The sequence below is a fragment of the Xenopus laevis genome, chromosome 4S (genome assembly GCF_017654675.1).
Source record: "Xenopus laevis strain J_2021 chromosome 4S, Xenopus_laevis_v10.1, whole genome shotgun sequence".
Taxonomy (NCBI): domain Eukaryota; kingdom Metazoa; phylum Chordata; class Amphibia; order Anura; family Pipidae; genus Xenopus; species Xenopus laevis.
Genome location: NC_054378.1, coordinates 56,752,937 through 56,885,365, shown reverse-complemented (window position 1 = coordinate 56,885,365; position 132,429 = coordinate 56,752,937). Strand labels below are relative to the sequence as shown.

General features: G+C 38.4%; 1 protein-coding gene across 3 annotated transcripts; it reads right to left on the bottom strand.

Moving 5' to 3' along the window:
• Window positions 1-40,395: 40,395 nt before the first annotated feature.
• Window positions 40,396-120,166, bottom strand: plekhg4.S (pleckstrin homology and RhoGEF domain containing G4 S homeolog). 3 transcript variants are annotated; one of them, XM_041561269.1, is made up of 24 exons: window positions 120,020-120,166; window positions 89,370-89,567; window positions 86,586-88,368; window positions 82,766-82,948; window positions 80,263-80,386; window positions 79,924-80,017; window positions 78,885-78,971; window positions 76,095-76,211; window positions 74,940-75,038; window positions 73,912-74,060; window positions 69,954-70,092; window positions 69,469-69,591; window positions 69,096-69,287; window positions 54,825-55,732; window positions 53,651-53,900; window positions 53,142-53,231; window positions 51,587-51,811; window positions 49,813-49,983; window positions 48,948-49,125; window positions 47,901-48,017; window positions 44,480-44,746; window positions 44,180-44,403; window positions 42,156-42,213; window positions 40,396-40,887 (listed from the first exon to the last, which is right to left on the bottom strand). In XM_041561269.1, the coding sequence occupies exons 1-23, from the start codon at window positions 120,020-120,022 to the stop codon at window positions 42,172-42,174; spliced, it is 5,763 nt and encodes a 1,920-aa protein (XP_041417203.1). In that variant the 5' UTR covers window positions 120,023-120,166; the 3' UTR covers window positions 40,396-40,887; window positions 42,156-42,171. The 3 variants fall into 3 exon arrangements, with proteins under 3 accessions (XP_041417203.1, XP_018116143.1, XP_041417204.1); XM_018260654.2 differs by having other exon boundaries at window positions 82,766-82,942; XM_041561270.1 differs by lacking the exon at window positions 42,156-42,213.
• Between the last annotated feature and the right edge of the window lie 12,263 nt (window positions 120,167-132,429).

Here is a 132,429-nt window from a genome sequence, read left to right as displayed (position 1 = left end):
TGCCAGACAGAAGAGGTTATTAATAGGAGAGATCTGATGTGCTGCTACTGCCGATAGCTGGTGAAATTCTATTGGCTGCCTTTAGATTTCTGTGGGTGTGTGTGGGTGGAAAGAGATAGTTGTGATAAAACAGTAGAAAGTGTTTTCTGAAAACAATAAGTGATGGTAAGATGGAGGAAAGGAGAATTAGTGAAGTAGAAAGGGTGGCAGAATATAAGATCAAGAGCATGGCCCTTATTGTGAGTAAGTGAAGAGGCCATATTAAATTGTTAGTGAGAGAGTTGTAAATAGTAACAAGTCACCAGTACAGACAAGAGGTTCTCTGCACTCAACCCATTGAGACATTTTGTGAATTAAGCTAATAAAAATTCTCTCCTTTTTAAACAAAACAGGCATGGTTTGTCCATATGTTACAAGATATTCAAACCGGCCAACGACGTCAAAGTCATCCCTGGTTTGGCAAGTCCTATACTCACTTTCATCTCATTCATTAAGAATTCTCTTATTTCCTTATTTTTCACAGAGCTTAGGGATTTTACCTGCAACCTGCTTGCCAAGGTAAAAACTTCCAAATGGTTGCCATTTTTTGAATATTGTGTATGAATATTGAGGTCACACCCTCATTGCACCCTCACCTAATGGTTTAAAATTTAGCAGTGAGTACAACTTTCCTTGTTTGACAAAGTCACAAATAACACTTGTAACATTTGTGCATCCCATGATCTTCACTCACATGGAGATAGCAGTTATGGCTGCAAATCATGGCTTGGGTATTGGTTCTACGATATATATGCTGTGCTTTACTTTCCAGATTTGGACAAAGAATAATGAGTCATTTGCAGAAACCATACTGATACAGGAATGTGTATGGCAGATAGCAAAGCTCAGCAAATCTAAACTTGGGTAAAGCTGGCCATAGACGCAAAGATCCGATCGTACGAATCAACGTACGATCGGACTTTCCCATCTCCCGACCCTCCACTAACCATTCAGATCAAAGTCCTTACCATTCCGATCAAATAAGAACAGATCACCCAATGTTCTGCCCCTGAAAGCAATCGTACGATACTTATGTCTGCCAACACTAGTGACAGTCTCCCTCTGAAAATCGTACGATTGGCAATACACGCAGAGATATTATCGGCAGCCGACAGAAATTTTCTAACCTGTTCGATCGACCAAACGACCGATCTCCGACGGACGAAAAATGTCGGGACTCTCCACACACGGTCCGAAAATCTTACGAATCCACGATTCGTACGATCGGATCTTTGCGTCTATGGCCAGCTTAAGACTTTAACCCAACTACAATTAAGACAACTGTGGATATATTTCCTCAGTCCTACATCAAATTTCATCATGTTGTTGAAGAAGCAGATACAATGAAGGGAAACTGTAAAGAAAAGCATGGTTTCCATGTTAGTGGTAAGCTAAAAAAAGATTGAAGGGGTTTGAGATGTGCAGGCTGGCAGCCCTGTTCAGACAAGCAGACATGTGATAGGATGTGTGTGCCTGACTATATAATGCAGGTTTTACAAACTCCATGAAGCATTTAATGAGGCGGCAAATGGATTTTAGAACAGCATGAAGATTTTTTAACTTGAGATGGTCTGAAAGAAGCACATTGTATTTAACAGTGACATCTCCACTGAGAGTTTGCACAACCATGAAATACCTTCTACTTAACACATCTAGGCCTGATATCATATGAACTAACGGAAGTATGCAGTCTGTGTTTGTTTGAAATTCCACTGTACCTTCCTCTTGTTAGTTTTCATACATATTTAGCTACTTAGATATAATACAACCACAATTCAGTTGGACCAAATTATTTTACAACTGTCAGAATATTCACATGTACCTTTGTACTGTTTTGAGGGATTTTCTGATCATATATGAATTGTAACACGCTTTAAAATGCAAGTCACACGCAGGTGTCAGAACTAACCAATAGGCAGCTAGGAGTAAACAAAATAAATGTATCAAACACTATGGGGCCAATTTACTAACATTTCAATTTTTTTCACGAATCAAACGTTTTCTCTAAAAATGTGTGATTTTTTTGCTGGTCTAATCCTGTTGGATTTCTTTTTTAACCTTTCAAAATTTTACAGGTTTTCAGATTTTTTCAGATTGTCTGAAAAACTTAAATTTTTAGTGATTTTAGAGATATTCTTATATTTTAGTGCATTGTTTTGTGTTTTTTCATTTGTACTTCTTATATCTGTATCGTTTTATAACTTTCTTGGCATTAGGGATTTTAGAGAAATAGTGGTTTGAAAACCTCTAAAACCACTAAAATTTGACCTTTAATAAATCGACTTCCACATGTTTATTGCCAGATGCACAGGGCAATTTTCATTGTCATCAGATAAGTAGTGATGGGCGAATTTATTCGCCAGGAGCGAATTCGCAGCGAATTTGCGCGATTCGCCAAACACCCGCGAAAATTCGCTGCAAAAATTCGCCGGCGGCAAAATGTTTTTTCCGAAAAATGGACGCGGCGTCAATAGTGAGATGCCGGCGCCGTTTTGTGAATTTTTTGCCATTTTGCGAATTTCGCGCTAAATTCGCTAATTTTTCGGCGAACGGCGCAAATTCGCCCATCAGTACAGATAAGCTGTCGATTCAGTTCATTCAGACCAATTCTGCAATTTATCCTCCCTTGTGGGGCCTTCCACTGGGCCTCTCCGTCCAATATCTGGTCAAAAATCAAGCCGATATCGATTGGGAAGATTTGATTTTCCCCTGCAATCGAAGACTGCACCGACTAGTTTGATGTGGTCCTTGTCCTGCCCCATTGGTGAATAAGCAGATCTTATAGTGTATAGTCACACTTTGGGGCAGATTTATCAAAATGTGAGTTTAGAGATTAACACAGAAAAATTCACCCATTTTCTATTCATTCCTAAGGGATTTTTAGAAGCATTTTTACCAAATGGTGAACTCTAAAGCTGGCCATACGTGGGAAGATTTTGTTGCCACTCTGTGATGGATCCTATCGGCTAAACAATTAAAGTTTGAAAGAATGATTGACCCATCCATGGCAAACAAGATTTTCGTTGTATATTTTTCAAATAGGCTACCGATGGCTGTCTGTGCCTTTGTTTACTTACTAGGCATGCACAGTGAATGAAATCTTAATTTGTCCAATTGACTGTAGGCATAGCACCTCATCAATGTAACGATAAGTAGACAAATTTATCAGATTGTGCTAAAATTGTTTGTTTCCCATAACAAAATCTGCCCGTGTATGGCTACCTTTGCTTTTCCCCCTTTGATAAAAAGACTTCTAAAAATCCCATAGTAATCAATAGAAAGTGAGTAATGTTTTCTGTGGTAAACTCTAAATTTTTGATAACTCTATCCCTTTGAGTGTTTACTGTCAGCAGATATGAACTAATTCATATGATAAATGTGGATGATCTGATAAAAAGAACCCAGACGAAATTTAGGATTTTTGTGGCACCGTTTGTCAAGTACATCATGATGTCAATGTCCTCCAAAGGACAGCAGTAACCCCTGTGCCCAACCCCAAAAACCACATTATAATTCTATAAGAAACCTAGAACTGACTGGTATTAATTGTTTTTCCCTCTGATTTGGAGTCACTATCCAATATTAAAAAATCATTAAAAAAACATCTTTGGTTAAAGGGATACTGTCATGGGAAAAGTTTTTTTCCAAAATGCATCAGTTAATAGTGCTGCTCCAACAGAATTTTGCACTGAAATCCGTTTCTCAAAAGAGCAAACAGATTTTTTTTATATATTTAATTTGAAATCTGACATGGAGCTAGACATATTGTCAGTTTCCCAGCTGTCCCAGTCATGTGACTTGTGCTCTGATAAACTTCAGTCACTCTTTACTGCTGTACTGCAAGTTGTTTATATGATCCTTTTGTCTCAATTGTACCCTAACCTTTTAGTTTGTAAACCCTATTGTACTCTGTAATCCTTGTCTGTTAGCCACCATTTATTCCCTGTTTGCTATAACTGCAGTAAAGCACTGCGTATCTTGACAGCGCTATATAAATAAATGATGATGATGATGATGATGAGTAATGTCACCCCCTCCCTTTACCCCTCCCCCCAGCAGTCTGACAACAGAACAATGGGAAGGTAACCAGATAACAGCTCCCTAACACAAGATAACAGCTGCCTGGTAGATCTAAGAACAGCACTCAATAGTAAAAAGCCAAGTCCAACTGAGACACATTCAGTTACATTGAGTAGGAGAAACCACAGCCTGCCAGAAAGCAGTTCCATCCTAAAGTGCTGGCTCTTTCTGAAAGCACAAGACCAGGCAAAATGACATGAGATGGCTGCCTATACACTAATATAATAAATTGAGAAAAATACACTTGCTGGTTCAGGAATTAAATTTTATATTGTAGAGTTATTTATTTACAGTGTAATTTAAAAATAAAAACTACATCATAAAAATCATGACAGAATCCCTTTAAATACTTAAGAAGAAAATCCAAAAGAAGATGGTGGCACAGTACTAGGCCATTAAGCACTAGCATCAGGTAAGCAATTATAACCACTGGGGGGGGGCTAACATTTTTCTGTCACGCTAACATACAGTATTTAAGAGAAAACTTGAGCAGAATAGACCTGGTCATATTTTGTCATTTTGTACACAAATAAAAATCACATTGTTCCATCAATGAGGCTGAAAATCTCAACAGTTTTAATAAACTTTGAGAAAAATAAAGTTGTTTGAAATCTTCTGAGATAATTCCCATTGGCAGCTTACAAAAAATATACTTGAGTATCTTCACATTTTTCTTTGTGTTTTATCTCGAATTGTAGAAAAAAATATTCACATTTTGATAAAACTGCCCCAAATTTCTATATAATAATAGTATTCTGCATGCCATAGTATAGAATATGAATGTCTTTAGAGATTTCAGTTTAGAAGAATTATGGTAAAGTGTCTTTCTGGCATAAAATGAATATACTGCAGTCACCAGGCTTTAGCTAAGTGCTTTTTGAAGCACAACAAGCTTACTGTAAGAACATTTTATGACTAGCAAATCTAGGAAAACCTTGTGAAATTAAAATGGCCAAGCTTTCCACTGGTAATGTTTTGCAGCATATAAACACTCTCTGTTGAGCAATTGCATCCATCTCTGAACGTTATTTACAAAAGGTCATCTAAAATTAGAACAAATGCACCCCTGTTTTCTATCTGTCATTGGAAATAGGAAGGTATTTTGTTTTCAGCAGTGACTTCGAGGACAGGAAATGTAGGGCATTCCAAAGACGCAGCACTGCCATGTAGTGAGATTTAAATACTGTCAAATACACGATATTTAAGTAGATGGAAAATCCCCATCATAAATTTGGAAAAGTAATTAGCAAGCATTCCAACATGTTTTTAATACTGTATAAAGGTTTCAGAGCAGACGTTATAGTGAACCAAATCATGCTTGTTTTGATATTTAAAGTTGAAAAATGTAAATGGTAATTACAGCACAAATTGAATATTTACAGTTATTACCATTTCAACCCTAGAATATCATTTTCTTATAATTTTCTTATAAAATACATAGGTAATTATTTCAAATTAAATATTTGCTCTGGGTCCTGCTTGCAAATTTAAGGATAGTGTGGGGGGGGGGAGATGTGGCAAAACTGCTAATGAAACGTTAGGTCGGCTGAACTGGGCCCCAGCCATTTTTAGGGGACAATATTTTGTGAGCAAAAAATATCTATACCATTTTCTGTGATAAGGCCTTATCCCACCAATAGTAGGAAAAATCATATTGAATTCTTTAGTGTCAACATTCTAAAACTGTGATGATACCCCCCCCATCTGCCCCCAAGATGGCCTGGAGGAGTGGCCATGTGGCCTGGGACCCTGCCATTTATCCAGAAAATTGTAGATTCTTCCTATTATACTTATTGGGAATCATGCTGCTTATGGCACAAAGGCAAAATCATAGGCTTAAAATACGGAAAAAATGTGATGCTAAAATACCACTAGTGACATTCAGCCAGTTTAAAACGTACTCATTTAGTAGGCTATATTGTAGCACAGCTTAGATGCAAACGCTGGGGGCAGAGCAGGTGGCTTAGAGGGAGACAAATGGCACTGTCCTCCTCAGTGCGAATCTACCACCAATTTTCCTTGGCTGCCCAACTTCTCTACAGCCTGCATACCTCATATGCAGCAAAAGAATAACTTTACAGAAGCCAGTAGGAAGGCTTGCAGTATTCGCACAGTGTTTTCTTTTAAAACTGCCTGCAGAGTGTGGAAGCAGTTAATTTTTTTCCTTTTTGTTGGCTGCTCCTTTTTTCCTACTCACCTGGCCTTTTTTTTCCAGCTGGTAGAACTTTGAAACAGCCTCATTTATAAAACGCATACTAAGAACAAATAAGATTACAGAAATTGTCATGCCTCTCACCCACAATAAACTATTCCTTCCCAGAATTCCAGCACAATTGGACCCAGCAGTAGTGATGGGCGAATACATTTTTCCGTGAAAACGTTCGAATTTCTCGGTTTTGTAGTGAAAACATTCGAATTACTCGATTTTTTTGTGAAAACGTTCGAATTGCTCGATTTTTTTCGTGAAAATGTTTGAATTGCTCGATTTTTTCCTGAAAACTTTAGAATTGCCCGATTTTTTCATGAAGTTTCCGATATCACGATTTTTCTTTAATTTTCCGCCATTTGGCGGGAGAAATTCGCACATCACTACCCAGCAGTTCTGCACTCATAATTGGGCATCGTTTTAGAATGTTAGTAAACAACTGTTAGGTAAGTGCCACATTACTGGCTACACAGCATTAATGGTGCTATTCTTCATCACAAGGGTGGTGGCACACCTGAAGATTCTGGGGAGATTAATCAGCCAGCTACAAATCTCCTCTTCTTCGGGCGACTAATTTCCCCAAAATGCCTTCCCGCCAGCAAGAATGTGAATCACCGGCAGGATGGCATTCGGATTGATCTGTTTTATGAAGTTGCCTCACAAAGAAACTTCGGGCGACTTAGGAAAACCGAATCAATCCGTATGCCATCCCACCGGTGATTCACATTCTTGCCAGCGGGAAGGCATTTCAGGGAGATTAGTCGCCCGAAGAAGAGGAGATTTGTCGCTGGTTGACTAATCTCCCCAAATCTTCAGGTGTGCCACCACCCTAAATCTACTATTCTTCTCTTGAATGGATATTGGGACTCAAATATAGTCACATTCAGGTATATTTGTCAAGGGTGATTGTCTCACATGTCACTCACCTGTGTTGCTGCAAGCTGGCTGCAGTCATAGGAAAATTGACAACATGTGTAAACAACCAGGAAAGTTAACTGAAAATGTCTGGCCCCAGCCAGCAAAAAAACTGTAAAGAGGATGTGAAAGCAATGTTACATCCAGGCAGAACAAGAAATAGTCATTTTAAATTATACCTATGCAGTAAAGCTGAAACAGTAATATTAAATAATTAGAGTTACATAAAAGAAAGCTTCGTCGGATCACCGTTGCAACACCATCTGACTTTATATTACTTTCCTTTGTTCCTGTCACATCCGACTTGACGCGTGCGTTTTGTCGCCAGGCGTTGGATCCGACTTAAACGCATCAAAGTCGGCCATGTAGTCCTACCCTTAGAGTCTAAATAATAATATCGTCCACCTCTTAGCGGCCCTTTAGGGAAGTCAGTCTGACAGTGTGTGAAGCTGAGAACCTGTAATTTAGAGGGCTACCAAATTGATATAGTTTACCCTTCTTCTCAATCTGATTTAAAGGGGGGATCTAAAATGTAACATTTGCTTTTTTTGGTATGTTAACATCTTGACCTCCCATACTAAGAAGCTATTAGAGTTTTATAATCTAGTCAAAAAGCTCGCATTATTCAATTATTTACTTAGAAAGTTAATACAAGCTCAGTAATGAGCTGGCCGAAAACGTTATTAGTTTTAGTTAGGAAAAAGTTTTCACTAATCCAGATGCCAATTATTGAGATGATTTAGCATTTCGTAACAGTAAAGGAAATAGTTTGTAGCAAATAAACTTCTATTGTGTTGAATATTTCTCTATTACTGGACATAGACAAATATTCAGCTATAGCCATAATGCAAAAGTTTTTGTCAGTATCAAACCTTAGCTTATCCTTATAGTATGCATCTCCCATCTTCAATATAAACTAATCTGCTTTATGTTGCACAACAAAACAATAGTTCTGTAAAACTACAGCTATGTTGATCGCATAATGTACACCATTTGCTGGCAGCTGTGCAAACAGCTGGAGATTAGGTTGAGTACAACAACTTAATAAAATATTTGTATAGGAAAACCTAACAAAATTTGTTTTAAAATTATAGGAAAAAAATATTTCAAAGGATTAACCTGCTGTACATAGACACTTGTTCCCTATGGAAGGCACTTATACTCCTTTCTTGCCAGACTTTCAGTTACTAGACCAGGGTGGTGCAACTGGAAGACCCTGGGCCATATACAAATCTTCAAATTATTTTTCTGGCCCAAAGCCGGCTCATGGGTTCCACACACTTATTTGTATTAAAGAAAATATTTTTATAATTTGGCCTGTAATCATAAAATACGTTGAATTATCACTTTATTGTTGGGAAATGTTTGGTCAGATCAAGGCTGGACAAAAGATCTCCATGGTAAAAGAGGTCCCTTACAGTGCTATAATCTGTATATATAATAAACGTTTTATGTAAAGCATGTGTGTCTGTGGGAGATTGTATCCAGAATGAATCCAGTGGTCTGTTTTACTCCATTGAGGCACAAGATTAATATTAATATTCACAGCTATTTAGCATCCTCTTTCACCAGGATTTAACTCATGTTAACAATTTAGTGTGAACAAATCATAAGGTGAAAACTGTGGGTACTAAAATAATGCCTTTTATACATTTAAAATTTCAAAATGTGACCCATATAGCTCCACATTATCCATTAGCTTTGATAAATGTGCCTGTTAAAAAAACATTTTCAATCATTACATGTGCATATTCATTACATTAGGGGGGTTATTTATCAAAATCCAAATTTATCTCATTATTTTCTGAAATATACTGGACCAAATCCACACAGGTTATTTCCCCTTATTTATCAATACATTTTGCTGAAAAAAATTGAAGTGTGGGGAATAAGCTCTAAAAAATCATGAAAATCATGCAAAAATTCAAATCATAAGAATTTTTTCTTCGGATTTTTGCTTGAAAACCCAGTACAGAAGGGGATATCTTCGGGACTTCTCCCATTGACTTATATAGAACCTTGGCAGGTCTGAGATGCCAGATTTTCGGATTCTGACTTTTTCCATCCTTGCGGTATAATAAATCACGAAAAAAAAAAATTTCCACTACAAATTCAGGTTTTATAGTAAAATAAAAACCTCAAATTTTTCGAGTTTTTGGCATTCAGACTTTAATATATAACCCCCTATGTGTCTTTACTTTGACATGCGTCCCTTTTCACAACGTGCTTCCATGATTCCGTTAAGGTCTTTCCTGGCAGTATGTCCTGAATAATTGAATAAAGGAGCTCTATTTTATTTAATAGTGGGAAACACTAAGTTTTTAGTACAGTATATTTCAGTTCCTCTCTCCTTAAATTTCTGTGAGTGCAGTGACCTTAAGCATAGAAGCAATTATAGAACAGCTATTCTCTCTTGTTGCCTCGGCCTGGAACCACATTTTGTGGTTAAAGTCCCTGGGGCAAAGAATTTCACAAATCTCTTTGCCACATCAAGTATATATTTTAACTAACCAAAACCTTAGGGGAACGATGAATACAGTTTCATTTTCACAAAGCAGTTAAGCTGATCTTAATTAGGAAAACTTACCAATAACATTGATATTCTTGTCTTATGCAATTCTTGTAATTCAAATCAAAATGGCTAAACCTGTTTTCCCCAAACACCACTACAAATACAATTTAACTACACATAGGGGCACATTTACTAAGGGTCGAATATCGATTTTCGACCCTCGAAGTAAAATCGTTCGACTTCGATATTCGACGTCGAAGGATTTACCGCAAATAGTTCGATCGAACGATCAAAGGAAAAATTAAATCCTTCGAATCGAACGATTCAAAGGATTTTAAACCATCGATCGAAGAAAAAGCTTAGCAAACTTATGGGGAAGGTCCCCATAGGCTCACATTGTAGCTCGGTAGGTTTAAAGTGGCGAAGTAGGTAGTCAAAGTTTTTTTTAAAGAGACAGTACTTCAACTATCAAATGGTTGAATAGTCGATTTTTAGTTCAAATCGTTTAAATCGAAGTCATAGTCGAATGGTTGAAGCAGCCTATTCGATGGTCAAAGTACCCAAAAAAAACCTACGAAATTCGACGTTTTTGTACTTTGAATCCTTCACTCGAGCTTAGTAAATGTGCCCATAATGTATGTAGGTTAAGGGAATAAGGTTTTATTGTCTCTTGTATACTTTTTGATAATGCCTTCTACATTTGCACATCAGACCCTGAAATCATCTTATATGCTTTAAAAGACAGTAGGGAGACAAGGCAACAGCTAGCAAAGCTGCTAGTCATAATTCCAATCAGTGACCTACATGAGGATTCCCTTCATTAAACCTTCCATTAAACATAGCCCATGCACTCAACTTGAAACTATACCCCTGAACGATGTAGATGTCTATAAAAATAAATTGCACAGCTCATATCCAAAAACCCAGTTTTTTGTAAATAAACCATTTTCATAGCAATATTCTTTTTTTAGTAGTATGTGCAATTCGGTAATCCTAAATAGAAAATTGCCATTTTAAGAAATAAGGCCCGCCCCCTGGGATTCGACATCTCACGGTGCACACAAACAAACCATACATGTTAGGTCACATGAGCCAATTAACGAGTTGTGTCTTTTGCTTCCACACTTCTTCCTGTTACAGTTAGAGCTGCCTAGGGCGGCAGGATTTTAGGAAGGCGGCGTGCTGCCCAACCACACCCACATTTTACTGCTCCTGGGCAAACGTAATGCCTTTAATTACATATGGGGGAATATTTCGGTTTATAAAATTATCTGCAGTAATATTACCACTTGATAATGCTACCCTATATGGCCTAAAGCTGTTTTTAAATATGGGGAGCAGGATTTTGGTTTGTTTTTGTTCTTTAAATAGGTATAGATTTTTGGAAAAGCTCAGAGAATGAAGGAGAACCTGTCCCCATATAAGCCTCATACAGATGCAGCTCATGGGCCAATATTTGGCACTACCTTTATAAATATGGCCATTGTGAAACAGATTTGATCTAAAACCTCCAGCATTAGGTAAATTAAACAAAGCTACTACTGTGCTACAAAACCAGCAAAATGTATGCACTTAACAAATATTTCACATTTATGTAATATTAATCATGGTCTGGCACAGGTTCTAAAAAGGTGAGTATCTTGGACTTATTATAGCAACCTCAGAAAACACTTTCTTGCTATAAAATGCATATTTTCATTGGTATTTCTTATTTCAAAATCCTCCAATCCTTCTATAAAGGCAATGTTGCATTTTCTTTATTCCAGCACCTCATTATTTTATTTTGGTTTACAGCAGCTCTTAAATTTACCCATTAATTGTGGAATTTGGAACTAGACATTTCACAAGAAGGAATTGTAATGAAAACAACATGTAATTTTCTGGGTTTTTTTGTACATATTCTTTTCTTACTGGGATAATGATACACATAGCTATGACTATCATTGAATTAAAATATCCATATTCTGAAAAGTATTAATAATAATATAAATATGCTATCATAGCTTTTTGAGCTTCAGGAACTTTGATGAAGGAACAGTCACTACAGACTGCAGTTTTTACAGCAATTATTATGGTTTATTTATATAGCCCAAAGCATATCTGCAAGATATCAACGTTACTAATGGAAAAGAGGGCCCTGCTTGCAATGGAAACTTCTGCACTGTATATTAATCTGGTATTATAATTTAGCTGCCTTTTGCTCTATGAGGTCATTTTAGAGATAAGATAATGACCCAGTAATACAGTTCCCTGTCCAGATTGTAATGTAATTTAGCAAGATTATCCATTATTATCTAGAAAATCACAGAAGGAAAGGCTTTTTATGGACATGTAATATTCAAACATATACTTTTTTACTTTATTGGAACTTGGAGTTTTTTTAATGCCTGCTTGATGTTTGCTGTTTAATCCACTCCATCTGGCTATACTGTAGGTTTGGGGCTCAGCACCAAAACCTAACATTTCTACTGGTGAATTTAGACACTTCTTACATCTATGGGATCACAATTCTTTTCTTCAAGGACAGACCCAGAGTATGCAAAAGGCTTCTGAAGGGAGATGCTGTCGACATATTGGGTTAAAGGCCATACATATCTCCTTCAGCTGATTAGTTATGCTCTTGGGTAGTGCACAAGTCTTTGGTTCATTTGTGAGGCATATTTCCCACAGTCAATTTTAACATGTGCAAATTCCAGCATAAGGATGTTATTGATAATTTTCTGTTTGGAACTGACAAAACTATGCACATCTGTTTTAAATCAGTTCCCTGTTTCAGATTTTAGGCCCATGTAACCTGATTGAAGTGATTGATTTAGGGTGCAAGATAATATCTGTGTGTGTACACTGGCAACCTGTCTCCTGCTTAAAACAATCTGCAGCCTCTCTGTGTGTTTAGAAAAGGATATATTTTCTTAAATTAATATCTTGTCATTTATCTAACACCTTGTAAAATGACCCTCCCCTTTTGGCATGTATGTTGTTTTTAATGTATTTCCGTTTGTGGGAGCGTTAATTCTTCATACCTCCAGCAAAGCTGCTGCTGGGTCTCCCTGCAAACTCTTCCCCAGTTTATCAACGTCATCCAAAAGAAAAACTGAATTATTGACCCCAACGATCTTTCAGCCATTGATATATATGACCAGGCATGTTGCCCACATAAGTGTGTCTGTAAAGCAAGAAAGAAGTATATGTTCAGGGACACTGGTTCCTAGAGCTTTACATACTTTTTGAAGAAAGATAAATACAGAAGTGTTTTGGCACCATATAGGGTTATATGTCATGGTACTGATTAGCAGTCATGGAACACTATATATACTAGAGGATATGTTCTTATAACAGCAGCCAAAAGTATTAGTAGCTGACTAAATGTTATTTTCTTAGCTACAACTGTTGCCAGTGCTAATAGAAGTGATGCTAAGGGAAACACAAATATATTGAGAAGCATATTGTTCCTCTGCAAACAGAGCTTGTATCTATATCCGGAATATAGTGCTAACACATTTTTAAAGGTGTGGTGTTTTCACAACATCACATGCCCCAATGCAGAAGAAAAAAAACGTTTACCTTAATGCCAACAATGCACTCAGTATGTGGGTTTATGCTTTACAAGTGTATACACATTGGCAAGAGCATCTGATAATTACATAATTAAAACTCTTATGATGGGAGGATGAGATGAGGAACTCCTGATTTGTAACAGTGCCTAAAAACACATTAAATAATAATCCAAAACAAATTACTTTTCCGTAAGCAAAATCACCAGTTTACTATTTGTTCACATAATCAAATTAATTGAAAGAGAATGTGCTAGCTACTTTGGCACTTGATTCAGAAGCTGGGCAAAACAGCGGTGGAGATCCCAAATAAGTTTAAAGGAAAAGGTGAATCTGTACGTACAGTAGTTGGGCATAAAGTAGAAATTGACATCAGAAGTGACCTGCAGGCATTATAGTGAAGGAGGAAACTCATTATACCAACTTGGTCCTTGTAAAAAATAGTTTGGGTAGGGAAAGGGTAAATGCATACCTGTGTCCACGGATGTCAGATTGATCACACACTCCCCCTAGTGCAGGGATCCCCAACCTTTTGAACCCGTGAGCAACATTCAGAAGTAAAAGGAGTTGGGGAGCAACACTAGCATGAAGACTGTTCCTGGGGTGCCAAATAAGGGCTGTGATTGGCCATTTGGTTGCCCCTATGTGGATTGTCAACCTACATTGAGGCTCTGTTTGGCAGTGCACCTAGTTTTTATACAACTAAAACTTTCCTCCAAGCCCGAAATTCAAAAATAAGCTCCTGCTTTGAGGCCACTGGGAGCAACATCTAAGGGGTTGGAGAGCAACATGTTGCTCACGAGCTACTGGTTGGGGACCACTGCCCTAGTGCAATCCAATGAAACTCTCTTCCTAATGTTTTGCCAATTGATCTTCCCAAACTGGTTTTCCTACTTCTGGAGGCCCCACAAAACAAAGTATATGGTCTTTTAAGTTGTTCTTAAGTTGTCTGACAGCAAGATACTCCAGAACCCATCTTTTTTAGCTTTGCCATGGCATAGTGATCATTGTCCAATAGAATTCTGGCAGCACTGATAGCCAAGTGATCTGAAAGAAATTCAGAACACAAAATAGCAATCAACTAAACATTTTATATTAAACAATACATTCCAGGAATATAAAGGAAGATCAGTTATCTTAATAAAACTGACCATAGTTCCCTAGATTTTAAACTCCACTAAGGCAGGGACTTGTCTTTAGAAGCTCTGTGGCATATGGTGGGGCTGTATAAATAAGCAATTATATTATCAGGGCTGTCCCACTCTCCAGCTCTGCAAGACATTTTTATGGACCCAAACTGCTTATAATTACTACTGAATTTTTGGATTAAAATCATAATTTTAGCATAATATGGTCTCCTGGATAATTTGTATAGTAAATAACCGGTCCCCTTTACTAAAATAGTTGGACAGCAATAAGATATGATTCATATCCAAACAACAATTCATATAGTTGTGTGGAAATGCATTTACTAGGATGTGAGCTTTGAGAAAATATATTCTTTGAGAAGGTTTCATTCTAATAAGATATAAAATACATAGTTTGTGTGTTCATTTTGATACAATTACGGAAAACGACTAACGCCTCATCTGTAGGCTTATGATACACTCTTTCTGTTGGCAATATGTGTCTAATGTTACACATGGTATTGCGTGTTTTGGCATATGTAGTCGATTATCACCTCAGTACACGGCACAGACACTTGCATTTTGTGGTTGGACCATTTACCACAAGTGCCTGTATGACTAATGTAATTTTTCAAAGATAGAACTCCATGGCCATAAGCCTGAGGGATTCAAGGCAAGTTGAATAATACATTTCAAGTACCAATTTTGCATTTTTTACAAGTACATTCCTTTTTTTTCTTGAATGAGATATTGTACTTGCTTGAAACCATTGTATCCAAATGATTGCAACTGAAACCAAGAGGAAGCAGTTACTGTGCTATGAACCATTGGTTTACCAATGCCACTAAAATATCATCTAAATAGAATATCAGCACAGTACTTAAACCATGGTTTAAACTAAATAAACTAAATGGTTAGAAGCAAGAGAGCCCACTGACAGCTGGGCCCCCCGGGAGTTTTCCTGGTATCCCGGTGGGCCAGTCCGACACTGCTGGATATCCATGGAAATACAGCAGGACAGTATGTTCCATATATCTGTAACTTTGTCATGGGAGCAGGGGGATGCCTGACCAAATGTTCAACCAAAAAGGGGGCTTAAAAAACACTGCCTTTAAGTGTGAAGGACTACTTTTGAGAAGAAATAATTTATTTGCAGATGTATTTACAAATAAAAAGGTGGGAATTAGGAAAGAAAGGGAATGGACCTTGCCCAAAAAAATAAACAATATATATATAAATCTAGCATACTGGAAGCCGGCGCGGCTCGTAAAATGGTGTACATTACCTGGGTGCAACAAGTCCAATAGGTAAGTGTAGCGCAAAAAAGACGCTCGCACTCACAGGTCTTATGAAGAAGGTACAGGTGTTTATTAGTCAAAAAAATAGCTTACGTTAGCAATTTTTTGACTGATAAACACCCGTACCTTCTTTATAAGACCTGTGAGTACGAGCTCTATATATATATATATATATTATTATATATATATATATAGATATATATATATATTTATATATATATATAGTGAATAATGTACCGCCTATTGTAAAATATATGGATATAATACACAAAAGCCATGAATATCTTGTAAATTATATCCTTATAAACGGTGAGTAGTGATGTCATCAGTTATAAACGGTGAGTAGTGATGTAATTTCTGTCACATGACTAACTAAAATTTGTGTATTATAATTAATAAAGTACCCCCAGTTGTAAAATATGAGGATATTATAAGTTACCTCGGAGTTCCATGACCTGTATAAAAACACTCGGCCTTCGGCCTCGTGTTTTTATATGGTCATGAAACTCCTTGGTAACTTATAATATCCTTATATTTTACAAGAGGGGGTACTTTATTCACTATATTATAAGTCAATGAGGAGTACCATGACCATATAAAAGCACAATGTCAAAAGCCAAGTGCTTTTATACAGGTCATGGAACTCCAAGGTTACTTCTAATACTCTCATATTTTCCAACAAGGGATACTTTATTTATTATAATATACAATGTTTTAGTGAGTCATGTGACAGAAATGACATCACTTCTCACTGTTTATAACTGCTGACATCATTAGTCACCATTAATAAGGATATAATTAACAAGATATTCATCGCTCGACGCTTTTGTGTTATATATATATATATATATATATATATATATATATATATAATATATATAAAATAGTCCGCACTCATAGGGCTTCCATTGCAAAAAAAGTAAATGGTATTTAATCAACGTTTCGGCTCCTGAACGTGAAAACTTGAATAAACACCATTTATTTTGTTTTGCAATGGAAGCTCCATGAGAGCGGACTGTTTTTTTTTGATATTAAGATTTAACTATGTACTAGCACCTAGGCATTGTTTGTTTGTGTTCTGTGTGCACCTGCCCAGACTTATGATATATATATATATATATATATCTTAGTGGCTTTAAACAAGAATGTTCTTGTTTTAAAAAAAAAAATGAAATATTGTTAGCTTGCAAATTTATTTTCACTGCCTTGGCCATTCCAGTGAATTGGGATAATTCAAGCTATAAATAAATCTTGCTAAGCTGCTTCTATAGCAAGGGCTATTCATTCAGCTGTAGTTGCAGATTGTCCTGCTCTCTGTAACATGACTCTACAGTCACATTTAATCTGAAAAGTGCACCACTGCAGATATAAAAGATACATCATGCATACATAGTGCAATGCAAGGTTAGTGGTTATATTTGCGTTGCCTTTATTCTCTAGGGTTCCTTAACAAATCAGCTGCAGGAGAAACCATTTGTTATATTATTTAGATCTATACAGACTTTTCTTTAATGTGGTTAGGATTTACCAGTGAGATTTGAGTTGACTTGCATGGTACACATATGTAGACTAATATAGTACCAAATACTAATAGAGTAGGGATCCATAGGGTAAAAACCCCTATTTGTATTATTTCCCTCCAGTTACTAAAGGAAGTCCTTGTGCCTATAACCTGGATACCTGGGTGGGGTATAGCTTTCTGTAGGCCCAGGAAGATTATGACAATTTCCTGTGATGGTTTAATATAGTGACTGGGAGCTCATGGGCTCTTCCTTTTTGGACTTTCACTTTAGAAGGGCTGAGATGCTGCTAGAGAGTCTGAAGCAAGATGCCTCAGTAAGGACCTGAAGATGAGAAAAGCTGAGAGTGGAAAAAGAGTTAACCCGAGGTAACAAAACCTTAGGAAAATTAGGGCTGCAGGGGCCCTGTGAACCAGAACCAGTTAGTGATAGCCTTGCCCTGTTATAGTAAATCCCAGGAGTGTAAAATAATCAAAGCTAGTGAGTAAGAGTAGCTTTTTTTTGCTCTGCTGAGTAGCAAGGTAAATATTCCCCAGGGACTCCAATGTGGTAGGGCTTGGAGTACAGTATAGTCCCAAGGAGCACCACTTGACAATATTGTAGCGCTGTGGCTGAGACCAGTGGTGAGATTATCCATTAAATTGCTGTATGGTGTTCTAATGGATTAATTGCTTCATTTGTTATTTGTGTGTTTAATAAACCTCAAATTCATGGCATAGCTAACCCTTTTTTACCAATCAATATAATTTTCCTTTTACATTTTGTGTAAATGAATCTCTTACATGATCATTTATCTGCAAAAACAGGGAAGTAATACCTTCTAATTTGCACCTTATCATATAAGTTCATACAGTATATGTTTATTCATATAGTGCTATGCAGCATGAGGTCATTTCTCTTGTCTTTTAATGCCAGAAGTTTAGTGGTAAGAAATGGATGACAAAATGATAAAACATTTATTAAGGCATATCAGGTTTCGGTTCAGCAAAATATAACTGAGGATTATCATTTTTGAGAAGGTGTGCAAATGAAGACAGTTTTTCCATACAAAGCATTAAACGTTAATATGCTTTAGCGTGTCTCAGAGCTGGAAAGCCAAGTCTCCCTCTGGGAATCGGAGTGTTATTTGGTTATGCTGGAACGAGTCTATCTGCGTAGTTAAAGGTTACTCCTTGCTTTATAAAAACAATGACTTGGCTGGTCACCAATTTCTTTTCTTTCCGTTGTTCTCTAGTTTTATTTTCTTTTCCTGAAAATGTGGTGGCAAAAGGCAGACCTCCGTGAAAAGAAAAGCTGGGGGTATGGGAATGTTTTCTTTCCATTTGGAAAGTTGGAGAACAACTCAAAAAGATAAGAGCCTTCTAAATATTATAGGCCATATAATTAAAAGCTTTTTGAATATAGCTGCCACCAGTCATATTCACAATCGGATTTCTTCAGCTACAGATTTGTACTAGCCTCACATGGTCATCAGTGGATCTCCAAGTTGTTCCAGGCGCAAGAAGCCCCAGTCTAGGATGATTCCCCATCATCATATCTTGGACTATATATATCTGAGAGTGGCTACAGTGTCAGGTTCTCTATAGGGCCCTATGAGACCCATTCCAACAGCAGACATGTGGAATGGGGATATGACCGGAATTCTCCCATTTTTCCAAGCAGAAGTGTTAGGAGATATGTAGTTACATATTTTCAACAGAATAGCTTGACTGTCGCTCCAAGTAATGGCCCCAGGTTAGTGTTCTGACAAAAGCAAATGTTGTAATGTTCTTTGCACAAATAAAGTCAGTGCATAGAAATAAATAATTGGAATACTATTTTTAAAGGAACATATGACATTTATTGATTAAGCCGCATACTGGCGGGGGAGGATAGATCCTTCATACTGAAACCAAGGTTCAACAGACACTGATTACACAGAATGATACTATGCAGTAAGACTTTTTATAATATGGCCGAAAGGCAAACAAGTTAGGGACCGCCATATGGGGTTTACCTTGACGTGGTATGGTGGCTTTTCAACTTTATGATCATAACTTTGTAACTAAAAACCCCTGTTTTTTAAACTTACTTTTAAGACAGGGGACCAGGGAATGTGCATTAAAACTAGCACTTCCTTTATACTTAAATATACTATTACTTAGCCTTTAGAGTGCTCCCACACCCCCCCATTTTGTACATAGTCTGTAGGGAGTGTCAAGTAATTTATGGAGACTGATTTAATTTGTGGGCTAATAAATGACCAGCTATTTCAGCTCCCCATAGTTCCTCTCTGGTCCCTGTGTTTCAACAGAGTGATAAGCTGTTGATCCTTCCTCAAAAGCACAGATGGATATGGTTAGCCAGTGAAAGCTGAACCCTTATGCAATAAAAGATAAACTGCAGTTTAAGCCCTCCTACCTGCTTTCCTACCAGATATGGAATTTCGTGTATACTGTAATATAAACAGGTGCCGTGCCCTGAGCCTTCAGCATAAGGGAGCGGACATCACCAAACTGTTTTTAGGGTAGGAGCAATCCTCCAGGCAGTTGTAAAAACGGTCTTTATTGAAGTACGGTACTTTTAAAAAAATCACAGTTTTTTGGGGGAATTTATTAAATTACTTAATTTACTTAGCTCGAGTGAAGGAATAGAGGAAAAATAGTTTGAATTTCGAATGTTTTTTTTGGCTACTTCGACCATCGAATGGGCTACTTCGACCTTCGACTACGACCTTCGAATCGAACAATTCAAACTAAAAATCGTTCGACTATTCGACTATTCGATAGTCGAAGTACTGTCTCTTTAAAAAATTCTTTGACCCCCTAGTTCGCCACCTAAAACCTACCGAGGCCAATGTTAGCCTATGGGGAAGGTCCCCATAGGCTTCCTAACAACTTTCTGATCGAAGGAATATCCTTCGATCGATGGATTAAAATCCTTTGAATCGTTCGATTCGAAGGATTTAATCATGCGATCGAACGATTATTCCTTCGATCGTTCAATCGTAGGAATAGCCCTAAATCCTTCGACTTCGATATTCGAAGTTGAAGGATTTTACTTCGATGGTCGAATATCGAGGATTAATTAACCCTCAATATTCAAACCTAGGTAAATGTGCCCTGAAACGTGTAAGGCTGTAATCCACATTGTACTGTACTTCAATAAAGACCCGTTTTTACTACAACTGCCTGGAGGATTGCTCCTTGAGTGCCTACGCTACAAACAATTCGGTAAAATCAACATCAAAGCAGCTCAAAATATTATGTCAGTCATAGGCTTGGTAGGGTCTGTTTGAACAAAAACACACATTTTGGTCAATTTCTTTTCATTTCTCAGTAGCCTTGTGGTAAAGAAAATATTCATATACATCATGTGAAATGCTGTATACATACATTCATTATATGCGAAAAGTATAGTCATGTATGGTTAATTTGGTGTATAGCTTGGTATTATTCATTTGTACATTCATTGCTATTCCAAAACAGATAAAGCTTATGGCATTTTTGCACTTCCCTATAAATGACAAGTCTTATGTAGAAGAGGCAATGGGGGTCATTTATAAAGTTCACGCAGGGCAGATTGGTTCACAAAGTGAATATATTTGCCCTGTGCATGGTTATATTTATAAAGCTGAATAAGAAGGTGCAAACAGAATTGCAATTTTTTTGTTCACAATGTGATTGTCTATAGGAGCTTTTTAAATATGTCACAATTCGCAAATTGCAAATCTTTATGCGCACACTCTATGGCTCAATTACGCCACAACTTTGGTGGCGGATAAAATATTCGCAAGACAGTTTCGCAAACTGCGAATTTAAGTTACTGTCAATGCTATTTTCACGCAGAACAACCTCGCACATTTACAGGAATTTATTCACACTGCGAATTCGCAAAAAACAGAAAGATGGGCAGAGCAGTGCAATATATTAGCGTTCAGAAAAAAATATGCGTAAACAACCATTTGCGAAAAATATGCGCTGCACGAACTTTATAGATGACGCCCATGTTTTCCCCTACAGAGGTATGTTATAAACCAGTTGACAAAATGAATTTTAGACAACAGTCTCACTATGCACTGTAACATCTCAGTGAATGCCAGTTCTTCCAGGACACTTAATTAACTAAGCGTGCAACATGGCTTAAATCCTCCCACAGCTGCAAACAGCTCTGGAATTCAGGGAGAGTGGTAACATAAACAATTCCAGCAGTCATCATGGTACATCGTGTTTGTGTTCAGTCGGGGACACTGCACAGCAATGTAACTATAAAACTCCCCTTCTAATGGATGTATGGAAGGTGAAAGTAAATTACTCAGTAAAAGAACACACTATTAAGATGTATCTCAACATATTATTTAAATATTGCATAAAACAAAAACGCAGTATACAGAAATGGTTAAAAAAAAACTATTTACTGACAGGCGAAATACACATGTAACGTGGCTACATAAGTTAAAGCAGAATTGCTTTGGTGGCAGCCCCACCTAGTGGAAAAACAAATGAAAACCACTATGGCAAGATGGGAAACAACAATTTTTTATCATCATATTTTCCTATTTATAAAGCTGAGCAATCTTTTCCAAATATCTCTCAATAACATGCAATTGTTAGATAAGGAAAAAAAAAAATGGCCAAACATTTCAGATTGCCATTAAGTGTAAATAAATTAAAGGTGTTTAATCCAGGAATACATCCACTGGCTCAGATTTATCCACTCCAAAGCCCTCAAGCCATGCACCTAACTCATCTTGCCTGCCTGAAGTTCAAAGAAGTAAAGTGATGTTCACTAGGCCAAGTCAATTATCAATTCTCAAGGCCAGACTACTAGTGGAGCCTAAACTCAGGGCCAGAACTATGGGTAGGCAGAAGAGGAACCTGTCTAGGGTGGGGGCCTGGGCAGGTACCTGTTAAAATGTCTTATGCTACCCCAGTGCTAGCCTCTGCTGTTCTACCCTCTGGCCCCAGGGCATGTGCCCCCACACGGGGGCAGGTTGGTTGCTAGGTTACCTAGGGCTCCCGGTCAACTTGGTCCGCCCCTGCCTATACTCTAAAATTTCAAATAACATGCATACATTATGCCATTTTATTATCAGCCAATTAAATTGCTTAGATTTTTCTGTTTTTAATGGGGGAGGTAACTGAAGTGCCTACAAGAAACCCACACAGACACAGGGAGAAAATACAAAATCAATTTCAATCTTGACCAACTAACGGCTAATGGCCTACACAAATATTTCTGGAAAATTTTCGATAGGTTAACAGAACAAAATGTAACTAACATAAAGCTTGGTTCAACAAAGCATTTTTACCCCAAGCATATCAGACTGTCTGTCCTACAGCCTGGTAAAGATATCGAGCTGATTGGAGAATGTATTAAAATCCATTAAAAAAGTTGCTTCTACATTTCACATTAATGCATACCTCCCAACATTTTGGAAATAGAAAGAGGGGTAAAAAGATTTGCCCCGTGTAAAGATATTTTTGACAACGCCCATTTTTGTGACCGCACCCCCGAATTACCAAGTCCATTTTACAAAATTTGGCAGGTTATGAAAGTTTGAACACATTTCTGTGGTTTTTATGTGTTGTTACAGTTTTGCTAATGATGCCCTTTAAGCTGCAAGTCACAGTTTCCCCCGAGAGACCTGCTTATTTTAAATTGTTACAATTACTTATTTGCTTATCTTAAATTGTTACAAAAGTATCCAAGTACACCTGGTGGCTGTTCTGGGCTCTCTGCCAAAAGCCAATTAAGTCAGAAACTTTGTATCTTTTTCTGGCTGTTCAGTGCAGGAGATCAACGAGAAAATCAGGACATTTCCGTAACAAAACGGGACTGCGGGTTGAGCACTCAAAACGGGACAGTTGGGAGGTATGTTAAAGACTTTTATTGCAATCCTAAATTAAAGGGGATCTGTCACCTTAAGAAATAATTTCAAATTCTTTTCTATCATGTTAGTTGAGCAAAATAAACTTTACTTATACTGTATTTATTATTTAAATTTTGTTTCCTTCTGTTTTGGAATTATACAATCACAGCAAGCAGGCAGCTGCCATTTTGTGGATACGGTTATTAAGGGAAATTGTGTATCACCCCAAAATCTTGTGTATGAACGAGAATGAGGGACCTAATGTCCATGTGCAGTGCCCTACACAATTATAGAGCCTGAGGAGGGAAGGAGGAATGTGGGGAAAGCAGTGACATCTAGGAAGTGCTGAATGTAAAGTGAAAGTAATTGTCTGCCCCAGGCAGGGCAGGTAATATTTGATTGACAGTTTAGATATTTAAACACCTTTATAACAGGAATGGATATTTTAATGAAAAAAAATTTTGGGGTTCCATATTTAATTTGGAAAGGACTTTCATTATGCAGTTTTTTATGTGTAGGTGACGGGTCCACTTTAAGCTGCTGTCAACCAAAATTTGCAGTGAAGTGGATTATAAATTAATCATAGAATCTTAAATCCTTAAGCCAAGATCAGGATTCGGTTTGTGATTTGGCCTTTTTCAGCAAGATTCAGATTTGATCGAATCCTTAAAACCACATGACTTTTTGTCACAGAAACAAGATTTTTTTTTTACTCCCTTAACCCTTTCCAGCCCTGATTTGTATGTGTAAATTAGAGTTCAAATCCAGTTCAGTATTCAGCAGACTCACAAAGGATTTGGGATTTGGCCAAATCCAAAAATAGTGAATTCAGAGCATCCTTAGTCTTAAAATAACCTACATTTGTTACTGATTTAATATTAATTTCCCACTGGAAGAAGAAAAATAGGAGTGAGGTGAAAGATAAAGTACAGTAAGTAGCATGGCAAATAAAATTAACTTTTAAAGGAACCAATTTCTTATGTACACAAAACGACACAATTAAAAATAGAAAGCAGCGTGTTTTAGAGCTGGAATTTAAAATGAATTTGCAACTCTGGTTTTCATTTCCCCTGCTTGTAAACAGTTTTTTTTGTCCTCTCCTGCACCCTGCTGGTGCAGCACTGCTGATACAGACTGTAGGAAGCGTAAAACTAAGAAAAAAATAAGTAGCTTATGAAAGGAGAAGATTTTCCCCAAGTTTACGAAATGGAAAATATCAGCTGCATCAACTGCAGAACAAAGATTCTGCCTCTGCACAAAGAACAAGTGCAATCTACCAAAAACACAAATGAAAGGATTTTATTGCTGTTTTTAACTTCAATTTTTGTCACCTTTTAATTATTGCAGAAAAAAAAAACACTAAACAGGAATAGCTATAGTTCTATACATACAATATAATTCTATGCAAATTTGTTACAACTGGTGTTGTCATGTGACCAAGTGTTATTTGGATGGAATGCCAAACGTCTGGCCATAAAAGATCAAAGTACTCAGTGCTACAAACTTAAAAACAAAAGTGCTAGAGTTTTCAAAAACATGTAACATTGCTGCCTTTCCAATTCTGTGGTGCCTTCAGATTTTTCAGATTATTTCATTCCTATATGTCATTAGCTGCCATTTAGGCTACGTTAATGAGGTCCCCATGTAAACTGAATTTTGATGTCTTTCTTTGGAAAATAATAATATCCAACTTCTACATTATTGTACTTCAAATAATTGTGATGGGTCCGAGATCAGCTCTACAGCCAAATAATGCCAACTTTGGTTTGCAAAAGTAAACAAATCTGCACTAAGCATAATCCATTGCAAGAGTAAACACTCTACATACTAGGAATAAAAGCCAATTTCCGGATTTTGCTTATGTCTATACACAGAAACATCTCTGCTGTGCATGTGCCACTCTCACTCTTTCCCACGGGAAGCAGAAATGGTAAAGTTCATGTTATCTTGCAGTGCTTTCAGGAAACTGGATGGACTCCAGTACTCACAACCCCTGGACTTATAGATATAGATAAGATAGCACGATGCCAAGCATGAAAAATGATATGACATGTAAGCTAAAACTGGTTGCAAAACTAATACATTTTATGCATTTTACTCTACAAAAAATATATCAAGCTAGGAATACAATACTGAGCATGACTTGCTCTTCACTTCAGTCACCATAGTCTTCATGGTTTCTACTTTATCTATTGCCTGAAAACTATACACCGCTTTCTCTCCAATATTCCTTTTAAAGACAGTTATTTTTCTACTGAATAGAACCTTCTCAATCTTTTTCCACAAAGGCCACACATCCCTATTATAGTCAATAGCAAGGCCTTACCCGAATGGAGCATGCCTACCACTATTCCATTTAGTGTTATATAGGCATGTTCAAATGTTACTGTTAAATATATTTGTCATGGCCTTCAATAATATATAAGGTGCTGGACCAGGTTGTGAAGATATTATCCACGAAATATCGGATTCCCAAACTTTATGTCCTCAATAAAGTAAGGTTGCAATGCCAGAATAAATGTATGTAGGAACAAATACGCCAATCAGAAATTGTGGTGCTACATTGTTTAATTAACCCTAGATATTTAATTAATCAGTTTGTGTGCAGAAATTAATCTTTACTTTTGTCTTCATTAAAGGACTCGTTGAGGTTAAAACGAAGGGGCAGATTTATCAAGGGTCGAAGTGAATTAGAGGGAATTTTCGAAGTAAAAAAATTCAAAATTCTAAGTCATTTTTTGGATACTTCGACCATCAAATAGGATACTACGACTTTGAATTTACTGCCTTTGGCACCCCCAAGTAAAAAGACCTTTCTTTCTCCTTTAAAAAACATTGGTGGTCAGGGCCCCTCTATAAGTTAAAACATAATCATTTGAGTCTATGGCCCCTCCTTACAAGTTAAAAGGAAACATTTGTGGCCAGGGGCCCATATAGTGTTAAAACAATATATTGGTGGCCAGGGGTTTAATAAAATAAAAAAAACAAATTGTTGCTCAGTGGAACTAACCTTAGGGTCCTTTTGTGGATTAGGGCCTTTTCACAGCTTCATGGCTTCAGCTTCGGCTCTTTTCGTGGCTTCAGGTATTTTCGCAGCTTCAGCACTTAAATTTCGGGTCTTTTCCCAGTTTTGGCTCCGTTCAGGTCTTCGGATCTTTTCATGGCTTTTGCTCCGTGGCTTCGACAGCAGCACCCTCACTTCCGCCAGAGCCCTTAGGGGTGGGATAGTGGAAGAGAGGGAGGGAGCCAACAGAAAAACAGGAAATGCTAAAGCAGCAGCAATGCCATCTACGCCACATGACACTAGTTCATGGAAAGTGCATGATGGACACTCTGAGGAGAACATGCCTGAAGGTCTTTCCTTTAACCAGAGCTTTCTCACCTACCAAAGATGGCGCATTCCACCTGTAGTAAGTCTTCTTTTTTGTAAGTGTTTTTAAGGTATACACGTGCTTCATTAGTTCTCCGAGAGGGAGAATTATTGTCCGTGGGAAAGCTTTTACAGGAGATTAGTCTCAAGCAGAAGCAGAGATTTATCACTGGTGATTAATCTCCTTGTGTGCCATTGCCCTAAAAGAGTAAATAGCTGAGAAAGTCAATTACTACAGGGAAATCTCAGTTCTATATGCACTGATTTTTGTTTTCCCACATTCCCTCATCATTGCTGTTGGGCAATGTGTGGGCAGTAGGGTAATAGATTCAGCACACAGGCAGGTACAGGCAGGAACAACACTATTGGTGAATTTGCCCCAAAATCGCGAAATCGTGAAAATCGGCAAATTGCTGTGAATTGACTCTGTGAATGGTGAAATCGTGAAACTGTAAAAATCTGCAAATTGCTTGGATTCTGTGTGAGCAAGTTTGGAGAGTTGCGCTCCGCAGTGGAACGCACGCGCTGGGATACATCAGGCGCTATTTTGGATTGACGGAGAGAAGTATTCTTAAAGTGGAGATATCACAAAGCGGCTATTCGATCCGGCGCTAAGTGACCTGTAACAAAGTGAGCGTGCCCAACTGTGCCCTTGAGGAGAGACCGGAAAGCAGGATCTGGTGAGATCAGTCCATTTTTGGGGGGCGCATGTGGCTGGAAAGCGAGGGGGTGTGGCGGGGGACGCCCCATTTAACCCATTTGTAACTTACTCTACATAATACGTTTTTGCATCCCGTATGGGAAAGTTACCTCTCTCTTCATTACCAAATTAGAGAACTACAACTCAAACCAATTTTGCCTTGCACATTCATTGTTTTAAGACTGGGGGAATCACTTAATACAACCTAGGATACTTTTGGGAAAATTCCTATTATTGGGATATAGGTGACCACTTACTTGAATCACCTTGAGAATAACATCTTATGTATTTATATTGTTACATGTTTGGTTCCTGGCCAGCCACGTTTTAATGCAATTTTTTTAATATAAAGAACTTGTAGACTTTTGGATTAACTTGATCTTTAACTACACCTTTTATTACTTATTTATTGCTATTCATCACACATGGTTGGGTGGGTGCATTAACCTCCTACAAGTATTAATGAGTTGACAGGAGTTTCTAGCCTCACTAGCTAGCCACATAGCCCTTTTCATATCGAAACATGTTAAATAAAATGGAAAACAAATGTTATCACAAAAATGTTTAAAAAGTAAAGAACAATTGTATCAGTTGATGATTATTGCAACATACAGTGTATTTACTGTGAATTTAATATTAATGAAAGACTTTATAGGTAAGTAGTTGCACCCCTTGTTCCTGCACTGTTATGCTGAGAAGTTGTACCCTGTATGTGCGATAAGATTAACACAACAGACTTTTTTCTACATTAAGGGGCAGATTTATCAAGGGTCGAATTTAGAGTGCATGGGAGTTGTTTTAAACTTAAAATTTGATCAAAATTTAACCAACTGCAATTTATTAAAAAAATTTAATTTTTCAAACTCAGGTGAATGGGATTGATCCACAAACTCTAATCGAATTTAAATTGAATTCGATTTGAGTTTTCACTCTGAAAAAAACTTGATTTTCAGGAAGGCTGCAAACAACTCCAAATTGATCTCAGGACATCCGCCATAGGCAATTAGGCAGGTTTAAGGTGGCGAATAGTCAAATTCGAATTCTTAATACATGAATACATACATAATACATTTTGAAAATCAAATTATTTTTTTTTTAAAGCAAATCAAATTTTAACTATTCCCTAGTCGAATTTCACAAAAAAAATAAAACTCAAAAATTCTAATTTCGAAATCTGAATTTTCACTTCGACCCTTGATAAAGCTGCCTATTAGTGTTTGCTTACATAAAATCAACGTACACCTGTAACTGTATGTACCTTGAGATGTAGACAGAGTTCCTTTGTCTCCATTATCAATTGCCTTGTGTTCCAGTTTAGAAATTCTGGACTGTAAAATTTAATTTTCCTCAAGAACCCTTTTCAGTTTTTCCTTTAAAAAACCCTATGATTAAAAAAAATACATATGAAAAAAACTGTACTGTAATGCTAAATTGGTATACCAAGAATGAAACCATAACCCTGAACAGAGCCCTTTCTACCTCTGTTTTAGCTTCAAATTTCTTGTTATTGCAATGCATCATTTAGAATGAAGATAGGATACATACCACACTATCATATTCTTTGTCTACTTCACAACAAGACCTTGGAGTTGCTGTTTTATTGTCATGGGTTGAAAGGTAACTGGAGAGTAATTCTTGTGCTGGTACTAATGAAGGTGTAGAAAGGTGCACTATTTTAATGATGGATTTCTGCTACAGTATCATATAAATATGTACAAAAATGAATGGGAATTGCACTGAGCTATGAGTTAAAGGGGACCCGTCACCCAAAAAAATTATTCAAAATCCTATTTTATCACATTAGTCAAGCAAAATGAACTTTAATTACACTGTATACATTACATACATCTTGTTTCCTTCAGACTGGGAATTCAAAATGATAGCAAGCAGGCAGGAGCCATTTTGTGGACACTGTTATTAAGACAAGCCTTGCATCATCTCAGAATCTTGTTTGTGCACCAGAATGGGACCCGATGTCCATTTCCATGCACTGGCTACACAATTAAATGTTAAAGAGAATGGGGGAATGTGGGGAGAGCAGTGACATCTAGGAAGTGCTGAATGGAAAGTGAAAGTAATTGCCTGCCTCGCCTCTTTGCCCATGGCATAGAGGAGGGGCAGACAATATTTGATTGACAGCTGAGATCTTTAAATGAGCTTACAACGGCCATGAATGCTTTAATAAAAAATAGAAATTGGATTTCATGTTTAATTTGAAAAGGACTTTTATTATACAGATTTTTGTGTCTGGGTGACAGGTCCACTTTAACCTGGAAACGTGAAACTAGTAAGAGAAATGAATACGATCATAGCGTTCAATCCAAACATATGTAATCAAGGCCAAAAATATCAGCACCTTTGCTTTTTTTTTCAATTACCTTATAAATTGCTCCACTGCGTCTCTGTTCATAACTCTTTAACGCAACACAATTAAAAGGTCAATCAGGTAGGCTTCATTTGGACAGTTTGACAGATGTGATTCACTACTATGTTATATTCAGATCATTTTTAAGAGATATTTTTAATAAATGTGTATATTACCCAGAAACCTCTGATTCTGAAGCAGAGAACCGGAACCGTTGCAGTAGCGGTCAACTAGGTCCATCAATTGCTCCAGGATATCTGCATTGGATTCCATCTCAGAAGAGAAGGGTCTGTCTTTCTCCTGGCATTCAGCACTACCAAACAATCTGTCAGACTATGAAAATATAAAATATTTCTTCTGTATTAAATGAATAATATACTTTTCTGTGGTTGTATGGTGAGGCCACATTCTTAAGGAAATAAATAAATCCATGTGCTATTACTGGGACCTTAAAGCAGGTGCTTATTTTTGAATTCCTGGCTAGAAGGCAAGTTTTGGTTGCATAAATACCAGGTGTACTGCCAAACAGAGACTCCTGTAGGCTACCAGTCCATATAGAGGTTACCAAAAAGCCAATCACAGCTCTTTTTTGGCATCCCCATGGATCTTTTCATGCTTGTGTTGCTCTTCAAGTCTTTTTACATTTAAATGTGTCTCATGAGTAAAAAAAAGGTTGGGGACCCCTGGTCTATATTGTAACTGCTGCATGTAAAGGCATAGAGACCACTTGTACAGCATATATTGTGGATCCCCATTCCAAAAGTGTTTTGTTGTTAAAAAACATGTAATTCAAGCAACTTTCCAATAGTTCATTACATACAGTATATTCAATGGTGTTTGTAAACGTAATCAGTTTTCTGGTTCCTAATCTTTGCCTGTTAATGAGCTGGCTTCTGCTGCATTGTTTCAGGAGTCAAGACCAGCAGTGAGCGATAGAAAGGACCAGACAGATAATGCTTTCAATTGCAGTTACATTTACAAATAACTGTTAAGACAATGAAACCATTTTAATTAATGTATATTTAAAAGTTTTCTTTTATAGACATTTTTGTGTACAAGGCCCTTGAAAACCTCGATATAAAATAATGTGCCCTGCATTTTCATATAGAGATGGTAGAACTCACATATATGAACTGATGGGTTTAGGAGCTAACAAACTGTTCAGGCTGCTGGATCATTTAATTCCACTGGCCAGCGCATCCATTTTCTGAACAGCAACTTCACAACGCCAAGTTTTCTTTTGGTCTCCATATTCTGATTGTTTTTCCATTTTAGCAGTGAGTTTGTGAGACAGTCCCAGCGCTGGCTTAGACGGCAGTGTGTAGATCCCTGGAACGTCCGTTAATCCTTTCCTTAGAGCAGACAGATGATTTGAAGACAAGGGGGAATCATTTAGGTGGGTGGAAACATACAAGTCTAGAAAAAAGAAAATCAAAAAGAAAAAACAGAAAATATTATAGGATTAAAAAAGTCACCCTAGAGGAAGACCTAATTGTTAGATTTTGAAATAATATTTGCCATGTGAGGTGGAAAAAATCTTGAAGTACTTTACATATGAAGCATGGCTACTGTTAAAGGAACAGTAAAAGGTATAAAGTCTGAATGTATTTTTTTTTAAATAGTTTCCATGTGTTAATAACATCAAAAAATAAAACAGTTTTAAAGTAATAAAAATATAATGCAGTGTTTCCCTGCTTTAGTAAAACTGCTTCAGAAACACTATTATTGTTTATATAAATAAGCTGCTGTATAACAATGGGGGCAGGCTCAGGTTACATAGAAGATATCAGCAAATCCAAGTATATGGCCTGACTAACTGACATCTGGCTGACAATAGGCCATGTATCTATCAGGAATGATAGCATATTCCATCAGGCAAAGACTGCATTTGTCCTTTCTTCCCATGATGAGTCTCTTTAGGCCCCCACTACAATCCCACTGTTGACACAGGTATTTATATAGCGCCAACATATTGCGTAGCACTGTTGTTGACCTTTTGTCTGATGTGTTGTTCTTTTTTTACTGACTTAAAAAGAAATCACACTTACAACCTATGTGAATCGAGTGAAAATGTACATATTCATGCAATTCAATTTAAAATCTGTTTAGAATATGTGACACATCCACTGTTAGATGTCCTAGACATTGTCCCATGACATATTTTAAATTATATGATCTCCCTGCACAGAAAGAGAGGAGGTAGAGGTTCAGTACAGTACAATATAAGGTTTTATTATGGCCACAGTCTGCAGAACCAATCAAACATAGGGATATATTAATATCAACTATCCCTCTTAGCACAACAGCTTGCTTTACATTATAGTGTGCTTGGGCCTTGTAAAATAAACTCATGGTATGTGGCCAGGTCTGGACTGGGATTCAAAATAGGTCCTGGTATTTCAAGTACACAGAAGCCCAAACAGCCCATCACTGGCCCACTATATGGTGAATGTTTATTGCTTCTTACAGCAGCCCCTCTGGCATTTGTCAGAACTCCCAGACTGCCACTCCAGGCCTGTCTGTGGCTACTCTGCTTGGCTAGCTGGATAAAGTACAGACTCTTAGCCCTCCACCCTCTGATGGAAATAGTTTTTCCATGTTCTGGCTAGTTTCAAGGTTCCCAGGTCAAGAAAACATTAACCCAATTCAGGTAGGGCCAGATAGCAGGTCTGGAAAAATGGCATAGCGGGCCATCGGGTCTAGGTCAAGCACAGGGTTGACTGGACCCACACAGGACTCTAATTTAGGGCTGAACTGTACATAGAATAGTCTGTTCTGAGAAAATAGTGACCAATGATCTAGAAGAAGGTAAAGAGTTGTTAACATAATGTCCCTGTTCAAGATTCTGCTCAGTCTCCCTGCTGCCACCTGAAAATAAAAGCATAACATTAAACAGATTCAGAGAGAGGAGCTCAGCTCAGGCAGAATTTAGTATTTGCTTTTAAAGGAAACCTCTACTTTCACAATGAAAACTCAACCAACAGATAAGTTATATCATAATAAGGGACTTATTAAAAATCTTACCATATTGGCAAATGCATAGCAATATATATTGCCTTGATTTTGTGACGGCCTGTGTGTCCCCTCAGAGACACCACCTGAGAGGAAATAATGCAGTTCTAACTGGAAGTGTGGGAGTAAAAGACAGTTCTGCTCATTCATTGGCTGATGCAAATTAGCATGTATGTGTGCCCTTTGCTTGTGTTGTGCACACAGTGAATTGTCTGAGCCGGGGGCAGGTCATAGTACTTACAATGGCAGTTTTCTATTTAGGATTATCTAATGAAAAATACTTCTAGAAAAGTATATTTTTATAAAAATGGTTTATTAAGATTATCTAGTAGATGTGAAGGACTTTTTTCAGGTATCTTGCAATGGCTCTTCTATTAATGTCTCAGATGAAATATTATCTTTTTGTTGGTTAGTTATGGCAGCTACTCGGAAATCTATATTCTTGTACTGGATAAAAGAGAACCCCCCTTCTTTGAAGGATGTGCTGTCTTATCTATTTAACTTATGTATTCAAGAGGTAATTAGATTTAGAATGGATGATCTTCTCCAGAGAAATAGAATAAGGAATAGATGGTCTCTTTATATCTCATCTTTAGAGGCTGATAAGAGGTCATTTATCCTTAGTCTTATGGGACAAGATCTATGCTAATAAAATGCTAAAAGAGATATTTAATGCCTTCATTCACAAAAATGTTTCTTCATATATTTTTTTTTTGCATTGTCAGACTTTAATTTGTAGGAGAGAATACCAGGTCTATTTTTCTAAATTATCTAAATTAATTTTATTTTACTTTATTATTATTATTCTGATATTTCATTATTTTATGTTATTTGTATTTCCCCTTTTTCTTTGTTTATTTATTTTGTTGTCTTTCATGTCAAATGTTTACTGTAATGCTCATGAATATTTCTTTTGCTCCTTATTGAAACACTGTATGTTTATCATATTGTCATATACTTGTATTTTATTGAAAATCTCAATAAAAAGAATTTCAAAAGAAAAGATTAAGGGGCAGAATTATCAAGGGTCGAATTTCGAAGTACAAAAAAACTTCGAAATTTGACCATCGAAATATAAAACATCGAATTCGAATATCGAATTTGAAGTTTTTTCAACAAATTTGTCAATCCTGCGGTCGAATAAAAATCGTTCGAATCTAACGATTTTAGTGATCGATCGAAGGATTTTTATTCGATGTGTAAAGACTTAGAAAAATGTTGTAGAAGGTCCCCATAGGCTAACATAGCACTTCGGCAGGTTTAATTTGGCGAAGTATTGCAGTCAAAGTTTTTTTAAAGAGACAGTACTTCGATTATCGAATGGTCGAATATTCAAATGATTTTTACTTCGAATTGAAGTCGAAATAAATTTGAAGTCGTAGTATCCTATTCGATGGTCGAAGTATCCAAAAAATTACTTTGAAATTCGAACTTTTTGTACTTCGAAAATTCACTCGAACCTTAGTAAATCTGCCCCCCAAGTGTTTTAATACATATGGGTTGTTTTATGTGATATATTTGTGTAGAGACCTGCAATATTCGGGGGGGGGGGTATAGTTTCTCTTTAATTCAGACACAGATATTGTTGGTCTCCTTGTTCATGCTTTGCACTTTACTGAACCACTCCCCCCCTTGCCTTACCAGTTGAACTGTTCTTTCCAGTATCAGGACAAGCATCAAGAGATGTCTTTTCCACAGATGTACTACTTTGTGTTCTGCTGTTTCTATTAAAAAAAATAAAAAATAAATGACACCTGCAGCTATAGCGGATTTATCAAGGAACACAAATGTTTGTGTTCACCACAGTCAAAATTCCTCTTCTAAAAATTCATGTGGGTTTTGCAGTTGTAAAATTTGTTCCAAGGCCAATAGGTCCATCGTTACATCATCGTAGTTTATTTTGATATAAAAACTGGCAGAAGCTCACAGAGGGGCTCTTTTTTCTGTTTTGTTGTTTTTTTAAGAAATGTAACATTTTGTATAACATTTTGGCAGTTTAGCGCAGCTCTTTGTGGGCTGATTGATAAACTAGAGATGAACTGAATATGCAGGTGGCATAACCAGTAAGGAGGCAGTATCTGGCACTTCCGTCCAGCAGCTTATAAATGTCCAGACTATTTGCCTACAGCACAGCTTTAAATGTGAGCCTAATACTTCTTTCACAGTGGATCATGGGATAGTAGTTATTCTGTAGCAAACAAGGTTTCCTATTTCCCCAGTTCTCTCCAAACAGTGAATGCCCCATGTTGGTTGGAGGGGTCGGCACCTCTCCCAATTTTACAGAAAGTCGAAAGGATACCAAACACTAAAGGCAGGTGTAGCGGGGAGATCCCCTGCACGACCCCGAAACGTTACATCAAGTGACTAAATAAATGTGCAGGGGATCTCCCCGCTACACCTACCTTCCATATTTGGTATCCTTTATACTTTCTGTCTAGTACTTATTCTGCACATGCTAGCAATAAAAACTATAATTAGGGAGTAGATAGCTGCCTGGCTGATATAATGCTAGCGTTGCACACTGAGCACAGTGAATGAATAATCTGGCCAGATTTTATGATCCAGTAAAAGCATTTATTTTGAGTGACACAGTGGTCCAAGGGTAGGATGAATTATAACTTCAGATAGTGCTCTCCATCAGTCACAGTGCATCATGGGATTGTTTTCTGAATCATTGGAATTGTAGTGACAGCACTATAATGGATCTGATAGCATTTGCAAGTGCATACTGCTAGTTCTTGCTAACACAAAGCCCTCAAAGAACATCATGGTACATATTTTCAGACGTCAGCATTAAAGGAAATAAAGCACTGTGCTGAGAACTGTGAGTGATTCAGCAGATTAGAAGTATGGTAATAGAAATATGTTAATAGTAAAAACTTCATTTAATTTGTGCTTTCCAAAACAATACCTTCTGTATTATAAAGGGTAATATACCTACCTCTGGAATGTATAAGGAGACTAGTAGTCAGCATGTAGGAAAGCAAGAGGTCTTTGTTCATGTACTGTCACATGGTCACTGACACAACACCCCTAAATGATTTCCTAAAGTCTAGGAAGTCATTTAGGGGTGTTGTGTCAGTGACCACAATGGATAGAAGATAAGCTTCCCAATACTGGCATTTCTAAGTGTTTAGGACCTAAAGCTTATCTTCTATCCACTGTATATTGTAACACAGCCCAGTATATCCCATTCCATTCCTGATTGCTGCAGTGGATTAAATGTTCAAACCTACCTTCTGAAATCCTTTTCATAGATCTCCAACATTACATATTCTTTCATTCGAAGATATAACTTGGCAGTGTTTCTTGCACTGCCCACACTGCCTGCTCTTCTGTCCGGTTTAAAAGAGCAGCAGCCATTTTCAGAATTAAAAGTGTATCCTAATTCTCCTAATTCTTTGATTTACTATCTGAGGAGTTGCTGCATTGCCTGAGTCTTGTATATTATGTGGCCCAGCTGACAGTTTGTTAAAGTAAATGCATAAGCCAAACAAGACTCTGCAGGAGCCATGGCAACAGCATTTGCACCACAAAATAGAAACATGGGAGGGAATAAATCTCAATAGTTTAATTTTTATGTTAAAAAGTACACACAGTTTAGATTATGCAAAGAGCTTTGTAACATTATATTCATGCAGCGATAGATGTTGGTACTTGCCTCTATTAAGCACAAGATTCTAAATTGGGACATTGATTAGCCAGAGGACTAAATGTGATTCTTATCCTATTCTTTGGTTGACCCAAAAATTAGTTCTCCAGTGTTTAGAGTGGGTTCTTGTCTTCCTGTTAACCATCCTAATTCCCCTACTGTAGATAATAGTTCAGGTATGGGATTTCCAATCTGCAAACCTAATATCCAGAATGCTCCAAATCAGGGGTATAACTATAGAGGAAGCAGACCCTGTGGCTGCAGGGGGCCCAAGGAGGTATACCGTAGGGGCCCCATGAGGCCCTAATTTATATACATTTTAAATAAATACTGGTAAAACAAATCAGATTGTAGTCTAGACATTTTTGGGGCCTGAAAAATAATTTGCTGTGGGGCCCAGTAATAGATACACCACTGCTGCAATTTAAGGAATCCCAGGGGTGATCCTGGAGCTGCTGAGGCAGTCACACTGATGCTGCCCCCCTCTCCATGCTTATAACATCATTTGGGTGGGTCAAAGGGGGCTGCATCACTAGTGCAATGAGTGCAATAGCGCTCTCTGCACTAGTAGAGCCAAATCTCCAGGTTAAAACCAAGGAATTTGGCTCTTAAAGGACAAGGAAAGTCTAAAATAGAATAAGGCTAGAAATGCTGTATTTTGTATACTAAACATAAGCATAAACTTACTGCACCACAAAGCCTAATCAAACAAATGATTTATGCTTTCAAAGTTGGCCACAGGTGGCTGTCATCTTGTAACTTTGTTAAACATCTTTGCCTGACCCTGCACATGCTCAGTGTGGTCTGGGCTGCTTAGGGATCATCATAAACAAAGCTGCTTGAGTTCTGCATGGCTGGTAAGTAAGGCGGGGGCTCCCCCTGCTGTTCATAAGTATGATTGGGACCGTCTGACAATTCCTATCCACAGCAGTAAATGAAGGGAGAATTTCACTGCATACAGTCAGGTTTCTTATAAAAACGGTACACATTTTTTCATTAAAGTATATTGGAGATAGGTTTCTTTTTCATTAAAAAAAGAAAAAATGGGATTTTATTTTTTTGCCTTTTCTTTAAAGTTAGAAGAGGCAGCTTATTGCTGCCCTTTATCCTCATCTTACCTCATGGAAGGGCGACCCTGGGGAAGCCCAACTCCCATAGAGTCAACTTTAAAGAAAAACTATACACCCAATGTAGGTCTCTATAAAAATACATTGCATAAAATAGCTCATTTGTAAAACCATGTGTCATGTAAATAAACCATTTTCATAATAATGTGTTTTTTAGTAGTATATGCCATTGGTTAATCCTAAATAGAAAATTACCATTTTAAGAAATAAGCACAGCCCCCTGGGATACTAGGATTCACGGTGCACACAAACAAAACATACGTTAAGTCACACAAGCCAATTAACTGAGAGAGTTGTGTCCTTTGCTTCCACACTTCTTCCTCTTACAGTTAGAGCTACAGCATTTCTGGTCAGGTGATCTCTGAGGCAGCACAGAGACCATCACGAAATGGTGGCTCAAAGGAAAAGATGTAAAACTTAAATATATATTCCAGTTTGGCAAGATTCTTTAATATGCCACTTAATCATATAAACTCAGTGGCTTAAATACTCAGTTGGTCACTAAGGGATTGCAGTTTTAGGCTAGAAAAAGCCACCAACAGATTAATGTAATAGATCAACCGCACACCTGTGACTCACTTCCACTGCACTGGTGGCACTGTGCACTGGTGGTACTGTCTAACATAATAGCCAGAACACTACTTCCTGTTTTGCGGCTCTTTTGGTTTCCACTGATTGGTTACCAGGCAGTAACCAATCAGTGACTTGAGGGGGGGCACATGGATCATAACTGCTGCTTTTGAATCTGAGCTGTATGCTAAGGATCAATTGCAAAGCCACTGAACAGTTATGTCCCATGTGGTCCCCCTTCAAGTCGCTGACTAACTCAGAGTTAGAGAGCTGAAAAGCAGGAAGTAGTGTTCTGGCTATTAGGTTAGACATCCAGTCACTCCAGCCTTTGTAGATTACATTTTTGGCTTACTATCTACAGAACCCTGTCTTTGTTAAACAATTTACGAAGGTTAACTGCGACCTGGTGTAAGGCACGCCCCAAAAAGTGCCCCGGGGGGGTTCTTACTGGCAACCCCATAACCACTTTACCATTCGGGAGACCCCCTTTCGTGAGGTACCCGGGGTTTGTATTGACTCTGTTAGGCGGAAGATGGCCTGCCGGCACTACCAGTCAATAAAGAGGCCCAAGAGGACATTCGGTTGCTATGGTCATCTGGAATAACCCCCGGCAGGATTAGGCTCTGTGGCGCGGCAGCTAGAGCGCCCGGTCATCCACTTGTGGAGACCTAAGTTAGACTCCCAAGAGGTTGATTTCCCGGTCCTTTCAGGATTCTTTTTTTGCCTGTACATAGACATTGTCTTCAGGCTGCAAAAACCGGCGTCCCCACATGTCTGTTCTATGGACATGCAGCAAATTGCCTGGTTCTTTCCCCCAAAGGTCCCTGGGTTCGAGCCTTGGCGGAAGCTGCCTTTTATTCAGGCTACATTAATGAGTAACTGATATTTACGACTCGGTAAAGCATCAAAAGCTGCCTTTGCTAATCAGCTTCTCAAATACTTTTTACTTTGTTTTTTAAGCTTGGTACAGAAACTGTCCTCATTAAGCAATTTGCCAATGTCAACTTCAGGTTGATGCTAGGCACACCCCAAAAAAGCCAAGATATGGGCAAAGTAAGGGCAAGATATGGGCAAGGTACTAGATGGGGAACCCCTGGCCTGAAGTACATACCTGAATAGCTTAGCTTTAAGAAAAAGGGGCAGCCAAATGGAGCCCTTTTTAGCAAAGGGTACTGCCAACAGCCATTTTTTTCAACAAGAGCGATGTTTTCCGTCATAGGCAGGTCTATCACTAGGAGCAGACCGCGTGGTCCTAGCACCCGCTGCGTGAGCGCACACAAACCGGATCACTGGGGATGTTCTGGTTGGGCCAGAAAGTAAAGTCTTGTAACTGCCAAAAGTGTGTTAAATATGAATTCCCCTATAGAGGGAGATGCTGGGATAGTATGGGTGGGGAGTACCCTAAGAGTTCAAGAGCTAACAACCAGGCTTTATGAGGTGTGGTGAGAGTAGTAGGTAGATGTTCTGAGTCATTAGGCTATAGTCACACAGACTGTTGTCAGTGGCTGTTGTCAGCAGCTCTTCTCAGTGTCCCTGCTCCATTCATTTGAATCCGATCAGCCTGTATCAGGATGTGGATGATGTCTGTGATTTCAAGATGACAGTTTTTTTTACAGGAAAGTTCACACGCTTGCCTATGTACAGTTTGCCTGTTTGAAAACAGGGCTGTTTCTAGAATGCTAGCACAATGGTGTACCAAAGGTGTTGGGCACTCCTGTCAAGATAGAATTTGCTTTCTATATTACATTATAATTATATTATATTGGTCTACCCTACATTGCCTTTTTGAGCCATTTAATTCTGTGCTATGGCTCAAGAGTTTGACAATGGTAATCAATGCAGCTAAAGGGCATTGTGACATAGTCCCAACATACTCATACAAAGGGCACCAGATCAATGGTTATGGAATTTGTTAGGCTAGGTTGCTCATATTTCCAATTCCAACAATCGATGTAGTTTGTCAGTCAACTCATTTTGTTCGTGTTTTTTAAGAAATAGTGATCAACCTGTGCACAGTGATGTGTGGACTCCAAGCAAGCAGTGATGTATGCAACATACTGTATTTGTCCCGAAACATCCACTCAGTTTTATACCAATGTAGAAATATCAGTTATCTTGTATGGACATACAAAATAATCTATACGCACCATAACTCGTCTGTTCCACATATAGGGAACTCGTACTAATATGTGGCTTTGATGGAACACTTTCTGCCCCTCCTTCTCCCCATGGCAATAAACTTATTTAAACTTAAAAAATAGTTTGCATTTCATGTATCAGTAACAACTGCTGCTAGTAAATTTTTAAAGATTTTGCAACCCATTATCAATTAACTCAAAATGCTATACTATGCACTAAACAGGCAGCAAAACTGGGAAACTAACAGGGGGACAGATTTGGTCCCAAAATGAGAATATGTGCCTAGATATTTGCGAAACCAAATATAAAGGTAGTTGTACTAAAGCACCCATTGTAAACCATATCTTGAGTGGAATAATCAACTCAACAAAATCTGTTTATTCAGATTTAAGTATTGTCACCATTAAATAAATTATTTCTACTATGGGTACAACTATTACAAAATAAGACACTTATCAAATTCCAGTTCAGCAATGAGAAATTATATAGATGGTTATTCTATTTTTGAGAGGTTACTTAACTTTTTTCAACAAACTTTACAAACTGTGCAGCCAAAATATTCATCTTCTTTAGCAAAAAAGTGTAAAGAATTAAGCACTAAATGATCCGCTAGTGCTAAACATGTTAACATGAAACTACAGCCACCAGTTTATTAAACTATTTACACATTTGCTCAAATAATACATATAAATGTAAGTGGCTGACTAGTTAGCAAGTGTAAGAAAGACTAATGATGAGTTCCGGAAGCAGTAGGTGCAAATTTATGATGGGAGACTTGGAGTCTGATACAGATCCTTGAATATGTGCATCGAGCACTTGTGTCCCATACACGGGAAAGGCTTCTTCAAACCTACAGAGAAAAAACAATATTTTAACGGTCTTCTCTATAATATATTTTCAGCAACTGTAAGCATAATGTCTATGCTCCACTGAGTGTATTTGTACTTTATTTTATTATATTCTTCCATTTCAAAAGTGTTTTTATAAACTCACAACAGTTGCTATAATAATGAAGCCACGGATACTTTCATGAAAATAGACCCCTGCTAAAACAGTGTCTGCTGTGAGTTTTAACTCGTTCTTTCACTATAGCTCATGACATTGTTACAAATATATTATTGTAACAGTAACTCTACTATAGTTCTTTAGGCTAAACTGCTATGGGTCAACTCAGAGAAACAACGGAAAAAAATTTGTACAGAACGTAACAGAAAGGGGCGTTATACCATTTATATTATAATGGAGGTGCAGGCTAGTGATGCAGAGGTTAGACCTCTCCCTGTACAATGATCCTGTATATCTCATCGTAAATTATACAGAGTTATTTCTTGCAAGTCGAGTACCACAAGGAGAAATAATTCCACAGAGACTAAATGCAAATGCCTGGGTTAAGAAATGTGGAATGTTGTGGACCCGCATGTAGCAAAATAAAAAAAAAGTGGGCCTATAGTAGGGAAGGTAATGAAAAGAGGATATTAAAAAGCTCAGAATTGTTTGGTTATCAGCAGCACTGAAGCTTTGTAATGAACGTGCAAGATCTTAGATGAACCATTACTGTTACACCGGCATACTTTCTCTTACTTTATTTTCCAAGTGAAAGAAAAAAAATGTGAGAAGATGATCTCAGAATTAGAAGTGATCTGTGAGGGATAGAGGGTAAAAATTCCTACAGGAATTGAAAGACTTATATGGATACAGAAGGTATCTACAAAGTGTGTCCTGTACTAACGGAGTCATTACTAAATACTGACTTTCTAGAGTGTCCACACTTTTGCACATGCCACAATTCCTGTTTTTTGCTCCTATACTTTATTAAAGTTTCTGAAGTAAAATGTAACTGTGCTATAACATTTGCACATGTGTTTTATAAACATGATGATTCCTGCAGTAATTGTTTCCTACTTTTCACCTACAAAAACAACTACATTTGTCATTTGGGAAGGGCTGCCCAAACCTTTGCTTTCAACTCTACCACATTTTACAAATTCTACAGCACCATATACACTGTCAGCAGTTACAGACAAGTAAGCATAGGTGGTACCATGTTAGGACACAGCTGCCCTTACATGAGGACCTTACATGGAAGAAACAAAACAATGGCACATAAACTGAACTTACACACAGGTTAGGAATCTCAGACTATGGTGGAAGGGCTTAAGCATATGTGGCTTGGGTTCTGGAGAGAAAAGCAGGGGTTAGTTAGATGTTAATAGTCAGAGCCTGAAAATACAAAAATGAATTATGGACAGAACGGTTTGCAACAAAACGTTAAAAAGCTACAGGTAACAATTTTATGTTTGGCCATAGTGATGTGGCATCAGTACAAGAAAATACCTCACTTTTTGGTGAAAGTACCCTTCTCTCTCTCTTTTTAAAAATGAGACATGTGCTTGAATGCTTTAGTCTGGCTGGAACTATCAGATCTGCACCAGATGATCGACTGCAATCTAACAGGGTCATCTATTGAAACTAAACCCCAAGCTGATATAATTTCCCAAAATATGGGGTAGAATGGTTGAGCATTTATAAAGGTTTGTATTTATAGTGCTCCAGACTAAATGAAAACACCATTATTTTACACTATTCTATACCTAACCCAAGGAAGTCAGACAAAGTCTGGTCTAAAATGCTATTTAAAGGGCACCAATCATAACTAAAACCATCTACCAAGTAAAGCACCATGTTGAAGTTCAAGAAATCCGATTTTCAAAACTGCTGAAATTGTTTGTATAATATAAAGCATCAGCTCACTATACCCTCTAAAAATTCCCCCCTTGCTGTGGCAGACATCTTGGAATACACTGCTTCCTCCTACGTATATCTTTACAGCCCGACTTCAGCTCTCTAATCTCGCACATGCTCAGCTGAAGTTACAATTGTTCAATGCAATTTTCAAATCAGCCGATCTTCTGTTAGCCGCTGTTCAGTAGCACTGCTTTCTGTCACTTTGAAAAGGTCTGCTGTTGAAAGCACCCTCATTTGTTTGGGGCCTTTTATATGTGAAGTTGGTAAAACACCCTGAAATGTATTATTATATATGGCATAGCTGAATTAAAATAACTTACGCTGCTGTGCTGTCTCCTGTAATGTTCTTCTGAGAAGTAGCCTTCGTCTGGCTGCAAACAGCAAACGCAATCAGCGGTGCTCACTCAGTGAATTTTCACTGTATAGTGAGCACCGGAGATCGCATTTGCACCTAGACGAAGGCTACTTCTCAGAAGAACATTACAGGAGACGGCACCACAGCTGTGTAATTATCTGTTCGTCCTTTACTCCACAGTCTGTACACAGGCAGGGCAGGGAGTAGGAACACCGAAAGTTACACTGAAGAGACAAATCTTGGCGGAGGGGGAGAGTATGGGAGGCACTGGCACTACTATAGATTAGGCAATTTAAAAGGCAGATTTACTGTCCAAGCCCACTCTATTTATTCCCAGACAAGCAGTCATTCCAAACGGAAGCTGACAAGCTGGGCAATGGTGTATGCACGCTGCACAATCCGTAGCACATAATGGAAAGGCGCTAACAGGCTCCCTTTATTTGCACAATTACATCATGAAAAAGGAGGCAAGATAGAGTAATCTCGCGTTACTGTTATCCAATCGTTTTACTAAAACTAGGTATTCTGGGTAGAATATTTGTGGCAGTGTTACAATGTGCGCATGCCTGAGCTCTGATTTGCAGTTTTAGTGTCTCAGTAAGGGCTCCCCACACAGAAACAATTCGTTCAACAAAGTAAGTGAATTTTAAAAAAACTGCAGATTTTTTTTTTTTTAAACTGTATATGTAGTTTGATTAAACACATTTGTGTAGCACTGGTCAGGTTGTTAATATGTGGGTGAGTTTGGTTGTGATAGGTGCCCTTTAAAACACATTTTGAAAAGAATAAATGTGTGTGTGTTTATCTTATTTATGCAAGATATTAAGTACTCAAGGGTGTCTCAATAAGATGTGAAGTAATAAAGGGACTGTTATTTATGGTCTATTTACTTCCTTCAAGCATAGAATGTGAAATAATATATGCAAATACGAATACCCAAAACCACATTCGCAATATAAAGAATATAAAGATCAATCTGTAATTGAAATGTGGCTTTATATGGTTATGCTATGGGTTGATAAAAAACAAAAGTTTTTCTTACAGCAGAAATATATTGGCAGTTGCTAAATTTGCTTTTTTCCACAAGTGGAAACCTTGGACTGGAGGTGTTTCTCTCTTCTTGAATGGAATAGGGAGCAGATGCATCAGTAGGAGATCCAGCATCCTCAGATACATTGTCCTGGGGAATGTTGGACACGCAACCACTGTCTGACCCACTGGACCCTGCACCAGACATACATTGTGAAGACTCTGAGCTCTCAGTGGCTGTGAAGACCAAGAATATATTCTTAGGATTGTATTGCATATTTAGACACAATTTAGAAATACTGCAACAACATACTCATGGAAGGCTGGCTGCTGTTTGTCTCATTCTCCAGTTCATCCTCTTCCAGGCAACTGCTAGTGTCAAAGGGTCTGCTGGCTGAAAACACTCCCGACAGCAGAGTTTGATTGACATATGTATGGAGATTTAGGGGCCCCAACAAGGAGGCAGAGGAGGGTCCTCCAGCAGAAGATACTGAACTGCAGGATATGGGTGCCTGACTTCTCTTGTAAGGATCTGAGTGATCAAAAAAGGATACTGCGATTGAAGCTCTGGTTCTTGCACCTGTTTAAAATAAATAAATAAATTATTATATATATTTGTCAAAGTAACAGACAATTTCCATTTACATCACAATTAAAGGAAAACTATACCCCCAAAATGAAAACTCAAGCAACAGATAGTTTATATCAAATTAAGTGGCATACTAAAAAATCTTATCAAACTAGAATATACATTTAAGTAAATATTGCCCTTATACATCTCTTGCCTTGAGCCACCATTTCGTGATGGTCTGTGTGCTGTCTCCGAGATCACCTGACTAGAAATACTACAACTCTACCTGTAACAGGAAGAAGTGTTGAAGCAAAAGACAAAACTCTGTCTGTTAATTGACTCATGTGACCTAACATGTATGGTTTGTGTGCACCGTGAATCATACGATCACAGGGGGCGGCACTTATTTTTTAAAATGGCAATTTTCTATTTATGATTACCCAATCGCACATAATGCTGAAAAAGTATATTATTATGAAAATGGTTTATATACATGAAGCAGGGTTTTACACATGAGCTGTTTTATGAAATTATTTTTTATAGAGACCTACATTGTCTGGGGGGTACAGTTTTCCTTTAATTAGGTGCAAAGCTTAGACCTAGGGGCACATTAACTTAGCTCGAGTGAAGGATTAGAATAAAAAATACTTCGAATTTCGAAGTATTTTTTTGGCTACTTCGACCTTCGACTCGAACGATTCAAACTAAAAATCGTTCGACTATTCGATAGTCGAAGTACTGTCTCTTTAAAAAAAACTTAGAACACCTACTTCGCCACCTAAAACCTACCGAGGTACAATGTTAGCCTATGGGGAAGGTCCCCATAGGCTTTCTAAGTATTTTTTTATTGAAGGAAAATCGTTCGATAAAATGAATTAAAATCCTTCGAATCGTTCGATTCGAAGGATTTAATCGTTCGATCGAACGATGAATTGCGGTAAATCCTTCGACTTCGATATTCGAAGGATTTTACTTCGACGGTTGAATATCGAGGGTTAATTAACCCTCAATATTCGACCCTAAGTAAATGTGCCCCTTAATGTCACACACAGTAATGAAGAATGCTGGCAGAGAAACCAATGATTTGGCCCCCAGTGCCCCAGTTATGTATTGACAGGCAATCAATAGGCCTCTCTGTGCACATGGTGCATATTTTAACAGGAAAAAACTCCACTGTGCAAATTCAGGCTGAAATAAACCCTGCGTGGGCAGTGTCAGTCAAATTGAATACCTGTTACAGCACACATAATTGGGGACTGTAGGGGGCTGAATCATTGGTTCTGCCAATAGTGGGGAAAACAACAGCGGATAACACAGCATGTGACATTAGCCATCGAAAACAGGGAGCACAACATGAGATTCCAACACACACAACAAATGACTAGTTAGGGCAATGTTTCATACAAAGACCAACTTTGATCTCTTGTTTATTTATTTCATTCTAAATTATGCCCAAAAAGGATGTGGTAGGAACCAGCCAACCAGCTGATTGCGAAAAGCGTCCGGCAGGAAGTGACGTCACACAGGAAACAAAGGAAGAGCCACGAGGGGTTTACACACGCCGGCAGGGCCCCTTTACAGAAACTGCAGCCTGTGCAAAGATATATCCCTATATGTGATTGTTTCTTCATACTAAATGTGAGTGCAAATCTGTTTTTAAATCTTTTATATTTTTTAATAAACGTTGTTACACTATCCTGGATTTATATCTTCCTATGTGGATATGAGAGACTGAAAGGAGACGGAGGGAGATCTGCTACATACTACGAGCCATATACTAGACCTACAGTTTGTAAGTAGGCATTTCAGCCAAACGGTGGTGGAAAGCTACTGGAGGAATTTTGCATGTCACCAAAAAGAGTGGAAGTTTAAAGAGGAAATACACCTTAGAAAAAAACTTTTGACACTAGGTGGCGGTGTGATACTAAGACATACTACACTATTTTTTGTTTCTGTTTCTTTTTCTGTTGCCTTAGGCGCTGATCTAGTTATACAATTTTTGGATATCTTTTTGTGCAGCGGGGAGACTGTGGAAGGATCGGCAAGCAAAAGTTTTGTTTGTTTTTCCCATTTTTTACTTTTTGTTACAACTTTCCATTTGACATAGTAACTCTGTCACTGGGAGCAAGTGTAAACAAATGAAACTCGTATTATTATATAAATCATGCTCTCGTTCTCCATAACCAGCTTCAGCTCAATTTAAGAATTAAGTACGCTGGTTTAGGTTATTGCTACAATAACAAATATTCATTTTGACTACAGGTGAATAATAGAAATGGTGAGATAATAGAAGTGAGAAATGTAACTGGGAATGTTACACGTTTTTCTAAGCTTTTGGCTCCTGGATATCAATATGATGAACCTGGAGACTGGGGTTTTTCAAAAAGATTTACTGATAAAAATGATTTCAGATCCCAGAGGGAAATAAGTGTTCACAGGTCTAACTTGGGCCAATGCTGTAGCGGCCAAGGCTTCAGAACACTAATTGCTGTCCATTTACTGATGAAAAAACATCAAATACCCATATTTCATGAACCAGGAGATGAAGAATGTCATCAACTTCCCAGAGGAAACAATGTGGGGGATAAAAGCCTTTCAATTTTAAGAAACCTAGAATAGAGAATGCAGTGTGTCTAGAGCCAATTATTGTCTGTCTACCCAAAGAAAATGCCATTGTTGTTCAGCAGATTTAACCCCAAACACATGTTTTAATCCAGAATAGACATTATTTTCTGGGTTCTGTGTAAACTGTCTTCTGGAGAAGGAACTGGTGCATGTACCTGTTATCTAGAATGCTTGGAACCTGGGCTCTTCAGGAAAAGGGATCCTAAACTTGGATCACCACACCTTACGACTATTACAAATTAATTTAAACATTAAATAAACTCAATAGGATTGTTTGCCTCAAATAAATATTGTATCTTAATCAGGATCATAAAAAGCTTATGTTATATTATCACAGAGGAAAAACAAAAATGTTTAAAAATTGAGTTATTTGATAAAAATTAATTCTATGGGAGATAGTCTTCCTGTATTTAAGAGCTCCCATACTTGTACCAGCCTTGCTAAGTTCTGAAATACGTGAACTGATGGATTAAAATGCAGTAATGGTGAATGCAAGTCTTTCTGTATTCTCATGTCAGATCCTCATACATACACATACCTCTTCCCTTCATGGTAAAATCAATGGCTCTGTTATTTATAGCTGCATCGCTAGGTTTTATGTCCAAGAATGGCTTATTGCCAACTCCCATAGAAACCATTTCCTGCGTTCGGATTTCTGTGTAGAGAAAGAATATTTAAGATACAGGTACATACGTTTTAATGAAAACATTTTCTAAGAAATAAATCAGTAATCTAAACTACAAGCTACATAATAAAAGTTCCTGCCAATGTCAGACAGTTATATAACAACAGTTATATTGGCCACAACCATAAGAATCTCAGCCCAAGCTTCTGGGTCACAAAGCCATGCTTTCTAGCTAGATTCATGTAGGGCTATTGTCATGGTGGACAATTATATTAAAATAGAGCCCACTGCGTGTTGTGCTATATTTTTATCAACAACAGCAGAGCACACAATACAGTGAACCAACCGTTCTGTTAAAATACAATAGATGGACTGCAAATCAAAAAGAATAGAATGGGGTAGCAACTTTCCAGTACAGGTTTTGAGTTTAATTGTAAATACAATTGCCATTAAAAAAGTATCTGTCTGTCCCTTGCTATTTTCTGCACTGCTCTGACTATTGAACCAATGCAAGTGGAGCTAGAAAATTAACAGATCTATGAAGAAGCATTGTGGGAAATGGAGTCTTGGTTAGGAGAGAGTTGACTTCTGCAACCTAGTTTCAAGAGTCAAACAAATACTGCTTTTGACAGCAATATATGAACAAATACCCTTGTAATCTTTATTTAATATATTTTGCAAAGTTTATTAAAATTACAATTTAAAAAGCCTTGGGGTGGAGCTTGTAATTTATGCCTGCTGGAATCAAAATATAGTTCACCTGAATGGCCTTCCTCACATACCTGCATTAATAAAACTTTCCATTTAGTTTAGAATGCACCTACACAACATATGCCCTATTGGTTCATCAACTGGGGTATATATTGGCTCTTGAGCATTCATTTTATTATTTCACACACTGTACTTTATTCAAAATGATGATTCCAGAAACTGCAAATTTGAAAATGAATGCTAACAAACCTTTATTTCTGGTAGCTTGTTGCCATAGGATTTTGGCAATATCACTGGTCCATACTTTCTTAGTTTCAGGGTTGCTTGCTTGGAGTATGTGTGTGTCATTGGATTTACGCCTCCTGAACCAAATTTCAAATCGCAGCCCATTGTCTCCAGAACTTTCTGTTAACCCAATGTCAGCCGTCTGCAAAAGGAGAATAAAAGCATACAGAGAAAAGCAAGTGCAATGTTAGTGGCTTCAAAATATTAACATATTATTAAAGTATTATGGGTTCTCAGGAGCACTAACCCATCCATTTATTTATGTTCTGAGTTTGAAACTGCAGCAGCCCCTGTTATTCTATTCAGAGGACTATTTCAAAATGTAGTTGCTGAACAGAGAAGAGTTGCTTGACATTTCTCTGCTCACTTTGTTAAAGGACAAGGAAACACATGAACACGAATTTTCAGTATATATAAAAAAATACCCCTGTTGTACTGAATCGCTACATTTATTTAGGGATAAAATTCATACTTAACCTGTATAACCTGTGCTTATACAATAAAAAACAGAGGACTATAAGTGTTTGTGACATGAAACGTGTAAGGCTGTGGACACAAAAAAACCTCTTTTCACTTTGAATATATTGCCTGGTGGAAGTTTGCCTGCTTTGAGTGTCTCCTCCAAAGATTTCTCGGATTGTCCGCTCCTTGTGCTGAGGGCTCAGGGTGGTTTACCTGGGCCTCTTCCCTGATGTGGTGAGTAACCACTTTCTACTTGCAGACCCTAAAACTTCAGAATTATTACAGCAAGTACAAGCCGATTCCTGACGGAAATAGTCCATTAGTGTACAATACTGATAACTATAAAGAAAAATAAAGGAGTCCTTACTTTAAAAGAGCGTTTATAGATATACACATCAAGTCCACCTTCAATGCGCTTAGGCTTGCTGAACAAAATGAGATCCTCAAACAGAAAAACATGTCTCTGGCACTTCTTCCGGCCAAGGCAAACTGTGAACTCGTCTTGCCTCACTAACTGGCCCTGCTCTTTTAGGTTTACCTGATTAGTTGAAGAAAAAAGATAAAATTAGTATCCCACATAAAAACAAAACCTATATATTATATAGAATATATTTTAAAATGTTGTGCACCCTTTACCTCGCCAGTGCACTGGCGTGCTCACTGTGGGTAGCCTAACATGTTGATCCAACAATGCAAACATGATCATCATCAGAACATGCCTGATCGCTCAAAAAGAGATTAGTACAGTTTGGCCAAATTTTCCAAACTAAGCTTAATACTGGATTGCTTTGTATTTTTTATAGTCATAATGTTCTCAAGAAGAACTGTAGTCTTTCAATGTCCATGTGTATCATAGGCCTAAACCTCACTAGTTCAATAGAATCTGACCTCCATGGGTTAAATACTGTGGTGCTCTATCTGGGAACTTTGCTGCTCTTCAGTTCCATACATGTAGCAATAACAAAGAGAAATCAGATGGCACTCACCAAGCAAAATGTGCTGAATTTTTATGATTTATTCAGATCTATGCACAACGTTTCAGGGGATCAACCCCCTATCTCAAGTGCTCTTGAGAAAGGGGGTTGATCCCCTGAAACGTTGTGCAGAGATCTGAATAAATCATAAAAATTCAGCAGATTTTGCTTGGTGAGTGCCATCTGATTTCTCTTTGCAAAGCCCCACTACTGTCTGACCACCTTTAAGTGTTAAGAAAACATATACTGTTGCATCTTGGAAAGCGTCTTTGACGCTCACACATTGAGCAGCTTCTGAGAAGGTAAATTTAGGGATTGGTGTAAATTATCAAGCAGAAAATGAGGTTGGTCTGTAATATAAGGTGATGCTACTGGGCTGACTATTAAATTCTGATGCTAATTGTGTTGGTTTTTGAGTTGAAAAACCAGTTAAAAAAGCTGTGTAAAATAAGTGAATTTAGGTGTGTTTTATTTTATGCCATGTGAACGCCTGATTTGCTGATATTATTTTACACTGCTTCAGACCACTATAAGTTCTGACTGAAGCTGCTCAAAGGCAAATATGTAAACAAAAATTACATCATTTTTACACGCCAATGCCTGAGGAATTATCCCACTGATTTTACACCACATAAAATTCCCAACTTGATTGGCATGTGACATTCCAAACTATATATCCTGAAACAGTCATACAGATACACTACTATGATCAGAAGTGTCCCACATGCATCCCTACACAGGCAATAATTTACTTTTATAAACAGTTTGTCATTAAATATTACCATAGACAGTGAAGTATAAGGGCACAAGTTACTGTGAGCATAGATTATTCTTGCAACCTGGCTCAGCTCCGACCCCTTTTTAGTGACCTAATAAAATGTACTAATGCAGTCGCTCCAATTAGTGTTAGGTCACTGCGTTAAAGACTAGCTTATTAAAGCTTTTTAATTTCCATGCAGATGCAGATCCAACTGAAGATGTCTGAAGACACAACAGGGCACCAAATTCAGGCACTCATGAATCACTGGGCCAGATGCATTCGGAAGCAAGCCAGAAAGATTTTTTCAAATCCAGCTAACAGTAACTCTTTTAACACTACTTTAGATTTGCACAGTTGTTGCACAAGGAAGATTGATAAACCTAAAATCTTTAATTCTAGGCACTAACATCACAGTCTCGGATTGCATCCATAGCTAGCAGGTCGTTGCCATGGCGAAGCTGGAATTTCACCATTTCCTCAGCTGCACGCAAGTAAGCAAGCTCTTGTTCTTGTGCCTCTCCACACTCCTTAATCAGGTCCTTTAAAAGCAGCGCATATTTGCTCATTCGCTGTATTGGCTTCAGAAGATAGGAAGCCAGGTCCATCTTGTCTCCCAGAAGGTGCTGTTTATTCTAATAAAAGCAAAAAAAATAGACTGATGTAATAGAAAAAAACAACAACTTTCTCTTCTCTGATAACGTTAACTCTTTAGATACCAACTGCTAAGACCCAAGTTTTCGCATGGTTTCATAAAACCTGAAAATCAAGGATTTACAGCATTGACTAAGCTGCTAATTCTGTGTTAGCACTGTATGTAAGTTCTACTATCTGTGCAATTTAGACATTGGATTTTAGACATTGTTCACAATGACTATTTGAAAGTGCATCCAGCTGCATTATAATGATGAGACCATGACATCTTCAATTATTAACATTGGCTGGGCTGGCTGTCATGAGGCCCCATACATGGACCAATAAGATTCTGACTTGGTTTGGAGGGGCCTTTTGGCTAAGGCTACCAGTGGAGTAGCTGTCTGTGGTTAAATGCAGGATAATAATCATCTGCTAAGTTCCTAGCAGTTTTCTAATGTGCCTGCACCTGGAACTGCTGCGTTGCCAGGGTGCAGGCACACGGAGAGGATTATGAAGCCAGAATGCATACTCGCACATTTTGGCACTGAAATCTGCACTGGGGGCAGGCACATCAGAAAGAAAAAATACGATAGGTAGAAATCTATGTTTCATGTTTAACACAAGAGCATATTGCCAATTTAATGTGGGTTTTCAAGAATTTTCAAGAATACACCGCAATACCAAACTAAAGCTGAAGTGATTTATTCTGACTCATGCCTTCTTAACATGCAAGCCAGCTTTCCTCAGCCACTAACAATTTCCTAAGCAGGATCTACCCAAAAATGCTTCTGCCCCAACATTCATCCCAATATGCTTCCTCTCCATGATCCATCCCTAAATTATTTCCTCCCAAGGATCTATCTTAACATAAATACTCCCTAGAAACAACCTCAACACTCTTCAATTTCATTATTTCCCCAAATTATCAACATGCTTCTAACCAGGACCGCCATCAGAAATCACAGGGCCCCATACGACAAAATTTCCTGGCCCCCTGGGCTGCACCCACCGCAAGCCCCGCCTACAAGTCCACCCTCCCCACCCCACAGGTCTGCCCCCCACTACACAGTAAAAAAACAAAAAAAATATTGGTGGCTAGGGTTCCCAAATGTTAATAAAAAATTCTCCCCCCTGTCCCCCCCCTGATGGCTGCCTTGCTTCTGACACTAGTATTTACCATACTTCATACCTAAAATGTAATAGCACTCTAACCCACTGGATTCTGACATCCTAGCATCACATAAGTTTTTAATAAAGTTAATGCACACAACCTGGAACTACTAAAAAACTGAAATCCTTGTCCTGCCATTGACAACCTATGTGACTTACCTTAAAAAAAATGTTCCCATGGCTGGCAAGCAAGGAGTCGGAACGTGGTTTGTTTTTACTGTATAAAGCATACATCCCAAACTGATCTTTCTAAAGAGAGTGTAAGAGTAGACAGATCAGTAAGCAGACAATAGCTGTCAAAAAAGCATTTTTAGCTAAGGTTTAATTTCCCAACATTTAGCCCCCGAAATTGCAGTAATTCAGAAATCTCAAACATACAAACAAAGGAATTTAGTTTCATGGATTTAAACTACTGCAATTCTTTATTAAAATATGCATAAACATCCACCCTTTTGTACTTTGTAGTTAGTCAACTAAAATGAAAATGGCAGTTAATGATAATGCCCTTGCAGCAGGGACATGCATGACCTCATGATTATTTTAAACCCTCTTCAGTTATTCTAGCTAATTTGTTAACAAAGCCCAAAACTTATCACTACAATTTTGAGTACATATCTATGGAAATCATGCCTACCATTTGGGAGTGTCTATTATTAAGGACCACTTACATGCCTGAGAAAACAGTGGCTGACACGCAATGGGTGATTACAACAGCTCTCCAGCTCCTTTAGAAAATACTGGCTATGGAAGTCTCTGAGCTTCTCCAGGTTTCCAAATATGATTCCCCGTTTTCCTCTGAGATCCTGGGGCAGGTCCAAGCGCTCCATCTCTAGGAAGTAATTCTCACTGATGTACCACAAGGAGCGCACATACTCTCGCTCTGTCGTTACCATCTCATCAATAATATGGTGGAGCTTACTATAACAATACAATGAAAAGCTTTATTTTGTGGTGGTGAAATATACAGTGTGCTTTATCTTATTAAAGTTGTTCTCATTCATAAATCATACAGATTTTGAAGGCTATGTTTATAAAACAAACACTATTTAAAGAAGGGCAATTAAATGGTGCATAATCTAGATAACAAAGCAAATAAAGGAATACATCAAGACCTGAACATTTACAAAAATTCAAATATAGGGATCAAAATAACTGAAGAATTTCCATGCAACAGAAGATGGACAGAATCTGGGGACACAATGGCAAACTGTCCCAGAGTTGTGAATGGGGTGATTATAGGGGTATTTGGGTAGAATGATTATTTCGTGTTCTGGATACTGAGACAACTTAAGCTTGGTGATGACTACAACATTTTTGTTAGGTACAGGTATGGGATCTGTTATCTTGAATGCTCAGGATCAGGGGTTGCCTAGATAATGGATCTCTCTGTAATTTGGATCTTCATACCTTAAAAGTCTACTACAAAATAATTTGAACATTTAATAAACCCAATAGGCTGGTTTCGTCTCAAATAAAGATTGATTATATCTTAGTCTGGAAAAAGTACAAGGAAAGAGAGAACAGAGAAAAAGGAAATATTTTTTGTAAAATTTGGATTATTTGGATAAAGAGTCTAAGCGAGATAATTCAGTGCTTTCTGGATAACGGATCCCATACCTATATAGGTAACTCATTGGCTAAAGGTTCCTGAACAAAAACTGGACAGTCAGAAATCTATTTAATTAGCAAATTTAAAATATCTATGAGATAGCAAAAATTGCTTGCAGTGCCACTTGTAATGTATTTATTATTTACAGGTTTCCTTGATATATTATCCACCAAAAAACTCAACAGACACATATAAAGCAACATTTACCGTCTATAAATGTAATTGTTTCCCACCTGTTCTGGCTCCTCCCATCAGATGAGGATATACTGCACCTTCTTTCACTGTACACACACTCGGCTGACCAGTCACGTGGCAGTCTGGGGCTGCAGGGTCGGTCTACAAGTTCTGTGCTGCTTACTTCAAGCCCTTTAATGAACACTCCAGTGTTGCCACGTCTTGTGGGTTCACTCAGCCTTCTTTGACACCCATTACCTGCCCCTTCAGTTCCAGGGAGGTCAAAACTCTGTGCCTTTCTTAACAGTCTTCTTGTGATGGGGCGAGGTGTAACTGTGGGGGTTGAAGAGCCTGAAGGGGCAATACGGAGGAGATCAAGACTAAGATCCTCTCCAGAAATGCTCTGCAGAGACATTTTGCGTGTTCTAAACACTGATTTAACTATAGAGCCTGCATCTGAGGTGGGACTTGATTTGCATGTTGTGTGATCAACTGTGTTCCCCAATTCAAACCTATTGCACAGTACTCTGCCCAGCTTCCTTTCTCTTGGGCAGAATGGTGAATTGTATGGTTTGCTTTGGAATAAGTTCGTATTGCTATTACATTCTAATAGTTCTTTCTGCTCCATTCCATCAGCTTCTCTTGGCTGTGAAGCAGTGCCAGATGAGCTCTGCTCCCCAGACAACAAAGTTTTTGCCCGTAATGCAGCCTCCAGCTTTTTCTCCAAAACATTTCGAGCCTCCTGGCACTTAGACCAGGCAAATTTCCATTGCTTGGTTCCTTTCTCATTCTTTAACTCACGGGCAAGTTCTCTCATCTCCATGAATTTCTCCTCACTAATTTCTGGGTGCTGAATTTTATACCTCTCCAAGCCCTCAATAGCAGAAAAGCAAATCTCTGGTGAGCTATAGTCATCGAAGCTAAAGGAGGCAAGATGCCGCATTCTTTCCAGAGCCCATTCGTATGCCTACAGAGAAAAAAACAACAACTTATCAATAAACAAAGTTATATTTATAAATATTGTGCATTTTAATTGTTTTTGAACATAAGACTATTTGCTAAAAGATTGCATAAGCCATAAATCCTTTTTAGTTAATCTACAGATTATACTTAGTGGCAGTACAGTTGTCAAAGGGCTGTATATACTTTCAAAGTGTCATCTAAGCAGCTACATACAATACTGGAAAGTATTTGATCTATTTGAAGTTGCACAATGCTATTTCTTTAGAATCAGGTTTGGTTTAAAGCATTGGTGAAAATGCCCTAAGAGTAGTTATAGGTGCTTTGAGCATGGTATCTAAATAGTTACGGTTCTGTGCCCATGTTGCACATTTTCTTACCCCCCCTCCCTCTTTTTGCAAATATGTATAATGATCAAATAGTTTGCAAATATTGTTACATGCACAAGAAAGAAAGAACCAGCATGTCAGCTCGTGAATAATCTTAATTTTTGGTGTTATGGTCCAGAATATACCGTAAGTGGTAAGTATAACAAAGACATTGACATACAACCAATGTATCGGAGAACACAAGTGGTTCTTTATAAGTCAGAATTTAGCTGAAGAGAGGGCAGTTCCATTTACTGGATGCGGTTTCTATGATGTGATCATAGGATAAAGGACTTTGGAATTTATGTCTTAGGAATGGCTACCAGAGCCACAGGACCCCATCCAAAATCCCAAGCCTGCCATTGTGCCAATAACAAAAGTGGACAATTCAATGTGACTTTAGGAAAGTCAATGCTATGCTTTGATCTTTATTAACATTGTTCTTGCCCCTAAACCTGTGCAAAGCACAGACAAAAATGAACTAATAGAAATAGATTATATTGCCTTATATTATCTGTCCCATAACTGCAGGATAGCAGTAGATTATATGGTGTTCCTATACAAGCTTACACATTACAAAGGCTAATACAGAGCACTGTATCCACGAAAACCTGTGTTTTTTCACTCAATCCAAACACATAATTAAATGCTATCCAGTACAATGAAGCATTGTATATTTTAGTGGTCGGCATTTCACCCTGGTAGACCTGTGTTTCCAAATTCAATTCTGAAGACTTAGTATGTTTTTCCAGCATTTTGTGTGTTTTTCTATGGGGTACTCTGGTTTTCTCCCACATTCCAAAAACATACAGGCAGGTTAACCTGCAGCTGATGACATGAATGTGTGTATGAATGTGATAATGACAATGACCATAGTGAATGTGATAGGTATATTAGGTTGCAAGCTCAGTTTGGGAAGGGACTGATGTGAATGATTGAAAATCTCTTAAAAAAAAAAAATATATATATATATATATATTTTTTTTTTTTTCAAATAAAACCTAATCTGCTGCAGGACTCCTAACATGTTCTGGGGCTTTGCTATACCCAGAGACATCTCGGTGCCAACTCTTCAGAGCCCTGAGCACCACAGACTAAGAATTCTTAGTTCTGCTCCTCAGAGAACAAAAACGTACTCTTCTTGGGAGAAACAGGATCCAAGATTCCTGCAGGGTTGCATGATTAATTATACTGTATACAAAAATGTAAAGATTACAGTGCAAGTTAATGCTCAGTCAGGCTAAACAATTATGCAATGAGAGTGTGCTTTTGGCAAAAAATATCCTGCATACAATTTGTGGCATGATTAAAAAAAAAAACCGCAGGACAGGTATGGTTTCAGCTTACACTATCGAAGTAGAAGGATTTACCGCATGTCCTCTGTTCATACGATCGAAGGAAAAATCGTTTGATCGAACGGTTCGAAGGATTTTAATCCATCGATTGAACGATTTTCCTTCGATCAAAAAAGGCTAGCAAAGCCTATGGGGACCTTCCCCATAGGCTAACATTGGTGCTTGGTAGGTTTTAGGTGGTGAAGTAGGTGGTCGAAGTTTTTTTTAAAGAGACAGTACTTCGACTATCGAATGGTCGAATAGTCGAACGATTTTTAAATGTTGTACCGTTTCTAAAACAATCAACATAATCTTTAAAAAAAAAACTTGCAATCTGTCTCTCTTCATGTAGGAGTCTCAATTTAAATGACAGCTAACTGAAAGACATTGAACTATGATGCATTGTCTTGGCAAAAGGAGCATGTTCGAGCTGTCAATCAAACTCTGGCTCTTGAATGAAGAGAGACAAAGAGGGTGATTCTAATTATCTGATAATTTTCAGAAATAGTAGAGATGTAATTGATTTTATTTGATATTTGCATGTGACAAACTATATATTAAATATTCACGTCAAGACATTTTTTTCCTCAAATGCAGCAGTTCCTGCAACAATCACTTGACCTGCAGTGATTCTCATATAGGAGAACGGGAAGGGATAGTTTGCCCCAAAGGATTGTGCTACAAATACTTACAAAATGAGATCCTTTATGTACTCTCCAGAATTTTATGAGTATCAAGAAAAATCTAAAACACACTGGCCTTGTGAATATCTGTGTATTTTTAGCAAATTCTCCCTGAGACTGAGGGATCCAGCAGAGATGGTTTTTAGCATTTCTCCGCTGGCCAAAATCCCCCAACACAGCCTAAAGATTCATTGGTATTATGAATTGTTCTCTAAAACTGAATATTACTAGTAATGCTGCCTTTTATATAATGAAGTTAATGCACAAGTCCAGAGGTTCCGCAGTACTAGAATAGTTATAATACATATGCCTTGAAAGCTGTACGTACTCTGTACTCTTCTGATGACAAGCAATAAGAGAATAAAAAGTGCTGTGATTTACAGTGGTTGAGATACTGCCTCAAGTATAGAGCTTCAGGAGTTAAGTGTTATTTTGAGAATTTTAACAGAGAATTTCATCATCATTAAACCTCAACAAATGTTTTAGCACACCGATAGTAACTTGTGGTTTTAATTTAAGTGCCAAATCTGCCTTATGTGAACAGCGACAGGCACCTATTGCACACATGGGGTTGCATCGCCTGGTGCTAGTGGCAATAAAGCAGTGTGTCATTACACGTTATGTTATTATCACTAGATATGCGTATACTGTATAATGTTTGGAAGTAAATAAGCTATAAGAAATTAAAGAATAACTGTAACAGGCAGCATGATAATAAAGTATGGAGTTCTCTTGATTGATTCAGCAGTTGGCTTTCAGCTAATAGAATCCTGTGCTATAGATCTCACTGGAATACATCTGCTTTGACTTGGTAATCAGGACTGAGCTTATACAATGAACGCAATGGCATTTCATTACAATCTACATGGAGTTCACAACAGACACTTTTGCATATGCAAGACTTCAAACAGGCATACAAAGGAACTGGTGCAACAGCTGCGAGAGACTTTAAGCACCGCAGAAACATAGTGACTGTAACACAAAAAGCTCAGACCACCACATAAAACTAAGGTTGTTATGCTAGTATATCACCAATATACATTAGTATATGCATAGAGGAAAATAGGGTTTGCATCCCTAGCACAAGGTTATCTCAGGATGTGCTAAAGCCTGTAGCCCTTTCAGTACAAGTTGATGTTTTGTATATCCAGGCTGAGAACACTCACAACGGTACTTACGGATTTCAGGATGAAATAATAAAACCAGTAACTATGCCCATAATGTAGTCAATCAATAGATTAAATGTTGGGAAATGAAATGGTTGCTTTCAGAATGACCATATGGTATCTTTCGCTGGAATTCCCAACATGCCAATAAGGATTTTCATTAGCACAGAAATGTGAAATCCCATGTTTACAGAGTTATACTGTGCACACAGACACTTGTCTACAAAAACTTAAATGTATGTCCTGTGCACACATGCCAGACAGGTCCTTCTTTTCTGCATACTGCAAACCTAGTTCATAAATAAAAGTGTTAAATGTGTGACCTCAAGTGTTACTCTTGTTTAACTTCATGACTGCATCTTCCAGACCAGTGACTGATGAGCAGATCAGACACTGCATGGCTGGAATTTTAATTTAGCTGAAAGGAATTAGCCAGGAGAGGATGAAAAAAGGACAGCAAGGTTCTCAGGGAAACAAGGGGAAGTTCACCACCTTCCAGAAATTGGTTGCTGAAACTAAAGACGAGCCCAGTACAAATATCAGCACCTCATAGTATAAAACTATTTTCTGTGGTTAAAGTTCTGTAAAGTTCAGTAACAGTTAGCTCTACATTATCACTTTACTTGCAAACTGGCCAAAAAGCCTTTAAAATAAGATGACAAGCAATAAGAGAATAAAAAGTGCTGTGATTTACAGTGGTTGAGATACTGCCTCAAGTATAGAGCTTCAGGAGTTAAGTGTTATTTTGAGAATTTTAACAGAGAATTTCATCATCATTAAACCTCAACAAATGTTTTAGCACACCGATAGTAACTTGTGGTTTTAATTTAAGTGACAAATCTGCCTTATGTGAACAGCGACAGGCACCTATTGCACACATGGGGTTGCATCGCCTGGTGCTAGTGGCAATAAAGCAGTGTGTCATTACACGTTATGTTATCACTAGATATGCGTATACTGTATAATGTTTGGAAGTAAATAAGCTATAAGAAATTAAAGATTAACTTGCAAACTGGAAATTGGTTGCTGAAACTAAAGACGAGCCCAGTACAAATATCAGCACCTCATAGTATAAAACTATTTTCTGTGGTTAAAGTTCTGTAAAGTTCAGTAAGTTAGCTCTACATTATCACTTTACTTGCAAACTGGCCAAAAAGCCTTTAAAATATGGATATGGGGTCTTTCTGTAACATGGATACCATCCCTTAACACTAGTAAATGAAACATTTACATATAAAAACAAAATCAAAAGGATTTTTCTGCCACCAAACCAACAGGATTTTTATGGCTTAGTTATTAGGTACAAGGTACAGGTAAGGGATCTGTTCTCCTGAAACCCGATATCCAGAAAGCTCCGAATTACAGAAAGGCTGTTTCTATTTTAACCAAATAATCCAAATTTTTAAAAATTATTTCCTTTTTCTTTGTAATAATAAAACAGTACCTTGTTAAAAGGACTCTGGGACGTGACACTTTTGTATGTAAAGCTGGCCATAGATGCAAAGATATAGTTGTACGAAACAAAGATTCGTACGATTTTTCGGATTGTGTGTGGAGTGTCAAAACTTTTTTTTTTTTTATACATTTAGTCGATCAGACAGGTTAAAAGATATATGTCGGCTACCGATAAGATCTTGCCATGTATTGCTTATCTGACATAAATGGGCAATTCTTACTAATTTTTGTCGGGCCTCATGTATTTGACTACTATTTGTTGGACATAACTTTTGTACGATTGCTGTATGTCAATTAATGGCCAGAGCATCGTCTGATTTGTTATTTTTCCTACCAGATTAAGACCTTTCTGGATAAGGGACTCCATATTGTTTATCTGATCTGGTTTCTTGATGACCTAAGTTTCTCCTTTGCTAACAGCAACAGGAGATCCAATCAATGTTTATGTGATTGGAACCATTCTCTATAATCCTTTTCCCTCATTAGAATATTATAAACATGGATTAGAAGGGTGCTCTCAAAGGGCAATTAAAACAGGCAATAATTATATCATAAATAAACAACCTGCTGCATTATACATGTTTCAATATTATGTGTTGGTAATTAATGGCTCTACTTAGGAGCAGTAGCATTATGTGGAGTTGAAAGCACCGGCGAGTCACGAAACATCATTTGTGCATTTACACATGTAATAGGTGGCAATGAGGAGTATGCAACAGGCATTCAATAACCTTGTCCATTTGGCCTACAACCCACAGAGAGAACGTCTATTTAATTCATTCCTTATGTGTACTACTTAAAAGAGTGACATTTCCTCTTCAATATAAAAATCATTAAAAATGTAATACCCACATAATTCTAAAATGAATATTTAGTTGCAATGTTGGTTCTCAGACAAGTCCTATGGAAAAAAAAAAAACCTATTACATACTTGGATGCGCTACCAAATGTAATGTGCAACTGGTGACATTGTGTACAGAATATAATGTTATCCATGGGTGGTGGTGAAAAATAAGTAAAAGAAGTTTATATTGAAACTCACATGCAAAAATTCTACCTGCAAAATACCAGCTAAGACTTGTACACCTATTACATGGATTACTAAAGAAATCCTACACAAACAGCTTGTCTCGAGGTCCTACTACACAAAATAATACATCAGGCTCTGTATTAAAAGACCAGCTCCTAAGGTGCAACCAACATAGGGGCAAAATTCGCCAGCGTGACTTCCTTTCGGGACTTCGAAAGTGAGTTATAGAGTGAGTTAGTATTTTTGGAATAGGTCTTTAAGTCTACATAGGTCAGAGCACACTGTATTACACAGTGCAAAGTTCAGAAAGGTTAAGTAAATAGTTACACAATGATGTGCCTTCACTCATTGTAAGCATTTTAAGTGGGAATAGAATTTCTCAACAGTTCACTGTAATGTATAATAACAGAGACATTGTATAGGTGAACTCTTACCACACTGTATGACTGAGCCTAAGGCTAAAAGACACCATTGGTAAAAATGCTGCATTTTAGGCAAAAAAGTAAAAAAACCATATATATATATATATATATATATATATATATATATATATATATATATATATATATATATATATATATATATATATATATATATATTTAGTCCTTCTTTGAAAAAGGCCTCGGAGGAGGCCGAAACGTTAGCCCTTTACAATAAAAACTTTTATTAATTTTTAAGACCTGTGAGTGCGGATCTTGCTTGTATATATATTTATATAAATATATATATATATATATATATATATATATATATATATATATATACTTAACTCCACAAAGAAGGACCGCTCCAGGTTCACTCTCCCTATTTGCTGCTCCAATCGGGTGCTCTGTCCGCAGCGTCCCCACTGCTGAAATTCACTTAGACACCAAGAAAAAAGGACGGCACTCTGGTACATGGAATATACTTTTATTCCAAGCTCATGCAATGATCCAACGCCCTACATATATATATATATATATATATATATATATATACACAACCCCAACTAAATCAGATGAATTTTGGTTTTGGAGCTGACTTTTTGCTTTATAGAAACCTTTTATAGAATATAGAATATTAGTTTAATCAGCTGAGCACTCGAACCAGTCTCAATTCTGTGCACTAGATATTCACATTTCTGACCACTGCTTTTGTAACTCAAAGGCATATTGCTAATCTATACTTGACTGAGGCACTCTTTGAGTAGCAGGGATTATCGCATGGATGCCAAGTTCAGAAAAAATAAACAATGCTACTCAGCTTCCTGAAACAATAGAAAGTTGTCCAAGTGGAGGGCCACAAGATAGATATGGTCCTTCAAGTTATCTTTCTGGCCATCTGTATGCTCAAGATATTCACATTCACACAACTGTTTTATATTTTAATTCCACAAAATATTTTATCAGAATCCAAACTCTGGGACACTGAAGATCTACAAAAATGGCATCATAGGTAAAAAAAAACAGTTTTATTGTAAAAGAGGGACAACACATAATGGTTGGATAGTTTAACCTTCATTGTTTCTCATTCTGCCATTGTACTACAACTCCCAGCATCCTCCATCAATTACATTAACGATGGTTAGGGAAACTTCATACAGCTGAAGATGGGTTACATATTCTTCAGAGTATGTTGTCAAATAAATAAGGTCCTTAGTCTCCAAATTCTATACATATTCATTTTAACTATAAAAGCAGGGGAGTCGCATGTTGAACAGATCAAGATTAATATGTCTTTTATTTTCACATTGTATAGTATATATTTGGATGTGTCATTCCCCTGGTGTGCATACACATATGTGTGTGTGTGTTAGTATATATATATATATATATATATATATATATATATATATATATATATATATATATTTTTTTTTTTTTTTTGTCTATATATATATATATATATATATATATATATATATATATATATATATATATATATATATATATATATATATATATATATATATATATATATATATATATATATATATATATATATCTCTATATCTATATATATATATAACAGACTATGACATACATTAGCAATGTACAATTTTAGCAGCACAGTATCCCAGACCATGAACACTTGATACTGCTATCCCACACTACAAACATTCATAGCTAGAGATTACACATATTTCCTGGCACTCCCAGACAGCTGTATGCAGAACAATCTGAGTGCTGTGGACATTTCTTTGAAAAGTAACTACACACTTCAAGATAATCAAATGATAATGTCTCTATTATTTATTCTTTATTACAGTGTACAAATACCCGAATGCAATATAGAACTCTGTACTGAGAAAGGTATAGTGAAATTAATATGTGTGTAGGTTTCAAGGCACACCAAGTCCTACCTGCACTCAGCGCTCATTACACTGTCTCTGTTCCCTCTCTCACAGCACACTTGCCCAGGGGAAGAAAAGTGTAGGAACAAAAATATTGGGGAACTGATGAACTTCTTGGCACCCTGTCATCACGTGTGATTCAGAGCTTTCATACCTGCACCTTCTGGGACATCATTTATAAGTTCTGCTGAGAGTCTCAGGATTAATCCTCTGTGTTCTCTTCTCATGGTCAGCAGGAGGAATGAAGGGCTGGCGCCCAGTGCCTGCACCCTACCAAGCTCTGCTATTCACAAGCAAATGTGAGGCAGTAGAGCAGATGGACAGCCCTGGACCCAAAGAAAAGAGTGTGGGGGGAAGGGCCCCTGCTGAAAGTGTGTGTGTTTGAGGAGGGGTTGGAGCTCTGGGGCGATTACTTCACACCAGACAGAAAATAGAGAATCATAAAATGGCACAGCAGGTCTTTGTGCCCTGTGTAAACCATGTTAAATGAAACCACACTATGGGTAAATACTGTCAGGTAACACATTTCCCATATCTATTTTTTAAAGCAAAAGTTCTTATGATCTGATATTAATTAGCTCTAATGCTCTTGCAAGATATATATTTCCTATCCCTGCTTGTAAACAGATGAACTTTGCACAATGGCTTACGCATTATGGATGTAAGTTGTGCCCTTCCATTCAACTTCCAGAAGTCGTAAGTAGATGAACAGTTGCAGGATCATGATTGAAAATGCTCCCTAATTAATGATAACACCAGCTTCACTTGGACTCATGTGGTTTGCTCTAAAATCCAACTCTGTTAGGCCCTGCTTCTAGCCAAGAAGCACTAAAACAGGACAGCCTCAATCCACACATTAAAATAAAGTATACAAAACATCTCTGTCCCACTGGATTAAAGGAGAAAGAAAGCTAGAATTACTGACAGGGGCAAGCTGTCAGAGCCAGGGCTGCTCCTCTTTAAAAACTGGTCCAGGATAATTTTTCTGTGAACCTCTCATCCATTTTGTTTCAGCATCCCAGGCATTCCCTTTCCTATTAAAGCTGGGCACATAACTGGTGAATTCTGTACAGCACATGTGCTTGTCTAGAGTGGCTCAGTGAAAACAATATGGAGGTATGACACTCTAGAAAAATATGGATTATTTGCCTAACTGTGATTCCATGAGTTGTGATGATTCTATTTGTAGGATATTTATGTAAAACACTTTAATACAAGGTTGCATTGTTTCGTCTTTATGGAAGGCTCTGCTTAACAGAAAAGTATATAAACCAGAATAAACCCATGTTTCCCAACCAATTTTAGTCACTGTAATGATTTCTACAACTGACAAAAGGCCCTTGTGAACAAATGCAAAAACAATAAGACCATTATGATAGCATTTTAAAGTGATACTTACACCATAAAACATACAGCAGCCCATTGTCATAACATGGTATTACCTTAAAGGGATTCTGTCATGATTCTTATGGTGTAGTTTTTATCTCTAAATTACACAGTTTACACTAAAAATAATTCACTCTACCATGTAAATATTCATTCCTAACCCAACAAGTGTATTTTCTTTTAGTTGTAATATTGGTGTGTAGGCAGCCATCTTAGGTCATTTTGCCTGCTCATGTGCTTTCAGAAAGAGGCAGCACTTCAGAATGGAACTGCTTTCAGGCAGGCTATTGTTTATCCTACTCAATGTAACTGAAGGAGTTGCAGTGGGACATGGATTTTTTACTATTGAGTGCTGTTCTTAGATCTACCAGGGAGCTGTTATATGGTTACCTTCCCATTGTTTTGCTGATGGGCTGCTGGGGGGGGGGAGAAGGGAGGGGGTGATATCACTCCAACCTGCAGTGCAGCAGTAAAGAGCGACTGAAGTTTATCAGAGCTGAAGTCACATGACTGGGGGCACCAGGGAACTGACAATATGTCTAGCCCCATATCAGATTTCAAAATTAAATACAAAAGAGTTTGCTCTTTTGAAAAATGGATTTCAGTGCAGAAGTCTGTTGGAGCAGCACTATTAACAGATGCATTTTGAAAAAAAATGTTTTCCCATGAGTATCCCTTTAAGGTTTCCTTGTTACTTCAAAATGTCCTACAGTCCTTCCATCCCTGTTTGTTGTTTGCTCATAAATGTATGCATAAATAAGCCTGTAGCCAGATTCCAAAAACACCATAAGGCCCATGCCACCCACAATGGATTTTTAGTGTTTTCCCATATTGTTTTCTACTATTATAACCTTTTATTTATACAGTGCCAACATATTGCAGAGAGTTTTACAGAGATATACACCATTTATATCAGTCCCTATCCCACTGCCACTTAAAATCGAAGGTCCCTATCAAAGCAACACTCAGGCAGCAGGACTGCTGCAAGGGAACCTTCCGAAAACTCTAGAAGATCACAATGCGTTTTTCATGAAAATAGGAGTATTGGAGTATTGACCTGCGTTTCAAGATTAGTGACAATATTTACTGGGATGCCTAAAAATTGCCACTTCCAAATTAATGGCACATTCCTTGTCCTTCTTAACCTATGGGTTTGGACTAGGGTTGCCACCCGTCCAGTATTTTACCTGCCTAGCCAGTAAAATACCAGCCTAGGTATCACAAACTTACTGTAAAAATATAGTTAGCCATTTAATGTATAACATCCTCTCCTTTCTTTCCTGGCCCGTCCAAATTTCTGTCTAACTTGTCTTCTTTGGCCCTTCCATAACTGATCCTCCTTGCTATGTAGTCAACCTGCCCCATGTCAGTGCGCTGCGTTATTACGTCTTCAGCACACACCTCTGCATCATCAGCCTGACCCACTGAGGGTACTCAATTCAACTTTCTGTTTTAACAACTCTTATTCCTCCAGCTTGCAATATGTTGTTGTGCTTGAGGGAAGAAAAATTTATTTTGAGGGGTTTGGAATGCATTCTGAAATTTCAGCATAGAAAAATATATGTCCTGGTTATTTTGGAACTGCATGCTGAATATTTAATATAATTTTATTAAAGACCTGCATTTTAAAGTATGGCCACCAGAGTGCAAAACAAAAGGCTCTATATTCAATGAAAACATAATACAGATATGGGATCTATTATCCAGCATGCTCAAGATCTGGGGTTTTGCCTCTTATAATGATTAATTATATCTTAGCTTATATATTAGCTAGGACTAGGTACTGTATTATTATTATTACAGACAAAAAGGAAATCATTTTAAAAAATTTGGATTATTTGGATGGAATGGGAGATGGGGTTCCTGTAATTCGGAGCTTTCTAGATAACGGGGTTTCCAGATAACAGATCCCATCCTGTACAGTCATTAGGCTTCATACTTTCCACTACTGTTCAACATACACATCAACATACCCATAAGATTCCAAATAAATAAAAAAAGGGATAACCACGAACATGACATTAGCGCTATTAGCTCCCAAAAAAAGAAAAGAAGATTATAAAGAAAAAGAGGGAAAAAAAGCCACAACCAAAAACAATGATTCTAACCACAACATCTGGAGTAACCAAAAAAACTGTTTTACACTGTCCTTCAAAATATATTATTTCTCGGAGGCAGAATTCTGGACAAAAGTAGAAATAATCTTTCTGCATAAGAAAAACAAGGAAAGAAGAAAGTTACCAAATTTATTATGAATAAAGCTGATTACCCATAAGAAAATCTGTTTTCTTACTGACTATCCTTCTCACTCTGTAACACAAAGGTCGTACTATTTACCGGTTAGGCTATTGCCACAATGGGCTGTTTCTCCAGCTCTTCCACTGGCATCTGCTCTCTGCTGTATCTGCATCAAGAGGAACTGCATTGGCATTGGTGGAGACACACAGAGCATGTTTTGGCATGAAAATGCATACATGGATTTTGCTACTGAAATCTGCTCAGTGTTGCTGCACCTTGGCTGATGCAGTGCCTCTGGATGCAGACACAGGAGAGTGTGGATGCAGATCAGACAATTTTCAGCCTGTGTTTATATAAAGGCTGAGAATCAGTTCCGTATTGCATTAGCATTAGACAAAAATGTGAAATGCCCCTAAATCACACAGACTCCAAAAAGATATTATCAACTACAGAGATAAAAAATATCCCCCTTTCTGACGTATGCTCAATCAGTTGTGCTTATTTAAAAAAGGTACAGAAAATTAATATATACATGGTAGGTTGTGGACCGATTCTCCTGAAAAAATAAGGAACTAAAGGGCATGTTTACTAACATTGGAGATAAATATCTGGAGAGATTTCTGGAGATGTTGCCCATGGATCTTCATACAAGTCTACTAGAAAATCATGTAAACATTAAATAAACCCAATAGGCTAGTTCTGCTTCCAACAAGGATTAATTATATCTTAGTTTGGAACAAGTACAAGCTACTGTTTTATTATTACAGAAAAAAGGGTAATCATTTTAAAAGAAATTGATTATCTGGATAAAATGGGGTCTATGGGAGATGGCTTTTCCATAATTCGGAGCATTCTGGATAACGGGTTTCCGGATAACTGATCCCATAACTGTACATATAAATATTAGTTCCATGTTTCAAAACAAAGCGAAATCTTGAGCATTTTTCAGTTTATACAGTGAATGTTTGAGTTTGTAAAGAAGAATGCAGACACTGCAATTTTTTTGGAACAGCCTAATATTCCCTTTTCTCTCTTACTGTAAAGGAATAACACAAATGTGATATTTTTCTTCATGTTTTGATTTGGAATAAAATGTGCAGTGTTCCCAATGCTTTTGTAAGCTATTATAAGGATTTTGAGCATTATTCACTTTTTTAAATATACTGCTATTATTCTGAACACAACTGTATTGTTGCAAAAAAAAAAAATATATTTCTTTTTTTTTTAAGCAGCATAGAAAGCACTCACAGCAATAATATGAATAAAGCATTAAATTTTTGCGATGAGTGCTTTGAATGGTGCTTGTATTTATTTTTTGGTTAGCACTCAGCTAGTGCTCTTTATATGGCGAGTGCCGATACTCAAATTTCATACCAACCTTGTCAAAAAACTGATAAAGTGTTACAGTTTTCTGCAGTTGGGATCTAGATTCTTCCAGGCGTCGTGAGAAATCCTCCACCTTTTCTCTGTACTTTTGCAATTTTAATCTGTGTATTTGGGTCTCGGTGGAAGAAAGATTCTGCCACTTTTCCATCTTCTGCAAAATATCCCGGCCTCGCTTGCAATACTCCTATTGATGCAACACAATAACATGTTAAAATGAACATCCTTTTCAGGTTCAATAATTGTGCATGGCAGCACACTCACTTAACGCACACTATTAAGGGTTAGATTTGCAATTATCAACATGTAATAAATAAATAAAATAAGTACACACATATATAAAACATCATGCAGGGTTAGTTACTTACACATGCAACAACATAAAATTCTTTGAACAGTCTCTGTGTTTGGAGAAGAACTTCCAGAGAATCTTCTAGCGTACTGCACTCCTTAAGTAAGTGTTCCCCTACATGTTCAATCCAACTGACAACCTGAAGGAAATAAAGATTATTGTGGTTTATCAGGCTAAAGTAAGTCATATACAAGCAATGTTAGGGTACTCTGACCAACTGCCGATAAGTCTGATTCAGTTATATGGTTTGAGTTTTTACATAAATGGACAAATTATACTCATCTGTTCCTTTTTTTATCTATAGGTTCAAAAACTTTTTTGTATTTTATTGTATTTTACATTCACTTTCTTCAGCCTCTGATCTATCTGCTACCCGTATGCTTTTCACATTTTTGATCCATCTCCTACAATCTTTTTCCCTATTTTACACCAGAAAGCACAATGCTAAATGAACTCTAGGGAGTGGAATACATTCTACCCAGTATGTGGTACTTCTCTCACCTCTTGAAATTGTTCCTGGAAAGCCTCAAACTCAATGACCAGTTCCATCTCCTGTATGCGCTTGTTGGATATTTTAACAAGACTGTGCACCGCCTCATCTACCTGGTTATACAGCTCTGCTGCCACATCAACAGCATCCCTAAAAAATATGGAAGAAGAGTAAATCAGGAGTTGTATTGACACATAAATTATTGTCCCAACTGGGGAAAAATGAGCATGGAATATCCATACATACTGGCGGGGCCTTGTAAATGGGAATATAGAGCCTACAATAGTTATCTAAACTTTACCAGTGGTACCTATGTTTATTACAAATGGCACCTTTGCAGCAAGAATAGGTTAGAGAGAGGTATGTTTTTCCTATTACCATGTATTTCATTTGTGAATTTATAAAGCACAGCACAACAAACAGATAATATTCAATTACAATTTTAGAAATGCATCCTGACCAGTTAGGATCTTTCAGCGTCCATTCATCTCAGGTAATGTCACAGGCAAATGGGGGACAAGGTACAAGCAGAGGTTAAAGTAAATGTCTTTTTGTTGCAGCAGCCATGATCGCTTCAATGAGCACACCTTATCTAATGACACAAGCACCAGTGCCCTCCAGTGGCCAACTCATGGCATGTGCTTTGAATTGAGTGCAGTCTGTGTTAGACGGGTTGGGGGAGACACATTGGTTTCTTCTCACCCACCTCTAACTTGTGCTTCATTTGCAGTAGCAAAGTTAGGAAGCCGAAGGAGGCGCAGCCCACAATGGAGCCCTGTCCTTACCACCTGTCCAAAGGCACGTGGTATGGACTGGGCTGGATCTACGGAGTTCTTGCATTGTGCAGACATCCTTGGGAGAAGGGGGTACTATTGCATCCCCCGGGGTTGTAAATGACCCCTGCTTTCTCCAGTGAGCAATACATGCGTTACTGGCTGCTGGTCTCTACAGATATTGATCTTTATTCTTTTCCGCACAGGTCTGCACTGGTCAATAGTGACAAGCTAAATACACATCTGCAAGGTGCTCAAATCTTACTATGGCATTGACAAATATTTTACAAAATAATCTTTGCTCAGTAACAGATTGCTGTGTTATAATACAAATCATTTCAGCTTCATAACTGCAAAGCTAGATGCAGGTATGAAGCTGAAATAAAAAAAAAATGCTAAAAAAAAAAGGAAATTCTCTTTTAACATATATAATGAGGAAATCATACAGTACTGAGGGATTCTCAATCAACAACCTTGGTTTAACCATCCTTGCTAGAGTAGTAAACAAAATATGTCCTAATGCTTTTAAAAGTGCATTGAAAAAGTGTTCAGATATTTTCTGAGTTTGCAGAGTTGCAAATCTAACACTGGCAATGAGCTCTCTGTGACATTTTGATTCAAAAGCTCTGAAACAAAAGTAGTATTGTTTTATGTTGAACACAAAACACTGAAACCTTTTGAATCCCCTACTAAAATTTGAGTCTTTCAGGGTTCATTTGTAGTCCCCATGGCCCCTCAAAATCAGGTCACAAATCTGGTCTAAAACATTTCCCCCAGTTACCTGCACCATTTTGCAAAATCTTTAGAAGCCGTGACTTACTTTTTCTGAACCTAAGGAATGATCTCCTCCTTATTAAACAGATGTATAAAAACAGGGGATGTCCCAATAAATTTGACAACATATGGATCACAACAATGGGAATACGGGTGGTGAGGACGACATCAACAAAATCATGAATCCCTCGCTCCGTCTGGATTTTCAAACCAGTCTGATATCTGGCCAATTTTCAGCCACATATTGGTTGAGGAAGCCAATGAATGAAAATGTTTTAAAGTAATATAAATATAATTCAGTGTTGCCCTGCACTGGTAAAACTACTGTGTTTGCTACAGAAACACTACTATTGTTTATATAAATAAGATGCTGTGTAGCAATTAGGGATGCAGCGAATCCACTATTTGGGATTTGGCCGAATGCCCGAATCCTTGGTGAATGATTCGGCCGAATACCAAACCGAATCCTAATTTGCATATGCAAATTAGGGTCAGGAAAGGAAAAAGTGGAAAAATCTTCTTTTGTGACAAAAAGTCACCTGATTTCCCTACCCGCCCCTAATTTACATATGCAAATTAGGATTCGGTTCCAACCGAACCCTGCTGAAAAAGGCCGAATCCCGAACCAAATCCTGGATTCGGTGCATCCCTAGTAGCAATGGGAGCAGCCATTCAAAGGAGAAAAGGCTTAGGTTACATAGCAGATAAGCTCTGTAGAACATAGTGATGTGATCTGTTATCCATTATTTAACCTGCGCCATTCAGCCTTTTTTCAATTTCCGCCATTGCTACACAGCAGTTTGTTTAGATGAATTATAGTAGTGTTTCTGATGCAAACAGGTCAGTTTAACTAGTGCAAGGCAACAGTACATTATATATATTATATTGTATTATAATATACATTAATTAACTCAAGTACACAATTTAATCCACTATTGTCCACTTACTATCTCAATGCACAATATAGTCTCACCCTAGGAAACTATTAAAAAAAAAAAACCAGGAGAATGACATATTTTAAGCTATTTAGTGGTTCATTCATTCTTTACACCTACTAGTACTTTGAACAAAAACTAGTAATCTACCTCCCCCTATCACTTTTGTTGTTGTTTGTAGCTGCTATTTTGTTTTCTTATTTGAACTACAGTTATATAATATATACCTTTCTCACTTCTGTTATTCATTTTTGTTTATCTTCTCTAAAATATGAATTTTTTTAAAAAAAAAACTGCAAAGACACCCAGCTGAGAACTACTGCTGCTACAAAAAGAGGAAGGGAGAACAAGAAATCTGCCATCTCAGAAGATCAAGAGTGCGATTCTGTCATTATGGCAACAAAAACAGCAAGTTACCAGGTGTATTTGAGAAAAAAGTCAATATAATAGGAGTTTGGCATGCTTTATAGCTTTGTATTATATAATTAACTCTTACCACCCAACATTTTACTGAAAAATAGAGCCCCCCAAAATCTTGCAGTTACATTTGCAACACAGGACTGCTATGCAATGCTCGCCCACCACCGTTCTCTACCATACCCTGGACACGGGCCGATGCAGTGCACTGCCTCTGATTGGATGGTTCCTAATGCTCATACCACACCAGCACCTCTCTGCACCCTGGGGCTAGGCACTTGTCAGACAGCAGAAGGGGGGCTGTGTATGTACAAATTAATTTATAGATTTATACGAATTTAGCTTCGTATACTGACAGAAAAACGCCATGTTTTCCAGATACCGACATATACCATAAGCATTGCTTCTCCAAATAAGAAATTGCTATAAGAATTCCTGCCATTTTCCCTTTGGGTATACAGCACAGCAACACGATGCCACATATACCATCACCTTAATACTCCACATGCTATTGTCATGTCCGGAAATAACTCAAAACACGCCAGTAAAATATTACTTAATAATAACTTTGAAAACAAACTCGCTTTACCGAGTTATATGAGAGGAAGTTACTTCACGAGACAGAATAGACAGTGGAAACATTCCAACATTCCAAAAGATTCAAATGAATTCCAGACACAGGGAGGAGTTCCAGTGGAACGTTGGTTGGAAGAATGTAGGTTTGGCCACAGTATAACTGGCAGCTAACCCCTAACTTCCTCTAACACCTTTGTTAACCAGACATAACACACGCTATGGGCTTCCTTCATCTGCTTAACCTTAACGCTCTCTATACCAAGCCCTGCTCTCCTCCACTGATTTAGGACATTACAACATCAGAGTATGAATCTGCAATCCCGTATTAGAATGGGGAAAGTTCACAATGGAAAAGCACATAATTGTCTTAACCATTACAACTCTTTCCAACGTCTTCAAACCTATTAAAACACTGTACAAATACATCACATCTGCATTTATACACATATAAGCAAATGGTACATGAGCTGTTGCAGTACAATGATGAAGCTGACCTATAATCCTCAGTATGAGTTACACATGACTCCTCTTTCCTCAGTCGCGCTAAAATGGCTCCTCCCTCTGTCTGCAGCTGCACAAGTCTTTCATCCTCCAGCACCATTTTCATCAGTTCTCCAAATTTTAGCAGGAGAAGTCTGGCATCCTAAAAAGAGAAAATAGACATTTTGAGGAATTGCAATACCTAAATGGAGGAGTAACAAAAAATAAATGGGTCACACCAATGAAGAGACAGTAGTTATACCAAAAATGATCCCATTTATGTTTCAGAAACGCTGAGCATTTTTCACATATTCACTCGAAACCACTATAACAGATTAGTGAAAACCTAGAACTATGCAATCTCTCAAAGTGAAATATTTGTTCCTTACAAACATGTATACCCGATCTGGTGGAAAAACACAATTGTAATTTAATATAATAATGTCTAGTATTGTCCGACAAAAGCAGAGAAACAGAAAAATATTAAAAATGTCCTGCCTGGCAGAAGAAAGGCTTGTAGAAAAAAAATTCTCCTAGGAACATGTTTCCCGTACATGTGATAATGGAACACGTGATTCTGTGGCATTTTTAAATCTAAGCAGGCAGACGACAAAACACTCATTATCATGCTACCTTCATTCCTATGGGAATAACCTGCATAGATATGTCCATTCTTGGACCAGGTGATTATCACTCGAAAATGCATTGGTCTGCCTTTTTGAGCAATAATTTAGTAAATTTATATTAATAAATTAGAATAAGTGTCCTTATTCTTTTGCTGACCCATATGGCCAAATAGTGGGCTAAATTCATTGGACAAGAGGCCGCACACGCATATGGCCACCTTTGAATTGTTCCACTTTTTTTTTTGGCTGATGAACCTTGACCCATCAGAATCTCAGAATTTCCTGACGGAACAACCCCCTCACTGGCAATACATGGTAGGTGTATCAGGCAGTTCAAATATGTGAAACTGCCCTATCAAACCTTGTTATTGTGGCCATCTGTCACAGTATGGGGCCTCACAGGCAAAGATCGTTACCTCTGCTTTATTTGGAAGCGAGTCAATGTGCAGATTTTTTATGGCATCCTGCAAAAATGCACAAGCGTTACGGCAACTTTCTTGTAGGTGCTTCAGTTTCTGCCAGTGAAAACAAAAGCAAAGAGTTCAGTAAATTACACCCGTAAGAACTTGCTAGCTTTCTCTAATCTGGATGTGAAGTAAAAAAACACAAGCACAAAAGAAAGGCAAAATAGTGTTTGTTGCTCTTTGGTAGGTATAATGTTACAGTTAAGCATTTAGGGTAACACATCCTTTTATATCTATACTGCCTGGGTGGTAAGTGGTAGTTCAGCAAGCACATCAACAGCAATAAACAATAGAAAAAAAATCTCTTTTATTGTGCAAAATCAACATTTCAGTCACAAGTCCAGTGAGTACTGAGTTACTGGTGTGTGTGGGTGTGTGTGTGTGTGTATATCTATCTATATATATCTTGATAAAGGTCCATGTGAGGACCGAAACGTCGATCCAATAAAATATGATTTATTTTTGAGAAATCCCAGTGTGCGTCAGCTTTCTACATACATATATATATATATATATATATATATATATATATATATATATATATATATATATATATATATATATATATATATATGAGATTTATTTAATGAAATATACAACATAGTTGCACAAGCCAAAAATTAAATAATCTCCTGCAACCTAGACTCACAAGTTGGGTGGTTTTGCCCATTTCAGGACAATGAAAAGCTCTATAATAGGAAAAGCTACATCTTTGTACTCTGGGCAAATGTTAGCTTGAATGTAGCTAATATAATAATTTCACCCTACAACAGGTTGCCCAAAAAGTGATCTACCAATAGAGCTTCAGCAGGCAATAAGCAAAGAATTGTCTTAATAGATAACTCTCGTGGTTTTTTTTTTAGTTTTTTTTAATATCCAGGTTTTGATAAAGTTGTTACTTGACAAAGAGCTGTGTTTGTTATATTAGTATATAAACATGAAGTTCTCTCATAAACTAAATATATTTAAGTTACATTTTCATGAAAACAGAACAGAACCTAAGAATGCCATTGCAGCATGACATAGCATTGCCAAAAGCAGTCTGCTAACAAAAGTCCTAACAAAATAGAAGGGACTCACTCAGATACTGTCAGTGCAGTGACTCACCATCCTAAACATTATCCAGTCTTTGTGGCAGTATTGAAATGAGCCATCAAATTCCAGTGGGAGTTGTGAGGCCTCTATATGTTTGTGCAAGGATTTTGTAGATGTAACAAGATCAAACTGTAGGAATAAAACAATGTGCAGCATTATGTACAACAAGCAAAAAATGATCTATTAAAAGTTAAAAAAATTTAGTCAATAGTATACTGCTGACACCAGATTAACAGAAAATTGCTCAAAATAACGGTCGATGATATTTACATTATCGATTAAAGTCATGTAAAATTAACAATATTTCAAGGATACATTTGTAACATTTTGTAATCAGCCATTTGCTTTCATTGTTCTTCTTGCCGTTGGCTGAAATATAAGATAACATCTGATGCCATGGGTGACTGCCCAGATGAAATTTACATATGTCACTAAATATGAAGTGAATAATGTACCCCCACTGCAAAATATAAGGATATTATAAGTAATCGAGGCATTCCATGGCCATATTAAAGCACAAGGTTGAAGATACAGGTCTTGGAACTCTAATTCCCCCATATTGTATCTGGATACCTCTTAATTAAAACAATAGGCAAAATGTATCCTGAGCACAAGTTCTATTAATTAGTAGTGTTAACCAGACACGCTGCATAAAAAAAAATTTGCACAGACTGTGATAATCCAGTAATTGTATACACTTGACAGAAAAGTGGAGTACAGTACTTATATATTGTAAATTATAGTTTGGTTTCTTGTGAGCATTTCTCCCTAAGTTTTTTTTTGATAGGTAACTTCAACAAGAAAGCCAAGTTGGGAAAAGCAAAGCAAGAGATTGAAAACACCGTTTCATAGACAATAAGGTAATTCTACTGACGCAAAGGTGGGTCAAGCAATTATAGTATGAAAAGGCTCATGGAGGCATTTTCAAGTGATAATCACCTGCTCAATTACAACAGAAGTATTGTTTATAGAAAGATATTTTCCAGTATTTTGTTGCCTAAATGCAGGCTAAAATTAGCTTGAGCAAAAAAACATTCACTGCTACATTACACATTTAAGTCCATGTATTTCTACTATTTCCAATGGGTAAAACTGAAAGATTTAGGGGGTGTTTTTTTCCATGTTTTTAATACACGTTAAAGAAAAACTATACCCCCCAAACAATGTAGATCACTATAAAAATATATTGCATAAAACAGCTCATATGTAAAACCCTGCTTCATGTAAATAAACCATTTTCATAATAACATACTTTTTTAGTAGTATGTGCCATTGGGTAATCCTAAATAGAAAAATGGCATTTAAAAAAACAAGGGCTACCCCCTGGGATCCTAGGATTCACTGTGCACACAAACATACCAAATAAACTATACATGTTTGGTTACATGAGCCAATTAACAGACAGAGTTGTGTCTTTTGCTTCCACGCTTCTTCCTGTTACAGTTAGAGATGTAGTATTGGAGGCAGCTGTTTTAGTGTATCGGACAAAGATTTGGACAGTTATCTTTCCAGACAGAAAGTACTTTCTTAATCTTAAAGATTTGGTAGAGTTGTTCAATCACCCTCAGAAACCTTTATTTAACTGCAATGGACAACTGGTATGGGTACCAGAAATATTTTTGTAATCATCAATTTTAGCAATATAACCTGTAATTGATTATAACTGACACTATTCATTAGATATCAAACCACCAAGAACTGTTTTTATAACTAACCAACCCCTCTAACTAATTTGAAATAGTGTTTATACAAGTCATTGTGAAGACACTATCCTGCATTTAAATTATTAGCTGGAAAACAGTAGGATAGCAGGTCACAGGTCATTGCCAAACATTGTTCTTTTTTATTTAACCCTAATGATCCAAGAGCACTTTCTTTTTATCAAAGCGTTCATATTAGCCCTTGTCAAAGTTGGGAGCTGTTGGGAGCCCTTTACAACACTTTTATTGGGGTTTCCCCAGAAGAAAAGGTCAGTCTTAAAGTCATGCTAATTTTGACCTCACTTCTGCCTGTGTTGATTCACTGGTCTCAGGGGATCAGGCTAACAGTCTCAGGGGATCAGGCTTACGGTTTTCTTCTCTGCTCACAGGGCTTCCATTTGATGTGGAATTAAAATCCCAAAACACAGTACAGGACTAAAGAAGAAACATTTGGCAGTTTAGAGAGATGGATCTTGCTTATTATTAAAGTGGACCTGTCGCCCAGACATAAAAAGCTATATAACAGAAGTCCTTTCCAAATTAAACATGAAATCCAAATTAGTTTTTTATTTAAGCCTTCATAGCTGTTGTAAACTCATTGAAAAATTTCAGTTGTCAATCAAATATTGCCTGCCTCTCCTCTATGCCTTAGGCATAGAGGCGGGGCAGGCAATTACTTTCACTTTCCATTCAGCACTTCCTAGATGTCACTGCTCTCCACACATTCCCCCATTCTCTTTACCATTTACTTATGTAGCCAGTGCATGGGGATGCATATCAAGTCCCCCATTCTGGTGCACAAACAAGATTTTGAGCTGATTCTGTTTGCTAGAATTATGAATTCCCAGACCGAAGGAAACAATATTCAAATAATTTATATGGTGTAATTAAAGTTTATTTTGTTTGACTAACGTGATAAATTGGATTTGTAATAATTTTTTCCGGTGACAGGTCCCCTTTAAGACATTTAAAGACCTTTTCAATAGAAGAAAATACAAGTACTGGAAACCCACAGAGTAAATGTAAGGTCAAAAGAGCTCAAGTGACTCTGCACATACATCAAGATTCACATTGTTACAGGTATCTAAGCTAAATCCATTACCTGTATACCCTGAGGCTTCTCCACATGCAGGGCAAGATCCTTTTCCACAAGCATCAAAACACCATGGATGCAGCTTGGTACAGCAGCCTGGGACACAGAGAGGGATTAGATATTCATAAAACTGAATAAGTTAAAGAACACATAAGCTGAACAACTGGTGCAGTAAAGGAGGTGCACTCAAAAGAAAAAATACATTTCAGTACATTACAAAAGTTATTTATCAGCAGTGCATTTGTAATACATGCAGATTAATTGTGCTCAGTCCTGTTTTAGAACTTGTGGTGGGCCACATTCATTTGTCTGCTAAACAGGTACAATTACCCATACAGCTAGGAGACGCCTAGTGCCCGCAGCTGATTGGTTTGTCTCTTGCCTATCAATGCCTTTTCGAATTGCAAAATCTCACCTGCACACGTTTGGCCTTCAAACCGAAGTACACTTGTTACATCAAAGGGCTGTGTAGTTCATAAATTATTTACATTAATACTATTTTCACTGATTAAAAAAATGATCTCCCCCCCCTGCAATGGAGTTGGACTGTTACTACTCAAATTGTGGAATTGTGGTTTATAGACCCTTGCTACACAACTCTGAATCACTATGAAAAGTTGTTCCTGTTAATTCTATGGATCTGTATGCTTGACAAAGGGGCACACCTCTGAAACATTGTACTCATGCAGTAAACTAAATTTTTCAGTGTGTGCTGGCTGGTTTCAATGGCCATTTGCCATTGGAATAACTTTTCTCATTATTTTCAAAAGGTACTAGTGACAGGTGAACAGTCAAAATGATATATGTGCCATAAGCCTTTTATTTTGTCCTCCAGTGCAATTGTGAACTCCCGATATAGAATAAAAGAAACCTTTGTGGGACAGAAGAAGCCATGCACACAGGTGGCCAAGGTAAGCCATTAGACTTAAAACATGTAAACTTTCTATTGGAAGACAGACATTTGATGGTTTTGTAAACCAATACAATTATATGCAAAACAATAATATAACCTTAAATAAACATTTGCATAAATATGCCTTGAAGGTACCTGTACTATATGAAAAGCTTTAAACAGAGCAGGAACAGGAGAACAGCGGCGGGCATCCACAAGCAGTGTCAGGCCCAGACTTCTGCAATCTTTCCTTTAATGACAGAAAGAAAGTCAAGCAGAAAGATATTATTAATATTATTATCCTTTATTAATATGAGACTGGCAGCAAATATTTGTTGCACAAAAAGGGTAGTGGCCACACCATGTTCCCCGTCCCATACTCAACTATTTCAAAATTAGTAAAGGAATAAAATAGTACAGATACCAATATGTGCTGCCACTGTGTTACAGTAAAACCTCATGATGCTTTTACTTTTAACTTTGCCACAGATTTACCTTGGAATGCTGTAGAAGAACAGTAACAGACGACCCAGTTCTGAGGCATTACAGTGTGGATTCAGCCAGGCAGTATGCCTTGTGTTTATTATTATTACTGCACGTCCGTTTCTGTCCTTTGTTCCTACAAGTAAAAGAAAAAAAAAACCCATAAGCTCCTCAAGTTGAAACCAAGTTACCAGTACTAAGCGTCAAATTTAATGTTTAATTCTGACCAGTATCCCAAGTGCCTCAACGTGTGGGTATTTTTTTTCCATGTCTTCTGGGTATGCCCAGTGATAGAGAGATTAATTGTGCTGAAACGGCTCTAGCACTCCCTATGCCTCCTGAGTATCATGGAAACTCTACAACTAAAAAAAAGCCCATGGATGTTCTGCTAAATCTGAGGCCATTTGGGGATTTTGGCTGGAGGCAAAATGCAACGTGTTAACAGGGATCTAGAACGGAATGCTTTGCTGAAGAAATTGCGGCATATTTGTAATCTATTACCCATGATATCATCACCCTTTTTCCAATCTTGTTTCTCCTTCTTTATTCAAGGGGGTTGTTTCCCCCGTACTGTTGTATTCTAAGAAATGCAAAATAAAATCATTAAAAAAAATGTAATGCGTGAAATCTGCCCTCCGACAGTTGCCTAAGATGCCAATCCCCCAAAGCAGATTTGATACATAATCTATGGTCATACCCCTCCCTCAAAAACTTTTGGATGGATGTTGCAGAATATGGTGCTCGGATAACTGCTAAACCTTTTCAGGCACAATTAGAATGGGCAGTGTTTAGCAATGACATAACTTTCACACAATTAAGAAAAACAGATAAGAACCTGATTGGAAAACTGGCAGCTGCTGCCCGGAAAACAATATTGCAGCATTGGCTGAGCAAAGACCCCCCCCCCACCATAACAATAGTAAAACAGAAATTACATTATCTTTTCCCCATGGATTGGCTAGAAACTACAACTAGAATAGAGCAAAACACCATAAAATTTTTCAAGTTATGGACATAAACACAATCTTTACCACAACAAATTATGAGTTTCAATGTTGATAAATGCAAGGTTATGCACTTTGGCAAAAATAATATAAATGCAAGTTATACATTAAATGGCAGTGTGTTGGGAGTTTCCTTAAATGAGAAGGATCTAGGGGTCTTTGTATATAACACGTTGTCTAACTCTGGGCAGTGTCATTCTGTGGCTACTAAAGCAAATAAAGTTCTGTCTTGCATAAAAAAGGGCATTAACTCAAGGGATGAAAACATAATTATGCCTCTTTATAGGTCCCTGATGAGGCCTCATCTGGAGTATGCAGTGCAGTTTTGGACTCCAGTCCTTAAGAGGGATATAAATGAGCTGGAGAGAGTGCAGAGACTAAGTGCAACTAAATTGGTTAGAGGGACGGAAGACTTAAATTATGAGGGGAGACTGTCAAGGTTGGGGTTGTTTTCTCTGGAAAAAAGGCGCTTGCGAGGGGACATGATTACACTTTACAAGTACATTAGAGGACATTATAGACAAATGGCAGGGGACCGTTTAACCCATAAAGTGGATCACCGTACCAGAGGCCACCCCTTTAGACTAGAAGAAAAGAACTTTCATTTGAAGCAACGTAGGGGGTTCTTCACAGTCAGGACAGTGAGGTTGTGGAATGCACTGCCGGGTGATGTTGTGATGGCTGATTCAGTTAATGCCTTTAAGAATGGCTTGGATGATTTTTTGGACAGACATAATATCAAAGGCTATTGTGATACTAAGCTCTATAGTTAGTATAGATATGGGTATATAGAATTTAATTAAAAGTAGAGAGGGGTGTATGTATGGATGCTGGGTTTTCATTTGGAGGGGTTGAACTTGATGGACTTTGTCTTTTTTCAACCCAATTTAACTATGTAACTATGTATGTAACCTCACAGTACACACATTTAGATGTACAACATGGTATGATACAGCATTACTGACAGAACTGCCATTGGTCATGGAGTCGTCCCAACACCACAGAGTCCAGCCACAAGAACAGAGACAACCAAGCCGTGAACCCCACAGGAGCCACCTAACTAACAGGTTATTAACCTCCTATCTACAAACTTCTCAATAGGGTCCTATCTGCCGTTTGTCATTCGAGCTGATAGTTTTATATTGTAATATAGTTAATATTGTTATTATATCATAAGAAGCGAAATACATAATGTAAACGTAACAATGCAAGATTTCACTGTCTAGTCATGACTGCACAAATTATATGTACAATTCTTTGTATAAAAACAAGTTTTAAAAAAACAAATGTAATGCTCAGCTCAGGCCACTTGTATGTCACCACTGACATACCAGCAGATTAATGGCAGCAGACTGCTAAAGTAACTAATAAAGAGGCATATAACTGAATATCAGTATGGCATACATAGTCCAACAAATATAGTAACAGAGTTCAGGTAAATATATTGGCTACTGGAAAGGAATGTTCTTAGACTTGGATGTCAAGATGTCAACCAAGTGACATCAACTCACCAGGCAGATAAACCATTTCACTTAACAGAACTTCCAAATTCACATCCTGAGCCATTATAGTCATGGGCTGACCATTACTTCTCCTGGACAATGCAGGTGTATGGCATAGATGTTGCCAACAGTTCTCCTGTGGATCTTGTCCTGTCCTTTCTTCCTGGTCACTGAGTTTTCCTAAAGCTAGTTATAAAAAAACAAAAAGATTTTATGTAAAAAAAAAAAATCTAAACTGGTGGCTTGGTCATCTATATAAGTAATACAGGGCACTTTATATGTGTAAGAAGTATAGATTTACAATACAAACTTTGACCATGAACTTCCAAAAATATTGGCACATGAAAAGGAAGCACACAGATTTAAAAAAACACATAGCTAATATAATGAAAATAATTAAATAGTTTAGAGAAACCATTCTCAAGTTTTACCGTTAATAGAGGGGCAGTTTGTAAAAAAAAAAAATTTACGATCTTTTTCAGCCTATCACCCTTAAAAAAGAAAAAGACGCCAGCGTTTTTTGGGACTTTATTTCAACTTTTTTTTAAGCAAGTCCTATCTACTCTATTGCACTTCGTCTGGTCTGAGGTCGCAAAGTAAAGTCTGGTGCAAGAGGTAAGGTTCGCGAAAATCCGCAACTTAGTGAATTACCGTAGTTACGTCCCTTTGCCAGAGTGCATCTTCGCCTGGCGTAAGGGTGCGAAATAGTGCTAGAGTAGGTCCACTTCGCCAAGCGAATTTACACCAGCACCCGTTAGTAAATCAGCGAAGTGGCAAAATTACGTCACGCTGGCGAATTTTCACTAGCGTTAGCAACTTCGCCCTTTAGTAAATTTCCCCCCATAAATACAAAAAGTCCTATATATACACACAAAGAACGAAATAAAAACAAATAGCAAAGATCACACGACATTTGTAATGTAGAATGCACAAAGAGAAACAGAATGCACTTTTTACTGGGGAGTTATAAGCAAAATTATCTAGCCAATAATAGCAGGAAACATCAAAGTCTTGAGTTCATACCCAGGAGTATCCTGGTATTCAAATTAAAATCCAGAAAACCGCATGTTTTGAAAGAATTCTGGAAAGATCACTCCCTCTGCTGCCAAGGCTAACTCTCTCAATGCCGTGGATGTCAAAATAGTCTAGATCTGCTAAAGAACATGAGTGTAAATGTTTTTAAAAATTGGTGCATTTACGTATATTAACGTCTTATAAATGTTCCCAGATTCTCTTTCAATTATTATGTGAAGTCTAACCTATAGATTGAGCTCCACATTTCAAATAAACAACATTTTTTGTATTACAATTGACATTGTCCAATCTGATTTACCACTGAACAAAAGTTTTGCCTACACTCATACGGGACTGATAACACATCGTTTTTCTCCCCATTTGAAATTCCCTTAGAGGATAACCAAGTAGGATTTTTTTTACTTTGAACCATACTTGGGGAGAGCAAGTTTCTCAAGGTCACACTTTCCTTGGGACAAATTGTTATTATCAACATGTATTTATATAGCGCCAACATATTTCGTAGCACTGTGCCCACAATCAAGTCAAGTTTCTCATCAGACTGTAAAACGGAGAGATTAATAAAAGGGGTGGTTCACCTTTAAGTTAACTTTTAGTATGTTATAGAATGGCCAATGGCCAACTTCTCAATTGTTCTTCATTATTTATTTTTGTATAGTTTTTAATTATTTGCCTTCTTCGTCTAACTCTTTCCTGTTTTCAAATGGGGGTCACTGACCCCATCTAAAAACACAGTTAATATAATCTAAAAACACATTCTTTGTAATGCTACAAATGTATTGTTATTGCTACTCTTTAAATCATCTTTTATATTCAGGCCCTCTACTATTCATTTTCCAGTCTTTTAATTAAATCAATACATGATTTAAGTTTGGACCCTAGCAACCAGACTGCTAATATTGCAAACTGGTATAAAAAGCTAAAGAACTCAAAAACTGCAAATAATAAACAATAAAAACCAATTGCAAATTGCCTCTCTACAACATACTAAAAGTTAATGTAAAGGTGAACCATCCGTTTAACACGAAATTTGGGAGTTTCAGATCCTGTAACAACCCCTGTCCTGACACATACATCACTATCCTCACATTGGAGGTCTTCTAAAAGTACCGTATATACTCGTGTATAAGCCGACCCGTGTATAAGCCGAGGTACCTAATTTACCTAAGAAAACTGGAAAAATGTATTGACTCGTGTATAAGCCTAGGGGCTGATTGAAAATCAATCTGTACTTTGTACAGGAACGCTCCTCTAGTCATATAGACAGCCCTGCTGAGAATAAGGATTGCACTTCCCCAAGCAAACAGCGTATAAGAAATTCAAATCCCGTAATATCGGATCCCTCACCTCCCTCTCCCATAGCGCATCAGGACTCTGTGACTGACGATCGCCGCCCGGAGCAGGTCCAGGAGCTCCGGGCGGCGCGTCCTTCCCTGCCGGCGTCGCTCCCAAAATGGCGGCGCCCATGGCCGCCACGTGGGTAGCGGCGCCGGCGCCTCTACCCACGTGGCGGCCATGGGCGCCGCCATTTTGGAAGGACGCCGGCAGGGAAGGACGCGCCGCCCGGAGCTCCTGGACCTGCTCCGGGCGGCGATCGTCAGTCACAGAGTCCTGATGCGCTATGGGAGAGGGAGGTGAGGGATCCGATATTACGGGATTTGAATTTCTTATACGCTGTTTGCTTGGGGAAGTGCAATCCTTATTCTCAGCAGGGCTGTCTATATGACAGGGATCCGGTGAGGGATTGGCGTATGACCCGCGTATAAGCCGAGGTCGAGTTTTTCAGCACATTTTGGGTGCTGAAAAACTCGGCTTATACGCGAGTATATACGGTAGTAGTAGAAAAAACATCTGCAAAATTTAAGTTACTGTCACTAAGTATACCGAATCTAGCTGAAATTTGCTGGCAGATTTCAGTCCTACCGTGGGCAGTAGCCTCCTTTCTTTTCCACATTACCTTTGACACGAAATTTACCTTTTGAATTACCTTTGACACGAAAAAGAGAGGAGGCTACTGCCCGCAGTAGGGTTGAAAACTGCCAGTATATTTCAACTAGCTCATTTCAGCCCCAGTGTGGCCTTAGCCTTAGAGGTTTGGGGCAAATTTGTTCTGTGCCAGTCCAAAAAACTGGTCATGCCCCGTTTAACAGAGCAACCATAATTATTACCTTATTATGTGCTGCATTATTCGACTGCACATATTTTTACAATCTTTTTACTCTTTGGGTTACAGGAAATTTGGTTCAATTTTCTAATCTGGTCCTCTATTAACTGTGAAACTTGAGAATTGTTTCTCTAAACTATTTGAGTATTTTTCATTATATTAGCTATGTGTCTTTTTAAATCTTTATGCTTCCTTTTCGTGTGACAATATTTTTGTAAGTGCATTGTCAAAGTCCATCTTTAAATCTATACTTCTTACCATGAGTCTCTGCATCATGACTCAAAATCCGGCGAAGTCTGTTTACCCTGTAGGAGGATTAAAACACCTGGAGAAAGTAATACATTTATGCTATTTGCTTTGTGAGGAAATACTGGTCCCATGTAGGTCCTACAGATTCAGTATCTAAAGCACAGAGAGAAGGAACCACACTAAATTTCTTCCCACAACACAGCAAAGGAAACTGTTTTGATAACACATCTCCTACAAATGGCATAACGAAGACTGTAAGAAGTTGTTAAAGTAAAAAGCAAAATGTCTGTAATTATACTGCCTATTCCATCTGCTATCAAACTACAATTACGACAAGACATGATTTTAATCAGTTCTAAACTAGAGGTTACTAAATGTTACCTGTTTTAGAAATATCCTCAGAAGGTGGCATCGCTCTTGTGAATGATACGTTACAGTCCGTGAGGTCCTGCTCATCTTCTACAACTTCATGAAGAGTTTCTAATGTCAGGGGCAATTTTTCTGACCCAGACAATGTACACATGGAGTGATGTGGATCCACTTGTTCACTGTTATGGGAGTCACTTTTATGTTCCTGCTCTCTCTGTTCTAAAGACTGAACATTCTGCAATTGCATGTTCTGTAAAGCTCTGCTGACCAGTTCTTTATTAACATCATCAACCTGCTCTCCACACCCAGTGCAAAGATCTCGATTACTACTCCCTTGCTGCAACACAGCAACACCAGGGGCACATGATTCAGCTGCAACAAAGGCAAACTTAACATGGCTACCTGCATTTCTGTTTTCTGCACTTTCTTCTGGATTTGCTGTGTTTTCTTCAGATTTTTGTTTCTCAAACAGACATGTTGTTGTATCCAATGAAGGCACACTTTGGTCACATTCATCAGTTATAGTATAACGAATAACATCTTGAGGAAATGCTTTACTTGAAGAGTGTAAATATTCAACCAACACAGTCTCTTGTGGTCTGGAATGCTCTGCAGCAGGTTGTTGTAATGCATCTATCACCACTCTGACATCCTCAGCGCCATTTATAAAGTGGCTTCTGCTTTCTTGTTGGAACAATAATGATGTCCTAAAATTACTTCCCTGTGAACTTGGTTGTTCACAGTTTTGTGTGCACTTATCAATGTCTCCAGTATCTTTGACCTTTTCTAAAAGAGTAATCTCTGAAATGTCCTCATACTCCAGACAACTGTTTTGAGTAATAAATGTTTCTGAAATACTATGTTTTGTAGAACCAGTAGAAAATAAAGATTCTTGGTTCAAGTGCTTTTGTGACATAGATTCTCCAATGGTCAAATCCATGATTTTGTTCTGTATATCTACATTCTGTTGAGTTGCCTGTTTATGTGAAAAAGTCACTTTTTTGGAAGGTTGCAGAGAACAAAGTGTTGGCATTGTATCTAAGGAAACTACATTCATTTTACAAGTTCTACTGTCCAAAACCAAAACATGGTTTTGTTTATCTTGGGTCTGTTGAGAAACTGCTTTTTGTTGGCTTTTGTAATTTAAGGCAATAGACTGTGTTAGGGACCCCAATTGGGGCCCTAAACGAGGCACTGAAATATCTGACAGTTCTACATACTCCCCTTCAAGTTCACTGGATGCCATCATTGTTTTTACTTGTAACTCAGTATCCAAATAAGAGGTTTCACCTGAAACAGAATCCACATTAACAGTTTCAAAATGCTGAACTGTCAAATCCACCAATGATGGCTGAGGCATCCCTTTGTTACATTCCAGATACAGTTCAATTGTGTTTCTGTCACCCGCTTTTTTGTTATGTGGCTGTGCTTTGTCTATAAATTCTGGATGGACCACCCTTTCCCAGGGAACTCTAAAGATCTGGTCATCAGACATCAGGAGACAATTCTCCAGAGAAATCCCCATTCGTCCTGAGTTGATGAATTCTAACCATTCCAAGTTGAAAATTGATGTATAGGATACTTCTGGGAGGACCAGCTCCTCAATGTTATGATAATCCTGTGCCAGGCATTTTAGCACAATTCTTGGAGTCTTTCTCAAGTAAGGCACAACCTGGAAGTAAAAGTCACCAGGCTGAAGAAGTCTCCAATCTATGGATGCTAGTTGCAGAACAATCTTCTCATGGATACACAGAGGCCACCCAGCATGCCTGAATAGCAAACCATAATACTGCAACTGCAAAAAATTAGACAATGTGACTGGACAGATGAATTGAAAGTTTGACACTCAGAGCTTGCAATGATGGTCTTAAAATGTAAATTTTGAATGAAGCTAAGCTACATATGTGGTTTACCAACTTACTAGCCCTACCAAATTCACCTGCATTTTATTTCTTCATCAAAAATGCTTAAGCAAAATTTCATAAAGACAGAAAAGAGTGTGACTATTTGGCACAGGTATGCATAGTTCAAAACCATTCTGTGCCGATCAAATGGCAGCAAATGTTTAAGCGGTGTGCAGGAACATAAAGGAAAAAAATTGGAACTTTTCCTAAGTTACTTACTCACACTTTATATTTTTAGTTCAATTTCTTGAACTGTGTTTATATAAATTCAATCAGCAAAACCGCATGATATTTTCTTTCAAATCACCATTTTTCCTAATTTTTGTAAAACTAAAGGGACATTTTTCATTAAATCAATTCATCACTTGATGACAATGGAATAAGGTGAAGAAGGGGATGAAGAGACTGGTCTCTGCAGTACAGGCAGAAGTCATGGTTTCCTTTCAATCTGTGGAATCAAGTATGTTTTTAACAGTTTTTAAATCCCAGCAGAAAATAACAAAGCAACTATATCCGCTTGATAGATATATAGGTGTCAGGAAATTCTGTTGCTTATCATTGACTACAATTCACACTGCATTGATGTCAGTCCCAATGTTGATAGTTCTTAGTTCTCCCTGCAGTAAACTGAAAATGGTATATGCAATGTCACTAAAGATTCCTGAAGTAGTGTAGTAGAAACGTCTTTGTAAGCCTTTCTGAATATTGTCTATTAAAAGTGTACAATTTCCTTAGTTTCTTGACTGGTCAGCACTAATACCAGTTTTAATTTGGTAGGGGTTTAATTTGTTCTGGAAAAGGTGCTGTTGGAAAAGCACCAATGCCAGTGCTTTACCTATACACATATAGGAACAAAACGTACTGTCCTTTACCCTGTACCTAAATCACTTACACAAGCTTCCTGTTGCAGGCTGTGGAGAACACGCTTTGCAGGAATCAGGAAATCAATGAGATAGCTTAGCCCGTCCCCACGGTAAGTTTTCTCCACTACATCGAAGACTTGGCAGAGTACAGTGGCCGCAGTGTATTCAAAGGGTGGGTAAAGGGAGGACAGCGTCTTCTGGATGCATCCATCTAAAGACTGGGAGTCCTGCAATGGGAGAGACATAAAATTAGGGATGCACCGAATCCAGGATTCGATTCGGGATTCAGCCTTTTTCAGCAGGATTCGGATTCGGCCAAATCCTTCTGCCCGACCGAACCGAACCCTAATTTGCATATGTAAATTAGGGGTGGGGAGGGAAATCTCATGAATTTTTGTCACAAAAACAAGGAAGTAAAAAATATTTTCCCCTTCCCACCCCTAATTTGCATATGCAAATTAGGGTTCGGGTTCAGTTAGGTATTCGGCCGAACCTTTCGCGAAGGATTCGGCAGAATCCAAAATAGTGGATTCGGTGCATCCCTACATAAAATAGAAAACTTTACATGTTTTTGCAGTTAATCGTTTGTGTCAGTTGATCACCTCTGACTGAAAGGACTACATTTGCTAATATTACCAGGTACCAGTCTAAACTAGTATAGATGTGAATATATGGGGTATAAATCACGCATGAAGAGTCTATATATTGGCTGCCAATTGACCATTTGGTTTAATTACATAAAAAGCCTACCAAATTACCTATTCAATTTGAATTTAAACATTAAAAATATTTATTTTTTTTGCTTTAAAAATAAAACCTTTTGCTCAATCCTAACTAAGATATAGTTAATCCTTATTGGAGGCAAAAAAAAATCTTAATAATATTGGGTTTGTTTAATTTTTAATTTGTTTTTCAAGTCAGGCCCGGATTTGCGGCAAGGCTGCATAGGCCCGGGCCTAGGGCGGCGAAAAAATAGGGGCGGCATCTCGCCCAGCCGCATTATGGGGACGCGTGCGTCCCCATTTATTTACAGCAGCTGCACCGGCGTTTTTTTGCCGGCGCGCTGGGAAGGGGAGGTGGGCGCTAGGACCGCGCGGCCGCCTGGTCGGACCGCGCGGCCTAGGGGCGCGCCTCATTGAAATCCGGCACTGTTTCAAGTAGACAAAGGTTGTTCACGTCAAATTAAAAGGACACTGTCATGGGAAAACATGTAATTTTTTAAATGAATCATCTAATAGTGCTGTTCCAGCAGACTTCTGCACTGAAATACATTTTTCAAAAGAACAAACTTTTTTTTATCTAAAATTATAAAATCTGACATGGGGTTAGACATATTGTCAGTTTCCCATGTACCCCCAGTCATGTGACTTGTGCTCTGCTAAACTTCAGTCTCTTTACTGCTGCACTGCAAGTTGGAGTGATATCACTTCCCCCCGCAGCCCATCATCAGATCAATAGGCAGGTAACCCGATAACAGCTCCCTGGTAGATATAAAAACAGCAATCCATGTGCCACTGAGATTCCAGTTACATTGAATAGGAGAAACAACATCCTGCCAGAAAGCAGTTCTATTCTTAAGTGCTGGCTCTTTCTGAAAGCACATGAACAGGCAAAATGACCTGAGATCGCAGCCTACACACCAATATTACAACTAAAAACAAATACACTTGTTAGGAATGAAATTTTACATGGTAGAGTGAATTATTTGCAGTGTAAACAGTGTAGTTTAGAAATAAAAACTACACCATAAAAATATATATAGAGACTCTCTATATTATATATATGATAAAGAGGGTGATTTTCTGAGACAGTTTGCAATTGATTTTATTCGTGGTTTTTGAGTTATTTCGCTTTTTACTCAGTAGCTCTCCAGTTTGCAAAGTCACCAATCTGGTTGCTAGGGTCCAAATTACCATAACAACTATGATTGATTGGAATAATAGATTGGACTATGAGTAGGAGAGGGCCTGAACAGAAAGATGAGTAGTAAAAAGCAGCTTTAACAATACATTTGTAGCCTTATAGTGCATTTTAGATGGTGTTAGTCACTCCCATTTGAAAACTGGAAAAAGTCTCATGAAGGAGGAAAATAATTAAAAAACAAATACAAAGAAAGAATGAAGGTCAACTGAAAAGTTGCTTAGAATTAGCTATACTATAACATAACTTAATGGTGAGCCACCCTTTTATGGTATGGAGATCCAAATTATAAAAAGATCACTTCAGATCACAAGTATTCTTGGGGTCCTCTGTAATTGTACCAATTACACAGGACCCCATATACAAATCTGACCATAGCAGAAGTCATTAAAATGTCGTACAAGTCCTATGCAGCCTATCATTATTTAATCTGAATGCACTAGTCAGTGCTAGTGAAAAATGCTGGTGGTGAAGTAACCAAAGCAAATAGTCCGTAAATGGCTTTCATTATTCTACCTGCAGTAGACAGAACAAAACTAACTGCTGGTTGGGTGCTATGGGTAGCTGCAAATCGCCAAATTTGCTCAGCGTTGGTAAATGAGACCCATTTTTCCCCTCATGGTAAACCACAAGAAATAGGTTTATCACATGCTCTAAATGTTTTTCAGCATGTTTTTTTTAACGATGGTTTACAACACCTTCATTTTTTACACACCAATGCTTCCCAGTGGCAACTGTATAAAGTAAGTCACAGACATTTAATAATGATGAGCAGGTCAGAAATATTTTTTTGACTAAGTCCTTTTATACTTTATAACCTGTGTGATGATATCTTTAGCAGACTCATCAGCAGGTTACCCTCAAATGCTTTATTGAAAAGAATAGTGCATCTCAACATCTTTGGTTCTATATGTAATGAAGAAACCAAAACAGCGACAACAATTTGCAACCCCTACCTCAGTCTCTCTGGGTGGTTATTTGGGAGGTGAAGCTGATAGATCCAGTCACAGTGATTTATTCATCTGCAACAACTATGCCCACTTCCTCTCTCAGGAAGATGTCACTTCCACATTGTCTTTACGCACCCTCAGGGGTGGCCTCTCACTGGGATTGGACAGTTGGGTAGGGGATGACAGTTCTAATTTTTGTTTGAGTTCAGAGATAAGATGATGCAACTGTCCAGATAAACATTACAATCTGCACCGACTCAACTCCCTCATAAAAGGTGGTAGGTACACTAGCTAAAAACCCATTCATTTTGTAAAGGTGAGCTATTGTGAATATTAGGTAATAATTTAAAGTCCTAGTTTTGGAAATTGCATGCAGTCTACATGAAGTAAATAAAAATGCTAATTCTGTCTGCTATAATTAGCATTTAAGCAGAAACTAAAAGTTAATCAATGTGGCAAATGGGGCATACTCTCTGCCAGGAGCAAAAGGAGCCAGGCACTAACACTAAAGCCCTGTGTGCCATGAACCTAAAGAGATAATGACAATTGCAATGGTAGTACAGTTATGGGATCCGTCATCCGGAAACCAGTTATTCGGAAAGCTGCAAATTATAGAAAGAGTGTCTTCCATAGACTCCATTTTATCCAACTAATTCAAGTTTATAAAATGATTTCCTTTTTCTCTGTAATAATAAAACAGTACTTTGTACATGATCCAAACCAAGATATATATTAATCCTTATTGGAAGCAGAACCATCCTATCAGGTTTTAGGGATGCACCGAATCAACTATTTGGGATTCGGCCGAATCCTTGGTGAAAGATTTGGCTGAATACCAAACCAAATCCTAATTAGCATATGCAAATTAGGGTCAGGAAAGGAAAAAGTGAAAAAATTATTCTTTTGTGACAAAAAGTCACGTGATTTTCCTACCCGCTACTAATTTACATATGGAAATTAGGATTCTGATTTGGTTCGGCCAAGCACAAGGTCTCAGCTGAATCCTGCTGAAAAAGGCCAAAATCCTGGCCCGAACCGAATCCTGGATTCGTGCATCCCTATCAGGTTTATTTAATGTTTACATGATTTTCTAGTAAACTCAAAGTATAAAAATGTAAATTACAGAAATATCACTTATCCGGAAAGCCCCAAGTCCCGAACATTCTGGATAACAGGTCCAATACCTGTATAAATGTAGTTTTACAAAATATATAAAATAAGTTTGATTGAAGTAACCATGAAAGTTTAATTGAACATTAAAATGCTTTTATTGGACTACAATCAGTTTACAACCTGGCCCACTTCATATTCTACATATGTGAAATGCTGTGCTGTGTAATATGTTTGAACTATACAATTTAAGGGTGACAAAAAAAAATATTTTTGCTCACTCCCCAGTTAAAGTGCCTAAATGGTTTGACTTCAGCAACAGTTTCCTTAATGAACATCATAGCAACTTGTTTTTGTAGTTTAGAGCACAAATTAAATTCATCTTACCAAACGGCGGCCTCCCAAAGACCCAGCAATCTAACTCAATTTACTGCAACATGCTAGCAGTTTTGATTAATCATATGTAACATTTTGGGTGTCAGTTCAGCTGTTCCTGCCACACATCTCTATGCAAGGGTGACATTTTCAGACAAAAGAATGTGCTGTAATCACATTAGCTAATCTCATTCACTTAAATAATTGAGAAAAAAAAGGAGGAGGGCAGACGTGTGCAGGCTAAATCCATTTTAATTACCGACATTCATTGTCACATTGATTTAGTAAGGGAAGATAATGATGAAAACCTACAGATGGTAGAAGTTGTGTGCTATCCACAAATTAACATAAATCTCTTGTGTTTCTGAAACATTGGAATTTTAGTGTACAAAACCTCCCATTACAAATGTTTTTGGCTTATCCCATGCTGTTTCTTCCCCCATCCTATATTAGTAAAGGGCAAATATACATCTTAAAGAGTACAATCTGAATCTTAAAGATTAGCCCTGCTAATAATAGAAAACTGCATGCTCAGGTTCAGGTGCTTCTATACTGGCAAATATGCATTTGGCCTGAACTTAGAGCATACCCATGTAAATATAAAACCTTGTTACTATTAAAAGCACATACAGTGGTGTTTGAAAGTTTATGAAACCTTTAAAATGTTCGATATTTTTATATGAAAGTGACCTAAAACCTCATCTGATTTTCAAACAAGTCTTACAAGCAGTTGAAGATAACCTAGTTAAACAAATGAAACAAAAATTATTATATTTGATCATGTATTTAAATTTTATTGAAATGATCAAATAACATATATGTGTGTGGCAAAAGTAAGTGAATCAGTATTCACTAACTTTCGCTCAGTATATGATGTGACCTCTTTTGCAGCAATAACTGCAACTAAACTAAGCCGTAACTGTTGATCAGTCCTGCACATCAACTCAGAGAAATTCTAGCCCAACTTCAGCTTTAAGATGTCACATGAACCGCTCACTTTTGGTCTTTCCACAACATTTCAGTTGGATTAAGGTCAGGACTTTGACTTGGCCATTCCAGAACATTCACTTTATTCTCCTTTAACCATTCTTTGGTAGAACAACTTGTGTTTAGGAAGATGGCGCCCGTGAGTTCCGCTGCGCTGAATCTGCATGTGCGGTCAGTATTTCAAGAGGGGACACAATTCAGGGGTAACACTGTGCAGGGGGGAGGCAGGGAGGGGGCCAGAGGAGGGGGCAGTGGGGACTTTTGCCTAAAGGGGGGGTTTAGTGATTCTTAAGAATTCTTGCAAATCAGAGAAGTTATTAACAGAGATAAGACAAAATAAAAAATCTTCACAGAGACTTATTTCAGGCTATATCTGCAGTCCAGTCAGAAACAAAGCAGAAGCAGCAGCGACAGACCAGCATATGTAACACTTCCCTACTAGCACTCTAGTGGAGAGTGGATAATAACAACATGGGGTGTCCTTACACAGCCAGACATAATGAGCGGCAAAGGATAGTTAGAAGGAGAGGCTATTTCAGCTGTCTAAACACATACTCTGTAGACACTTGTTTATCATGATAGTTGTTAGGCAGGAGCCACAGGAGGTAAAACCACTACCCTTAAATAACCCTGCAAAGATATATATACACACTCACACACAACCCCACTATAAACATTGTTAATAATGCCTTGAAATGTAGTTTGGTGTTTTAGTTAACTTGATCATTGTGCATATGTGCATCTTACAGGATTATTGTCAAACTTTGTTTGGCTCCGGTGGAAATAGAAAAACGAGTGGAAAAACTGAACGTGTTATTGGAATGGAATAACCCACATGTACGATGCCATCAGAGTGTTGCTGTTTTGTTGGGCTTCTGGGTGTTGCTTTGACCACAACAATTTCACTTTTCTTCCATACAAGGGCAAACTGTATTTATGGTGTTTCAGCCAATTAGCCCATGGGCCAAGCACATTGATAACATACAAAGGCCACAGGTGCCAAACCAGTTATCTATTGTTACATTTGTCTGGGCAGACCTCCCAAAAGAGAAAAAAAATCAAACAGGAGCTTTGGCTTTTGCTCAAACAACATTTTCTGGGAAGACAGATAATCCTCAGCACCTCAACTTGACATACTGTACATTTCCAAATGGTAGGGCAGTATGGTAAAACACTTCCCAAACAAATCTGGTCCTCTTAGCTTAACGATTAAACATTTCCTTTCAGTGACTGAAAGGATAAACAAAGCAAGTTCTCCCTTTTTCTGTCTGGTGCTTGTGTCACTTTAGCTTTGCTGTATGCAAACATAATTCTGGAAAAAAAACCCAGTCAGACAATGAATGAAGTTTCCCATTGGAGGATTTATGTTTACATTCTGCAAGGAAAAGCTAACACAAGCAAAAGGCAGCAGAAAGATATAAATCATTCTCTTTAGGCCAATGGTGCATTGGGATGATCCTCAGGCTGCAGATAAATTCTACGTTTGAATCAGCGCTCTTTGGTGATCTTTTGAACCACTACGTTGGCCCTGGTGCAGGCACAGGAAGCAGATTTCCCTGCACATGGTGGGGGGGGGGATAACAAATAGATAGGCACAAAAAATGTTTTAATTAAGAAGATTGGGGAATAATGCAAAGCTAAAAGCTTCAGAATAACAAGTTTTGCAAAAGAAATAACATGTAACAAATACAGGGTATTTTCATATTTTCCTTTTTGCCAACATACAATAAACATTTTTAAAGGGCTTGTTCACCTTTGAGATAACTTTTAGTATGATGTAGAGAGTGATATTCTGAGACTATTTAAGGATTTTGAGTTATTTAGCTTTTTATTCGGCAGCTCTTCGATATGCAATTTATGCAATCTGGTATCTGGGGTCCAAATTACCCTAGCAACCATGCATTGATTTGAATAAAAAACTGGAATATGAATAGGAAAGGACCAGAATAGAGAGATGAGTAATAAAAAGCAATCACAATACATGTGTAGCCTTACAGAGCATTTGCTTTTTTGAAGGGGTCAGTGAGGCCCATTTGAAAGCTGCAAAGAGTCAGAAGAAAAAGGCATATAATTTTAAAACTATAAAAAATAAATAATGAAAACCAATTGAATAGAATTGGCCATTCTATAATATACTAAAAGTTAACTTAAAGGTATTAACAGAATAAGATAGGGTCAAGCCGCCAACATAGTATGATCTATTGCTGGCCAGTCTGGACCTATAAAAAGTCTTAGTGGAACCACTGTGTTATGTCTGTTATGCACAGAAACCCACACTCCCTGCGTCACTGGGAACAAAGCCGTATTTAACTACCATCCTTGTTAATGCACAACAAGCTGCCAGTATTACATTGCAGGGCTTCCTAAGAGATATAGAGTGTCTCTCCACCCTCAAAGGAAGCATTTAAATGGCTTTTGTTCACAAAAGGGCTGAGCATTTCCCCTAATGAAAAAAAAGTAAGGCTCAAATGAGTGTGGCTACACCATAAATAACAAAGCAAACAAAGTTTATTTATTTATTTATAGATTCAAAGTGCAGCTTTAAAGTTAAAAGTATTACCATACCTGTGATGCAGCTGGGTGTGGTGGTTTGCACCTCTAAGGCTGGAACTACACAATGCGTCTTCATCAGATTCGGCACGATGAGAGGAAGCGGATGAGACGAGACTGATGTGAGGAAAATAAGGTAAGTGATAGAAATGTTGGACATTGTCACTGCATGCATCCGACACGGATACGAACGCTGCACATTGCGTCTTCATCAGACAGACGTGTCGTGACAGATGCACGCAGCGACAAGGTCTGACATTTCTATTACTTTCCTTATTTTCGTCACCTCCGTTTCCTCTCATCGCGTCGGATCTGCATTGTGTAGTTCCAACCTAAGAGGCAGGCCAGCACCACTTCCTGGAATTTAAAGGGATTGCTGCAGTTCTCACTCCTTTATAAGGCTGGAGGGATGTGCAAGCAGGGAGTCATTTGTAAAGCAAGAAGAGCTGCTGTATGATGTAAATATATATTTTTTTCCTTTTTGTAACAGTCAGCTTTGCAAGTCTCTGAACTAAATTAAATAAGAGTCTTGCTTATTTATTTTTTTATGGAGGTCTGCAAAACAAAATAAACCTCTGATTTTTTTCAACAAGACAAGAGTACTTTTTTTAAATATTTCCCCCATGCCTTACACAAGGTGGTCCAGACTCCATGCATCAAAGCAAGAAAACTGTACATGTCAGGGGTAGAGAAACATGAAAAACACTACAGACTGTAAATCCTTGTTTCTTTTATATGGTTACATGCTTTAAGGAATATTAAAACTGCTTCCTACATGTATAAAGTAGCAACCATGCATGCGCTTTTAACTAACTAGGCCAAAAAAATGACAAGTAATCCTAATATAAATATATTTTTATGATGCTAGGATGCATTAAACTAGGAAGCTAGCATCTTGGAATATTTTTCTTCCAAACATTGCAGGTCTTTGTTATGAGCTCTGTTTCACATCAAAAACTAAAATGCCAAGACAGGCAAGCAGAATGCCAGCGGCAGAGCAATCATGAAAGAAACTCAAACAGTCCATTTATGGCATTCTAGCATGAGATACACAAAGTAAAATTAAGGTCCAGTTTACTGCTCCCACTGGTTTTAAAGAATGAAGTGGTTTCTGATCTAAGTAACTGTGAGAAAAGCAATATACGCAAAGACATACTAGCTTTATGAAAAAAAAAATTCAAAATACAGGTATGGGATATGTTATCCAGAAAGTTTCGAATTACGGAAAGGCATAGAATCTATTTAATTCAAATAATCCACATTTTTAAAAATGATTTTCTTTTTCTCTTTAATAATTAAACAGTACCTTGTACTTGATCCAGACTAAGATATAATTAATCCTTAATGTTAGCAAAACCAGCCTATTGGGTTTAATTAATGTTTATGTGATTTTCTAGCAGACTTAAGGTATGAAGATCCAGATTTCAGAAATATCTGTTATCCAGAATACCCCAGGTCCTGAGTATTCTGAATCAAAGGTCCCATACCTGTACTTGGGGAGGCCCATTTATCAAAGTCCGAATTTATCTCATTCTGAAAACTACTCCGACCAAATCCGCACAGGTTTTTCCCCCTTATTTATCAATATGTTTTCCCAAAATTTCCTGTGTGGGGAAAAAAACATGAAAAATTTGTGAACGTTTGAGATCTAACAAATTTTTCTGAACTTCTGTACGAAAACTCTGGCTTTTTCAGATTTTTTCCCGAAAACCACCTTGGATTATTGCACGAAAACCAGTGCAGATAAAGAGATCTTCGGGACCTCTCCAATTGACTTACATGCAACCTGGCAGGTCTGAGATGCCAGATTTTTGGATTCTGACTCCATCGTCGGGGTATAAAAAAGGGGTTTTTTTCTCCACTAAAAATGATGATATAGTAAAAAAAAAAGGGGGTTTTGGCATTCGAAATTGAATAAATAACCCCCGTAGTGTTCTGTATTCTAGGCACACATAGTCTGCTTTAGTTTAATCACTGATGCTAGCAGATATGATTACTTTTCCAAAATAATATATTACTGTTAATACCATGAAACAAGACCTGAGTCACATGGAACGACAGCACTGTAGACTATTCAGAAAACATACCTTATTCAGGAAATGCACGTGCTCCTCTATGTCACAAAGTTTATAAGAATTGTTCTGTATGGTGCAAACTACACAAGTAAGTAGAACTGTTTGAGAAAATAGCTGCCACCCACATACCGTTTCTCTCTACCTCAACTAATGCCACAGAATGTGCTAACATTCAACAGAGGCAAGGTAGAGTTGTGTATAAGTTCTAAAAGCAAAAAAAACAAGTCCATGTCATCCATATGGAAAGCTGCTCTCTATACCAATACGTGTTAAGATGTAGGCATTGTGCTAAAAAAATATCCTTTAACAAGTCACATTTGGGAAGCAAGAAGCTTCCAGGGCATTGAGGGTCTGCTAAAACATAACCAGAGGACTCGACTACAGCTCATACCAAAGTTCTCGAAAGATGGTCACATGTACTTCCTCTTCAGAAAGAATATTTTAGGGATCAACTCTACTTTCCTGTAATACCAGCCTCTGCCTATCAAAAAAAAAAAAAACAACTTCAACTTATTAATTCACTCTCTAAAAAACCTGCTAAACTTTTCTGTAACATTACTTCACTGCTCTCCCCTTCCCCATCCTCTCTGTGGTCTCAACAAAATTCTCCAAGCCCACTACCTATCATTCCACACTAGCCAGTCTCTTTGTGCTTCTTTTCTCTTGTGACTGAAGAAGTCTGAAACTTCTGCTTTCCTTACATCTTACAACCTGCCTTCTTGGTCCATTCAAAACTTATCCAAAATACAACTCCAGTCTAATCAAAGTCTTAACACGTCTATCTAACCTTTACCTCCCAAATGAAAGCTAAGGCTATGGGCATACAGGCTGCTGTCAGCAGCTGTTCTGCTCAGTGATCCTGCTAACTAATCAACTCATATGGCTTCTAATACCACCTCTTAATCTTAGCCTATAGTTTTTTACTTGCTTCTCTTCTTACTTTTTAGCTCTCTCTACTTGAATGTGCCGATGGTACTTACATTAACCCTCAAAAAGAAATTATTTTCTTTACCCCATGCATCAACTATAACACCCAAGAAGTGTCTATCACTGTTAATTATTCCATTAAGACACAATCTCACCATGCCTGGTGCCTTGGGATTATCCTTGGGTTGATGGAGCAAGTCTGTGTATATTTTCAGGCCAAGAGAAGTGGATTCACTTCATGACCCAGTTACATTAATTTGAACCACAGTCATACTGTATGCAGAGGAGTGGAGTTGGTCTGAAACGTTAGTTTTTGCATATTTGGGCTGACCTCTGTATGCCTGCATGCAAGCAGAAGTGGTTCGTTACCACTAAGCCTGAAAAAAATGATGCAGGCTGAGAGCAGTGGATCCATCGCTCCGCCTGCCCATGGCCTCAATTCTTTTCTGTCCTTCCTTATGAAATTTATAATTAACTCACTTCATTTAAGGAATATTTCATAAAAACGTTTTTTTTTTTTATCAACCAAGATACCACCAAAATTGGGATTCCATCTCTCATCATATTATGTACCAACTACTGTTAAAGGGGAATTAAGTCTAAAATAGAATAATGGTAGCAATGCTGTGCTTTGTATTCTTAACATAAACATACTGCACCACAAGCCTAATAAAACAAATGATTTATGTTTTCAAAGTTGTCCACAGGGGGATGTCATCTTGTAACATCTTTGCAAGACCAAGACTACACACATGCTCAGTGTGGTCTGGGCTTTAGTTGGGAGGCTAAGCTTAGGGATCGTCATAAATTATTAAAACAGCAAGTCAAATAATATCTGACATAGAAGCCAATACAGCAAGACTGATTAATAATCAGAATATGCAGACTGCATTGGGTCTGTGGATACAAATCTCTACACGGTCGCCGGCTGCTTTACAGGGAAATAAACAAAGCTGCTTGAGTTCTCGGAAGTAAGGTGGGGGAGCTCCACCCTGCCATTTGAAAGTATGATTGTTTCCCTGCACAGCAGTTAGGGATTGTGTAGAGATTTGTATCCACAGACCCAGTGCAGTCTGCATATTCTGATTATTACTCAGTCTTGCTGTATCGGCTTCTATGGCAGATATTATTTGACTTGTGCTGTTTTAATAATTTATAAGCGCAAATATTTTACCCCCTACAATTTTAATATTTTACAGATACACCTTTTACAGATATGTTGTGTGGAGTGAGTATGCATAGAGTTTAGCCGAGTTGAAAAGATGATTTGTTCAAAGTAGGGATGTGACAAAAGGCTACCAGTAATAGTCAATGACAAGTGACAATAGCAGATTTGCTTTTCCACCAGCTGAATTCTACTTGCAGAAAAAAATGGCCCATGTGACATGAACTTTAAAGGGGACCAATCGTGAAAATGAAAATTTAATAAAAGCTTCAACTTAAAAATTCTGTACTGTTTCTGAAATAATCAATTTTATCTTTGATATTCCTCTCTCAGCATCTGTTTCTCTTCATTCTCTCTTCATGCAGGAGTCGGGTGTCAGATATTAATTTACAGTTGGATCCAATATATCTTATAGGAGGGCTCCATTAGCCTAGAAGATGTATTAGAGCTCACTCTATTAAAACCACCAGAAATCATGTCTCTCTACATGCAAACAGCAATTATTTTGTTAGATTTTGTATGTACTGGAATCAGTTATTTGCATGAGGTCTAATTCATCTGCTAGGAAAGGAAGCCCCCCCCCATGAGATGTATTGGATCTAACTGTCAATGACTATCTGACACTGCTGCAAGAAGACAGAATGAAGAGAAACAAATGCTGAGAAAGGGATAGTCATCATTCAGAAATGATGCATAATTTTTAATTGATTATATTTAGAAATTTTCTTATGATGAAGCTTATATTAAATTTTCATTTTCGTGATAGTTCCCCTTTAAGATGGCCATACAGGGGCAGATTTAAGCTGCCAATTCAACCCCATCACACCAAATCGGCAGATTATCTGCCTGTATATGGGCCCTCCCCATCTGCCTTCCTGATACATGCCCAAAAATCAGGCGATATCTATTGGGCAGGTTTGAAAATAACAACATTTGAAACACCCCCTTTATGACATTTTCAGGCTCTTGCCTGTCTTGTGCTTCCAACCTCTTCTGTTTTTATTTATTTTCTTTTTATCACAAATGACTAATCAACCAAGGCCTGCAATGTTGAATTTTTCTTCAAACCTCCACAATAGATTTTTCTTAGAAACCGTTTTAGACCTTGCCCGTTTCTGTAGAATGTGGAATGTGGAATGAATCCTGTAACATAGTAACATAGTAAGTAAGATTGAAAAAAGACATATGTCCATCGAGTTCAACCTTTTTTTTTTATTTTTTTTTTATTAACTACCTATCTGCCAGTTGATCCAGAGGAAGGCAAAAACCCCATCTGAAGCCTCTCCAATTTGCCTTACAGGGGGAAAAATTCCTGACTTCCTGACTCCAAAATGGCAATCGGACTAGTTTTTGGCACTCCCACTACTTTGAAACCACTATGTATGTTTAAATAAAGCCAGAGATTGATATTATTCCTACCGTCTCCCGTGGATACGTTTTCCAGCGCTGCCAGCGGTAAATTGGTCGTGTGTATGTGAATGCTCGGCTGAGTGTTGCCGGGATCCCGCGATAGCTGCGGAGGACGTAGGAGAGTGGAAGGAGTGGGGAGAGCTCCGCCATCGATTTCTCTTTTCTAATAGTGGCAATCGGACTAGTCCCTGGATCAACTTGGACTATGAGCTATTTCCCATAACCCTGTATTCCCTTACTTGCTAAAAAGCTATCCAACCCCTTCTTAAAGCTATCTAATGTATCAGCCTGTACAACTGATTTAGGGAGAGAATTCCACATCTTCACAGCTCTCACTGTGAAAAACCCCTTCCGAATATTTAGGCGGAACCTCTTTTCTTCTAATCGGAATGGGTGACCTCGTGTCAGCTGGAAAGACCTACTAGTAAATAAAGCATTAGAGAGATTATTATATGATCCCCTTATATATTTATACATAGTCATCATATCAGCCCTTAAGCGCCTCTTCTCCAGCGTGAACATCCCCAATTTGGCCAGTCTTTCCTCATAGCTAAGATTTTCAATACCTTTTATCAACTTAGTTGCCCTTCTCTGTGCCCTCTCTAATACAATAATGTCCTGTTTGAGTGATGGAGACCAAAACTGTACGGCATATTCTAGATGGGGCCTTACAAGTGCGCTAAACAGTGGAAGAATGACCCCCTGCTCCCGTGACTCTTTTTTGCCCTTGATGCTGCCAACTGGCATTGCTTGCTACAGCCAAGTTTATCATCTACAAGGACTCCAAGGTCCTTTTCCATAATGGATTTGCCTAGTGCAGTCCCATTAAGGGTATAAGTGGCTTGGATATTTTTACAACCCAGGTGCATGACTTTACATTTATCAACATTGAATCTCATTTGCCACTTAGCTGCCCAGATTGCCAGTTTGTCAAGATTGTGTTGCAAGGACGCCACATCCTGGATGGAATTAATTGGGCTGGATAATTTTGTGTCATCTGCAAACACTGATACATTACTTACAACACCCTCCCCTAACTCATTAATGAACAAGTTAAATAAAAGTGGACCCAATACTGAGCCCTGGGGGACCCCACTAAGAACCTTACTCCAAGTAGAGAATGTCCCATTAACAACCACCCTCTGTACCCGATCCTGTAGCCAGTTTCCTATCCACGTGCAAACGACTTTATTAAGCCCAACAGACCTTGGAAAGCAGTCATTTGTAGGGCACAGTATCTACTGCCCCCCACTGTCCATAATCTTACTTACCACATCATAAAATGCAATCATATTAGTCTGACATGACCTATCCTTCATAAAGCCATGCTGATTGTTGCTCATAATGCCATTCATTAGGACAAAATTTTGAATGTGATCCCTTAACAAGCCTTCAAATAATTTGCCCACCACAGATGTCAAGCTTACTGGCCTATAATTGCCAGGCTGAGATCGTAATCTCTTTTTAAATATTGGAATAACATCAGCTTTTCTCCAATCCATTGGCACCATACCAGATGACAGTGAATCTGAGAAAATCAGAAATAAGGGCTGGTCTAAAACTGAACTAAGCTCTCTTAGAACCCGGGGGTGTATGCCATCAGGCCCTGGAGCCTTGTTTACATTAATTTGTATTAAAGCTTTATGAATCATATCCTGAGTCATAGGAGAAAAGAAGAAAAGTATCCCCGTCTTTTTAATCAGAAAAACACAAAACGTTACATATTATCACTGTGTGATTTGATTTCAGTTAAACTATTAAATCTCGTGATTCAGTATCTATAGGTCCCCCCCTTTTTTTTTTTTTAATAATTCATCCCACAAAGTGCTAGTGCTTAACCTCAATAAAATAACAATTGCACTTTAATTAATTCATATGTGAATTAATCACAGTTGGTGGCACTTTACCATTCTTATTGGTGTTTTAGCTGGTTGTTAGCTATTTATTAATTTGGTGTTAAATGAATTGTTTATGAGTTAGAAATTACCAAGTTTACACAATATTTAAAAGGAAAATTAATTGTGTCTTAGTTTTACTCTATTTAATGCTATTTTATTGAGGTTAAGCACTAGCACTTTGTGGGATGAATTATTAAAAAAAAAAAAAATTTCATTGTATACACTGAAGAAAAGAACTGATTTAACACATTTGCCTTTTCTGTATCTGTTACAACCATACTGGTACCATTATTTAATGGAGCAACACTCTCAACCTGCATCTTTTTACTATTAATATATTTAAAAAACTTTTTAGGGTTCGTTTTCACCTCCACCTTACAACATTTATTACAGTGTTTATATTCATTAAATGCAGCTTTTGTCCCTACAGATTTGTAGTTTTTAAATGCCTTTCTCTTCTTTCCCATTAACTTCTTTACTTCTGTATTAAGCCACACCTGTAATTCCCTGTTGATAAATAAACATATTAAAGAAAGCAAAAAAACATTGTAATACAGGCATGGGATCTGTTATCAGGAAACCAATTATCCAGAAAGCTCTGAATTACAGAAAAGCCGTCTCCCATAGACCCCATGTAATCCAAATAATCTGAATTTTTAAAAATCATTAAATTTTTCTCTATAATAATAATGATAATAAAACAGGACCTTGTACTTGATCCAAACTACAGTGTAAGATATAATTAATCATCATTAGAAGCAAAACCAGGCTATTTGGTTTATTTAATGTTAACATGATTTTCTAGTAGAAGATCCATATTAAAGAAAGATCCTTTATCCGGAAAACCCCCAGGTCTCAAGAATTCTGGATAATAGGTCCCATACCTGTATTTTATTTTTTATTTAAAGGGGACCCGTCACCCAAAAAAATTATTCAAAATCCTATTTTATCACATTAGTCAAGCAAAATGAACTTTAATTACACTATATAAATTATTTGAATCTTGTTTCCTTCAGTCTGGGATTTTAAAATTATAGCAGGCAGGCAGGAGCCAATTTGTGCACACTGTTATTAAGGCAAGCCTTGCATCATCTCAGAATCTTGTTTGTGCACCAGAATGAGGGACCCGATGTTTATCCCCATGCCCTGGCTACACAATCAAATGGTGAAGAGAATGGGGTAATATGTGGAGAGCAGTGACATCTAGGAAGTGCTAAATGGAAAGTGAAAGTAATTTTCTGCCCCACCTCTATGCCCAGAGCATAGAGGAGGGGCAGACAATATTTGATTGACAGTTGAGATTTTTAAATGACCTTACAACAGCTATGAATGCTTTAATAAAAAATAAAAATTGGATTTCATGTTTCATTTGAAAAGGACTTTTATTATACAGATTTTTGTGTCTGGGTGACAGGTCCACTTTTAGTGTTTATTTTTGTTACAATGCAAAATATTCTTATGAAATGAACCACATGATCTACTCCTAAGAGTCCCCATATTATTACAACAGCATTGCATTGCTACAGGTAAAGTTACTATAGGAATCCAAACATTAGTTCAATCTAATTTTAAGGTGGTGTGATTTCTTATACAGCATACAATAACAACCAACAGCATGTTTACATGTGGTCTGCAGCAACTTCGACCCAAGCACTTGCAGTTCTTTAGATATTATAGTGTTCGAATGTATGATGTGAACAGTGGAATCTGAAAACAGACTTGGACTGCACTGCAATCATTAGTAATCAGAAAGAGCCATAGATCTGAAAAGGAACAGTGTTTGCCAGTATATGGCACAAAAACATATGAAAAAAATGTAACCCAAGCTATTTTCCTTTATCAAAACCACACAGAATTTGTCTAGCAAACAACATACAAGATGAGAAAGGGCTGCACAGAAACACATTGTTGTTAGACCATTCTTTGCTAAATTCACCAACACACTTTTTTTCAGACCCAACAGGATGTAATAAAACAATATGCTTTCCTGTCCACAGGTAATCACCAGATGTTATCAGAAAATGCCAGTCTATTACCAAGCAGGATAAATCCAGACATCTCTAGAAATACAAATATCCCCAGAAAGAAGCACCCACTATTCCAGATATTGTCTATTATATATATATATATATATATATATATATATATATATATATATATATATATATATATATATATATATATATATATATATATATATATATATATATATACTCCATTACCAAGCTAATAGAATGAAATCATAGAAAAACTGCCCAAGGCTTAAGAGAAAGACGTCCTTTCTGGTTTCAGTCTCATTCAAAGGCACCCACGTTTTGGCAGGTGTCCTGAGAACACACAAAGCTCCAATTGTGGGTCTGAAGGAAAATATTCTCAGACTGTGCCACTCCCATTTTTAAAATGCTTTGGCTTGACAGTATCAGCAGTTCCCGAAATATACTAAATGCTAACCATTCCCTGGGGTCATGGACAAATAGCAATAGTTCTCATGTTTTAATGGGCAGCCATCAGAAGTCCGTTTCTTCCATTGAATATTGCCAGGGCGAGGACATCCATTCCCATGATTAAACAATGGGGGGGGTAGTGATCCGAAAGACACAATATTTTAATATTACTCGCGTAGTGCGAGTCAATGTCACAATGCAAGAGACTATTCAGTTTCAAGACTCATTCCAATTGATTTTTTTTCTGTGCATTTCAGAGTGGTCTGTACTACTAAGGGAAACCTGTAAACTGAAAGGGTTTCTTTCTCCCTGAGATTTCAGGAACACATATAGCATATGGGGGTGTTTATCTGTGGCTATTTTACACACATTACAATACACGTGTCTCATCAATGCAAAATACCAGGGATTGCCCAAGTTTAGGTAAACATTTGTGGAAAGTGCCTCTGATTTTGATCACAGATAGATACCTTGTGCCATAAGCCTAAGGGCCATATTTATTAAAGTTTGAAAAGACAACAATATTCTTTGGGGGTGAAAAAAGAAATACAAAAGTATAAAAATAAACCAGTTGGACATGGAAGTATTTTCCAGATAAAGTAATTTGGTGGTGAATTTTCATTTTCCCTTGCGCAAAGTGAAGCCAATGCATAAAGCAATTTTATACATTGACTTGGCTCAATGAGTTAGCTTCAACAGCTTATTCTTCATTATTTCCACTATTCTTGTTTATAAACTGAGGAAGTCCCTGGCACAGAAAAATGTAAAAAGTATTTCAATATCACAGTATTCCAAGGATAATTAAACATTGTGCATAGAGGAAAGCCAATTATACTTTAGCTGCATGTTTTTACCTAACTGTTAAATGCATAGCTTAATCTTACATTTATTACAATAACCTGCAAAAACAGGTATTGAGGGGTTACTTTTGTGTCTATTTGAAAATGCCAAATAAAAATGCAAAGCTGTCAGAATGAAGAGGCAGCGCACAAAGGACTGTTAGTGGAATGACTTTTTACTCTCATTCTCTCCCATAGTGAATCATATTGGGTGGGTTTAAAAAAGAAAAAAAGCCAATTGCCTAAAATACAGTCAACGAGCATTTCTCCCACACTGGCCACAGCAAGCATTCACTGGCACTGGCAGCACTTCCCTGCCACTCCTAGCATTGTGGAGCCATAGGAGATATTAAGAAAAAATATTGTACCAATGATCACAACATTTGTCCAAGTTTAATGAAAGCAGAAAACAAAATCTAACTTTAATGAGAAATGCCCCGGTGTGTAAGCTCGCGATTTGGGGGGAAACATGTCTATATATATATTTATTTTTTTTTTTTTCCCCCTCTCTCCTACTGGATAGTCCATTCTAGAAAAAAAGTATTTTAAGAGTCCTGGGTGGCATCTATCCACAGTCCTAAGGTACAGTGCCACAAACATAGACCCACAGGACAGGGTAGTTAAGTTGTATTTAGGTGCTCAGATGGCACAGGACATACAAAGGCCCACACAAAGAAGTGGGACAACTGTTGGTGGAGGTTTCCCAAAAAGAGCAAAACTTTTTAGTTCCAGGGGCATATCTGGCAAAATAGGTAAAAAAAGGCAAAACATAGACAGTGTCTATGTACCCATATATTTAACACCTCATCTGATTAAATACAAGCTATAGAGCTAGTACATTTTAGGTGGCAATGGTTAAGTGATTAGCACTGCTGTCCTGCAGCCCTTGGTTCCCAAAGTTCATTCTAATCTGGTCATTATCTGAAAGGAGTTTTAATGCTCTCCCTACGCCTAGGTGGGTTTCTGACAGAACATCGGTTTCCTCCCACATTTTAAGAAAACCAAAGCAGTTAAATTGGCACCTGATGAAACCAACTAACCCAAGTGTGTGTGTTGCATGAGCATAACAGAGAACCTAGATATGTTTCACTAGAGCAGAAACTGATGTGAATGATAAACAACCACTTTAAAAGGGCTGCCATCAGGGGGTCACAGGAGGGACAGCCGTCTCGGGGCCAGCAGAAATCTTAAAGTTGGGCTCGGCTGTGCTGCACTTTCCGGGTTAACTGGGCCCCTTTTAAAGGCGTCTAAGCCGAAGCACCGAATAGAGCTGAAGCCGTTGGAAAAAAAACCAAGAAGCTGCCATAGCTGAGAACAAGAAAGAAGATTCTAAGGTAAGTTCCACTGAATACCAATGGGTTTTTTATTAAACCTCTGGCCACCAATAGTTTTTTTTTGTAACTTTTCAATGGGGCCCCTGAAAACTAATGTGTTTTTTACCTTTTAAGGGGGGGACTGGCCTCCAATATTTTTTTTTAAAATTTTCTTTGGGCCCGTGACAAACCCTGGTATGTTTAACTTGTTGGGGGTGGGGGCCTGGCCACATATATATATATATATATATATATATATATATATATATATATATATATATATATATATATATATATAATATATATATATACACAATATATATATATATACATATTTATTTATTTTTAATTTTAATTTTAAAAAGGCCCCTGACCAACCAATGAGTTTTTAAACGAAACTTGTAAGGAGCCATCAGTGACAGTTGTTTAACCTTTGTGGGGGGGCCTGAACACCAATTGTTTTCTTTTAACTTGTAGGGGGGACCCTGGCCACCCCTGGGTCTTTAGAATTCATGGTTTACTGTCCACGTTTGTGTGGCTTTTTTTTTTTTTTTTTTTACTGTGTGGGGGTGCATGGGGTCCACGACGGGCCTGTGGTGGTGGGCGGGGCCAGGGGAATCAGACAAATTTTTCTGTACAGGGCCGCCAGATTTCTGATGGTGGCCTTGGAGTGCCATGTTGGAACTGTATAAAATGATAATAATTATACGTTTGGTTTTAAAAAAGGAAGAATATGATGAAGAGCTTGTACAGCTGAAGAGGTATCTACAAAATCTGTAAATCAGTCATTCAAAATGCTATGACATATAGCCCTAATTATTATCATGTTCTTTTTAAACAATCAAATTACAGGTATAGGATCCATTATCCGGAAACCAGTTATCCAGAAAGCTCTGAATTATGGAAAGGTTATTTTCCCCATAGACTTCAGTTTAATCAAATAATTCTTTTAATTATTTCCCTTTTCAGATTACTAACATAGGCAACAGGGGTCGATTCTGCATGTTTCCACAACTACAGGTGCCAATGCACCTAAACAATCTATATGCCATTGCACCATTACCACCTAATGGTAAGTGTTCAGAAGAAGAACCTGAAGTCTAAAACATAGAAGTAGATAAGCAGTTGTTTGGGCTGATGTGTAACCATGGGGGCAGCCATTAAAGAACAGGACACAGAATATATAACAGATAAGTAGTGAAGAATCTCATTGCATACTACAGAGCTTATCTGCTGTGTATCCTGTGCCTTTTCCCTTTTTCCAGCTTTAATGTCTGCCCCTATAGTTACACAGCAGCTTCTTTATATAAACTACTATATAAACAATTACATTTTTTGGTGTTACTGTTCCTTTAAATGGCTTTTAATCAACATCACTTGTTGAGATAGGTTGTGTCCATTTTTAAATTTACTTAGCATGTTTCAAATAGCAGGGTAAATTTAGACATGGAACTTGAGCCTCAACAAAAATATACATGTATGTACAACTGCACAGTCAGCCAAGTAAAGAGTGAGCAAAAACAAACACACTGCAACAAAACAAGAGCCTTTATGAAACAGTTGTTAGGTGTATAAATTAGCATATACAGTAATCACAAAATTATGACTGCAATACAGAAAAAGCATAGTTATAAAATAAAAGTGACCAATGCAGAAATATAAGAACACTTGTAAAGATGCAAAGACAATTGGAAAGGGGAACGAAAGATAGAAAAAGTGAAAAGAAGAAAGGAAGGAAGCAATTGGAAAAATGGTAATAGAAAAAGTTGTAGGAGGAGACAGAGAAAGATGGGCAGTACAGTATAGGCATCTATCCATGGATCTCATGGGATCAAATCCACTTGACTTTGCCAATGGCATAAATGTTGAGGGATGTACAATAAAGTCTGAAAAAATGATTGCTTGTGTCAATGAGAACCAGACTTCCACTGTAAACTCTACCAGAGCAGGGTCTAATAGGGATTATATAACATCTTTGTAAAGCACTGCAGAATATGTTGGTATTTTGACTATGACAATTTTCAGTCATCCAGGTCATGGTATATCTAATATAAGTAATTCTAAAACAACTGGACTTGCTGAGTAATCATTGAAGGTCGTTTCACTACTCATCCGAGCAGCTTCTTCAGTTCAACTGACTGGTGTGGGAAGTTCTCGGTATATAAACTCTTCCACTAATCCAATCACAATGGCATGTATGTTGTTACTTTATAACGGATAATAATAGTAATGATGCGACTATGCCTTCTAAAAGATCAGATGCCCCATCTACTCTCCATGAAGGAGTACAGTATGGGACCTGTTATCCAGAAGGCTCGGGACCTGGAGTTTTCCAGATAATGGATCTTTCCATAATTTGGATCTTAATTTAAACATTAAATAAACCCAATAGGCTAGTTCTGCATCCAATAAGGATTAATTATATTGTAGTTTGGAACAAGTACAAGTACAATAATTTTTAAACATTTTGATTATTTGGATAACAAGGAGTCTATGGGAGACGGCTTTTCCATAATTCGGAGCTTTCTGGATAACGGGTTTCCGGATAACGGATCCCATACCTGTTCTGACAGACTGACTTATGGCTGGCCATACATTTGAAGATCCACTCACTTGGCGAGATCTTTTTCCGATATGCCCACCAGGCTGATTCAATTGAACCAGATTTTTTTTTTGTACAATTTTTGTGCATTTGTACATTGTATATGTATGATGGCAGTAATGCTCCCTGTAATTCCTTCTCGGCTAGTGTGCAAAAAAAATTCGGAGTGCACATTTTAAACTTGTGTGCTGAGGTCAGAATTGATACAAAATTCTTTGTGACACCACAATTTGTTGTGTGATCGTGCTCAAGTGCACACATTAGAGGGAACACTGGCTGGCAGGACAATCTCTGCCATCACATGGATATTGGTTGGAATGACAATTGGGTAAGTCTGAAAATGTCCATGTACACTTCAGTCAGATGCATTAGCAGAGACTGGCACATGTTAATGTAAATAAGTCATATTGCAGGTGTGATTAAATCTGTGAACAATCCTTACTCAGCCAAAATATAACATATATAATGACTGAGACCAAGGGAACAATAACAGCAGCTAGCTTTGCAGAAGTCAAACAGACATTGGTGCAGCACAACACAAACATTCACAGCTAAAGGGGTGGTTTTAGTATGTTATTGAATGTCCCATTCCTAGTAACTTTCCAATTGGTCTTCATTATTTATAATTTTTAGTTTTGGAATTATTTGCCTTTTTCTTCCAACACTTTCTGACTTTCAAAAGGGGGTCACTGACCCCATCTAAAAACAAATGATCTTTAAGGATACAAATGTATAGTTATTGCTACTTTTTATTGTTCATCTTTCTATTCAGGCCTCTCCTATTATTATTCCAGCCTCTTATTCAAATCATTGCATAGGGTAATTGGGTCCTAGCAACCAGATTGCAGAAATTGCAAACCAGAGAGAACTGCTGAATAAAAAATCCAAATAACGCAAAAAACACAAATAATATAAACTGAAAACCAACTGCAAATTGCCTAAGAATATCACCCTCTACATCATACTAAAAGTTAATTTAAAGGTGAACAACCCCTTTTAAATGGCTTCTTGGTAGTTACATATGTTACTCTTTGATGAACCCAACAGACTTCGTAATATATAGAACAATTTACTATACAGTCTTTCATATATACAGAGACATAAAGATGGAAACAATCTGCTTGAAAAATTACATTTTTTTGTCTCAGTCTGAGATATCCTAAATCCTTATAAAGGATCAGTTAACTCTGTGCCAAACAGCTTTACAATGTAAGTACCAAGAAGCAGGTTAGGTAAGTTGTTACTTATATACTAGGAAGCCCAGTAGGTAAGATCTTTTGAAAGGGGATATCGCCAAACATTAAAATATGCAGAGGAAATTATTTGTCATATTTCTTATTGGCTTCTTCCCAGAATAAACCTGCTAATTTCCTCTTTTCAATCCAAACAGTCTCAGCAGATCAAGCTTTTCACTATTTTCCCCATGTGTTTTTTTTAATATAATATTAACACATTAAAGCCTGTTATGGCCACCATATTTACTATACAATGAATATGATTCAAGCTATGGAGTATAATGGCATGCTATATACCTACAACTCCCAGATTTAAGCAATGTGTAAACAAGATTTAAGCAAGTACAAATTCTTGGATCATGTCTATGGCATGTATCACTTGAGGGAGGGCTGAACTAGTCCTAAAACTTTTGAGCCACATGTGGATGTAACTGCAGCTTGAATAAGTACAAGGAACACCACACGTTTACATCCAACAGGTAAAGCCTCCTTTTTATTTTTTGTACATGCTCTTATATTAGCCTGCTCTTCTGCTTGAGAAAGAAACAAAAATCAAAGGAAAAAAAAAAAAATATATATATATATATATATAGCTATTTGAAACTTGAAGCCAATTCAATTGATAGAGCTACCTACTGTCAATACTATTGATTTCGGGTGCTCGTACAAATCAGTGGCACTGTTTAGCAAACACAAAACTTTTTAATGCTGGGCTAGGGAACTTGGCTTATCTATGTATGCCTTGGGTATGGGTACAGCAATGCAATAATAAAGAGGGCCGTAACGTTTATGTTATTAGATTTATGAGAGATGCAGATGTTTGGAAACTTTCAAAAAGGGCAAAAATAAAGAAAATCACACAGCAAGATATGATTGATCATAACTTCACTGTGGACATTACTGTACAGATTGTCTTACAAAATGGAAGTATTCTTGAGATTAACCATAAATTCTTCTCATTAAAGGTTCTATTTACTGTAAGAAAATTTTAGCCCTTGTTTAAAAATTATTTTTTTTCAAAACGCATCAGTTAATAGTGCTGCTCCAGCACTATTCTGCACTGAAATCCATTTCTCAGATATTTTTACATTTTATTTTGAAATCGGACATGGGGCTAGACATATTGTCAGTTTCCCAGCTGCCCCAGTCATGTGACTTGTGCTCTGATAAACCTCAGTCACTCTTTACTGCTGTACTGCAATTTGGCGTGATATCACCCCTCCCACCCCACCCCCAAGAAGCCTAACAACAGAACAATGGGAAGGTAACCAGACAGCAACTCCCTAACACAAGATAACAGCTGCCTGGTAGATCTAAGAACAGCACCTAAAAGTAAAATCCAGGTCCCACTGCGACAAATTCAGTTACATTGAGTAGGAGAAACAACAGCCTGCCAGAAAGCAGTTCCATCCTTAAAGTGCTGGAAAAAAAAACATCATACATCAACATCAGTTAGAAAAAAAACATCAAAAAAATCTTGGCAGAATCCCTTTAATGAGGTCTTCAGTATTTGGGTTGATTTCTAGGTTGGTATTTTGGCTGGTTTATAAGTAAAGGTAAACAATAGCAAAGGGTATCAATATAAATCACAACCAAGATACAAAACATACCAAAAACACCCTATATAAACTGACCATTTGCGTGACAACCAAATATGAACTACATAAGAGTGCACTTCAATAAAAACTAGGTTTCCATTGTTTTTGATTATAATGCTACATAGTGATGCCTAGTCAGACATCTGGGGAGCAAGAGCACCACTAAAGTTTTCAATAAATTAAGTGCAGGTTATATTTCCTATAGACGGGTGTTTATATATCATCACTGGTGGTTTAAGGTTGGTAAAAAAAAAATTAAAAAAATCACACATTGTGGGACAAGCCAGGTTACACATTTGTAATGACATACAATGGTTGTATTTTTCTTGAATCATTCAACAATGCTAAAAAATTAAAAAATCTGTGGCATGGATGATATAACAACCATCTCTGTTATAAGGGTGAAGACACACTGAGCTATTTAGCAGCAGCACCAAAACTCAAAACAGGGAATAGCCTTCAATACTGAGAATTGTCTAAAACACAAGTGTAGACACTTATTTTTTAGCCATGACAAATAGATCTGTGTCTCTTCTACTTACAAATACTACAGCTAGCTTCATGCAGCTGGACTTCCAGCGACACTTCCCTCCATAAATATGGGTCTGTCATAAGGAGCAAGCAAGTGGCAGGCCTACATGATAAAAACATACCACTCAGTTGCAGATTATCAGTCTGCTAGGTACTCAATGGTGTTTAAAAATGTGACGTTGGCTCTGGTCTTAATATTTCTGAATAAAGCAGTTAATCATTTATAATGTTTAGCTACCAGTGAAAATTATTATTTTACTAATATAGTGAGTGATACCGAGAAACGCAATATTTGCCATAATCTAGAAGTACCGACATTTTCTTTTGCTTTATTTTTGTTAAAAAAAAAAAAGAAAAACAACAGAACAACCTCTGTGGTTTTAACAAAGATCTGCACAACGAACAGCTGATATTTTTTATCAGTCCAAGGTTTTAGGAAGAATTAACCAACCCCAATACTAAAGAGTTTTAGTAAACTGCACACTTACGGATGTAAAGCATATTTTAACTACATCAACATTTCAATGTGGAAAGCTGTAAATGCCATCAGACACCTATAACTATAACAGGTTTACTCTAAATCATATGTGTGTGTGTGTCTATGATTCTGAAACATATATTGTTTACTCTCACTATATTGCTTCTGGCCTTCACATGCACACACTGACTGGGTAAGAAAAGCAATTTCATAATCAAGGCTGAAAATTAAATTTTTTCTTTGGTGTTTTATCTGACTGCCTTATTAAAGGAACAGTTCAGTGTGAAAATAAAAACAGGGTAAATAGATAGGCTGTGCAAAATAAAAAATGTTCCTAATATACATAGTTAGCCAAAAATGTAATGTATAAAGGCTGGAGTGACTGGATGTCTAACATAATAGTCAGAACTCAACTTCCTGCTTTTCAGCTCTATAACTCTAAGCTGAAGGGGGGGTCACATGGGTCATATCTGTTCAGTGAGTTTGCAATTGATCCTCAGCATTCAGCTCAGATTCAGAAGCAACAGATATGACCCATGTGCCCCCCCCCCTCAAGGGTAACCAGTCAGTATAATCCAAGAGAGCTGAAAAGCAGGAAGTAGTGTTGTGGCTATTATGTTACACATCCAGTCACTCCAGCCTTTATTCATTACACTTTTGGCTAACCAAATATATTAGAAGCATTTTTTATTTTGCACAGCCTATTTACCCAGTTATTATTTTTACACTGAACAATTCCTTTAAAGGAGATACATAGGATAAATGAAAAAAACAAATTTTGTAGGCAATTATGAGTAATATATGGTGTTGCTTTTGCATGGTGCTAAAAATTAATATCTTTAAAAATAGCTCCTTTATTGGAGCTCCCTATAGATGGTTTCTGGTCCTTGTGGGGGGCGTGTCATAAAGTTTCCTGCCAGAAGCACAGTAGGAGGGGGACAGCCAATAACAGCCCTGCAGTCACACAAGCTCAGACAGGCTTCAGTTCCCTATCCGGTCCTGCTAGCTGCTGATTGGTTCCTGTCCTACAGTGTAGTGAGCGGAGAGCCACCAGCTCCCCTGCAAAGCCTGGGAATTCAGGGAGCAGGAAGTGGAAGGGAAAGATTGTTAGGGTTTTTGCAGAAATATTCAATAAATCAGCATGAAACACTACTTTTTTAAGCACAATCCTTCTATATCTAAATGAGTATAACGCACTGGTACATTCTTATTTTTTACAAAAAATGTCCCCTTAAAAGTTGAATTCAACCCCATAATTTGCATCCCCCTACCCTAAATACACCCCCCTCCCTCCTGGCACCCTGGGCAAATGCCCCTAACTTTCTAATTATCCCTCCTTGCAGGTCCTGTCCAGTGGAGTTCACAGCATCCACTTGTCTCCCTTAGTCTTCTTCCAGTAGTGATCGGCATTTTTGGGCACATGTGCAGTTGGAGGAATCTTCCGTTGCGGAGCTACTGGGCATGCGCCAAAAGTCACAAAATTTTCAGGGAAAGAATCGGAAATGTTGTGATTTTCAGCGCATGCGCAATAGCTCAGCAACGGAAGATTCCTCCAACTGCGCATGCTCCCGAAAATGGCGATCGCTACTGGAAGAAGACCGAAGGAGACAAGATGGCTACTGTGAACTCCACTGGACAAGACCTGCAAAAAGGGGGTAAAGAACAAAGCAGGTGATAGCAAAAGCCTGGCTGACTCCGACCTTGGCTTTTTCTGATGTGAAATCCAGGATAGATGGAGTATTTATTATGGAAAAGTTGACGTGTTTAGCTTTAGACAAACAGGAACAATTCGCGAAGGTTTGGGACCCCTGGATCGCCTACCGCTACCCACCCGGGTTTAATCGGTCAGCACTAGTCTATTGAGGACGGGTCGCCATGATTTTCGGAGGGCGGATAATGGAAAATTAGTCTTTGCTTACAACGGCCCAGGTTGATAAGGCAGTGGAATGTAGCTTTATTTTATTTTCTTTATTTATTTTTTATTTTATCCTTTCTTTTTCTTCACTAGTATCCCCCATTTCTTTTTTTTTCTTTTTTTTTTTTCTCTCTGCTTCCTTCTCTTTTCTTCTGCTCTGTACTTTACAGTTCCTCTTTTTCCTTTTGAATTATATGTATAAAAGGGAAACGTGTAATGTCTATTCCTTGTATTATTTGGACTTGACACATGTTCATCTTAATGTCATATACTATCAGCGCCGATTCGTACCTTAGTGCCGCCTGAGGCGGCTCCTGCAATGCCGCCCCCCCTCGCCGACTTACCTGTCGGGAGGGGAGGCAGGAACACTAATGCGGAGAGCGCAATTGCGCTCTCTCGCATTCGTAAAGCCGAATTTCCGGTTTAAAAACCGGAAATTCGGCTCTTAAGGGTGCAGGAGCGGCTTTTTGCCGCCCCTGGAAACCGCTCCGGCGTTGCCGCCTGAGGCGAGCGTCTCAGCTCGCCTCATTGGCGGCGCGCCCCTGTATACTATGCTTGTAGTTACAATTGGATTAGCCACTTCACTGTTAGCGTCAGAGATGTTTTCAATGCTGCCTGTGTCTATGTGATGACTGTAACAATGCTGACGGATTTGTTATTATGCACGATTTCCTCAATAAAAATTATTGAAAGAAAAAAGGGGGTAAGTAGACAGGGGCATTTGCCCAGGGTGCCAGGTAGGCCGGGGACCTATTTAGGGTAGAGAGATGCAAATTAGGGGGTTGAATTCTCCTATAAACAATGCTCTCCACTATAAACACACATATTTATATATATATATTACATGTCAGTTAATAGCACTTGTCAGACCTGCTACCACCAAAGTTTGACCAAGGCCTTACACGCATAGGACTATCTTTCCAAGTGATCAAGAAGAAAATCCACTGAAGGCTTGATATGTGAATGTAACCAGGGCCGGAACTAGGAGTAGGCAGAAGAGGCAAGTGCCTTAGGGTGCAAAGATTGGGGGCGCCAGGCACGTACCTCATACGCAGCCTACCCCTAGTCTGCCACTGAAAAATGTTAAAGGAGAAGGAAAGCCCCAGGGCGCAAAACCCCTCCCCCCCTCCCGTGTATTGCCCCCCCTCCCTCCTCCCCCCTGGCCTACCCCTCCCGCTGGGCAAATGCCCCTAACTTGTTACTCACCCCTCTGCGCAGGTCCTGTCCACGGAGTTCACAGTCGCCATCTTCTCCCACGCGCGTCTTCTTCCTGCTCTGACCGGCGTCTTCTGGCGCATGCGCAGTAGGAACAGGTACCGGTACAGCTCTATTGCGCATGCGCCGAATGTCACGAAGTGAAATCGGAAAACTTCGTGACATTCGGCGCATGCGCAATAGAGCTGTACCGGTACCTGTTCCTACTGCGCATGCGCCAGAAGACGCCGGTCAGAGCAGGAAGAAGACGCGCGTGGGAGAAGATGGCGACTGTGAACTCCGTGGACAGGACCTGCGCAGAGGGGTGAGTAACAAGTTAGGGGCATTTGCCCAGCGGGAGGGGTAGGCCAGGGGGGAGGAAGGAGGGGGGGCAATACACGGGAGGGGGGAGGGGTTTTGCGCCCTGGGGCTTTCCTTCTCCTTTAAGTGCGTGCAGCTCTGGTCAAAGCGTGCTGACAGACCCCTACGCGCTCATTTGCGCAGCACAGATGCGCACGTGCGTCCTCGTTTGCGCATAGGGGCTGGGCGTGAAGTGTCCGGCTGAGATGCAGGGGGCGCCCACCAGGCATTGCCCGGCACTGGATGTAACTAATGATGCTAAAACATTCATATGGTCCATGTTGTTGTACAGCAGTGTCACTATACGGAGTGCAGTGCAGCTATCAAAGGAGAAGCCTCAGACAACTCCATGAGAAGAAGATGCTCACAATACACAGAGAGGATCCACTAGTTCAGGGGTTGGACATTAGAGTAGCAGGAGGTTCCATTAAAGGGCAAGAAGGTAAATCTCTCTCTCCCTACAGGGAGACCAGTAAGCACTTAATCCGCTTCTACACGAACAACTTTATGTGTACAGGTCAGTCACTTCATAACCCCGAGAGCCGTGAACGCGCAGCTTTAATCAGCGATGCCATCAAGCGCCCCCGACCCTTAATGGTTTGTCCCTACCCCAAATCGTTTAGAGCACACGATCCCGTTACATTCCTGAAATGTACACTGTCCCAGCGTCTCTCTCTCTGGGGTCACTGTCAGTGTGAGTTTGCTGATGCCCAGCTCCTCGGATTTGTAACAAAAAGTTTGCCTGCGTTCCCAGATGTAGATAGTGCAGGGTCACAAGACTGTGTAATAAAAAGGCATCTCACCATGTCTGCGGCTTCTTATCCTTTCCACCTCAAGTCCATGTAGACACCTTGTCCCAGGTCCCTGTCTCCTGTCCTGTTACCTCGCTGCTGCCATATTACTCCTCCTAGTGTTCCCGCACCGTGTGTAACACAAACCCTGACCCCGCCCCTCCATCAGCTGACACGTGACTCCGGCTCCCTGGATTTGCGATACTGGGTAGGAGGGGAGTGCAGGGGAGGCTGCGACATTCAACAGGCGAAAGTAAAAAAGACTCACCAGAGGGAATTGCTGCAAAATCGCAAGACTTTGTGACACTGCTGGATGTTCCTTGGTCGGTGTGGGGGGGGGGTAACTACAAAAAAAAGCAGTGCCTGAATATGGTGAGGCGCTAAGGGATAGAAGGTGACACCCCCCAACTGTCCCGTTTTTTAGAGGGACAGTCCCTCTTTTGACAGCTCAAACTGCAGTCCCTCATTTGTACTGGAAAGTCCTGTTTTTCTCTGCACTGAACAGCCAGAAAAAGAAACAAAGTTTCTAACTTAATTGTCTTTTGGCAGACAGCACGGAACAGCCACAGCAGAAGATAAGATATGTTTGTAACAATTTATAGATAAAGTAATAAGTAATTGTAATAATATATGGTAACTAGTCCCTTGAGAAAAGTTAGACTCACAGCTTAAAGGGCAATTCACCTTCATTAGCAAAACTAATAACTGAAAAAAAAAACACTGAAATTTGTTCAAAGTTTCATAATCTTCCAAATTTTGTAAAATGAACAAGGCAAAAGGGTGCCACAAAAATGGGTGCGGTCAAAAAAATTCACTGCGCTACGTGCGCCAACTTTTTTTGTCCCTCTTTTTATTTCCAAAATGTTGGGAGGTATGTGGGGTGCAACAATGTAAATACAAAGATTTATTATGTACTCATTATTACAAAAAAAATACAAAAGCCTTTACGGTATCATACTTTAAAACATACAAAGCCCACTAAAAAGAACTTACAATTGGGCTACAGTTTAAATGGAGATTATTGAAACTGTATTTAACAAAACAAACCACAGAGTGCCTTCTAATGCAGGGTGCGCTGTTTATTTGTCCCTTTTTACTGGAGCATCACCAATCGTTCCTTCAGTGTCTCCTACAATGGAGTAGCATCTTCTCCCCTACCTCTTTCTGTTGGAGTTCCTCAAGGCTCTGTCCTGGGACCATTACTATTCTCCCTCTATACTTCCTCCCTCGGCAAATTAATCAACTCGTATGGTTTCCACTACCACCTCTATGCTGACGATACTCAGATCTATCTCTCATCTCCTGATCTCAACCCAGAACTCCTAACTCGCGTCTCCTCCTGCCTGTCTACTATCTCTACCTGGATGTCGCAACGCTACCTTAAATTAAACCTCTCTAAAACTGAAATGGTTCTCTTTCCTCCAACTAACACCAGTAACATCCCAGAAGTATCCATCATAGTTAACAATTCCACTATCACCCCCTCTCCCCAGGCCCGGTGCCATGGGGTTATCCTAGATTCTGCCCTGTCATTCACTCCTCATATCCCGTCACTTATTAAATCATGTCACTTCCACCTAAGGAACATATCCAAAATACGATCATTTATAACCCAAGATGCTGCCAAAATTCTTATTCACTCTCTCGTCATATCACGTCTAGACTACTGTAACTCTCTTTTAATTGGCCTTCCCCTCCAGAGACTGTCACCTCTCCAGTCCATAATGAACACTGCTGCGAGGCCCATATACCTCAGCAACCGCTCCTCCTCTGCCTCGCCATTCTGTCAATCCCTGCACTTGCTTCCGTTTCCTTTCAGAATCAAATTCAAATTAATGACACTGACTTTCAAAGCACTTCATAACTCTGCCCCACCCTACATCTCTGAACTCATCTCTATATACTCACCCAACCGCTTACTACGCTCCTCTACTGACCTGCTACTCAACTCTTCTCTCATTACCTCCTCACATGCTCGCATTCAAGACTTTCCAAGGGCTGCACCCCTCCTCTGGAACTCTCTCCCACGGCCTGTCCGACTTTCTCCCAACCTTTCTGCTTTCAAGAAATCTCTTAAAACGCACTTCTTTCGAGAAGCCTACCCTCACTCTGCTTAAATACCAAACGCAACACCGCATACAGTACCACATTTCTCACCCACTTAATTCGATCTTGCCCACTCCCACACCTTGTGTATTACTCCCTTCCCTTTAGAGTGTATGCCTATGCATAGGGCCTTCCTCACCTTTTTGTACCTGTATTGATTGTGATGTTTGTAACTCATATGTTGTATGTATATATATATAATTCATGTGATTTAGTTGTATAATCACATTTACTTTACAGTGTTACGCAATATGTTGGCGCTATATAAATACATGTTAATAATAATAATAATAATAATAATAAAATGTGCTTTCTATGCAGGATGTATTTTGTTATTTGTCCCATTTTATTGGGGTGATCTGTTCAGCTTAAAAGCATCGCTGCTTTGCTTGCTTGTAAGGGCTCTTATACAATGGTGTTTTTTTTCAGAGGTTTTTAAACAAATCTTAAAACACATATTGCATAAAGTGTTTATATTTGTTTCTTTTAAAGCAACCAAGCACATTTTTGTCCTTTCCAAGGTCAACCCTCTTTTATAACGAGTGTCATACGCAAAAAAATGCAGCATGCTGTATCTAAAGAAAACAATGAAACGCAAAATGGAGTAAAACACAACTCAGAACGCTCATTAGTCAGAGTGTTTAAATTCAGAAAAAACACAGGGAAAAAAACGCTCATCTGTAAGAGCCCCAAGGGTTTTTACCCTCAACACCCGTCCTACTAAATATGCCCATTGTAGAGTCCTTTCCGAAACTTGCCCTAGTAGAATCAAAAGGAATGGACATTAATATGAATTAAAGGATCTGTTATCCATAATGATTGGAATCTGGATTTTTTGGATAAGGGATCTTTTTATAACTTGGATCACCATACTATCTAAAGTTACATATAGTTACATAGTTAGATCGGGTTAAAAAAAGACCAAAGTCCATCAAGTTCAACCCCTCCAAATGAAACTCTGCATCCATACATAAATGCACACACACTGACCTTTACATACATGCACATAAACTATATATACAGATATCGATATTAATTGTAGATTTTAGTATCACAATAGTCTTGGATATTAGGTCTGTCCAAAAAATCATCCAAGCCACTCTTAAAAGCATTAACAGAATCAGCGATTACAACATCAACTTTTTCTCAATATTAAAACTGTACCCTGTACCTGATCAGAATTAAGCTGCATACATCCATATTGGTGACAACATTTGTAATGTCAATCCTATGCAATTTTCCCAGCACTTCCCTTAACTTTTATTAAGTGGACTCACCTTCTTAATCGGGTCACACTGTAAAGACCAAAAGATTCATCAATACATGTTGTATGAAGGAGGCCACAAAGCATCCACAGTACTGTGCTGCAAAACTTCCAAAATACAACGTGTATTGATGAACATTTGTAATGCATTTAATACTTAAATGTTATTTGGTAAACATAATCCAAATTATCCAGAAAACCCCAGTTCCTTTGCAATTTAGATAATAGATCATAGATCCCATACCTGTAGTCTTATGGCTTATTTATATAGCACTTACGTGTTTTTGCAGCACTTTCACACTACTGTAGATTTAAACTGTACGTGAGAGCTATGTACACAACCTAGTGTATGTGTAGAAATACCATAAATTACAAGTGAACTCTTTTGCGTGCGTCACATGTAAATAATGTATATAGGAACCAGGGTATGCAACACCTTAGTACATGATTAGTTTGATGGTGGCCTATCACATTGAAAAGAAAAGCCATGTGAAGAGGGCACCCCTCATAAATTGGGAATGTAGGGTAACTGTGAATACAGTACACGGCTCCTACTTCCCATGAGATCCTTCTGTCTGGACAGCTGGTCAGATAAAAAAAAAATCACACCACGTTTGGCCACTTTTACATTCAAACAAAAAAAGATGGGCACATTAGGAACCAAGCTTAGAAGCCCTCACCAAGTAGAAAAAGGGGTCCAGGTGCTTCAGCCCTCAGCTTAGGGAGCAGTAAACAATAAACAGCAACAACACAGACTTATAAGCACTCAAAGAAGCAACAAGGCTCGCAAAGAAGGAGAACAAAAACGTCTTTATTTAACGCTACATTGAAAAATATATACCTTTATTTGCCCAATTGACAGACCCAGATGGTAGTGTTGACTCTCTATGCAGCAAGTAGGAGACTTGTTGTTGCCCTGCTCATGTTAGCAGGTATACCTGAAGTCTGGCAGAAAAGCAGTTAATGGAATTAACAAGGTTGCTGTAAAGCCCATAAATTAATTTGGAAAGGTGGCGTATTTGCTCTCCTTGATGTTCTTGAATCACAATTTATAGGTACTGTAAATTATGGAGATATTTGGCGAAACATATTCTTGCTGTCGGTATTATTGAAAAGTATTGTATGGCTAAATGGATTATATGGTAGTGTTCGTCTAACTGTAACCCTGCTATGTCTTCAAACAAAATTGCAAGAAAACCACACCCTGTAGGTGAAATCTTTCGAAATCTGGAGAAAACACATTGTGTGCCATAGGCCAAAGAAACATGTATATGAAAGGTCTACTAATATAGATGACATCTTATCCCCCCCCAACACCTTGAGTATGGCATATCTGAATAATTCCAGGGTAATAAGGAATACATCACTAATGAAAACATTACATCTGGTTGGTTTGTAACAGGATGGGAGGTTTTCTCAGATTTTGTGATCTGGCATGGTTACAAAAATGTGTGACAACATCCCCAATAGGAAAGATCTTTAGGGGATAAGGTGTGATGTAATATTTCCCATTCAGTGCGAGGAATTAACAATCAGGGCCAGCGGAATATAGAGAAGCACAAAAATAATATAAGCAGGAAAAATGACAATGATAAGATTTGACAAATGAATTGTAAAGGCTTTAGTTGGAGATTTGAGTCTGGTTTTGTGGGCAAATCTCCAAAAGGAAACAGTCTTTGTGGAGACACAAAAGAAACATCTTGTAAACCAGCTTCCAGTTAATAACTAATCTGTAAAGGTAATAAATATCTAAGACGATGTTCTGGTTGCTATTCTTGTTTAAATTATTCAGTAACATTCAAATAAAAAAAAAAAGTTTGCAGGTAGGTGATACATCTGCTTTGAAGGCTGCAAGTTAGGTAACTGTCACATTTTTATTTTAGTTCCCCCACTTCACTGGCCTTAGGTCAGTGATCCTCAACCAGTGGCTCGTGAGCATCATGTTGCTCACCAACCCATTGGATATTGCTCCCAGTGGCCTCAAAGCAGGTGTTTATTTTTGATTTCCTGGCTTGGAGGCAGGTTTGCATAAAAAAACAGAAGTACTCCCAAACAGAGCCTCCTATAGGTTGCCAGTCCACATAGAGGCCTTCAAATAACCAATCACAGCATTTACTTGGCACACATGGAACTTTTTGCATGCTTGTGTTGCTTCCCAACTCTTTTTGTATTTGAATGTGGCTCACCGGTATCAAAGATTGGGGAACCTTCCTTAGATTATAGGTAAAAAGCAGGGTAATCCCATTTTACCAGACTACCCCTACTATCCAGCATCTATGGCTATAAGGAGCACAGTTGAGTTTAATGTTCAAATAGCAGTTTTCTTACCAACAAATGCAATACCAACTGGTACTATCTTACTATGATCTTACTATTAAGATATTTTATTTTATGCTTGTCAAAAATAATATGTTTCTCAGTGACAAATAAAAATGTAGCCACATCAGACAAGCAGGAATAAATGATTGTTGCCATTTGGAAATCCAATTTACACATAGCCAGGCCTAGGATTAAGGTGCTAGTTCTGGTTGGCTTAAAGGAGAAAGAAAGGTTAAAATTAAGTAAATTTTATCAGAAAGGTCTATATAAATACACAAGTAAACCCTCAAAGTAATGCTGCTCTGAGTCCTCTGTCAAAAGAAACACTGCATTTCTTTCCTTCTTGTCACGGTCGGCACCCAACACCAGAACAAACACGAGGCACCCTGGTCACGGCTCGTGCTTCACCAGTAGTGTGACCGCCTTTGGGCCTCGGGAGGAGCCCTCGGCTTACTTGGATGCCACCTGGACTTAACGAGAGGTGCAAGATGAGGGTTCTGGATAGGCAGAGGGGCACGACAGTAAGGCAAGGTCTTTGGACAGAAGATCGCAGTACAAGACGTTAGGCAAAGGAGTAGTCAGAACAGGCCGGGTCGAGGCAGGCAGAGAGTAAACGTTAACAGGCAGGCAAGGGTCAAACCAGGAAGTCAATCAGAGGGGTAATCAGAAGCGGTAGTCAGTAATCAGGCAAGGGTCAGAATCCAGAAATCAGAGTAGTCAAATAGCCAGGCAGGGGTCAAAAACAGGAATCAAACAGGATACAGAATATAGCAACAAGCTCAAAAGCACCAGGAACAAATCCTATCACGGGCAATGGTAAACTATAGGAATGCCCTTTAAATACTCTTATGAATTTGGCACCTCTCGTGCTGACGTCATTACGTCAGCGCGCCTGCGCCTTTAAATCAGAGTGTGCATGCGCGCGCGCGTGCTAGGGAGCCGGCACAGGAGCAGCGCGTCGAGACGGGCGTCCCCGTCGAGGGGGCGGCAGGCGTCCCTGCCGTCCCCTCACTAGACCACCAGGTAAGTTCCTTACATTACCCCCCTCTCTAGGGGGGGCCACTGGACCCCCAGGTTTACCAGGAAATTTGGAGTGGAATTGCTTCCTGAGACGGTCAGCCTTGATGTCATCAACTGAGACCCAAGAGTTCTCCTCAGGACCGAAGCCCTTCCACCTGGTAAGATATTGCAACTTACCCCTCACGAGGCGGGAGTCGAGGAACTCCTGGATCTCATACTCAGGCTGACCTTCAACCAACACTGGGGGAGGAACAGACAGATGACGAGAATTATTAGCAGGCTTCAAAAGAGAGACATGGAAGGAATTAGAAATTTTGAAATTAGGAGGTAACTGAAGACGGACAGAAGATGGATTAATTATTGCAATGATGGGGTATGGACCAATGAACCTGGGGCCCAATTTAGGAGAGGGAACCTTCAACTTGATATTCTTAGTCGATAACCATACCAAATCTCCCACCTTGTACTGGGGTGCTTCCCTACGGGATTTGTCAGCAGCTTTTTTCTGAGCTAGAGAAGCTGCGGATAACGAATTATGGATCTGAGACCAAATTTCGGAGAATTTCAGGACAGAAGAATTGGCAGAGGGTACAGGGGAATTAGAGTCAGAAAAAGAAAATGCTTTGGGGTGCAAACCATAGACAACAAAGAAAGGAGACTCTCCTGAGGAGGAATGGGTAGCATTATTGTATGCAAATTCTGCCCAGGGTAGCAATTCAGACCATGTGGACTGGTTATCGGACACATAGCATCTGAGATACTGCTCAAGGGACTGGTTCACCCTTTCGGTTTGACCGTTAGTTTGGGGGTGATAGGCAGAGGAAAAAGATAATTCGGTACCCACCAAGGAACAAAAAGCACGCCAGAATCTTGTAACAAACTGAACCCCCCTGTCAGAAACAATATTTTCAGGAAAACCATGAAACTTAAAAATATGAGTAATGAATAAGTCAGCCAGGGTTTTAGCAGAAGGGAGATGTGGAAGAGGAATAAAATGAGCCATTTTACTGAACCTATCGACCACCACCCAAATCACTGTCTTACCCTGAGAAGAAGGCAATTCCACAATAAAATCCATGGAAATGTGAGACCATGGTTTCTCTGGGATGGGTAAAGGGTTTAATTGTAAGGCCAAAGGCCTCAGAGGTAGTGAGGACCAAGGGAGGAGGTAGCAAAAGTCCAAGTTCGCGGTACAAATAGGGATGAGACGAGAGAATGGTCAAACAGGCAATAATATCAGTCCAGGCAGAAGAGGTTCGAAGTCGATGAATCAGGCAAGAGGTCGGTACACAAAATAGACAAGAATATCACAAGAAACACACCCAGGAATAGCAAGCTAAAACCTATAATTGGGCACTGATGACTTCCCAGAGTTCCTTCTTATAGGCCCAGGTTTTGCGCCAATTTTGGACGCATCGGCGTCATAACGTGTGCGCGGACGCGCTGACGTCAGCGACCGATGCGCGACGTGTGCGACCGACGCCGGCGCCGATTATTGACGCCGACGCCCATTCCGTCGCCGGCGCCCAATCAGAGTGCGGGAAGAGGTGGGCGTCATCCGGCTGCGTCCGCGAGGAACCAGGGAGCCACCATCTTGGACACCATCTTGGTCACCATTTTGGAATCCTGACTCAGACTCCATTACAGTACCCCCCTCCCTAGGGGGGGCCTCAGGACCACCTGGGTTAGAAGGAAACTTCTGATGAAATTTTTGGACCAGGAGAGGAGCATGGACATCTGCACTTCTTACCCAAGAGCACTCCTCAGGGCCGAACCCCTTCCATTCAATGAGGTATTGTAGGGTGCCCCTCGAAATTCGGGAGTCCAGGATTCTTTTTACCTCGAATTCTTGATGACCGTCCACCAAGACAGGAGCTGAGGAGGAAGAAGAAGAAGTACCTGCAGGTTTGAGCAAGGAGACATGGAAGGCGTTTGGAATCCGCATTTCTGAGGGAAGTTGTAAACGGACAGCCACCGGATTGATGATCTCAGAGATGGAGAAAGGACCAATAAACTTGGGACCAAGTTTCGGAGAGGGGATTTTGAGACGAATGTTCCGGGTGGATAGCCAAACCTTGTCACCAGGTGCATACAGAGGGGAAGGAATTCTTCTTTGATCCGCGAATCTTTTCTGGACCAAGGAACTTTTCTCCAGATTGACAACCGTGGCGTGCCAGATGGCCGACATGTGGGCAGCTTGGTCATTGGCGGCAGGGACATTGGTGAGTAATAAGTCCTGAGGAAAAGCCAAAGGGTTAAGACCATACATACAGAAGAAAGGGGATTTTTCAGAAGACACGTGTAAGGCATTGTTATGTGCGAATTCAGCCCATGGAAGCAGATCCGCCCAGTCGTCTTGGCACAAAGATACATGGCATCGAAGAAACTGTTCAAGGGCCTGGTTAACCCTGGTTAACCCTCTCTGCTGCTCCATTAGATTGTGGGTGGTATGAAGAAGAAAATTGAAGAGAAACACCCAGGGCTTTACACAGGGACCTCCAAAACTTGGAAACAAATTGCGAACCACGGTCAGAGACAATTTCGGCAGGGAAACCATGGAGGCGGAAAATGTGTTTAATAAATAATGAAGAAAGTTCAGGAGCCGAGGGGAGTTTTCGAAGAGGAGTGAAATGTGCGACTTTACTGAATCTGTCGATTAAAAAGGGATTACGATCTCAGCCTGGCAATTATAGGCCAGTAAGCTTGACATCTGTGGTGGGCAAATTATTTGAAGGCTTGTTAAGGGATCACATTCAAAATTTTGTCCTAATGAATGGCATTATGAGCAACAATCAGCATGGCTTTATGAAGGATAGGTCATGTCAGACGAATTTGATTGCATTTTATGATGTGGTAAGTAAGATTCTGGATAGTGGGGGGGCAGTAGATGTGATCTATTTGGATTTTGCCAAAGCGTTTGATACTGTGCCCCACAAACGACTGCTTTCTAAACTAAGGTCTGTTGGGCTTAATGAAGTCGTTTGCACATGGATAGGAAACTGGCTACAGGATCGGGTACAGAGGGTGGTTGTTAATGGGACATTCTCTACTTGGAGTAAGGTTCTTAGTGGGGTCCCCCAGGGCTCAGTATTGGGTCCACTTTTATTTAACTTGTTCATTAATGACTTAGGGGAGGGTGTTGTAAGTAATGTATCAGTGTTTGCAGATGACACAAAATTATCCAGCCCAATTAATTCCATCCAGGATGTGGCATCCTTGCAACAGGATCTTGACAAACTGGCAATCTGGGCAGCTAAGTGGCAAATGAGATTCAATGTTGATAAATGTAAAGTCCTGCACCTGGGATGTAAAAATATCCAAGCCACTTATACCCTTAATGGGACTGCACTAGGCAAATCCATTATGGAAAAGGACCTTGGAGTCCTTGTAGATGATAAACTTGGCTGTAGCAAGCAATGCCAGTCAGCAGCATCAAGGGCAAATAAGGTCTTGAGCTGTATTAAAAGGGGCATAGAGTCACGGGAGGAGGGGGGTCATTCTTCCACTATATAGAGCACTTGTAAGGCCCCATCTAGAATATGCCGTACAGTTTTGGTCTCCAGCACTCAAACAGGACATTATTGTATTAGAGAGGGTACAGAGAAGGGCAACTAAGCTGGTAAAAGGTATTGAAAATCTTAGCTATGAGGAAAGACTGGCCAAATTGGGGATGTTCACGCTGGAGAAGAGGCGCTTAAGGGGTGATATGATGACTATGTATAAATATATAAGGGGATCATATAACAATCTCTCTAATGCTTTATTTACCAGTAGGTCTTTCCAGCTGACACGAGGTCACCCATTCCGATTAGAAGAAAAGAGGTTCCGCCTAAATATTCGGAAGGGGTTTTTTACAGTGAGAGCTGTGAAGATGTGGAATTCTCTCCCTGAATCAGTTGTACAGGCTGATACATTAGATAGCTTTAAGAAGGGGTTGGATGGCTTTTTAGCAAGTGAGGGAATACAGGGTTATGGGAAATAGCTCATAGTCCAAGTTGATCCAGGGACTAGTCCGATTGCCATTTTGGAGTCAGGAAGGAATTTTTCCCCCTCTAAGGCAAATTGGAGAGGCTTCAGATGGGTTTTTTGCCTTCCTCTGGATCAACTGGCAGATAGGTAGTTAATAAACAAAAAAAACAAAAAAAAAAGGTTGAACTCGATGGACATGTGTCTTTTTTCAACCTTACTTACTATGTTACTATGTTACTATGTTACTATGTTACCCAAATAACAGTGTAACCAGAGGAGTTAGGGAGGTCCACGATGAAGTCCATAGATAGGTGAGTCCATGGACGAGAAGGAATGGGTAGTGGTAAGAGTAACCCCTTGGGAGGGGAACGTCCAGACTTGGATATGGCACATACAGAGCAAGAAGAAACAAAGTCTTTGACATCCTTTCTTAGGGAAGGCCACCATACAAGGCGAGACAGAAGTTCAGTGGTTTTTCTAATCCCAGGATGCCCGGCCTGCTTGGAGCTGTGAGACTGAACCAGAAGGGAATGACGGAGTTCAGGAGGGACAAAGGCAACACCAGGAGGGGTTCCTACAGGAGCAGAAGATTGAACTGACAATAACTGGGAGGCCAAGGATGGAAATAGAGCAGCGATGATCTTTGTGGGAGGTACAATGGATTCTGGTTCAACGGAAGAGAGATCTTCAGGAAGAAAACTTCTGGAAAGAGCGTCTGCCTTCTTGTTTCTAGCACCAGGCCGAAAAGTTAGAATGAAATTAAAACGAGAGAAGAATAGTGCCCACCTGGCCTGACGAGGGTTGAGGCGTTTGAGTGACTGGATATATTCAAGATTTTTATGGTCAGTATAGATGGTCACAGGGACAGAAGAGCCTTCCAACAAATGTCTCCATTCTTCTAAGGCAAGTTTTACGGCCAGCAATTCACGATTTCCAACATCATAATTTTGTTCAGAAGAGGAAAATTTCTTAGAAAAGAAAGCGCAAGGATGTAGTTTATCAGTGGACGCTCTTTGGGACAAAATTGCTCCTGCACCGACATCTGAGGCATCAACTTCAATGAAGAATGGCTGGAATGGTTCAGGGTGTCTGAGAATGGGGGCAGAAGAAAAAGAAGTTTTAAGATCCTTGAATGCTTCCAAAGCTGAGGGTGGCCAATGCTGAGGCTTACCCCCTTTTCGGATAAGCGAGAGAATGGGAGCAATTTTGGAAGAAAACCCCTTGATAAATTGTCTGTAATAATTAGCAAAGCCAATAAATCTTTGGATAGCTTTGGTACTGGTGGGGAGAGGCCAGTCCTGGATAGCAGAGATCTTGGCAGGATCCATTCTGAAACCCTGTTGAGAAATTATGTAACCAAGGAAAGAGATGGACGATACTTCAAAGGAACACTTCTCCAACTTAGCAAATAGGTTATTTCTCCGCAGACGAGAAAGGACCTCTTGGACTTGAAGACGATGCTCAGCAAGGTTCCTGGAAAAAATAAGGATATCGTCCAAGTACACCACTACATATTGGCCCAGTAAATCCCTGAAAATGTCATTTACAAATTCTTGGAAGACCGCGGGGGCGTTACAGAGACCAAATGGCATTACAAGATATTCATAATGCCCGTCACGGGTGTTGAATGCGGTCTTCCATTCATCTCCCTCTCTGACCCGGATTAAATTATAAGCCCCACGAAGATCCAACTTGGTAAAAAGACAAGCCCCTTTGAGTTGGTCGAACAGTTCGGAGATGAGAG

Bases quoted from the DNA above. Each gene is read 5' to 3' on its own strand.
- plekhg4.S (XM_041561269.1), bottom strand. The intron at 49,984-51,586 runs GTTAGTGCCTAG...TCAACTAATCAG, and splicing joins ATGCAATCCGAGACTGTGAT to GTAAACCTAAAAGAGCAGGG. The intron at 42,214-44,179 runs GTAAGAAAAACT...TTTTCTCTCCAG, and splicing joins ACTGCCAATATATTTCTGCT to AACCCAAGCCACATATGCTT.